A 116,779-nucleotide genomic window follows, 5' to 3' on the forward strand; every position below is an offset into this window, starting at 1 on the left:
TTCTTTCTTGCGAATTGTTTTTAATTAGAAAACGAGCATGACATTGTAACAAATAACAATAATAATAATACATAAGCAAAATAAATCATTAAATTGTGTCAATTGAAAAAAAATAACAATTGTGTGTCATAAAGACACACGATAGATGTGAAACTTTTATCCTTTCACATTATGATTTGTCACTTCTCCCTCACCTTGTCTCTCACGCCACGCTCTTGTTTTTCCTAAGCCTAACTTAGGCATACTTACAACAGAGTCGTATGTTTTAATGAAAAAACAAATTGATTATAAACAACAAAAACTACACAATACTCGAAATCCACTTTTTTAATTATTGCTAAAAATAATGAAAAGTAATAGTTATAAAGTGAATTTCGTTATTAAATGCTAACAACTTAAACAATGTTGATTAGGGTACACCGGGGGATTGCTGCCACCTGAGAAAATGCCGCCACCCCTGATATTTGAGTTAAGGAAACCGGACAGCCGGCCTGAAAGCTCCTGACCTGTAGCAAACAATGCTACAACCATTGCCCCAAGTCGATGGCAGCCATTGTAAGCGTTGTTTTTTTCTTATAGTGTCGAACGTTGTTTTGAAGAAGTTAGATCTTATTTTTCCACTTTAAATAATCTGAGGAATGTATCTTTAGATGCTACAGTGGCAGCATTTGCTAAGAACAACCTTTAGCTAGATAATTGAGCCTACATTGTAATCAACAATATTAATCACTTCTGTTTGTTTTGATGTGTTTAATCTACATTGCTTCCAACTTGTTGGATCGGGGTTATGACGCCACCTTTCCGGGGGTAGTGCCGCCATGGTGGCGGCATTACTCTCGGAAACATATTTCCTCAAAGGGCCGTGGTGGTCTGATCGGTAAGGCATCGGACTCGGGACCGGAGGGTCCCGGGTTCGATCCCCGCCGTATTGAAGATCCACCGTCTTCTTTAATGGTGACTGGGGGACGTTAAATATGCTCGTGGTCACAAAGTCCTCCAAGTGAAACGATACCTCTGGGGGTTCTGGACCAGGGATTGATCAGTTTCTGGTCTGGATAAAAAAATTAGAGCTGTCTTCAGGGTTCCACCCAACTGGTTAAACCACAAATAGTGGTAACCACGGAGGACCCTGGAATGAAGAGTGAAGAGTGTATAGGTTAAAAGCAATTTTTTAAAGGAACAAAAATGCGCTCTTGTAAACTGTGCTTAGTAAAAACAGTTAACAGAAGTTAGTATGAACAGAAGAAACTAGTGAAGAATAATATTGTAAATGCGAAAAATACGTCTGGTGAGTGTAGCACCTTGCTCATCAAAGCCCGCTCAGGAAGTGCCTCAAAAAACGTTTCTTCAATCGCTAGAAAAGTGTTCACCAATTCCAAAATTGGCAGCAAAAAGGGTAGAGGAAAGTTCTAAAAGTAAAGGCCACTCGTCAATTCTAACGGGAACCCCAATGAAGGCAGTTTTGGAAGATACAGTAGCTAAAACAAAGGAAAAGACATAGAAAAAGAAACAAGCCGAAAGAAAATCTGCAGCAACGGTTTTGGGAATGTATATCACAACTGATCCCAAATGCAAAGAAAGAGAAAGCAGTGACAACACAGCAAAAGAAAATGAATAAATATGTTAAGAAAAGGTGCAAGCGACTTTTTAGTTTGGAAAACTCTTTAGATGAGGAGGACACCGACGTCAAAAAGTTTCGTGAAGACAACGAAAATAATGAGTTTTTTGATCCAAGCGATCCAAACTTTGTGCAACTTAGTGCTATATTGCTTTGTGCGAACGAAATGTGATACAAATGCACTTGCTGTCGGCGAGTGGGTGCATTCATAGCCTAGCGATCCTAAAATAGCTGTAAACTACATTTGTGATTTTTGTAAATTTCAAGAAAAGCAGATGAATTCAAAATACTATTTTTTCACTCGTATGAACTAAAAATATAATTTCTTTTGCTTTTCAATTCCTGTATTGTATATTGCTAATTGCATATATGATTTTCAATAAATTTTCCTTCTTAGTCTTTAGTCATATTGGCTAGTGGCGGGATTACCCCATGTCCGTGGCGGAATTACCCCAGCTCCCTGAGTAATACCGCCACAGTGCAGAGGTTGACAAATTGATGTTTTATGACTATTTCTTTTGTAGATTTATTGATAACAAATTTTGTATACATTCTTAAGATTGCATGCAATAATCCAAAATATTGATCTAGCTCATAAATACGATTTTTGATGGTGATAAAAATTGAAGTTTCTTAAGGTGGCGGCATTCCCCCGGTCTACCCTACACTTTTAAACTGATAACCTCACTTGAATCCAATTTATCTTCAAAAACCAGCGTTATTTCAAAAGTCCAAAATGCCTAAAATCTACAAATTTAACGTATGCTTTCTTAAGCTCAGTCTTGAAATTAATTTTTTAAAATTACTAAACAAAACTAACTTTATAATTACTATCCTTTTTCATTTTTTAGCAACAATAAAAAGGCGCAAGTATTTTAATTTTATAATTACTGTTATATTTTATTGTTTTTTGCAACAATTAAAAAACAACTACGTCACTTCGTTCATACTAAAAGGTTGAGACACAGGATTTCAAAGTTCTCACATAAAAAGTTTCACTTCAAAAACTTTTTCACATCTTGCAACAGAAAAATATATTTACATTTTAAGATCTTTATGTAAGAAAAATGAAACAATCTAGACAGTTCTTATAAGAAGTAATCGCAGAAATCTCGAAACAGACCAAGATAAGTTTTGTTACGTAAGGTCGAACAAAGAAACAATTTTTATTTTGCGGATATGGAAAGTTGAAATTTCCTGTTTAGATTTCAGATTGAGGCTTGGCAGTATCTCAGTAGATGGAAATATAATACGATCAACATTGCAACTTCAAATACAGTCGTCGCAATATCTTATTTAGTTCGTCATTTTTTTTTATCCGTCACATTCTGTGATATGTCGGTTTTTAAAAAAACAGACTCGAGGTAATTCGAAACTAAGTTTCAACGCTTTAATTGGATCGTTTCCAAAATTTTAAAAGAATTTTTTTCTGAAAGAGCATGCTTAAAAATATAGGTTTTAACCATTTTTTAAGTAATTTGACAAAGTTTAATATTTAAAAAAAAAATCATTTTAATCGCTGCACAGATTCAATTTCATTTTTTTCGCTTCTGCTCACGACATCAGTAGTGATGAAATGCCATTCACACTGATGCCATATTAGAGCAAAAGCTAATGGCATCTGTTATAGGTAGCTGTTATAACGTTACTGTACTAACAAACTTCAAAAAGAATTGAAACCTTCACAGAACGCAAAAGGATCGATATATCAAAACAAGGCAAGTAATTTTTGGCGAATCACGTTTTTCGCGCCGGCATGTTTGCAAAAAATACGTTTTCCATCAGAAATCATGGTGTTGAAGATCTAGGTTGGAAAAATAGGAGCTGCAAGGAAGAAAGGATTAAAAAATATAGGAAAATATAGGAATATAGGAATATTTTTCAGATTTATTGTAAAATATAGGAATATCAGAGCGCAATATTTTGGCATTAGATAAATATAATTATTGGCCAGAGAAAGATAAAAATATTATAGCGCAATGATGGAAATGAACTTCATGTTTGCTTCAGAAAAGCCTTCATTCAAAATTATCATTATTATTGCTATTAATATTACCGTTTAGTGGCAACATTTTTTTTAAAACAATGCTTGAACATTTAGCGCGATCACTTGCGACGTCATAAAGACCAGGTCTTACTTCCAAAATCGGACATAAAAAATAAATTAACAATAACTATTGGGAAAATAAAAGATTTTTCTGGCTCTATGTTATTATTATTTTTTGCTTATTCTATTAATACCAGTGACTAAAAGTAATAATTTTGACTGAAGGAAACAACCCTATTGTAGATACTTTCCCTAGCTCTTGTACAGGGTGACAAGAAATAACTTAGACACACAAAATACACTATAACAATAATGCTAATGAAAATATTACGATTAAACTTCAAAATAAATATGAATACACTATTTCGTCTAATATACTTACAAATTTTTTCAAAGTGGCTAGGATTAATACAGAGTTTTAAACGTGCCACAAAATTTTCGGCTCTGTGTCACAACTCACTTATTAATATTTTCTGTTTTTCTGCATAAGGATTTCTTTAGGGGTGCCACAGTTTTATGAGGTTGGGCACACACTCTTGTCTCCATGATGGATCAAACAGAATAATCCATTGGGTTCAAACCTGAGGAATACGGTGGCTATTTTTGAGCTCCAATGAAGTCCGGAAAATATGTGTTACACCAATCTCAAGTGCTTTTAGCTCTGTGTTCAGGTGCAGAATCCTGTTGGGAAAGCTTTTGTTTCCACAGAACTTTCATGACCAAGGTAAGACAACATCTTCGAAAATGCGTTTGCGGTATGTTCCTTGATTAATCTTTATCCCCTGATCAACAAAAACAAGTGGTGTTTTCCCACTATCACACATCCGACCCAAACCGTGACAAATTGGGGTTGTTTATGCCGTTCAATAATGCAAAAAAGGTCGTAGAGACAAGGATGTGTGCTAAATCTCATAAAACTTTGGCGTCCCCAAAGAAGTCTTTAAGCAAGGAATGGGATAAAATATCATTAAGTGAGTTGCGGCCCACACCCTTTAATTTTTGTGACACGCTTACAACTCTGCATTAAGGTTAAAGGCAGCTACTTTGAAAATTCGTACATATATTAAACCAGTGCTTCTCAACCTTTTTTACTTTCTTCTATATCTAATATATAGAAGAAAGTATTGGATTCGTGCAAATTTTCGAATTTCGAATTTTGACGGATTCGAACGTTTTGAGGTGTGCTGAGTCCATTTCGACCATTTTTGGAAAATGTCTGTCTGTCTGTGTGTGTGTATGTATGTGTGTGTGTGTGTGTATGTATGTGTGTCACGTCTGTGTGTGACCAGTTTTTTGTGGCCGCTCTACAACAAAAACTACCGCATGAAATCGAACGAAATTTAGTACACATATGTGCCCCTATGTGAACTTGTGCCCATTAGTTTTTGGCGCGAATTCCTCCAAGGGGGGTGGAGCAATGGGACGTTTTTCGAGTTACGCGTGCTTGCTATTCCTCAGGAAGTTACTGGCGGAATCAAACAAAATTTGGTCCATATGTTGCCAGTAACAGGAACAGGTGCTGATTCAATTTTGGTGTCAATAACTCAAACGGGGGTTGAGCTGTAGAACGTTTTTTGTCGTCAATTGTGACTGCTGTATCTCAAGAAATAATGAACGGAATGAAAGAAAAATTTATCGGCAAGTAGCCCTTAGTGGGTATAAGAACTGATTTTATTTTTGTGTCAACAGCTAAAAGGGGGGTAGCGCAATCACCCGTTCTTTTTTTCCATTTTGAGTGTCCTATCTCAAGAAGTAATGCTACGTTCTGGTTGAAATTTGGAATATATGTGAATCCATATGTAAACAGGCTTTGGTTCTATTTTGACGCCGATCGCTCCAAGAGGTGTTGATTTTTTTTTTGCGAATAAAAATATTTTTATTAATGCAACAATAAGAAAGATAAATCGTAATAGATTGTCGTCTGCGTATTTCTCGTGATTTTAATTGTATGGAAATGATAGGAAATATGATCTCAATGATTTAAAATTTTTAACTGTTGCCATCTTATGTTTGTTAACAAATAAAATATTTGTAATTAATTCAAGCAAGGCTTTTGAAATAACTTTCAATTTTCGCTCTTTGCTTTGCTTTTGCAATAATTCAGACATTGGGATGGTCGTCAAGTTTTTGCATGTGTAATTTTGTTTTTGTTGGGAATATTGCTTCCTCGTCAAGCATGGGGAGGGATCAGAAAAAAAAAAGAAAAATATAGAAGAAAGTTTCGTGATGGCCACAACATACTAGTTGCTTTGCGGCACACTTAAGAAATTTCTGGATCAACGGGGCACACTTAACTTAATTTCGAAGTGGTAATATAGAACTGTTTTTATCATTCACTGGTAAAAATACGGGGGGGGGGGGCTTTTTTCATATGAATAAACCAATTATAACAAACATTTAAATTCATTTAGAAAGCAGAAATATTTCGAATGTATTGAGGTTGATTATAAACAACAAAACTATAGCTATTTACAGAAAATTACGCTTCATGTGTTTCAAAGCATTTCTGTCAAACATGTCATAAAAGTGCACACTGCAATTAAACGATTTATCAAATAATGTTTCAAGAAAGAAGCAAGCAAGAAATTAAAACCAAGCTCCTAACTTCCGTTTGACACTAATTTTTGCAAAGACGTTTGATGTTCGGCTCTATGCTGGAAAGAGCTATACGAAGTTCTTGATCCAGGCTCTTTAGAGATGATCTCTTACTGTTTTTCATAAATGCGAGGGATGAGAGGCTGAGTTTGCAAAGATATGTAGTTGAAAATGGTAGCAGCACATCAATAGCAAGACAAGAGATAGTTGGATACTCATTTTTAACAAGCTACCAAAATTGGTCCAGAGGCACTTCACTCAACTTAAGTGTAAGAGTACGGTGCTCTTGAGGTCCATAAATTATTCTCGCGCCTCAAAGAAAGGTCTTTAACTGATGCATCCGCAGAAGAAGAGAATGGATCGCGAATCCAGTCATACTGTTCCATGTTACTATTCTTGAAATAGTGCTTAAACGTGTCCTGAAGTATGACTAAATGTTCTTCCACCACATTCAGCAGCTTTTCTTCCATGCCATCTTCTTCACATACCATGTTGACGGTCCGTTTAAACATGTCCAACGAACTACTCTTCACAGCTGAATTTTGATTTGAACCCGTTTGGTTTGGGCTTGTCCATACATGTAACCCAAATTCTCTCCTTGTCCTTGCATTTTCCGATTCAATTCGTTAAGGTTTTCAAAAATGTCAGCCATGTACGTTAGTTTTGCCAGCCAATATTTGTCTTGCAAGAAACTGGCGTACTGTATTTCGTTTTTTAAAATCAAAACGTACCTCGTCCCTCAATTCAAAAATTCTTGAAAGTACCTCATGAAAGCCAGCGAATCTCTGTATGAAGAAGTAGGGAGTGGTGATCTGCCCCTATTTCTTCACAAAGTACGGAGAAAAAGCGAGAATTACGCTGCCTCGATTTTATGAAATTAACGACTTCAACCAAAGCTGACTTCAGCTCATTTGGTAAGTTCTGCCATGAGAGCTTCACGATGCAGGAAACAGTGTATGATTTTAATTTCTATTTTACTAAGTCTCAGAACCGAGCTTTGAGAAGCTACGATAAAAGGAAATTAGTATCGGAACTGGAAAAGAGGAAAACTAAAGCTGGGGCTAAAATTCCTGGGGGATTGGGACGATACTCCCGTTTGTGAAAGATTTAGAAAAAAATTTGTATAATTAGTTGATTTCCTGGAAATTAAAATCCGTTTTCAAAAACTGAAAGTAATAGGATCACAAGAAGTTTAAAAGAGGTGGGGCAGCAAATTCCGCCTCTCCCCTTTTTGGGTATGTCTTATTGCACATGATCGACAGGGTGAATTGAGAAGTTACAGAACGATACAAACGCTATTCGGCCGTAACTTTAAAATAAAATACGTCAAGGCTCTTTCTCTTTATATAACTACGAAAATACCGCGGCACACCGGGTTCTTTGTCGCGGCACACCGGTTGCGAAGCCCTGTATTAGACGATATAATGCATCCATGTTAATTTTGAAGTTTGATCGTAATATTTTCATTAGCATTAAAGTTATAATGCATTTTCTGTGTCTAAGTTATTTCTTGTCCCCCTGTATCAATTGAAAGCAGTGCTTAATTTCTACCAAAAGATGTGAGGCGCTCTATAGCTCCCACAACTTATTTTTACACGTAAATAGTCTACATTTCGCCTAAAATGTTAAGATTTACATAAAATACAAAAGAAGTCCAGGTGATTAGTTTCCGTGAGCTCCTGTGGGATTAAGCTCTGATTCAGAGATATAATTTTTTGCATTTCATCCAACAGAGAAACTGAGAGAACCTAGAGAATAACTAGGAAAAATTTTTTTGACTTTATGACGCCTTGTTGGAAAAGGAAATCCTAATGAGCAAAACGGGGAAAATTCGTGAGTCGCCACCGGCCGGAAGTGAAAATTGTATTAATAGTCACCTTTCTGAAGTGGTTGCTACTTTGATAACTCAAATTAGTAAAGTATATATATTTTTTTTATTTTTTTAAAGTAATGATCCTAAATACCAAGCGTGCTTGGTAACTAAGCCCTGGCGGTTTCGCGTCGGGCTTACTATCTAACTGGAACATCTACCTTGCACCTCAGAGCCCTTGGTCTCGTAAACTGAGATGGCCACAGTTGGCCCCTATGGGATGTTGCGCCACTCAGTTTAGTTTTTGATAATCCTAAATCCATTAATTAATGTAAGTAATATATTTTCGATAAATTAGTGCAAAAAGGTAGTATCTTGGTTTAGGGGGGAAATATTTTACCAATTATTCAGTGCCTTTTGCTCACTTCAAGGACATCCGTTTCTTTTCCAAAGTGGCGATCCGGTGGCGCTTGAGAGATGATTTTTTAACCGCCATTTTTTCATTTAGCCCTGCCCCACCCCCCGGGCCTGTGTTGACAGTCAATTTTGCCCTTGATGAATTTCGTTGAAAAACCAAGCGGACGCCATGCTTGGTCATCCAACAAAACGTGTTTCCATTCACCCAATAGGCCAGGGGTTAAATGGAAACGGTGATTTCCTTTCTCATTAGGTTGCAAGTCTAGATGGCGTATATGACCTCCAAATGTAACCATAATTCAATTTAAAGAGAAGAACCATGCAAAAATGTAAAGTACGACCCTGAGTGGTCGCCCGAATTTTCCGATCTACAGCCGCACCAGTGACGAATTCATTTTATAATGTGTTGAACTCGTGATGAGTTCATGTAGAACTCTGACAAGAGCATAACCCTCTACACTCTAGGATGTCAGTTTAAATTCTGTTACTGTTTTAGAAATGTAGATTAGAAAAGAACGATTTTTAACTAAATATTTATTTTAGAAAGCTTTTCGAAACTTACCCAAAGATTGCGAAAATGAGTTTTCAAAGTATTTCATTGTCCTAGCGCCGTCTATGTGCAAATCGCCTTCTGTGTGAAGGGTATAACCGCAAGTGAACTTTAACTCTTTCACGTGAATGACATTGGGAAACATTCGCACAATTAAATGATGTCGGACGATCTCAACTGGAAAGAAACATGGAATCTTTATTCTCGTTACAAATATCCTCATATATATATAATAGCGGATGATCGAGTAACGTTCCAGACGTCATCAACAATGAAACTCGCGCCACGGCATGATAATTTGATAATGTGTTTTGGTAATGTTAAACATACATCAAAAGGATTTTTTGTGACAAGGCTGAATTGGATCCGGTGACTTAGTTATTTTACTAGTAAGACTCATTTCAGGGGAATGAAGAAACGAAAAAAGGGTCAACAATGAACGCTATCTACTAGAGTTTAGGGTTAATATACTGCAGTTAGGGTTAACACTTTAATTATCAAAATATCATCAAACAGGCAATTGCTTCGTTCAAATGTAGAAGCAATTTTCACCCATCATATCTTGACGGGCGATTTTCTAGTGATATTAATTTCTATATAGCCTTTTAATTCGCTTTCTTTCTTTCTTTTTTTTGGTAAGATAATTTTGCTGTTACAATGAAATCTCCTTTTAAATAACACTTCAGTTGCTAGCATTTTTACCGTATTGTCATTTCTCAATTTCTCAGCTACAAAACTGTAAGCAGGGTGAGTTAGAGAAAATTAAAATAGGATTCCAATGTTTCAACTTTAGATCCCTCCCTTTATTTTGGACGAATTTAGTTGTAAAATTGTGTGCGTTGTGTCCAAGGCAACACTCTCTGATATTAATTGGGTGTGAAACATTTTCCTTACAAGACCACTTATTAGCAAATTAAATGTTTTGTTTTACCCAACGTATTTCCTTTTACTTGAGACTGCGGTTAATTGAAACACGGCATTTGTTTCTTCATGAGGTTGATGTACGTAGATAACCACACTATACAAAATCAGTTTAGAACCAAACCAGCAATACTCAATCTGTGATAGGTAGGTTGCATATGACGAGCTGAATTCTCTGATATGCAACTAAAATAATTGAAAAAGAAATTCTTACATTGGCACAACGCCAATAACAGTTATTGACTACGCAAACCGGTTTTCCTCTCTCATATTTTAACTAATGGCACATCGGAAGTGAATTTACCAGAGCTAGACTATAGTTTTCCAAGATTTTATTTCAGTGTTATGTCATTAGCAAACAAATATCTTATTTCTTAATTAGTTATTTCGAAAATACAAAACACTCACTTATGTCCAAGATTACGGAAAGTCGAGGGCACTTCTTCCGCAAGATCAGCCAATTTAATCGAGAGATGATCTGGCGATTTGGTTCATTGTGATGACAAGTGATGTAAAATACTTTCAATCGTAATTCACTAGCAACGCAAATATATTTTATGAGGTCTTCAGATACGCATTGGTAGTTGATTTTTAGAACTTCTAAATGTGGAAGCATTCTCAAGTCTTCTAGGAAATCCATCCGGCTATTAAAAAAAATTTAAGCTTAGATCAAACATTTGAAAGTTGTTTGTTACTCTTTTTGTAAACGTATTAATGATACCATTAGGATAAATAATTAGTTATGGGCATGGGATAAGTTTTTTTTTCTTAATTTGGATTGTTGTTGAACTGTGATGTTGCAGGGTGCTGCGAAAGGTATGCCTTCATTTTGGAGAGCAATAAATAAAATACTATTAAATGTAGAGGATTGGAATTTTTTTTAAATTACCTTTGGTACTTCAAACATTTTTTTTTTTACATTAACGTTTAAAAACAATATCTGCAAGAAGGCAGCCTCCAGTAGCAATGCACTGATATAGCCGATTTTGGACATCTGCGTTTTGGCACATCTGAATCGGAATGGCGTTCACCTCTTCGATGATTCTCCTTTTCAGTTCTTGTAGGGTATGGGCATCGGCCCCATCTTACCCACAGATCTACCTGGCAGATAGCCCAAATTTACTCCATAGATCCATCTCATGGACCTCAGGAACCGAATCCGCGACCCTCTGATTTCGAGTCCCACGACCTACTAGTATTCATAAAATCATTGCTACTGAAGGGAAATTGTGTACGGCAAAATCATAATGTAATTATTTGCACTTACTCATATATTTCAGCAGTTGTGTCAAAGTAAAACGTCAAATCCAGTTCTTTCAAATTTTCTTTTTGCCGGACCAGTTCCCAAAAGATCTGCATCCCGTCAGTTTCAGAAAAGTAAGACTTAAAAATCCGAATTTGTGACAGCAACTTCTGTGATTTCAGAAGATTTTTCAATGCCGTTAGCACAGAACTATTGTGACGGGATGGTATGGGATAAAAGCCTTGAAGAACATAGAAATTTTCTAAGGTGAAACTCCGTAATGTGGATGCAAGTTCGAAATGTTGCAATAAAGTGCATATATGCAAGAAGTCCGAGCTGTGAATTGGACCTTGGTTGCCTTGAAACTCCAACTTTAGGAACTTTACAACTGTTGCAAATCTGTAAAACATTATTCTATAAACATAAGTTTTGTGGATATCTAATATGTGTTTCAATGACTGTATAAATGTTTGTTTGAACGCTAAACAACATAGGCAGATCAAGAAACCAAATACGTGTTATGATGCATTTTTTTTCTGATTTTTCTAAAATTACTTCTGGGAACGAAACTAATCTTTAAAAGCATAGATATACTGCCTTGGACAGGTAAATAGTAGTATCTACAAAAACGCTTTATTTTCAGTGGAAACCAAATAAGCAAGTTTATGCAAGATGACAAAAATGCAAGAAACAGAAATGAAAAATTGGCAGATACTGCTGTTTGCCTTCCCTGGTCAGTTCAAAAATCTAGTTTTAGAACTCAGTGAAACTTCTATGAGCGACCACCTCTATTTAGCGACCACCTCCACTTACGACCAATATTTTAAGGCGCTGATTTTCCTCCCTCAAATGTTAAGAATCTTCTCGAAGAGACCATTGAAACCTCTCACAACGAACGGCAAATTGCGAAACTCATTATCAACATTGGAAGGAACTTTCGGTTAGAGAGAGTAAAAATTGAGATAAAGTTGTGGAAAGAAACCAGTATAAGGAGGTAAAACCTTTTCTTCTGAGGGTTTTAAGCAAATTCCATTCGTGCCCAGTGCCCCGTTCTGTTTAGAATCTCGAAAAATGTTACAAAAAGGAATGCGTAGTTTCTTGCACTCTTGGGAAGCTAAGGTACCACACCTATATCTTGAGGCAGGTCTGGCATGCGCCTGTCATTTTGTGTGGTTAATAATGACAGTTGTTTTCCAAAAGGTAGTTAATTTATTTAATAAAAATCTATTGGCTACTTGCAAATGGAATGGGATATTCCGACTAGTGATGCAACGATTAATCGGTAGTACCCATTAATCGGCCACTTTCCGATTTTTTATAACCAGCCAAATTTTGCCGATTAATCTGTGGGAAAAAAATATTTTTCAAAATATTTTTTTAAGCATACCTTTAAACATAAATTATGATTTATGAAAAATAAACAAACATAATTTGCTGCAAGTATTATTTTAGAACTACAATATGAAAAGTGCACAAAGTAAAAACAAATACAGTAAAATCCCTATAATGCGGACACTAACGGGACAATTTTTTTTTGTCCGCAATAGAGAGGTGTCCGCCGGAGAAGGGTTTAATAATGTTATTTGCATTGGAACTGGGGAATCAAAAGTTGTCCGCATAAGAGGGGTGTCCGTTATTAGGGTTTTTACTGTAGTTTAGAAAGTGCGTAAAACTGAATGAAAAATTAAAGAATAATTCTCACAGCTTAAATTCCCATGACACTACAAGGAATAATTACATTACAGGACTTTTATATTGGAATGCGAAAAATATTTATCCCCTTCCCTAGCCCCTCTCCCCTACACTCTTCATATTACTAACCTTGCAGTTGCTAATTATTTTTATGCTATTAATGTTATTTCTATTTATCTTTTGAAAGACATAAATGTAACAGAAATAAACAAGTGTGTTTATGATCCCACTGGAACCTCCCCTTAACTCTCTCCAAGGAAAAACAAAAAACTCCCAAATGCTTTTGTTTTATTTTTTAAAGAAAATCAGGAATTTTTCCTAAAAAATTTTCCTAAAGTTTTTTTGTTCCTCAAAACTATAAGTATGATCGCATCATACAACAAACAATTTAAATTTAATTTTTCATTCAAAGAAAAAAAAAAATGATTTGATGTAAAGAAAAAATATGTACATACTTTACAATGATGATTTTTTTTTTTTTTACAAAATGGTGGTTCAAATATTATTATTATTATTATTTTATTTTGAACAAATGTGCACATACATACAATGTTGCATCATGTTTCATGTGTCGATACTTTTCCCCTTTAGAATAGTACTTTTAGATAACTTTATATTTTTTATAATAGTAAATAAAAAACTCGGATTAAATGGCTACTAATAACTTAAAAATAAATTTTAATTAAAAAATGCTCCTAAATTTGCTTGCTGACCAAAAACTGCCCCAAATATTTTTAAATTTCATGTCTAGTTAATATTATGTGATTTTATTAACATTAATATGAAAATTGGCTGAAAGAAATTGCATGAAATTTTAAAATTATTTTTGGAAAATTAGGATAGAGATGAAAAATTGTCTCTCAAAAATAAACTGTTAACTATTTCTAAAGTCAAAAAAGAAAAAGAAAGTGATGGAGACATGGGCAGCATTAAAAATAATCATTGTGATCATTAATCGGCCAGCGCCGATTAATCGGTAATCGGTCAATTTGCTTATCGGCGCATCCCTAAATCCGACATCATGTAAGAGGTCAGAATCAGTTTTTTGCTCATTTGAATAGTTAAGAAATAGATAGGCTTATATTGCATGCAGATTGTTTAATAATAAAGGCATTAATAATTAGTTTTTGCAGCTAAAGACTAAACTAGAAACAAAAGTTGTTTAAAAAAAGTCTAAGCATATGAAGTAGGCAAATTTCTTCTTATATTCAAAAGTGAATTAGTTTTTACAAAGAAAAATAATTTAAGAGTCACATTTTGTCTTAAAAGTACAAAAAAAAAGCAAAATATAAATAATTTCTATTGCTGCTACTGTTTCTTCCATGTTTGGAAATGACCTCTAAGAGCGGCTAGCCTTTATTAAGGACCACGTTCTTCAGGAACGGAGAGTGGTCGCTCCAGTGAAGTTTCACGGTACCACATACACTCACTGGCCAATGAATTAGAAAATTTTGAGATTTCATATTGAGTCTGGAGGGACTATCGTAGTATGGAGCATGTTCTGCTGGCATGGAAATGGTGCCCTGGGGCTCCTCGAGGATAAACAAACAGCCATGCGATGCCTAGATATACTGGCAGATCTAGTGCACTCTGCAGTGTTGCATTTTTATCCTTCATGGACGATACGGCAACTATACATCATGTCAGAAGTGTTGAAAATTGGTTTGCTGAGCATCAGTCTGACTTCCAACACCTTTCCTGACCACCGCATAGCCCGGATCTCAACCCCATAGAAAATGTGTAGGATATGGTGGAAATAACGCATCGGACAGCACTCTCCTCTTCCATCTAATTTACAAGATCTAAAAAACTGCGTATACGATGCATGGTATTCTATGGATGTAGTTGCACCCCAGAAGCTAGTAGAATCTATGTCCAAACTAATCAGAGCAGTTATCCGAGCAAAAGGTGGTCCAATAAAATATTGATCTTGGGTTTCTAATTCATTGGTCAGTCAGAATATAATAAATTGCGAGTAAAAAAATATTCATGAGTGGTTTAGTTAATTTCCTATACTTACTTCTCTGCGCATTTCACCCATTTTTTGACATCATTTGTTAGATTACTCATGTCAATTCTACAACTCAAGCTAGTCCAAAGGAAGCCAGTGTTGAAAGCAGCTAACCAGTTTTTACATGCTAAAGCAGCATTGAATCTATCGTTATTTTTTAAATTCTTGAAAATCGAAGTAAGAACAACTAATGGGAGATCTGACCAAATTTTAGAGTTTGAGTTTTCCATAATTTTGTAAGTTTTATATTTGCAAAAAAGACTAATAAGTGGATTAAAAAAAAATAATTACCATCTGAAGTAACTCATTGTTCAATGCAACAATATAAAAGTCTTCATTATTGAAATATTTTCTGTTGCTTTGTTGAATTTTTGCATTATACGTAACTTAGAGAAATGATGATATAGAAACATTGAAACCAGATTTAAAAAAAATCGCCAAATTTGTCGCCAAGTTGGCGACAAAACTAGGCGACCAAAAGACTGGCGATATATCTCCAAGTGTCCGCCAAATTATAACACCACTTGAGTTTGCATCGAAATTAACAATGATTTCCCCCAAGAAGGGGCGAAATACCCCTTTAGAAACACCCGAGTGCAACCAAATGGGGAGGTGCACAACTAGACCCCACTATTTGTCTACGTACCAAATTTCAACTTTCTAGGACATACCGTTCTTGAGTTATGCGACATACATACACCATACACACATACGCACATACATACAGACGTCACGAAGAAACTCGTTGTAATTAACTCGGGAAATGTCAAAATGGGTATTTCAGGCGTCTATACGTTCTTAGGCAGAGGAGACCGGGGCAAGATGACGAATTCCTTATTTTTTCCGTTCCCCCCCCCCCCCCCGTTAACAGCATCTACTGCATACTATAAGGTCTCCTATCCGCTGTTCGTTCAGCAATAGTATAGAGACGCTGAAATCGCCATATTTGTGTTAGTTCTGAAGCTCTGATTCTTCACCCTTGCCACGATCTAACTTTTATGCATTTGTAAATAAGCTCACCAACAGATACAAATAAGTCATATTGTGTCTCTTTAGTATTAATGAGTAACTTAGTTTAAATACTACCTATTACCATGAATAAATGTCAATTAATCGCCTCCTTTTATGGCAGTGGAGAAGAATCCGTTCAAACAGGCAGTCCGGGGTAAGATGACGAGCTCGTCATCTTGCCCCGTGTTTCGGATATTATTAAATTAACTATGTTGTCCATTTTATTAAATCCTGTAAACGCTTTTTGTCTGTGTGTTTGTTCACGCGACCTTGCGCTTCTATCTCCTCTGAGGTTAAAGGACGCATTGAATCAAGGGAGGTGTCGTTCGAAAGCCGGTGACCAGAGGCTATTTATAAACTAATTGACCAAATGACTAGTTGACTGAATTAAACCAAGCAAAGAATCTCCTGCTCTGTTGATTATTGTCAATCATAAATCTCGCATAACTTTGCAGGCTATCTTATATTGCAGTGAAAAAAAACATTATCATGCAGTTGGGTTGCCACCCCACACATCGTATCGTCTCTAGCTCCTGATGCGTCATTTCTCTGTCCATTAAAAACCTACTATAAGCCAAGAATGTGAAAACTTTATGGTCATTCATCTAGGACAAACTATCACAGACAAAAAAACTGGTGAGCTTTTGAGCACCGCTTACTTCAAGCCAGCTACAGTTGGAAATGACGATAAAGGGTTTAAAGAATGAGGGATCAAGACTCATTATTCTCTTGTTTTTAGCGGACCATGATGTTGTTAGCGATTAAACTGAGAATAATAGCGCTAATCTTCAGACCTTCGGAGTGGAAATGCAAAATAAAAACCCTCCAGACGAAGCAGAAGTTATGGCAAATGCCGATTCCGATGCACCAAAGAAGCTTGTTAGTGTTTCTGATTTCAATGCATTGCCTAAAGCAACACAATGTGAGAAAAAAAAAGAAAAAAAAATGCATTAAACTGAGCTCAAACATTGTTACAAGTACACCCATCAAAGAAATGTCAGAACAAGGAACAAAGCGGAAGGACAAAAAAGATTATTTAAAAAAAACAGGGAAAATAAGCTCGTAAAGCTAAAAAGGGAGTAAAAAAACTGAAACTAAATTCCTTTAGGTCCAAGATTATTAGGTCCGATTCATGCCAAGCAATTCAGTTGCATCAACTTCAAAAAATGGTGTTATAAGATGCCCTGCTTGTAAAGAGGAATATTGTGACCCTCCAACAGAAGAACGGACCCAGTGCTGTAAAAGTCAAGAGTGGTGGCATGAGGCATGTTATGAAAATGGCATTTTTACTTGTGTCTGTTGTTCGTTGCACAACTTAACACTTCAACATTACGCTCCAATGGGTTACTTAATTTGATACTTTGTAAGCTGTAAAAACACATTTATCATTTCTAAAACTGGGTAACATATTCAAAACATAAAATGTGTTCAACGTTTTTCAACGTTGTCATCTTGCCCCAAGGTCAAAGGCATTCTTACCCCAGTACTGGGGCAAGATGACGATTTGTTAAGGTTATGAAAAAATAAAAATATCCTTAGTTATTTTTATTTGAAAAAATAAATGGTAATATATTTAATACCACAAAGGACTACTCTAACAGCTTACGTGAAATTAATTTTACTATCCTTAAAAATGAATTAATAAACAACAAAAATTGTTAACATAGTCATCTTGCCCCGGTCTCCCCTACATAGTACGTGGGGTCGAGTTGAAAAAAAAACTTAACATTCATTTGGGGGTGAGCAAAATGGAAATTAAGGCCGATTTTTGAGTGAAAATTTTATCGCGAATACAATACATTCTTTTTTATAAAAGGAAGTAAAAAAAAACACTCTGTTGGAAATTATATCGTTTAGCTCTCTAACTGGTGTCGTGGTTGTGGTCAGAAAAGTTTTCATGCTGACAGTCCAAAAGTAACACTAAGGCTCAGTCTAGTTGTCTAAGATGCAGACATTGGATGAGAAATGAAATATAAAGCGTGATTCATTTATTCTTTTTCCACTTTCGTTATTTTTGTCAGTTCATTAAATCTGGTAAACAAAATGTTGAAAAGAAGTTTTGGCCAAGTACGTTTTGGCTTCTCAAAGGATAAATCGCCAATGTATGTCATTATGCTCACTTCTCAGAGCAAAGATAACTACAGTTCATTAGGGTTACTTTTAGGCTGTCAGCATGAAAAAGTTGCTAACCACAGTCACGTGATCATTTGGCATGCAAAAGGATCTGCCATTCAGTGAAGGATTTTTTTTTTAGCTCTTCAACAGAAAACAAAGTTAAAGAAAGGGTAATGTTTTGCAGCTGTGCAGTTAGATGTCAAGAGACGTTTTGAAACATTTCTTGGACTTCAGAGTTTTAGTAGGAAATTTCCACTCTTAAGAAAAGCAAAACCGCTTCTATCTACATGTCTGTGTTCGTAACATGTATTAAAATCGAAGCATTGACATTGCAGTTTAGTTTTATTTTATTTCTAATGCAGCAGGCGGTACAGACATTATTCTTGCATTGCAATTTAGTTAACCAGGTAATTTAATTTATGTATGATGGCGATAAATACGCCAAACATAGAGCCCCCCCCCCCCCTTTTTTTTGACCACAATTTCTGCGATCATCCAGATAACTGGTTCCTATCTTGTATTCAATGAAAAGCGCTTTCTATATTATTTGTTACATTATTTCTCTGAGGTTATAACTCGTTTCATTGCTGAATGACAGACTACCCGAGAAGTCCTTTCAATGACCATTTAAAAGTTCTGAGCTTGGATTGCCATTTTATAAGGTGACCATACGTCCCGAATTTTCAGCTCTTATACCGATTTTTCACTGTTAGTTTTTTGGTTTCGAATTTGTAGTATTTATGCTGTTCCCGGGAAAGGGTGTGTTAACCATCAGAATAAACTCTGATGAAAACTAAGCAGAGTTGATTAGAAGACTTAAAAAAAAAAAAAAAAAAAAAGACCACTTCGTCAAAATAACTTGGAAGGGATACAAATATTTTGTTTTGTTCAAAAATCAACACTTTACTTTAAGTTATTCTTTTTATTTATTAAAATATATAACTCATCACTACAAACCACCTTCATCACAATAATTATGTAATATATTATTTCTAGCTAACAAATATTTCAAAAATTACATATGTATACAGTGTCTTCAGTGTCGAAATATAGTCACCTTGCTTTAATCCATTGGATGGAAAAAAGTTCATGTCCCTATAAAACTGAATCCGAAAACTATTTTCGTGGCCATTTAACCTAAATAGAGACATTTCTGGAAATTAGAAAACAGGCATCGATCTTGTCCGTTGAGCATGTCCTCAGTGTCACGCACATAATCGTGACAACATTTCGCGATAAGTTTGAAAATTTCTAATTACTTGTATAAGTTTTCAGACATGACAGATATAGTGCATTTTTGGAAATAGGCTCGCATTTATGAAATTGAATATTTCAACTCCCAATGAGGATTCCAAAAATGATCGCGCACTTAAATAAATTGATAATAGAGATGAGTAGATGCAACGGGATAATACAGCACAGATATTTTTTGGCTAAGTAATTTTAACCGCTGTTTTAAAGGCATATGTTTAATTGAATGATAAGAATAATTGTAAGCAATCCGCGCATTAAATTCCCATTGACTTCTGAAACGAGCGTTGGTAAACAAGCCTAGAAAAAAATACATGTCTCATAATATTCAAGAAACAGAAGAACGGTTGTTTAATTTAACAGCATAACAACAGCCTTAAAGCTCAAATTAACAATTGATTGCCTACGCGTGCTTCGAGCTTTCAAATAATCCCATTTTCAATGCGAAAAGTGTGAGCTTGGGGATATACAAGTACAAATACAAACGTGACGACCAGCAACAGGCTCTGATCCTAGTCAATTAATTAGTCCTCAATGAAGATCAATGGCCCTCTTAAAGCTATCCACCCCCTTGCTCAGTACCGCCTCTTCCGGTAAGCTGTTCCAGGTGTCCACGACCCTACTAAAGTAGTAGTTTTTCCTGATTTCCAAGTTAGCCTGAGATTTAAATAGCTTAAAGCAATGACCCCTCGTCCTGCTTTCCGCGCAAAATTTAATCCATTAACATCTTTCATTTTGATAAATTTAAATAACTGAATCATGTCCCCCCTGACTCTCCTTTGCTCCAGGTTATACATATTAAGCCTATTAAGTCTGGTATCATAATCTAAATCTGAAAGTCCCCTTACTAGTCTAGTTACCCTTCTTTGAACCCTTTCCAATACACAAACATCTTTCTTCAGATAAGGCAACCAAAACTGAACAGCATACTCCAAATGAGGTATAAAGTCATCTGTGAAAAGAAAACTTTACATCCTATGTTATGTTTTTTCCCCATTTTATGTTTAAAAATAACTTAAAATGACAAAATAATGCAAGCTGTTGCAAAATATTTCTAATCCACGGAATTTGGACCAAACATGGAGGTAAATTTCAGGATTACCATACACCATACAGTTGTAGAAAATTGCCAATCTGGAAATCCTTATTTCCCCAATAGCGAAAAATCCGACATATTGCCAACCTATCCTATACTCCAACCACCGGAATCATTCTATAGTGTGTATCTGTTAAGTTTAAGCTTGACCATGAAAATGTTTACTTCATTCTGCCGTAACATGGAAGGGTGTTTGGCGTCGATTTCGGTTGGGTGACTTACGTAATAGTTTTTTTTTTTTTTTTTTTGAAATATTACAACTCAAACCCGTACCAATAACTCTTCTCTTTTTCGCTGAACTCCCCCAAAAGAAGTTAACATTGTCAAGGTCAAGGGTCAACCAGAGCCACACTCAGTGGCGGCGCTAGGCGTCGGCGATGTCTGCGACTGCCGACGGCCTCGCGTAGATAGGGCCTCGCAAATTTCTCAGAAGTTATAAGAAATTTTTATGTTTTCAATTGAACCTCTTATTGAATACAACAGACACAAAAGTAATAAAAATTGTGCGTGAAGGGCATCTGAGCCATCCTGAGCAAATGCGGGGTCCGATTGGAGAATTCTGTTGGGGCCTTATACAAAATGATTGTACAAATTTGAGCAGTGCCTGATCGTCGATTTTCCCAACGCGCGCAAAGATTTGAAACTGTTGCAATTATCCGACTTCCTTCATGTTTCTAATTTATTTATTTTATTTTTTGAAAGAAATTAATGAGTGAAATTTCTTTTGTATATATATAATTAAAAGTATTCAATAGTTACAGATTATTGATCAGCTACCCCTACTACCCCACCCCCGTCCTATTTCTTTTCTTTTTTCCCAGTTCGTTTAAGAATAAGAAAATATTTAAAATTCTTCTCCTCTGAACTCCCCCCCCCCACATACACGCACACACACACATACCCACCGAAAGCATTATGGAGCATCTGAAATTTCGCACCTAGATCTTCAATTTCGCAATATTTCTAGCTGAAATCCCCCAAATACTCAACAACATCGAAAATCGCTTAAAATTGCGTTTTTGGAGCTTTAATTTCAAAAATTACGGAGCCTAACATTACAAAATATGGCCTTATAATAGCATTTTTAAGGCTTGAATTTCAGAAAATATTCGGCCAGGGGTCCCCATTCCGCCTTTTTTTCTTTTTTTTTAATCATAAACAATTAGGTTTTTTAAACTACACTAACAAAAAGTTCAAGTGGAATGTCTCCTGAATATAAAATATTGCTTAAGTTTTTAGGACCATAATTTTTAAAAATTTTCCAGGGAAGAGCTCCCAGAACCTCATTTCCGTAAAATCTTGAAAGTTTGTCTGAAATTCTGTTTTTGAAACTTCAATTTTGAGAACTTGCAGGGGGGAGAAGGAATTGATTTCGACCAATTAAAAAAAAAAAAAAGAATCGATCGGGGATAGTCTCTGACACTAGAGTCAATAAATATGGCCTATAAATGTGTTTTTAAGGCTTCAATTTCTAGAAATTTCCGCTGAGACCCCTGTACTTCTTTTCCCCTAACATCGGCAAAGAAAGCCTAAAATGGCGTTTTTAAACTACAAATTTCAAAATTTTTCCCGGGGGAGAGCCCCCGGATCCCCCTTTCTATTGGGTCATTTTTTCACTTTCGATGTACTGCCCCCTCCCCCTACCGCCAAAACACACTTCTTTTTGATTGCGTTACTAGTCACGAAATGTTTTTGTTGCAGCAATTAAGAAATGAATTGGTAATTCTAAGTGCCAATAATTAGTATAAAAATGAATTCTATGAATTCAATTATTTGTCTGAGAATATTTTATGTTTAATAGGGCCTCGCAAAACTGCATCGCAGACGTCTACTTTTGCTCTCGCGCCGCTACTAGCCACACTATACGTGCGATTTCTTCTGATGACTATCACGTAAGCTTGAGGAAATATGAAGAGGGTTTTTAGATCTACGAGTCAAATTGTGCGCTTGCTGCATTTGTAAAAAAAGTTCAAGAACATTCCTGAGAAGTAATGGGCAGCTAGTGTGCCTAATTTCTGCCAGTAACATTTCTGGCAAAAAAAAAAAAAAAAAAAAAAAAAAAAAACGTTTTATAGTTTTCCCGCTAAAAGTCAGTGGCCTTCCTGAAATTAACTTGAGTTTTGTTTGAAGGATCCTGAAGACTTTCCAGTAAAAGCTAGTCATCTTTTAGCAGTAAACCAGAAATCTTCCAAGAAAATTACTACATATCTATAGTAACCGACTGGAACCTTCCTATTTACTAGGAAGGTTCTTAAGAGGAATTTCTATCCTGTATGCGCGTAATGTTAAACGTTTTAGTCACAGATACTTTTCAGTGTTTTCAAAAGATATCTAAGCAAAAATTTTCCATTAGTATGATTATGAACATCTAAATAAAATACGATGAAAATATCAGAGCACTATGCAAAGTACGTAGTTTTCTAAAAAGGAATATGTGTTTTAAAAATTGAAGTTTTGAGAAAACCGCGTTTGCAAATTCTGTTGTTAATCAACTGATCGCATATCTGATTTTTTAAAAAAATATTTAAACTTAGTTATTTTTAATTTAGATAAAAACACGAATTCGGTGTAGTTTGAAAACTCATATATTTTGAATATATACAAACTTAAAAATTTATTTTTCAACGGTTTTTGGGTTTTTTCCCCTTAAAGTATTTTAGCAACTATGATCAAAGCTAAACATGAATAGAAAATAAATAACGAACAGCTAATTTTCCTGCAAATATTTTAAAACTAGCAAAAATACCCGGCGTTGCCTGGGTCAGTAATAATTATTAGACAAAATCGTTACTTGCTTTTGTTTTCTGTTTTAAGTGAAAGAATTTAAAACACATCTTTTTGACGTGATTAAAAATCGAGTTTCTTTCTTACCCATAAAACTAAAATAGCAATAAGTATAAAGAACAAAATAGTATTGATTTAGAAACGAAAGCACTATATTTAAGCATATACAAATTTCCAAAACATGAAATTAATCTTCTCATGTTTAAAAAGTTTAATCTGTTGATACTTTTTTTTTAACATGGAGTCTAAAACCTTCTCTGTATGGCTAATGAAGCATGAAGTGATTAAAAAAAAAGTAGCTGCGCTCGTAATCCCCATATACTTGCTTTAGTTATTTCGGGAAATTTTAATTATTGTGGCGCTTGGTGTGATTTTACCGAATTTGCAAAAGTCGTTTCGGGGTACCTTCGATGATGCTCCCCCATTCTTTCCTTACTTTGTAAAACGATATGATATTAATTTTCGTTACAGAGATATCGTCGCCAGATGCTGAGATATTTTTGGTCACCATAAAATGGCGCTAAACAGTTTCATCCGAAATGTTACCAAAATAAGTAATAAAATTTGGTGATTGTTTGAAATTGTGCAAAAAAGAAAATTAATGGAAGTTTTTGTGCTGTTTATGGATTTGCCTAATTTAGTTGCTGGATTATTTAACACAGTAAAAAAAGTCTTTTGAAAATTCTTTGATTGGAGATATTTTGTTTGCAAGGTGAAAGCTGAGAAACATTATGACGCAGTCTTCGGCTTCAAAAACAGCAACGTTGAAAAAACTGCCAAATGCATCAGCTACGGAAATCTTTCTGCAAAAATTTTGGCGATCTGCTGGTTGTTTGGATAATGAGTAAGTGTTCAATCAGTATAAATAATAATAAAAACCATTAATTACATTAAAGTTCCGTTTAAATGGAAAATCATCAGCCAAATCATATATTATTTGCCAATCTTGTGCAAAAATCTTACTTCAAGATTTGACTTGAGAAAAGCCTTGAACAATCACGAAAAGCAAAGAAAATCAACAATACAACAATTGTCGCTATCGACAGGGAGTTGAGATGATACACTAAATACTGTATTGAGTTGAGGAAAGCCTTCGAACATGGATCTAAAAAGCTCATAACTCGTTTTTTATTCTACTTAGAAATTTCGAACAGGTGCCATCTTCAGCAGAAAAATCAGAGCTTTCGATGGACATATAATGTAAATATGTGCAAGTATTTTTTCATCCCAATATTAGAGAATTTATACAAAAATTGTGTTTTATTGCCCCCTAAGGGGGTTTTGCCCCCCATAACGGGACGAAAACTACCCTATGTGTTATTCTGATGCTCAAGCTATATTATTGTAAAGTTTTATCAAAATCCGTTCAGTAGTTTTTGCGTGAAAGAGTAACAAACATCCATCCATACATCCATACAGACAAACTTTCGCATATATAATATTAGTAAGATGACAGTATCTAGAGATTGAACTTCGCCCTAGTTTGGGGTTATGTCAATCTGGAAGAGCCTTAAAGGAACTGAAGGCGAAACACAAAAAAAAAAAAAAAAAAAGAGGCTGGGAAAATCTTTTCACTAGTTGTTAAAAATATTTTTCAAAAGAAAGAGAAGTTGCATTCATGCTGCTTGTATCGATTGAGGATCCTTTTCCAAAAATATTTGCTTTTCTCAGGAAACAGGTAGAAGCTCGTTAAATCCTAGAATGTTTCCCGGAAGTAATTGAATAGGTAGCAATACGTCCGCCATCTTGGGGCTAAACGATGTTTGGGCCCATTCATCAATTACGTAAGGATGATTTTGGCAGTTTTTGACCCCCCAGCCCCCATGTAAGGGTACGTAAGATTTTTCATAGGCCTTCCCCTATTCTTACGTAAGATTCCGTTGCGTTTTTCAAAATGACAAAAGAACGAATCCTACATCACTGGAATCGTTATTAAATTCACTATTATTACATTAAACCTTTTTGAGTAAAGAAATATTTACTAAGAAGTTGAATCTAGACTTAATAATTTTTCGACATTTTTTATTATATGATGCGACACTAATTAAAAACAAAACATGCCATAGTACGATTATTTTATTATATTTTACATTCTTTGTGAAACAATTTTTAAAAAATGCAAGATCATTTTAATGCGTTTTTACCTTCCAGACTCAAATGAAATATGATTACTGCCAAACCAATTGACCGTGTGATTTCTAATATAAAATACCGACTTTAAAAATATTGCGTAAGAATGCATTCCCCTCTCCATCAAAGTAAGAGTATGTAGAGATTTTTCACCCCCCCCCTTCGGGACCCTTACGTAATTAATGAATAGCCCCTTTCTTCCTATGTCTGTTTTATGAAGTAGCTTGTTTTGCTTCTTGAGTGTGGATTAACATAGAACGTGGCCTCAATAAATTTCGCTTATGCTTATAGGCCGTGACAATCGCTGAAAGTCATGGTAATAAAGAGGGCGCTACATGGAATCCCTGTTTTCGATTACGTGCCATTGATTGGTGGATGCCAGGGTTTCGTTCAGCACCTCTTACGGTAAAAATAGAATACATCCAATCAAAAACAAACCAACTTTGAAATTTGTCATTGATTGGTGGATGCACTGCACAGGATTCAGTTCAATTTCAAAAGCTGATCATAGTTGCATTGGTTTAACACGGAAAAGTCATAAATTGTCAAGGCCTGAAAGCGTCAGAGCCATCTAGTGGGGGGCCATGCGTAGAAGTAATACGAAACCACAATATGTAGAAGCAAAACACGCTACTTTACCATAGTAGACATAGAAAGAAAGTATCGTTTAGCCCCAAGATGACGGACATGTTGCTACTTATTCTACGGTTCAGGGCTTATTTACTATGGTGAAGTAGTGATTACATTTTTAAATTGATTTCTTGTTAACTCTTTGCCAATCCATTATCAGGAAACACCAAAATAAAGAAGCAAAAAAAGATACTAGAAGAGATTCGAAGAAAGCGGCTTTTAGCCCCGAAAAGTCGGACATGTCGCTACTTATTCTACGATTCAAGGCTTTACTATGGTGCAGTAGCGTGTTTTGCTTCTTAATTTGATTTTTTATTAACTCCATATCAATCCACTATCAAAAAACACCACAATAAGAAGCAAAACACGCTACTAAGAGACACACGAAGAAAGCGGCTTTTAGCCCCAATATGGCTGACATATCGCTACTTAGCTACGATCTAGGACTTTAGAAGTAATCAGTGACGTTTCAGAATTTTCTTACAGTGTTTAAAAGAAACAATACAAATCACTGGAAACACAAATTAAATTTATTTCATAAACTCCAATGCATTGTAACTTATTTCCGAACAATGAACATAATATATCTTCACTCTTCAAAAGACGCACACATATACAGTTCATTTCACCAATATTTGTTCTTTCATTGGTAACTCCCGAGACACAGTAAACTACAGTATGAACAATCAAATATGAACAGGGTTTAACTCACAACATAGAACTTATTAAATCATTAGGGTATCAGTAACAGTGATATGCGTAGAAATTCAGTTATACAGAAAGTGGGAAACACTTCTTTTTAATATTGCACCTTTCTCTTTTGCTGGATGATGACAACACGTAAGCATGTCACACATATTATGCGTATAGTTTTTGAATAAGCAAATATTTTTGGCGCATGTATTTTAGTCACCCGTCTCTGGATTTGGCATCCTATTTGTATCAATCAGAGCACAAAATATATTTTTTTGGTTACCTTAAAAAATATGTTTTCAGCTATTTAAAAAAATATTTCCTTTATTTACGAGTTTTTTCATACTAAATCAAATGGAATATCTTTTACAAAGAAAAATTGCTTTAAAGGGACATTTGAAGGAAAACAGATGTTTTGTCCCGCATGTACAGCTCATGTATTTCAGTAGAAATAATTTTAACCGGTGATAAATAAAATTTTGCTACTCAAGATATCACAAACCTATGTTTGATTTCTTAAACAAAATTTTTTTCTGAAATATGTATTATCTGTCACGTTCGGAACAAAATGACGACTTTGCCATGGAATAGCCCTAAATTATTTCTCTTTGTTTCGCCAATTGTTAATTTTTTCGTAAGCAGGTTTTAGCTTTAAATTCTTCACTGTGGGGTTTTTCATAGCATAGATCAATTGTACAATAAAAAACTGTAAAGTTGATATTTTCTATGGTTTCACTTGAATCATAAATTTAAATTTGAATAATGCATTAATAATATTGAAAATGTAAATGAATTCTAAAAATATACAAACTATTCTACGTTTTGAAAAAATGAGAAAAACAATATTTAAAGAATATAGAAAGATATATATTTTCTTGTACATTAAATTCATGAAGTAAAAAGTGCGAGTTTGACTTTTTGGGAGATATGTTCTTGCTTCTGATTTTGTATCTTAACTCCTTTCATCCAATATTTTCTACCGAATTGTGTCAATTTTAGTTTAAAGATATTGATTTTTTAATTATTTTTTACATAATGTATTTATGATACAAACAGCATTTCAATAAATACATCTTTGATATTTCATAACAAGTTATATATAAATTAGTTAATTTTTATACTTTTCTTTCTCTCAAAGTTTCTCTCCTTATTCTCTCAATTTTTTTCTTCCTTACAAATAAAGCATATTGTAAAAGGGTTTTTTTAATAGGAAGATCTATTATAGTGCTTCATGATTTTGTGCTGCCTTGAGCAATGATGTTAAATAGTATTTTTCCAACTAATTTTTAAGAATGTTGACATTGCACATCTTGAATTCATAATTTTGCCTTTTTAGTAATTGATTTTTTATCCAAACAATTTGTATGAATCATGAATCCTAATAGTTCATTAGTACATGTTTGATTTGGCAAACGATTTCACAAAGATAAAAAAAAACTTAAATACTTACAGTTAACATCTTCATGTCTTAAAAAATTATTATTGTTTTCCATTTATAATATATCATATATTATATACACAATTAATTTCTTAATTTATATTTATTGATAAATCTATTAGCAAGCACAAAATCCCAAAAGAAAGTGTTAAAAATTGCCCGATTCGAAGCCATTTTTTCTCATTGAAACGCCAAACGAGCACAAGGATGAAGGACATTAAACTAAAATGTATGCTCAAAACGAAAACCAACTCTCACAGAAGTCACATGTAGATATTAGAATGATGTTATAGCAGAGTCCCCAGCACAAAGCAAGAAATAACTACTCTAATACAATAAAGCTTTAATTGACATTATCAAAACTACTTTCATCAATTTACAGAAATCTGTGTAAATAAAATTGATTTTGAGTTGAGTGTAAGTGATTTTAAAATAGATAAGCAGTGCTAAATGAGTTCAAGAATTAACTACCTGAAACTTTTGTAGATGTTGCATTTTCCATCAACGCATAAAATTTGAAACAGTTGAACAGTAGAACCTCGATTATCCGGATCTGGTTTTATAAGGACCTCGATTATCTGAAACTGTTTTATCGGTACCTCGATTATCCGAAACTGTTGTTATCTGTTCCTCGATTATCCGGAATTGTGTTTATCGGTACCTCGATTATCTGGAACGTTTTTTTGAAATTGATATATTTATTATCCGGAACTGTTTTCCTCTGTACCGCGATTATCCAGAACTTTTTTTTTAATTGTCAAATCGGAACCTCGCTTAATCGGTGTAGATTACCAAGAAAGTTTTTTTTTTTTTGGTAAGTAAGCAGTCAAGAGGCAATTATTCCTTCTGTAGTTCAACTATCGGTGTATTTTGATAACTTTCTTTTTTCCAAACACACCACCACATTTTCAAAACGCGGTGCATAACTTTATTTTAAACATGCTATTGCATTCAAAGATGATAGATTCTGAAAGTTAAGTAATGTTTTATTTTTTCTTTTTTCAGTTACGTATTTTTTATTCAAAGTTCAAAAACAAAACATAAAGTTAACTACAAGCAATATACAAACAGCCAAACGGGGGTGAGCTACATTAATTTTAGCTACCAGTTTGTAAAAATTTGCTGTATTTTATCTTTTTAATTTTACACTGCATTTCCTGGCTTCTGTGACACTTAGTATTAATTTTTTATCGTTTATTATTATAGTAACATTATCAAAAACTTGTTTCAATCTAGACCTAAAGTTAATATGGTCTCATTCCGATTATCCAGAGTTCTCGCAATTGATTATCCGGAAAGTAATCTGTTCCTGATTACATCGGTTAATCGAGTTTCTACTGTACGCTCAAAAATTTGAAACATTTTTTAATCTTATACAGTACAGGGACAAATTTAGAGGTACAGGGGAGTTGAAGTTTCTCCCTGATTAATTCAATCTTTGCTGAAAATTAAGCTATAATTGAATTACTTATCGAAGGATTTATCAGTGCAGAAAAGGGCAAATAAATGCGGAAATTTAATCAATTTCATTTACTCATAGCGCTTAGTAAATAGAGAGAAAAGTATTTAAAATAAAGTTTTAAAAACTTTTACTTTCTTTCTTTTTGGTGACGTATTGAATAAAAAAAGCTTTTAATTTTTCATTGGATAATACTTTTTACATAAAAATACAATTTTTAAACAGCATCTTATATTTGCACTTTTCTGAAAGTATAGCAAATGTTTTCAAAGCAAATTTTATTGCATTTGATCATCCAGGTTTAAGCAGGTATAATTTTACTAAGCATTGGATATTTCGACAAATTTCTTTTCATCCATCAAGTGGTGATTGGATATGCATCCTTAAAACAACTTTCATTTTTTTTTTCACCGAATCGTTATATGATACAACGGTAGGAAACTGTTTTTGTTTAACTTGTTTTAATCTCAGAACGAGGCATGGAACCGATAGCAAACTTCGGATTAAAATAATTAGATGCACATTTATACAAATACGCACTCCACGGTGCACTGAAGTCACACGTGTGGACTTAGTCCCACCTGGAAAGAGAAAATAATTTTTTGTAAGAATTTACATTCAAAAAAATAACAAAACATATTAAAGCTCAATCAATTCGCTAAACAAGCTTTTATGCAGAGAAAATTTCATAAAAAAAAGTTTCAAATAGGATTTAGTCAGTTTCAATTCAGATTGGGGCACAGTGGGGCAGTCTCCTCCTGCTCCATCTACGACTGTCTCTCTGTGCCCCACTTTGCCATTTTTCTTCAAATTCAACATCATAAGGAGTTCGTTTAATGTCGATCCTTAATGTTTTCAATGATAATTAGCTGCATATGTAGAACAATGAAAGTGACCAATTGGCTTTTTTTTTATTTATAAAAGAAAATGTTACAAACCGACGCATGCGAGAGTTAAAAAAAAAAAAAAAAAAAAAAAAAAAATTGCCTGAAATTAGAGAAATAACGATCACTTGATGGCAAACTAAAGCAACACCTTCATATCCCATTATATATACCACCAATTTTTGCGGATGCATGGGTACTTAGCATCATTTACATATTATAATTAAAATATCCAAAACATAACTTTGCTTCACTGTACCCACGTCTCACTGTGCACAACCCTACCCTAGAGTGAAACAAATTTAAGGGGTTACAGTACCTCAAAAATGATCAAACGATTAAAAAATTTTAATTGCTTGACTCAAAACTGCAAATTATTCCAAACACAGGGGAAAAGTTTCATCGCTTTAGTTCAAATATTTAAAAAGTTATCAGTAGTTTTAGATCATGCTTGTTATGCGTTCTTATGTAAAAGAAAAACTTTAAATTGCTTTTTCTCGGTGATTGTTTTTTTTTTTTTTGTGTGTGTGTGTGTTTTCATGTCATTAGAATCCCCAAGGATTTTTTTCTATTAAAGATATTAAAGATACAGCTCTGAAGCAATACTTTTTGCAGTTAAGATAATATATTTAACACAACTGTGCATTGAATAAGCATTTTATAAATTACTCAAATGTTTAGAGCATGTTGTACCTTTAAAAACAAATTAAAAAAAAAAAAGATTTTTTACATAATTAATCACAGAAAATTTTCTAACACATATACATAAGCAAATGAATGCACAGATTTTTAGAAATGATTACTGCGATTCATTAGCAGAAAATTTTTTTAAAATAAGTGCAAAAACAAAAAAGCCTTAAGGATTTTAAAAAATTGAAATTTTCGTAATTTTTTTGAATTTTTAAGAAAGGTGGGCAATATTTTAAGATTTTGAAAATATTAAAATAAATTATTGATTGCGAAATGAGTATGCATGTTATGGTTTCAAAGAAAAACAAAATTTACATAAAATAAAACAATGTTCAAAAGGTACTGTGACCCCTTAAATAAGCAACAATCAAAATGGCATTGTAAAGCATATTTTTTGGACGCATACATTATTTGCTCTCGTGTCCCTGTTATCGAAATATGATGTCCTAAAGCCTGCCAAGAGTTTTAAAAAAATCGCCAAAAATAGCGAGATTTGGTCGGAAATGAAAGACACCTTTCACACACTTTGCAGATTGCTGTCCTGCCACCTGCAGATGGTGAAATCGAGTGGGGTTCTTCCATTTCTCGCTCAGTCTTTTTAAATTTGGCGATTTTCTCAAAATTTCAGCAGACTTAAAGACCTAACATCTCGCTAACGGGGTTGAGGCAAATACACGCTTTCAAAAAATGTCTCAATACGTCTTTTGATTGCTACCGTTTTAAAATTTTTTCGTTATTACTCCAATCGTCTGGTTCCGTGACCGTTGTGGTCGAAGTTCAAGGTGGTTTCCTGGTTAGAGCAGTTACTCGGATGATCCAAATTACTTGATATTATGCTCACCTTCTTCTAAGTCCTACGTTTCTTCTTGGCCTCATTTTCATCTCCCTCGGCCATAAGGTTGGCCAATCCGTACAGACGTGCGACATCTTCTGGAGAAGCGTATGTCTCGGGAACTTGAACCACGCGTCCCCACTTTCCGAAATCAGGTTCTTGATCTTCGACATCCTCCATGGCGAAACGATTGCTCCCCATGCGGTTCCTGAAACGCATGATCAAATCATTTTATTAATTAACTAGTGGTACTCGCATGGCTTTGCCCGTAGTAGAAAATTACAAGGTCTTTTGGTTCGCTTGTATATTTACAAATAATGTATGGTGAATTTCTCGCCAATTGGCTTGCCCATGTCACGGTTCCACGTTATGATAACTTGGTAATTTACTCGTCCAACTTATGATAATTTTGCTGAGGAAAATGTTCTTAAAATTGGAATAGAAAAAGAACAACGTTGAATTTTCAAAAAATCGCTTCTAAGCGCTATGCGCGTCACAGAGATCCTGACAGACAGAGATTCAGACAGAGAGACTTTCAGCTTTATTACTAGTAAAGATGAGCATTTAATGCTAATTAAGAAATGTGATTGGAGTGAGAATCCAATGTAAATAAAGCATAAATCATCAAGAAAATACAGTTATTTCAGAGTAGCTATATGACGTATTTTTATGATAATTTGTGCTTTATTTACGTTGGTTTTTCACTTCAACCATGTTTAAGCAGAAATCTGTTTGATCATTTTTTATTTTAAAACGGTATTTGAACAAAGATAAAGATTGTCCGCTACTCGAATAAACTTTAAAAAAATGCCCGTTCAAACTGACTACTTTTCTATCGATATGAGCCTCGTGGCACTGGAGCGACACTGAGATTTATAACTAGTTAAGATGCTGTCTACCATAGAGTGAACATGTGAATTGGCAATCCGCGAAGAATAGTTTTTCCCACTTTGCTTACTGATTTTTTAAATCCAAATAGGAAAATCACTGCACTTCGATCATTAAGTGCAGAACTGAGTTAAGTTTTAATTTAATCATTTTTCGATTAAAACTAAAGTTCATAAAAGGAGAATCGGCGTGTCAAGCCAAATTCTCAGGTTATCCAGTATTATAGACCACTCTGTATAATGGTAGATGGCATATATGAGGGCAAATCAAAAAGTCTTTGCGCCTAATTTTTATTTGCCAAAAAAAGATAATATACGTAGTAAACTATGCCACTTACACTGTTTCTCCACATAGTCACCACAACGGTTCAGACATTTGTCCCATCGCAGCACTAAATTGGAGATCCCCCTGTCGTAGAATTCTTCCGGCTGCCTGTGGCATCATCGTCGAACCGCGTTCTTGGCATCTGTCCTGCCAGAAACTTCTTCAGTGGACGGAAATCGTAAAAATCACTAAGGGGAAGGTCTAGACTGCAATTGCATTTCCAGTGAATGGCTATGGGATTTTGTCCCTTGCTCCGTACAAAACGAATAACACTTCACTGCTCATAAGCTGTGGACGTCTAAAGAACAGCCGTCATCTTAAATGACTGATAGCAGCTCCGCTCTTCCGAGCAAAAAGCAAATATGGCTGGTACGGTTCCAGGAACTGTCACTGTTGGGAATGTATATGTTTGCTTTGTATTCACAGCCGTATTTTGGCTAAAAAAAATAGGTGCAAAGATTTTTGATTTGCCCTCGTACATTACACACACATGAACCCGTACAAAAAAGTAATTTAAATCCAGTATCAAGTTTTCGGGTACACCATTTAAACAATTATTGAGTTACAAGCAAGTGGTTGGAATATATTACCCAAAAATGGAACGCTTCCTGAATCCGGGAATGTAACGGTAATCCATTGGGTAGAACAGGGGCGAAGATCTCCTGGAAACGGAGAACACATTCGGAGTGGTATGACGGGCAAGCCACTTCTGGATGGCTTCGTTCTCTTCCTCGCGAGTCCTGAAAATATGTAATAAGTCATTTTCTAACAATTCAAAGAAATACATTAAATTGCTATAACCTTTGAAAGTAGGGGAACATGGGGCAAATTGAAATAGCGGGACAAAGTTAAATGGTGAACTATTTACTCTGCTTTTAGCTCCTCCTATCTTGTATTATTTTATCTATATAGTACCATATGTAGTAATAATAGTAAACAATTATTGTTTAATAACAATAATAATAATAGTAATAATAATAACACTGGAAAGTAGTGATTTGGTTGACCTAGGTCTGTGACCTTTTTTTGAACAGTTTTGAACCTCGAGTCCAAAAATGATCGTAGTCCACCACGTTAAGTTTTTAAGTTACATTGCGTTCAAAATGATCAATTGACAAAATACAGAGAACTTTTTAAAATAATAGAACAAAAGAAAAGTATTTTTTGGTTATCAATAATTTCATACATTGCATGCAAAATACAAAAAAAAAAAAAAAACCTTTTTGTGTTTCTGATGAATGCCGAATTACTCCTTGCTGAAAATTAAAACTAACCTCTTCCTTACTGAAAATTATTTTTGCCGTGACAATGAAATGAATGGAAATTTGTTAAGATATTTGGGGAAAGAAACAATTCAGAAAGGATTATATTTGCCAATAGAAGGCCATTAGGGTTTCTTGTGGTATGCGCTCTTCTGCAGAAAGTGGTCACGTGGGTCGCATTCTCACATTCGTGCAGAGTGTAGAGAAAAACCTGACATGTTGTAGAAGAAAACTAACTACAGTTATGAAACCATCATGAGTATTTTATTGTAAAACTTCTCAAAAACGTAACTCACCAAAATACTTTTTAAAAAGGAATTCCAATGTAATCTATTAACATGTTTTGGCAGCAAAGTTTTTAGTTAGATGAATCAGCAACTAAGGATTGACCTGTGTAATTGTTTCTATTCATTACAAAAAATGCATAAAGAATACGATTCATAATTGTATATAGCTTTTTTTCAAGCATAAAAAAATTTGTTCTTAATATTTTTTTCTTTTCAAACATAACTTGACTTTCTCATTATTGATAATTTTTCCAAGGTCTACATGCAAAAATGAGAGATGATCTATTGAACTCTAAGTGTCATGCCTAATTTTTCAATATTTTCCCTATCAAATCTGCTGTTCATTGTTCTCTACGTGGTTCTGGGTACCATAATTTTAAGGGCCCCAAAATTAAGTACGTTTCTCCCCCCCCCCCCCAGCCCCGCTGAAAAAAAGGTACAATTACTCAATAAAATAAAATACAAATATTTGTGAGGGGAACCGAAAGAAAGAGGGATGTAATTTGAAACAGAATTTTTGAGATATAAACACTGGTATAAACACAAAGGTTGCATAAAGCACCTTTTTGGTTGAAACGCAGTAGCAGTAGCACCCGCGACACCCTCCTTAGGGAGTCAATTGCTTACCTATGGCACCCTTAATGGAACCATAGGGCCCCAAATGGCACCCACGGAGGTGCTACACGGAAGCAAATGGCTTCTTTAAGGATGCCATAAGGGTACCTTTGGTAGCCAAATGGCACCCTTAAGGAGGTACCACTGGCGCTACAACGTTTCACCCTAAAAGGTGACATATGCAACCCGCAGCTGGTAGCAGTGAATGTTTGATGATTCTTGCTGCACAAAACAACTGTTTTGAAAATTTACGGGGGTTTTGTTGCATTTGGGTGTGGGGGGGGGGGGAGGCACCAACTTTCACCAGGACCTGGACATCATTAGATTTGAACAAGCTCTGAATCTGTCTTCAGAGCAAAATCAGTGTATAAGAGATTATTTATTGTTTCTAAATTATTCGGAGGCGTCTTAGCATGAAAGCTAATTGTTTTTACAAAAACATCTTACCAGGAAACTACGTTAGCATAGCAATAAATAAAAGAAAAAAAAATTGCCATCGTCTCCCCGTTTTAGAAATCCAGGGTCTGAAATTTTCAGACTAAATGCAAATTTTAGCGAGTTTCGGTGAGCAATGGAAGATATCTTTCATACGTTTTGCTTTACAGATCAATATTCTACGACATGCAGACGGTGAATTCGCGTGATACTTCCATCTTTCGTCAAGTCCTTAAATTTGGCGCCTTTTTTTAAAAATGTCAGTAGACTTTAAAACCTTATATCTCGATAACAGGGAGACGAGGGCAAATAATTCACGCGTCAAAAAATTCTCAAGGTGCTCCTTTGATTGCCATATATTTTTTTTTCTATCATTACACAATTCGTGTGGTTCGCTGGTTATTTGAAATCTAAGTTTAACACTGCACCTGTATGGAAGCATAGTCTCCACTTCAGGTGTCTCAAGGTATCTGGCGTTGGGTGGCAAAAGCATCAGATCGTCGATGTCGACAACGTTGTCTCCATCCACCATTTCTTCATTGTTTTCATCGAATTCGTTCGCTGATGACAAGATTCCTCCATCCCTGTGTCTAAAGGTGGCCGGATATCGGAACTCGGTGGATGGGGTCTCTGGATATCCGCTGAATCTCCCGGGAACCTAAATAAAAAATTTATCAGTTGTGTGTCTCCAAAGCGAAACTCAGTTTTTAATTCATGAATATTTATTGTAAGATGCAGTTCCGACAATTTTGCTTTTCAGCTATTACAATTGCTTGTTGATCTCACTTTGCCCAAAGCCTGGCCTCAAAACTCTTTGTGATTGATGTAACGCAACCGCGTGATCCATTGCAACTTGGCTACCGAAATTTGTTTTCTAGACCGTCATTGTCATCATTATCGTCTGCTTTTTTCGCTTGTATGAATGCAGCATGGATTTTTTTAAATCCCTTTTTAATTTTGTCACAGATATTGGGATTGCATTCCATTGATTTTCCAGGAATAGAGGTAGACAACTGGAACTACCTCCGGAGCAAAGACACAAAGAATAGCATATATTTGCTGCTCAAAACAGGTATATTGCCACGTTGAGGATAAATCACTCTACATCTAAACGCTTAATTGCTTAATTCAGAAGGAATAGAAGTTGTTTTTAGCATATCTTTTACTGCTGATTCATATTCATACACCTATCATTCGCATTATTTTCCTATAGAAATGGTTTTTGATTTTATCTTTCCAAATAATTTTAAGGAAAAATTGGTTACCATAGGGAGTATCGCGAGTACTATATAAAAAAAAAAAAAAAAATCTTCGCGAAGATTTTGCTATTTCTTCTTAAGAATTTCAAATATTTTCATGCATATTTCCAAACATAATCATATTTTTTGTCACTTCAATAACATAAATTAGACTGAAGATAATAACAATATATAGTAGTCTTAAAAATAATAACAATAACATTTTTTTAATTCATCTTTTGTTTCATATTAGAAAAACTTTGCATAGTTTCTTAACTGAACACTTAATAAATGAAATCATTACTCTACGAATCATGAGCTATTACTACCTACTCTCTATCTAGCAGTCTAAAAATTCTACAAAAGCTTCGTAGCTACAAGCTTCTACGTTTACTAAAGCAGTTCAGATTTACATACATGACGCTTGTCCTTCGTTTGTTCAATGTCCTTGGAGCTTTGAGGAGTCACCTGAAAAACAATATCTATCTATCAATATCTATGTTATTTTGTAAGGAGGCACCCATAGTAGGTAGGCTATCATTGTGTCCAAAAAAAGATAGAAGGTAACTGGTTTGACCATCGAGAGATGGCGCAACCAGTTATCTCCACTTCCACAATTTGGATGAGAAACTGAAGGAGGAGCAATCCTTTTGCAATGCCTTTACCAATGGTAAGAGGAGTCGAACTGATTTTGAGGTAAAAGAATCGGAGTCGGATGCTTCAAACTCCAAGAATCAGAGTGGATTATTTTCTCGCCTTCTCCTCAGCCCTGCTTTTTATGAATTAAAAGTCAAACTGAGAAAACTTTAGCAAGGTGCGAAGAACAAGTAATGCTGGGAGGAAAGTATTATATATATATATATATATATATATATATATATATATATATATATATATTAGGATATTTTCAAAAATTCACGAAGCTTTAAAATAATTGCTGAAACTTATAATGCTATCATAGCCAATGACTCCGTGGTAGCTCCTCGTGCTTCGACGCCACAGATTCGGGTTCGATTTCACAGTTGGATGCGGTCATTCCAGCCTTTCATCCCTTCAGCAGTGGGTCTATAAAATGAGTGCCAAGCGTGTTTGGGAATTAAACCCTAGGATTTCCGCGTTCGGCTGACCACCTAACCAAAATATCTGCCTTGCATCTCAGAGCCCCTTGGGAACAAAATTGAGATTGACACAGGAGGCATTGGCTCCCGTAGGCTGTTCCCCCTTGGAGTTTTATCTGTTATGGTGTCAGATTTTAAATTTTGAGATAACTGAAAAGAATAACTACAGTCCAAAATATGGTAATCAAATCAACATATCTAAAAACAGCTAAGAAGTACAGAAGGAAAAAATATTGACAGAATTAAAACAACTCACGGCACTAATATATACATCATCTAACAGAAGATTAATTGATAAAGTAAATTTTCACTTATATAACTTCCACGCTTTCGTGTTATGAATATGGTTTAAAATTGATGGCAAGATCTTATCTTGGTACTTTTTTTCCTCGAGTTAAATTTGTCGCGCAGTTCAATCTCCATAGTGCTTGGTAATTTAGAAAAAAATCATACGTATCCTCTTATTGATTCAATGCAATTAAGGTTTTCAAATAATTTATAAGCATATTTTTCATTAAAACAATTTGGAAAATATCCGATTAGTCTCCTCTCATTTAATGAAATAGTATCAATTTTCAGAACAGAAAAGGAGCGCTCGACACAAGACCTATTTTTAATAGATTTTTAAGTTCAACATGTCCTTTTTTTTATCTCCGAAAGTTATATTAAATCGTGATGGTATAAAAACGGTGATATAAAATCAAACAAATTTTACGCATAAAAAACCCCTCTTTCACGTCACATGGATCAAAATTTCAGAAATCAAACATTCGACAGCAAACGTTTTCGTTTTTTACGCTGTTTCTTGATGTATATTTTGATTGTAAAAAGTATGAAAACTCCCCAACGTGGTAAAAATTTTGTATTTTTATACCCTTGTGTGGGTGTGTGTGTCCGCATATCTTCTTTAACCAAGTTTGGTGTTTAATTTTGATTTTTGAAAGTTGATGTCAGATAATTTTTAAAACGATGGCAGATATTTTTAAAACGCTGAAAATTATATCAGCAGAGGGAAAAGTTCAATCAGTATCGTAACAAGGGGTTGGCAGGAGTGGCTCTTGCCAGGGGCGCAGCAGCTAAAGGGGCGGCATTTCGACTGATTAAAAAAAATAATAAAAATTGATCACATGAGTAGAAAAATATTTTTACAAATAAATATAAAAAAAAGTCTCGCAAGAAAAAAAAAAGCTAGAGGGGAAAATACACTGCTATAAATGGAACTGAAAAATGATTATTCTCATTTAGTTCAAGAACGTACATTACTTATTTTTATTAACGAATTGCAGATACTATTGGTTTTATTGAATTAATATGAAATGGTGGGGGGAGAACTAAAACGTTTAGGAAGGGGAAGAATTCTGAATATGCCGAATGAAATCCCAATTTTACCGAATGATAAAACTCGAGTATGCACACATATACACACATAACATCTACTGCGAAGGAAAATTGGGCATCATTGGAAACAATTTAAAAATAGAAAATAGGAAGAATAAGGTTCCAATACTGTCTCCTAATTTGTCGAATCAATTAGTCAAATTTCCCCCCAAAATTTTTTTGGGGAGGTCACAGTGACTTCCAGTGACTTCCCATAGGCACGACGCTGCGTGTGTGGGGGGGGGGGGGCTGCGCAATTTCTTATGATCGCCAGGGGCGTCACACTCCCTAGGTACGCTACTGAGTTCATTAACAGTGCAAGCGGTTTCTCAGGTTCAAGGAGGAGTTCATTTTTCAAGCAACGAACCCACCTTGTCGCAAATCAAGTGCCTTCAACCCCGCACGTGATAATACGGGGCTTCGCGCGCAGGGAGACAGGTAGTTGCGGCGATGGCCTCTCGGTCTATGGCCTTCCCCGAAAGTTCGATCGCTCCCTGACCCTGAAAAGAGCAACCGCGGCCTTCACGGGGAGGATTCGTCCTCCAAAATGCGGCACGTTCACCTTCACGGCCGTTCTTGACCTTCAAAGGAAAACAACCTTCAAAAATCCAACGACCTCGGACGTCTTCAGAGCAATGGTCACATACATGATGAGGATCCTATACTTGTGTCATAATTTAAATTATATTTTTGAAGAAATTGAGATCAGCAATGGACAAATACGTTTTAATCGGAAACAAACGCTAGTGAAGTTGAGAAATTATATTTTCTTGAACTCGATTGTTTTGTAGTTAATTATACAAACTTAGAGAAATGAAATCATCACGTAAAATGAGAGGGCAATTTTTTTTCTGAAATTCAGCCCCGCGATTTGGGGGTGGGAAGGGGGCAATTGCCCCTCTTTGGATTTTAGAAACATATATTGCAGTTGTGCATTTCTGTATGTATTTCGTTGTGTTTTTCACATAAAATGTATTGAGCACATACCCTTCTCTCAAAAAAACTTCGAAATAATGGCATTGCTGAAATTCAAACTTATGGCTCTCACGGGGGAAGAGGTCCACAAGTTTGGACTGTGCTGGGACTTGGGATAAAAATAAAATAACAAATACATAAAATAAAAATATGAATCAAACTTTTATTTTTAAATTGTTGACGAAATGGGACCTGTTTTCTGAACGAGGGATTCGTAATAATTTCGTAGGCCGTAGGCCACTGATTATTAACTAAAATAGTCGTAATAAAATTTTAGCTTTTTTTTAAAAAATCTTTCGAAATTACATACATTTTTTAATCAATGCAATAATTAAGTTTCTGTTTATTGCCACGCGTCGAATGTGGGAACGATATTTATGGATTTCATAACGTTGGAACATAAAACTTGGCCACATGGATCAACTACACAACTCCATATGGTTCTTGCGCTGTAGGTTGAATTAGGTTAAAGGTTAGTAGGTTAAAATTATAACCCCTTTCGTTTTTGCGGGTGGAGTTAAAAGGAAGTAACTCAACATTAGGCAGGGGTACTCGGGGCAGGGGGGGGGGGGGGGTAATGGCACAGACTGTGGGACTTAAATCTTTAAGGATTCTGTTTTTTAGGGATATTTTACTCTTTTTCTGTGAGGCTTTTGCTTCATGGGGGGGTCTTCGTGGCATTCGGGGGGTGAGCCCAGGCTCTTGGGGGGATAATAGGCACCCCTGCATTTACTATCACATTTCCTTATACCATAGCACATCAAAGGTTACTGAAAAATATTCTTACTGCGGATTGATCTTCGTAGTAGCGTTCATTGCCGAACAGAGAGAGCAGATCTCCCATGTCCACCTGTCTCTTCAACCTCATAGATCTCCTGGGCATCCGGATGCCTCGTTTCTGGATCATCTGTCCCAGAGAACTCCTCAAGCTGCGCTTGCGCAGAGGAATTCTTCGTTCCATCAAATGTCTCTTCCGGCGGTACAAATCTTCTTGGTCATATAGACTGTTGGTGAAGTCTTCTGTGGCTGGATTCAATGTAAAAAATCTTCCGTTAGTATTCGAAAAATATTATTCTGCAAGTGAAGATGAACTAATATAGTGGGGCTCTGATTAGCTGAACTGCGACCTTGACGATATTTACCTTTTTTTGAGGGTAATAGAGAAAAGTATTTGGTGCTGAGTTGCGTTGAGTTACTTTCGTAGCAGTTTTAAAGTATTCCAACCCGGACCCGTGCCGATAACACGACCCCTTTTTACTGAACCTTTCAAAAGAAGTAAGCATTTGCAAGAGGTCACAGCTAAACTTTTCAGAATCACACTATATTTTGCAAACAAGAAGAAAAAACAGGTCTGTTGTGCAAACCAATACCCAAATGGTTTGAATTAAAATTGACAATTGATTATACTACTGTGCGGTAAAAGAACCCCTTCAAAATGCTTCTGACATAGTTCTCGCTTATTCTTCCGTAAAATGACCCCCTGAATCGAAATATGACCACCGTTTTCCCCATCATGCCCCAACTTTTGGAAATGGTTCCCCTCTCCCCAATTTTTTTAGTTCTCGACAGTTTTATTGCCAATAATTTTATTTGGAGTTGAAGGGAGCATTACATCAGCCATTAACACTCTTCTGAGGGCTAGAGAGGTGCTAAATTCAAAGCATAAACATTTCAAGTTTGGAAACTCATGGGGGTGTTCCATCCTAAAATATTTTTAAAATAATCAAAAACCGCTTGTTTTTGCTAGGGGTTTGTTTAACAATTTTTTCACTTATTTTTCGATGTCCGATTTTTTTTTAAACCTTGAATTTTGTTTTTTAACAAAATATTGGAAGCAACGCATTTTGCATAGTCAAAGCCACATCACGGATCTTCAGTTAAGAACATTCCCGTATTATTCATTTTCCATTCACAAATATAAATTTAGATTAGAATGAACTTAACTATAATCGTAAAACAGTGTTAATGTCGATTTAAATTTCTGGGGATGCACTGCCCCTATGATTTTTCACTACATCAAGAAGTGATAAAAGTGATATAAAGGGGAATTAACAACGTGAAAAAGTTTTTTAAATAAGAATCAACATTCAAAAGTGAATTGCATTTAAATCTGAAGTAAGGGAATATGGGGCAAAGTGAAACGGTGAAATTATTACTCTGCTACTGGCACCACCTATCTGGTAGTATTTTAACTATGTACTAGCACATGTAGTCTATTCTAGTCAGGAAAAAATTACATCTGAAGGTAAAAGCGTATGATATCACAATCAATTTTCAAAACTTGTTACTCAAATTGTAATATTTTGTTGCAAATCAAAACTTGTTTTTGTTGTTGTCAAGTGATAAAATTCTTGTTTGATATTTTAAATATGAATTGAGACCTACTAATATTTGGCACAATATTTATTTAGGGAATATTAAGATTATTTGCATTTTAATTGTTTTGCACAATTAGTCAAGTACTTGCGAAGCAAATTGAAGTAATTCATTTCGTTTCCTTATTTAATCTTTCGAAAATCACTTACGTATTCATTTATTAATTATATCAATTACATACCTTTACTAAATAATTCTTTTATTTATTCATTCATTCACATTATTTTCAAATTCTTTTACTATTTTACCCACTTATTAATTTTCCTTCATACATTAATTATTTATTTATATGTTAGTTTTTTTACATCATCTTTCAATTTTTCATTCATCCTTTTATTTACTCAGTCATTTAATCACAAATATTTTTGACACTCGAATAGAAAATATTTCATTGGAAATTTTTTTTATTTTTCACTTTGTTCCATGAAAAAAAAAAAGTGAAAGTCTCACACTTTTTTTAAAGGCGAAAATTTATCGCTAAAAAAAAATTTCGAGTTCTTTCTTTATGTACTGTAATTTTCAAAAAAAAAAAAAAAAAAACTCCAATTGGTTAATTTTGAAAAAGCTAAGTCAGCTTAACTATTTGACTTTACCCCACATTCCCCTGCTAGTTTTATTTAATGAATTTCATTCATCGGCACAAGACTTTATAAACACCCTGTAGTACAAGTAAACAAAATTTCTATCTTAATTATAACCGTGGTTATGCACTTGTCTGATGCAAATTTATCGGTTTGTTTGCATGATTTGTTAATCATTATCAATGTGATAACATTATCGTGTTAGATTCCGTCTGCATAGCGAAACTCACAGGAAAGATAAAGAGAAACTCACGCATGCTCTGTAGTGTGGGTGTATTTGCTAAATACTGTAATGCACTGGATGATACAGGAACTGTGTTATACCAATTTGAATTTCCTGACTCCATCATCATATCATTGCTCCCGTCGTGGTGGGGACTCCTTTTCTTGTCGTCATTCTCTGAATCATCTTGTTTTTGGTCATCTAGCCATGATTAAAAATAAATAAATAAATAAGTAGAGTTAGTGGGGGTAAAAAGAAGCTGAATTTCAATGTTTGTACTCAGGGGCACCTGGAATTCAAATTTGGGGGGGGGGGGGGGGGCGGAAATTCTCAATTTGACGAATGGAACTCCAAGTTTTTCCTAATGATGATAATTTGCCGAATGAAGCTCCAAATTTTGCCTAATGATGATAATTTTATCGAATAGAATTCAGATTTTGCCGAATGAAGATAATTTTACCGAATAGAACTCCAGATTTTGACGAATGATGATAATTTTGTCGAATAGAATTCCAGATTTTGCCGAATGATGATAATTTTATCGAATAGAATTCCAGATTTTGCCGAATGAAGATAATTTTACCGAATAGAACTCCAAATTTTGACGAATGATGATAATTTTATCGAATAGAATTCCAGATTTTGCAGAATGATGATAATTTTATAGAATAGAACTCCAGATTTTGCCGAATGAAGATAATTTTACCGAATAGAACTCCAGATTTTGACGAATGATGATAATTTTGCAGAATCTTCAGACAAAATTTTCCGAATAAGGACATTTTTGATAGGTCACAGTGGCTTCCGAAAGGGTTGCCTCTGTTTATACCTTGTATCCTTTCCTTCCTTTTGGATGATTTGAGAAATACGATTATGTGCATTGTGTCCAAGATGACACTGCGAATGAAAAATTTGACTTTATGACTATTTGATAGCGAATGAAATCAGGTTTCCTTTTACCCCAGAGACTATGGGATAAATGGGTACGCCCCATTTGTTTCTCCATTAGGTTGATATTTTTGGATAACTGCAATACACATAATCAGTTAAAAGCTTAAGAAGTTTTACACCAACAGTACCATAAACTGGGGCTACTTGGACTCGAAATTTCATATTTTTTGCGAGTTTTATGCTGATTTGTTCATTTTACCGTTTTTCAGACGTTCTGCTACCATCTTAAGCCTTTTTCTAACAAGAATTTTAACCCTTTATATTTTTTTCCCTATTTTTTAAAAAATGGGTTCAAGTAACCCCACGCTGGGGTTACTTGAATCCAACTCAGTAAATCCGTGGTCCAACTCAGCAAATCCATTAGAAAAGGCTGTAAAACAGGTGGTCGGATTAAGATGGACCAATAATTTTGAAAGATAATTCAAAACTACATTCTAGAGAACTAACTATTTATATAAATTAATATAAAATCAACATATACAAAAAAAAAATTTAGGCAAACATAATTTCTTAAATAGGAATATAATGAAACCAGAGCTAAAACCAATTAAAATGCGCATTATTTAAACATTAGAGAGGGTGAAAACTACTCTCTTTAATAGCTTGGGTTGATTTATTTTCTCTGATATTATACTATTTAATGCCTGCTCTTCCTCGGCATGTATACTTAAGGCAAAATGGGCTGAGGCACTCTCTGAGACATTTATCTGAAGGTAATTGAATGTAGATACAATTGTAATTTTTTCTCCGAATAAGCCGCATATCTCCTACTTCCAGGGGTTCTCTTTTACTTTCGGAACCTTTTTATCCCCAGATCTGCAAATAAACGGATATAAAGAGTAATTAACCTCTTTACTTTAAAAGATTGCAAACCTTACTTAACATAATTTAGTGATCAAATGTGGTCCGGGGCTGCTTGAACGCTGGGTTCAAGTAGCCCCATTTTAAGGCAACCAGTGTACTTCTACTAACTTATATTAGTTACCGTGTTAATTATATAGCTATAACCTTAAAACAGTTATTTTATTAAGAAATAGAATGCAAACATAAAACTATCTTCTCCTTGATGATATAAGGTGTTTCCATGAACTTACATGTGAAAGTTTGCAGACCTGAAAACAATTGTTTAAACAACTTGCAACCATAACCTCAAAAAGAAAAAGGCAGGAATTGCAGAAACTTTGTTTCATGCACCAACCTCTGCCTAGTACTGCTACCTGTCGGGGAGAAGGTTTTTTGAGTCTATATAATGAGTTTTATAGGACCAGGACTGATTTTAAACACTTTTTTCTCATGGGTTCAAGTAGCCCCTGGAGGCTCAACTAACCCCACTTTACGGTAATCAAACTATTGTACTGTCCAGCTCTGGCAAGTTGAGCTCCGTTGCGCAATCGATTAAAAGATTCCATTTATTGAAATAGGGGTGAGAAAAAACGGCTTAAGACCTTGTGGATTTAGTTTGCAGTGTTATTGCCCATTTGGCGAACAATATAACACAGGTAAGAAGTAACAAGCGGTATAGGATTTTCTCCCGAATAAAAGGGTTGCAATGGTAGCTCAACTCTGCGCCTAACAATTCCTCTTTTCACTTATTGCTCTCCCTTGAAAGAAATGGACTTGCTCAAGACCATAGCTCAACTTCTCAGAAGTGAACAGTACGTAGGTCGCATACAACCCGCTGAATCGTCCAAATATAATCTGACACCATTTAGAAAAAAAAACATATAAAAAATGTAATTATGCGCTGAATTCACGAAAAATACACACAAAGGTGTAATTTATCCCGAAATTTAATCTTCCAAAAAATTGGAAAAGATAAAAATTTAGCTGTTTCTTTTTACCCTAAACGACAGGATTTATGGGATAAATTGTAATACCTAAATAACTCATAAAAAATAGTTCGGAAGGTGAAATTCATAACAAAGCCTCTTTTTTTTTCCTTTTGCAACCTTCTATGCGAGAATTAAGACTGCTCAAAACTAGATACTACGCATTTGTAGACCTGCAGCAGAGGAAAAATGTAAGATCACTAAACTGTATTAAACAACTTTTTCCATTGTCATTTTTTCAGAATGTCTTCCATGTGTCCCATATTCCAATCTTTACTCACCAACAGTTTAGTTTCAAAAATTACGCTTTAGAAATATGTAATTAAAAGTATTTCTAACGCGTGTTTATGAGTGTTCGCACCCTTTCTTTTGCACTGTTAAAAGACGTCAATTGTTTTATAGGGCCACAAGAAATCATGCGATGCATGCACGCATCAACTTTTCTGAAATTTACAACCGTAAGAATTTTACTGAAGTTGAATTTTGAGAAATTAAAAGCAGAAGTTCATTTAGCGGCTCCTAACTGCCTCAATTGATTAATTTCCATTTCATAAAGAAATATTGAATTGATTTTCCTAAAAATCTAATCGCACCAGATGAACTTGCTATCTGAGAACCTGATGGAAGGTTTGGGGAAAATACAGTGAACCTGTATAACTCTTGCGGTGCATAACCACTTGCGGTGCACCACTTTAGTAGTCAACTTAAACAGGTGGTCAACTTATAGAAATTGAATTATATGATATAGATCTAATTTTGTGCCTGAAAATGGCGGTCAACTTAGACAGGTGGTCTACTTTCAAGGGTGGCCTTTACTGTACCTTCAAATTTTAAATCGCTTTAGTAACTGGCAAATGGATAACATTTTTTGGTTAGATTTCGATGCTTATTTCAATGCAAAGCAAGGCATTATTTTTAAGGGGGAAAAATAACAGATACAGCAAACATGGGTTAGTTTTGAGCTATTATAAATACCTGATGGTGCGCTTGATTTCTTATCCGGCAGACTGTCGTCGTCGTCATCTGTGTTATCCGACATGCCCATAAGATCATCAACTAGTCCGTTTGGCTTGTTTTGTTGGTTGCCGAACATGATTTCTTCCCGTGATCTTTTCTCTGTAAAAAAGTAAGGAGGATTTTAAATCAACCATTTTTTTTAATATTAATTCATTAAACGTTAAAGGGTTGTGAAGTAGGGAATCCCACCATGCACTGTAAAAACCAGAGGTGCCTAACGGGTGAAAAATTTTCCCTCTGGGTGAAATGGTGAAAAGACGGTGCCTCAGGGTGCAGTGTAGACTAGGAAATATGGGTATCGTTAGGAGGTTGATGATCTGCAATAGAAAACAATAAGAGCGCCATTATTCTCTCCTAGGGTACCATCTTTTCACCCCGGTGCACGTTGGGTTAAGGGGGCCAATTTTGCACCCTAGTTTAGTGTGTCATTTGGACTCCCTATTGGGTGTTGCTGGTGCAAGCATTTCACCTCTGAAAGGTGCCAAATGCACCCCGTAGTTTTAACACTGTGCTTGAAATTTAAAATTGAGTCATCTATTCCAATCATCTGTCTGGATCGGTCCGAAAAATCGCAGTTTTACACTTTGTTCACGGGATTGATAGACCAAAATTAAACAAAATAGTTTCCAGAGGGTTTGCCACTATGTCACTTTTGGTGATTTTCTCTGGAATAATAATAATAATAAAAGCAAAGCAACAAGATTCGCATTTGCGGTCTGTTTAGCATCAATTTGTTCTTGTCCTATCCAAACGCGTGATTGACGTCGCCAATTGGCGCATTTACATCTAGCCAATATTTCCCATGAACGTTGTATAGAGCGTTGCGTTGATTTAAGAAGTTATCCAAAGAGGTAAAACATTTCATTTTTGCGCAGCCAATGCAGATGTCTCATTGGGCAGGTCATTTCCTTCTTAAGTGGCGCAGTCTTGATTTTCTCTCTTTCAGCCACTATTACCCAGAGATTGCAGTGCCTCTTATACACCGCTTGTAACTTTATTATACTCGTACTTACAGTCGTTTCAAATTATAGCATCTGTAACTTTTATTATGCTTCGATATTCATAGTGTCTGTGTCTACTACTACTAAACTACTTTGTAAGCTGTTCATTTTTAAAATTCCACTCCCTATTCATCATCGTAATATAAAAATAAGTTTGTATGTAACGACGACGTCGTCAGCCCTGTACCCAACAATTCCCCAAACTATGTTCCAGATGCAGTGCAGTGTGAAAGGTTCCTTAGCTAACCCACCTGTGTTACGTACATCCACTGTGTTTCCCTTTCAATTCTTATACATATGCCTTTCTCTTCTCACTAACCACCACAACATAAACAAATGTACGCCTGTAACGGCGATTCGCTAGCTCGGTACAATTCTAACTATTTATGTCATTATCTGTCACGATCGCCCATTTCCGGGCATTTTACTTTTTACACACGTTTGCCACGGCGCTGAAATGACAACTTCACCAGCATTCCACATCCGAAATCACTCCTTATCACATTTGAATGCTGCTTGGTGGTGGACGGCGGTGGCATTTATTGGTTTTATGCTGTATTACTTTTATAACTTGTATATACTTACGCATTCACAGTTTTAGTACATTATGTATTACTATACAACACTACTCACGACGTAATAATCAAATGTACTTTTGTAACGGCGAACTCGCCTGCTATGTACCCATCGACTACTCTACTATCCTCTCAGCATCATGTTTTATAGCATGGTTTTTCGAATTGTTTTGTGCTTCTATGTCTGTTTGTCAATATGTACTGTAATTGTCTGTGATCTTGTTTGTTTGTATGTGTGTGCATTGTTATATGTATATGTTGAATGTTTAAAATAAAGCTCCGGGGGTCCTAAACTGGTTAAATCACTTAGTGATAGGTACAGTGGGCCCCCGGAGAGTGAAGTGAAGTGAAGTGCCTCTTATAGCTTATGTCAATAATGAGCACCCCCCCCCCCCGCCCTATCTCTTTTTAAAGATCTACTCTAACACTCATTCAAAATTTAACTTCACAATTTCGTAGTCGATGATGTTTTGAATGTGCAGTTTTTTCCTCGCATGAATTCTTAAATTCAGTTACGTTTTCTCAGCTAACTGTTCTCAAAAAATTCAAAAGTATTTTTTCATTCTGAAATTGTGCTTCTAACGGGACAGTTAAAAGAGCGAAACGCGGATTTTTTTCTTTTTTTTGACTTTGGCGTATTTCTATAAATTTTGGCAGATTTTAAGACTTTATACACGATAACAGGGGCAGGAGGGCAATTTATTTATGCGTCAGAAGAATGTCTCAATATGCTTTTTCGGTTGCTACCTATTTCATTTTTTCCCTCATTATTATTCGATTCGTGGTAATAATGAGGTACCCTGGTAAAGAACGCATTTGTCTAGTTCAGGAAACATATTTATTGGGTTCGAAGTTTTAAGCTGGCAGGAATCCGCGAGGTAAGATTTCGTACGTTAAGTTTTACAGCATTAATGACTACTGTACTTTAGGGTAGAGTGAAAAAAAAATCAAAATCTGATAAACATTAAGTAATAGTGCGGAAAATTTGCCTTTTTTAGAGATATTTAGCATAGACTAATAATAAGAGTAGACCGGGCTTTCTCATTCTTGCTGATGAAGAAAATTGGTTCATAGATGTATCATGTGACTAGTGGAAGGGCTTGGCGAAGACTTTGGCAGCATGGTTGCTTGATGGCGGCATTATCTATAGTTTGGCACTCGACATGTATTTTAAGACAATGTATTTTCATTAAAAAAAAACTTCCAGGTGCAGAGATTGAACTGTTTTTCTTTTAGTTATGCATTATTTTGACATTAGTAATAGTTTTTGATCAGTTTTCAGTAACTTTTATTTCATTTGCAGCTGTCAGCGTTGGCGTGAACGAAATGGCGTAAACGTTTTGCGTTAACACAAAAATGTACTAATAGTACAGTGCAATTAGACATGAACCTCAACATCCAAAGTAAAAGTTTCCTGTCAACTCCAAATTGTTGTATACTGTCCACATATTGTTTGGTAAAAAGTTACACCGTTTTCAGCGTCGGGTTTTGGGGGGAGGGGGGGAAGAAGTTGGTAAATTAGTAGTTTTTATCAGTTTTTCCGAAATATTTAGAAAACTATAGTGTTTAGCGCGAAAAGTGCAATATACAAAATAAGCTACACTAAATTACGAACAAAATGGTCCTAAACATTATTTTGTTAAGTGAACGATTCCAGAGTTACGGCGGGTGTAAAGTAGAAAATTTTCACATTTTTAAGATTTTTTGGGAAGTGCAATTCTAACTACTACGTAAACAGAAATAACTAAATAATTTTATTAAAAAGTAATGTTGTACAATCGTATTCTAGTCAAAAAGAAACTAAGAGGCACCACATGGGGTTAGAAACGTAGAAATACTGGGAACGAGAACCGGTTTTCTGCAATTTGCGTGAACTGTGATAAAGCACTTGAAGTTAGACTACTAGCTTCAAAAAAAGATTGAGAACAAAACATTCAGAGATACTCTTGAAAAGAAAGTTAGCTGTTCAGTCTCTAGCCTCTATTACCAAGTCTATAATAATTACCAACACCACTGTATGTGTGAACACTAATACCAGGGGTGTTTGTGATCCGAAACTTCAGAAATTTCCAAAACTTATGGGTTGACAACACATTCTAAAACTGAAAAATTATTTCAAAAAATAAAAAAATAAATAAACTTTAAAAATAATTTTCATTAATGATTTAAATGATTTTTGTATGCATATTTGAAGAGTTTTTACTGGGGAGGGAGAAGGGTCTAGCTTCATAGTTTCAGGAAATTTCACACTGCCTTCAAAAAATTTTACTTGAGTCCACGTGCACCCCTGCCTAATACTCTCTCACATCGGATGGTGTGCACTGTAAGAAAATATGAGAGACTTTAAGAAATACTGTCGAACCCGCTTAAGTGAATAGCCATTTTGCCACGAAAAAAGATTCTAATAAGCGGGATATTCCAAAAACCAGGATAAAAATAACGCATTACATTGGTTTGGTACATTGAAAATGTATTATATTAAGCGGGATATTCTTTTAACCGATATTCTAATAAACGGGCTTGACTATTTTAATTCGAATTACGTGCATATCATCCACCCTTGTTCGACGAATCTGGCTTGATAAGGAAGGGGAGCAAATCTCCAATGGTGTCTGTTGTGGTTCCAGATTCAAATGAATGATCGATCACCCCTTATTTAGAAAAAGCGTCCTATATCATTAATGAAGATCACCTTCTTCATCGTGTTTTCTGACGTTTCCCAGCTACCTTCAGACAGATTTGCGAGCAATACATAAATTACGTAATTGCTCATTATAGGCCAGCAACTTGTTTTTGATGAATACGAGCAAGGAACCACAAAAGATGAAGAACAATTATGTAGATCACGTTCTACGACTAACATTGAAGTCAAAGTTGAAGACTCAATCGATGTAACTATCAACCAACGTGAATTTCTAGCTAACACTAAGAACAAAATGGGCCTAATTTCTCTCCTGACAATGTACTTTCAAAGAGGCGGTTGCACAGTTCACCAAGCATCGGGTGACGATGACTTATTTATAGTTTTAACAGCGATTGATAAAGCTAAGAATGGAGTTGAAGCTTGTGTGATCGGTGATCACACAAGCTTCGCACAACTTACTTAGTAGCTCACTCGCACACAAACTTAGTAGTCCTGTTGAATGTTCACACACCATCAGAAAACAAACTGAAAATGGTGGTACCAAAGAAAGGCAATCAGGAGGAAAAGGTAGGATGCACTGTTTCGGACATTCAGCGAAGCATTGGAGACATCAAGGGTGTACTCTTTGCAATATACGCCTTCACAGGATGTGACAATGTACCATCTTTCTACAAGAAGGGAAACATTTCACCGTATAGGAAAGTGTAAGCCAACAACGCTCTTCGTACGAAGCTTTTTAAGTCCTTAACGATTCCAAAGCTGACCCCAGTGCGGTGGCTGACACAGGAAAGTATTTCTTTCTTGCGATGTTTGGAGCAAAGAATACTGAAGATCTAGATAGTTTTCGCTACCAGTGTAACTTGCAGGCTATTGCAACGCAGCCCATTCATTGTTCAAGTTGGCTCACCCTCACTTCTACAGTTACCAGGCAGCATTCATATACCACCAGGTTCAGCAGCAGCTGGATGAAGAAAAGAATTTACCTCCAGTGGGGGTGGAAGAAGATTGGTGAATACCTGAGACCAATTACAACAATGCCTTCTGTAACTCCCTAGGAATTACTTTCCATCATAGTGCGCGTTTAAAAAGCCGAATGCGTCCATAGCTGCGAGTGCAGAAGTAGTGGTCTAAACTGCTCAAGCATGTGCAGTAATTGCTCAGGTCTAGGAAGTAATAACAGGTGCACTAATATCATAGACGAAGATCTAGAAGAGGACTGTGGTATGCTTGAACAGAACTGAATCCTGATGAATACTTTACATCACAATATGTCGCATTCAACGTTCTACATTTTTATTAAATATTAGTATTGAACTCAGTGTACGAACGTCAAAAAGTTTGATAAAATATGGTTGCAATATGCAGGCGAATATGCCTATTTTCTAAAGAAAAAACTTCAAAAGCTGCACTTATAAAAATATTATTATTAAAAATGATATAACTATAAATCATAATTGTTATGAATTTTTATAATTTAAAATCATCTATGTTTATAATATATTTACTCTTATTGCGGCATTGTCTAGAGAAAATTTGGGTCTCTCCGTGCAGCAGATTTATATAACCACGGTCCATGAATGCTTCTTTTCCCTTAAAAGTAGAGCCCCTTGAGTAGGTGGTGAAGTTGTCGTTCCTTCAAGGGCTAATCACAAACATACCACCGGCCCCATAAACCGCAATTTGATTTTAAAAAACACTCCTCATACAAAAAATTAGTTTCCCGAGTGATAATGAATTTTTTTTCCGAAAAATCTAAAAAAATACGAAAAATTTCTATTTTTCACCTATTGTAACTCTGGAACCGTTCACTTAACAAAATAATGTTTAAGACCATTTTGTTCGTAATTTAGTGTAGATTATTTTGTATATTGCACTTCTCGTGCTAAACACTATAGTTTTCTAAATATTTCGGAAAAACTGATAAAACTACTAATTTACCAACTTCTTCCCCCCCTCCCCCCAAAACCCGACGCTGATAACGGTGTAACTTTTTACCAAACAATATGTGGACAGTATACAACAATTTGGAGTTGACGGGAAACTTTTACTTTGGATGTTGGGGTTAGGCCCTTTTTCGGTCTATTTGCACCGTACTATAATCGGTATCTTAAATTGAAACTGTAGGTAAAAATCTTACCGTTTGCCGATTCTTCTTGGTCGCTTGCATCTTTTATTGCTTAGAGAGTTATTGAAATTGACTAAAGAAAATGCACAATACTATCTAAACGAAAAACTCACTATATTAACAAAATATTGACAACTTAGAATAACAAATTTACAAATCGGACTCCATAAAAGATCATTCTTCCGTGTTCCATCAATTCTATTTATTTTATTTCTCGCTGGCGTTGATCGTCTGCTACGATTAATGCCTGCTGTTGCTAGGATATCCACCAGTCACATGGTTTGGTTTATGAGCAGCAAAAGGGTTGCCATAGCTCGGTCTACTCTTATTATTAGTCTATGATATTTAGTCGTGCAAAAGGATTTTGACAGAAAACAGTATCTTGAGGGGCCGCCCGCGCCTTGAAGTAGATCATTATTGCATAAAAACTGGAAAAAGTTACAATAATTTCATCAAAAATAAAATTTGATAAATTTGATGTAATATCACCTATGAGTAGGTTTTTTGTGTCTCTCATGTGATCATTTTAATAATTAACTGTATTTTAAAGTTCCACACATGCTTTGAATTTGACGAATATAGCGTCAGAACTGAATAACATCATGATGCTCCGTACATAAAAGAAAAAGTATTATAAATTATTATTTGTAAAAATTTGCTTCCATATTAATTAATTCTTACATAGATACGGAAAAAATAAGTAATACGAGCATTTCTTATCCAGTAAAAAAAAAAAAGAAAAAATAATTCTCCATTTAGTCAACAACTTTAGCTCAAAAAGTAAAATTTGCTTGATAGGTTTTACACACAATGGTTTAGTGTAAAAATTTGAAAATGTAAATGTTGCTTGAAACAGCCGACATGATTCACACCTTGAAACAAAAGAAGTTGCTAAATAAATTTTAATGTTTTTGAGCCCTCAAACTGTAATCACATTGAGTACTGTAAAATATAGTTTGGCGTGCGAGTTGAACTATTTGACTCCTGCCAATTTTCGGTCTTAGTGTTATATAGTGACGTATTTCTGGATTCTATTAATTCTGGACTCGAATAAAGCCATCTCTCTTGGTTATAAAACAAACTATGGCTAGCTCTTCTTTATATAATTTTACCTATCGTCTCACTGCTTTAGTATCACATGTGAGGTTTTGAAAACCATAAAATTGTACGCCATTATGTACCCTTTCTTTCAAAGTTTTACCTGAAATTCCCATTTTGGAAAAGTGGAGCTAAGTTTTCCCACTTATCGATGAGTTAAGCCTTGGTTTCCTAGGAGCGAACTCGTCGATCGTCGGCGTCGCTACTCGCCGAGGGGAAAAATTGATTCTTCTGCGCATGCGCGCCCGAGCTAAATCGACGTCATGAATGGCCACGCCGGAATCCACTTGACTTTGATTTCAGCGTCACGGCGAGGAGCCACGTCGAAGATTGACGATTCGCTCCTAGGAAATCAGGGCTTAAATGGTAGTTTCTCAGCTTCGGCATTGAAATCTGAAATTGTAAATTTTCAATGCCCAGTCGAGTTTTTCAAATTTGTCTTCGTAATCCGATGCAAACCAAGTTCTCTGATGACGATCATCTGCATTCTCCAGTGTTATATTTTTTAGATTCTCAAAGTAACCAATGTACTACAGTATTGTTGATGATCGAAATATCATCTGAGAACTCCATCGTTTCCGTCGGAGTACGATGGCAAAGTTGAAGAATTCGATTAGACAACAAAAATTTATAATTCTAGATTTCAATTTCGATGCTGAGAGACTACCTTGAGCTCATTGATAGGTGGGAGTGGGAAAACTCGGATCCTTCGCCTAAAATAGGAATTTCGGATAAAACTTTGAAAGAAATGGTACTTGATGGCGTACCTACTGAATTGTATGATTTACTAAACCCCACATTATACTAAAACAATGAGACGATGCGTAAAATTAGACAAAGAAGCTTCAACCCCAGTTTTTTGTCTTACCAAGAGAGATGACTTCTTACAGTCAGATTAGAATCTAGAAAGGCCAAATATTGTTAGGAGTCAAGATAAGTCATAGTTTGACTGGCGAGTCCGACTCGCCAGTCAAACTATGCTTTATTGTGTGAAATGTGGCTACAGTTCAGAAGAGCTCAAAAATCATCAATATTCATTTAGCATCTTCTTTTGCTTCAAGGTGCGACTTATGTGGGATGTTGCAAGCTACATATTTGTTTTCAAAATTTTATACTTACCTTACGTTCTTCATCACACGTAAATTTTCCATTTTGTTATGCGCTAAGGGGAAAATTAACTTTTTCTTTCTCAATGTAAGAAATGCTTTTATTACCTTTTTTTTCGATATCTATATAAAGATTAATTGATACGAGAGCACATGTTTACAAATAATGACTTCTGATACTTTTCTCAAAGTACGGTTGCCTTACGATGTTGGTCAGTTTTGAGGCTATATTGGTCAAATGCAAAGCATGTGGAAACTTTAAAATGTATTTCATTATTCAAATGATCACATGCGGTGTGTAATCTGCACAAAAAGCCTACTCTTAAGTGATATTACATCAAAGTTATCAAAGTTTAGTTTTGATGAAATTGTTATAACCTTTTCGTGTTTTTATGCAATAATGGTCAATTTCAAGGCGCGGACGACCCCTCAAGATATTTTTTTCTGTCGAAATCCTTCTGCATGACTAAATATCTCTACAAAAGGCAACTTTTCTGCACTATTACTTAACGTTTGTCAGATTTTGATTTTTTTCACTGCACCCTACTTGCCACGATTTTGAGTTTACTAGTACAAATTAGTGATGTTCCGGATATCCGTATCCGTATCCGCGGATATCCGAGGGAAAATAAAGATCTGTATCCGTATCCGTATCCGCTGCTTTTTTGACGGATCTTAAACTGGTATATTGACACCCTAAAAGTTGCCTCAAAACCTACATATGGTAGGGTGTACGCAACTATTAAATTTCAAGGTGAAAGGTCACAAAAATCGTTTTTTTTTGCGCTTTTTTTGTAAATATCTCATTTCCTATGGGTTTTTTACTATTTGTATTTATTATCAATATTGTAGAATACAAAATTCTCTACAAATTTTGTTTAAAAATTTTTTTATACGGTGAACCGTTTTCGAGATAGAGGGCGGAGAGCGCGCGGTCACAGGATCACTTCAGGTCTACCAGTGCCTGGGGTCGAAAACGCGCCATATATAGTTGATGAACTATCAATAAATCAATGATTATAAATATTTGTCTGTTTCGATGAAACAATGGTTGTCCCAGTTACTCAAGAAAAATTCTTATCAAATGGAAATAACAAAGATATGCTCATTAATATGTTAATTGAAAAATTACAAGCTGCAAATATTACTGCTAAACAAGTCAGAGATGATGCGGATGTTCTTATTGCGCTTTCTAAAAAGGGAAAAAAATCATTTAAAAAAGTTTTTGAGAAACTGACAAATTTGGATGAACTAGCTGCAGCATTTGAGGAAGAAAATTGTTCGGCCCAGAGATTATTAGAGAATGGAACTCAAACTTTATTGGCAGTCTATAATGCTCCGAAATATGTGAAAAGTCTCGATCATCTTCGTTATATGCATTACGTAAAGTCTACAAAACTTAATAAACCTGTGCAGCTTTCAAATATTTCACCAACAAGTGCAGCTGCTCATCAACATTTCAAACGTGTATATTATCAAGTTCAAACTTGGTTAGGGCATGATTTGGAGCCCCAGGTATGGGGTTGGGCAATGCGAAATATTTTCTGGAGCCTATCATGACAATTTCACCACCTGCTCCAGAAGATTTGCTAAATACAATTTTCTGCAACAGCAAGAGTGGTTGTGGTTCGCGAAGCGAATGCAGGATAGCGGGCTTGCAATGCTCTTTAGCTTGTGGCCAATGTAATGGGCAAGCTTGTCTCAATGCTCTACCATATCAGAGCGACATTAACGAAGATGGAACCTTTGACTCCGAAATCATGGAAGAACTTGAGACAAATGTCGTTGAAGACGATAATGAAGACCAGTTTGAAATTTACCAGCAGCCGGAAGACGACGATGAAGAGGAAGAAGATGATTAAAATTACAAATTGTAGTTTTTATAAACTTTATTCCATTTTTTCACTTTCAATAAAAATAAATGTATTGAATGATATTTTTTAATAAAAAGATTAATTCATAATTTATTTGTTTTTTTTTTCATCATGTAAGAAGTTATTAATATTAATTAGGTTAAAATTCAAATATAATTCCTATATTTTCATTAACAATTCTGCAATTACATGGGCAGGTAAGTGTTGTTAAGTAAATTAATACTGAATAAAAAGTGGATAGGTTAGGAAAAAAATGATAAAATATAATATAATAGTTAATAAAAATTGACAAATATTTATAATCATTGATAGTTCATCAACTAAATATGGCGCGTTTTCGACCGGAGGCACCGGTTGACCTGAAGTGATTCTGTGACCACGCGCTCTCCGCCCTCTATCTCGAAAACGGTTCACCGTATAAAAAATTTTTTTGAACAAAATTTGTTGAGAATTTTGTATTCTACAATATTGATGATAAATACAAATAGCAAAAAACCCATAGAAAATAAGATATTTACAAAAAAAGGGCAAAAAACTGATTTTCGTGACCTTTGACCTTGAAATTTAATAGTTGCGTACACCCTACCATATGTAGGTTTTGAGACAACTTTTAGGGTTTCAATATACAAGTATTTACAGACTTACAGCTGGGTATCTCGAATTCCGAGGTGAACTTACTATAATGACTGGACTATGCTGAAATAAAATGCGAAAAATATTTCTAGCCTGTCCAGTAGCAGCTTTGCATTCTTGCTCCTGTATCCTACATCTACCGAGAAAGCTAGAAATAATTTATCGCATTCTATATAAGCATTAATGCAGCATTGACCCGTTCCTTCCAACTCTCCCTCAATTTTAACGGAGATTTCTTTAAAGAGTAAATCATAGTCTTGATTATATTTTCGCCGCAGATGACATTTCTTGAAGAAGCAGTGTTATTATTCTGACGGAAATACCTTCCGTAACAAATTAAACACTTGGATAATTGAACTGGGTAAAAAAAGAGAGATCCGGATCTGTATCCGTGGATCTTGACACTAATGATCCGTATCCGGATCCGGATCCGCGGATCTACTTTTTTAACGATCCGGCGCATCACTAGTACAAATGTGTGCATATTCGTACTAGTGATTGCATTGTGTCGTGCGTTGCCATCATGTGGGATAGTAATCCAATCTAGTCTTATAGTTTTAGTCAAATCAGCAACGATCCTTGCTGGCTGTGTTCACAGCTTCAAAAAAAAAAAAAAAAAATTAATTTTCACTTCTTAGAACGAGTGTGTGTGTATGTAGGCGTGTGTATGTGTGTGTGTGGGGGTATGTGTACGTGTGTGTAGGCATGTGTGTTTATATTCAGTAAATTACCGCCCAATAGCCAGGGCTAAAGCAGAAATACATGAAATACACCGCCAGCTCAGTCATTGCCGGGCTGTTGAGTGCTAATAAGCACGAAACTGCAGTCCTTGTCTGGAAATGACTGAGCTGGCGGTGTATTTCATGTATTTCTGCTTTAGCCCTGGCTATTGGGCGGTAATTTACTGAATATACCATGCCTTGCCTTTCAATATTCGAGTTGAACCGAACCATTGTTTCGGTCACTCGTCTGGTCTGCGCTAATTCTATATTAGCTACCAGTTTGTTTGGCACTCTTGGCTTCCTTAAGAGGTTTTCCATCTCCAGCTCAGTCACTTTCCTATGCCGGGCTGATGAGTGCTAATAAGCACGAAACTGCAGTCCTCGCTTGGAAATGACTGAGCTGGCGGTGTATTTCATGTGTGTTTATGTCTGTGTGCAGGTATGAGTGTGTGCGCAGTTGTGTGCATGAGTGTTTGTGTGGGGGGAATGTGTATGTGTGCGTAGGCATATGTGTTTGCGTCTGTGTGCAGGCATGATTGTGTGTAGGTGTGTATGTGCAGCTGTCTGTATGTATGCGTGTGTATGTGTATGTGTGTATGTGTAGCTGTCTGTATGTGTGTGTGTGTGGGTATGTGTGTGTAGGCGTATGTATGTGTATGTGTTTGTGTACGTGCGTGTATGTATGCGTGTAAGTGTAGGATATTGATGCAACATGGATACGGTTTTCGCTAGAGGAGCAGCATAGTGAGGCGGCTGGTCGACGGCGATGCTGCAGAGGGTGCTGTCGGAAAAATAAAATGATAGGACGCCAAAAACAGTCAAATGAAAGCAATAAGCAATCATGATTGCTCAATAAATAAATAAATAAATAAATAAATAAATAAATAAATAAAAACATTTATTAATACATGCCTTTACTGTCCTCTTGACTGCTGTCATCTGTACTGACGGAAGTGTCTTTGTTGGAGTGCTCTTCACTTTTTGAAGAATCTTCAGCATTCGCTATGGTGAAGCTGGAAACGGTTGCTGCAATTAATAAAACCAAAAGACCTAATCGCATGGCTGCCATTCTAGAAAAAGAAAACTCTCTAAGAATCGATTTAAATTATGGAGAGAACAATGACTTTGTATTTAAGAAACGCCATCATTAAAACGATGTAAATAACCAACTTCAAACTGCACAAACACAATGATGATTGCAGTCTTTCTTCTCTTTCTTATTATGAAAGCATGTATTTTAATAAGATATTGCATTTTTTTTTCGAGTGAAATTTGTTAAGTCCAAAGAAACTTAAAAGAAATTAGAACGAACTTTATTACATAAATTTATTACACTAGAACTCCAATTATCCGAACTCCTATTTTCCGAATCGCTTTTAGAATTGCGATTCGCAATAGTGATTCTGTCTACGTGCTCTATTCCCTCTGCAAAACTTTTTCAAACAGTTTACTTAAACAGAGATATTCAACAAGCAGTGACTTTCATGACAAGTACGATGTATGCCTACTGTCGTGCAGCACTTGTAAACACGTTTAACAAGTAAAAGTGTTGCATTTCATTTGATTCATTAAAACTTCTTTTTCTTAAAAAATGGTTGTTTTTCCTTCCATAACACACCATTTCATAATCAATTAAAATCGGCCCTTTTTTCAGACAAAATTCAATTATCCGAATTTTTGAATACAGTGGAGCCCGCTTATTAGAATATCGATTAAAAGAATATCCCGCTTAATATAATACATTTTCAATGCACCAATTTAATGTGCTATTTTGATCCCGGTTAATGAAATACCCGAGTATTGGAATAATGTTTTGTAGCAAAATGGCTATTCCATTAGGCGGGTTCGACTGTATTTGGATAATTGGAGCTCTAGAGTATTTTTCTGTAAATACCAGCAAATAAAAAAAATGACAAATAATTTTTATGAGAAATCTAGACAGTTTGGAGTAAAATCTGAACCTTATAGCCAGAAGGACGTAGTCATTTTATTGTACTTTTGCAGGAGAGAGGTGTTTTTTTTTTTTCTGGTGCATGCAAAGGATGGAACGCGCGCTCTTTTAATCCTGATTAAAAAAAAAAAAATGAAAAGGATTCTTTTTAAAGAATGGGGTCGTTTTCAAAATTTTAAAAGTATTCTTTTCTGAAAGAGCATGCTTAAAAACATAGGATCAGACCATTTTTAAAATATTTGCTTAAGTTTAATATAAAAAAAAAAAAACTTAAATCGGCGCCCTTTCAATGTTTATGCTTCTGTCCGATGACATCACAAATGATGAATTGCCATTCTGTGTTGCCATTCACAGAGCAAAATATTAAATTCGCATCTTTACCCACATGTATTGGCAACGATATGGTTGATAGCAAGCGTAGAGCGCAATTTTAATTCGCTTCTTGATTATCATGACGTAGAATCGCGGTAGAAATATGCGCCAAAGTGCATCATTTGTGACGTCATCAAGAACACGCCTTGCTTCAAAAATCGAACATTTTAAAAAATTAATTAAAAAATAACTGTTGGGAAAATAAAAGTATTTTCTGGGTCTATTTCTTTTTTTTTTTTTTGCTTATTCCATCAATTTCAGTGACAAAAAGTACTACTTTTGACTGAAGGAAACAACCCCATTGGCTTGGATGCGGAATAGGCTTCTACATACAATAAACGGAAAATCACAATTTTCGAACTTACGTCAATCTGGCTCTGACGATTTTTACTGTACAATATGTACAATACAATAATTACATTAGTTACAATATGTACAATACGTACCTACAATACGTAAATTTCGTTTTTTTAAATGACCACTAAGTAAATTAAAAAATGATAAATACATTTTTTTTAAGTAATTTTGATGGTTTGGAATAAAATTGGTAACTGGAAAAGTCACTTTAGAAACAAACGAACGGACGATATTGCGCTTTCTTTTTGATATATAACAGTGAAAAAATGATGAAAGCAATCTTGATTTACAGTAAGCACTTATGAAGAAAAGATAAAAGAAATCGAATTTGTGGCATTTTCCCAATTTAACATATTGAATATTTTATGAGGAGAAGTAAAAACAACGACTTTGAAAACTGCCATTTTTAATGAGTTTGTCGCCTGTTTTTAAAAAAGGGAAAATAAATGTCATGATTAACTAAACTTTTCCGCCTCTTTCATTGCAAAAGTATTTGTTGTTGACGTAGATATTTAATTAATTTGATTTTGTACTTTTTTTCAATTTTTTTGGAAGAACGATGAATAAAAACATTAACTAGATTTTAATTAAAGTATCCAAGACTGTTTTGCTCTTTTGTTTTACATAAAAAGTTGAAAGTGTAGAAAGAAAGGGAAAAAAAATGACAAGATTTTAATTAAACGAAGATTTTGCAAACTTAAGAAGCTGTTCAACTATTTCTTGCGTTTAGTATAAAAAAGAATGTCTTTCTAACTGTAGCGAGGATTTTATGCAAAGAATACTTAAATTCTTGTGCTTCAAATTTTTTGCTGTTTTTCACTTGAAATTTGAGACTTCCAGGATTTTTTTAACATTTTCTTTAAGTAATTAATCTGTCAAAATAGTTTACTTAAAATAATTTGTTACATTAGGACTTATGTACAAAAGACGTGTTAATTCGTAAATCAATTGCAGTGTCTGTTTTCAAAGGCAAATAGGAAACTAAGCAGTTTAAAGTAAAAGAGTCACGTTGATTTGTAAAATAATGCATGAGTTCGTTAAAATTAAAAATTTTAAACTCCGTCCACCAATTTAAATTCTATGCTGCTTTCACACCAGCAACGAAACTTTTCGGACGAAATCGTCTGTTCGTCACGTCATTGGTTCAACATACTCAAATACTCATCTGGGAATAACTGAGCGGGCGGTGTATTTTACGTATTTCTGCCTTAGCCCTGGCTTAGGGTGTTAACTTACTACAAAATACCATGCTTTGCCATCAATCTTTGAGTTGAACCGCACCATTGCTGCGGTCACTCATCTGGTGTGCTAATTCTACATTAGCTACCAGTTTGTTTGGCTCTCTTGGCTCCCTCAAGACGTTTTTCGCGTCCAGCTCAGGTAATTCCTATTCCGGACTGATGAGTGCTAAAAAGCACGAAACTGCAGTCCTCGGATGGAATAACTGAGCTGGCGGTGTATTTTAAGTATACTCAAACTATGTCCCCGTTCTTTCTTATTGGCTGTCATGTATCCGATTACAAAAAAGATTATTCAGAGTTGAAATTCTTTTCTGACTTCGACCAAATAAAACCATTAATTTGCATTTTTGTCATCCATTGTACCTTAGTTTTGTTGTATAAGCTTGCTTATTTGGTTTCCGCTGAAAAAAAAGTCTAACTCCAATATTTCCCTACGTTAGTATTGAATCAACACACATTTCTTTAAATGTATCTCGAAAACTCATTTCTGCATGACATTTACCTGCCCACGGCAGCATTAACGTTTATTGTTATACTTGACAGACCACCACAATTTTTAGGAGAAAGTGAGACAAAACCGTTCAGACGAGTCAAACCAATCTCTATCACTTCGCGCAATGCGTGCTACCATCTGATGAAAATACTATCTGTTATTGAAGTAATGGTTATAAAAAAAAAGTTTAAGGTGTAACTAGCGTGTGTCGGCTATAGACTAGGGTTTTCAATCCCAATCCTAAATCCCGCAGGATGTTTAGCGGGATGGATCTTGCGGGATTTTGCTCTCAATCCCGCGGTATTCCCAATCCCGCATTTTTTTTCCATTCAAGCGTTTTCCAGCTTTTGCCGTTCATACGACTATTTTCACAAGTATTATCTGAAGTTTGAATCTTCTTTCTCGTATATCTGCAAGAAGAGCAAGAAAAACCTCCATATAGTAAAACCTGTGAAGTTGACCACCCTTGAAAGTTAACCACCTGTCTAAGTTGACCGCTTTCATCAGGCACGGACTTAGCCACTACCATATAAATCAACCTCTGTAAGTTGACCACCTGTTTAAGTTAACCACTAAAGTAGTGCACCGCAATTGGTCAACTTACTCAGGTTTCACTGCATGACCAACGAATAGTGATTGCAATAACGGTATACTGGTATGCCGATTACCGGTACTTCGAGCAATTTTGCAATTTCGTAATACCGGTATCTGTTGAGGTAAAATTTCGGTATTTCGGTATCAGCCGATAATAATAAATCGTTTCAATTAAAGAATTTTTAATTTAACTTATTAAATATCTACATACTTATATGTTTTAAAAAGCATATTTCTTTTTCCATGATACAGAATCAAAATCAATCTATTGATGTAAAAATTTGGCTTCAAAAGCACGAACTAATAGAATGTCATTAAACAAAAGTAGCGGAAAGATTACAAAATAATATTGTCAAAACTAGATGGCGAGGTGAATCTCATTTTCTTGCGCTTTTGTGCGCCAGGTTTTTATTTTTTCCATTTCCCTGATCGCTTCCCCTTGATCACACCCCTGTCTTGAGAGTTAATTTCGAGTGTAATTTTGAAAAATTTGTCCCGTGAACAATTATTCCAACCATCAAATGCCATTATTTGTCTCGAACTCTAAATTTTGAAAAAAAAAATTTTTTTTAGCTAGCAAATGGTATATTTTTTTGTCACCAAGAGAAAATAATGTTAATATTGGAAAAGTATCGTCTCTCCAAAAGAAATTACAACTAGCAATGAATATAAATAATAATAATAATAATACACAAAATCCAAAAGAAACATACCCACAAGCACATAAAAGAATTTATCCACAAATAACACGCAAGAGATTGAATTATTTGAAGATGAAGGACTTCTAGACAATTAGAGGAGGAGTATCGCGCATTGTTGACAGTGCTACCGACCTGCGTGAATTCAGAAAGAGTATTTTCAACTGTAGGAAAGTTGAGCACTAAAATCATTTCCAGGCTTTGAGACAATTCAATAGATGCATTATGTTTTTTGCTGTTATTGGTTTTTACTTCCTTTTACAAAAAAGGAAGTATTCTATTCGCGAAAAAAAATTTCACCCAAAAATCGGCCTTAATTTCCATTTTGCTCACCCCCAAATGAATGTTGAGCATTTTTTTCAACTCGACCACACGTGGCCTAGGAACGTACAGACACCCGAAATATTCATTTTGACGATCCCCGAGTTAATTACAACGAATTTTCCCGTGACGTCTGTATGTACGTATGTAAGTGCGTATGTGTGTCACATAACTCAATAACGGAATGTCCTAGAACGTTGAAATTTGGTACGTGGACTCCTTGTGCGGTCTAGTTGTGCACCTTTCTTTTTGGTTGCATTCGTATCCTCCAAAGGGGATTTTTTGCACCTTTATGGGGGGAAATCATTGTTAATTTCGATGTAAGCTTAAGTGGTGTTATAAGTTGGCGGACACTTGGCGATATATCGCCAATCTTTTGGTCGCCTAGTTTTGTCGCCAACTTTGCGACAAATCTGGCGATTTTTTTTATTATTATTTTTTTAAAACTGGTTTCAATTTGGCCACTGTTGGTGATATTTAGAGAGTAAACTATTGAATCATATTAAAACTGCCAATAATGAAAAAATGACATTGAATTTGAGTAAAAGGAAGTCATGTGATGCACACATCAGCTCGTTTATTATGACATTTGTTCCTTCGTTTTATAATTGTTCACAATACGTTTTCATAAATAATGCAATTTTTGAAAAAATTATGAAATGTGGCAGCAAAGCAATATGTTTCCAAGAATTTTTTGAAAATTTTCAAATGCCGGTATTAATCCGGTATTCCGGTATCATGCTTTAAAAATACCATATACCGGTATTGAATTTTTGGTTTCGTATTGCAATCCCTACCAACGATGGATTTACCATTTAAGAATAAAATACAAATAGAGTATATTTTTCTGAGAATGAAATGGTATTCTCATACGAGGTTTCAGTTTTCATGTGTTCAGCAATTGGGTAAAACTTTTAAGTATTTTCGAAAACTATCACTGAAATTTAAAATCCATTAAATTACCTTATAGAAAAAATAGAGAAAGTTATTACATATTCCAAAACCTGCCTGAAGGCAATGTAAGAGCACTTCTGTAAGCTTTAGTAATGCACTCACCTTTAAGTAACAAAAATTGCACTCCAAAGGAGAAAACAATGAAAGATTTGACATTATTTACACATTCGGCACGACTTTAAAAGGGGCAACAGAAACTTGTATGAAACGCAGGATGACCATGACGGTGCAGTAAGTTAAGATTCTCATGTTTTTGAATTCCTCTTTAAAGTGAGGGGTAAAATTAGCGAAGCTATCCAAACACTTTCACTGAGCCTGTGCGACTTGGTGAAATGGTGAAATCAAGCAATATTTACCCCTTGTTGTAATGCAGGGCTGTTCAACTGCAAAGAGCCCACGGGCCAGAATTCCGGTCACTGATCACCTGCCGGACCGCAGTTTGAAAAAGTTTAACAATAACCTCTCACCTCTTATACTATTAACAATTAATTAATTATGTAATTTTATTAATTAACATAATTAACTTACTATTACAATTAATAGTTGAATTATGAATTATAAAACAATGAAACAGAAGGATTATAAAACAATTTGCTTACATTTTAATGGTAAAATCAGTCAGATCAATATCAACGGAAAAGAGTGGAGAGTTGACGAGAGCAAGCTCTCAATTTCTTTTTCGAATCAACAAAGGCCTTAGAATCAATGGGGGGGGGGGGGGTTCCTTATTTTTAACTTATTGCAGGCAGATTTTGCTTATCTGAAATGTTTCTCTCTTCCCTCCCTTATTCCCCCCGCCAACGCGAGGCAATACTATTTCTAGGAATTTGTTTGAAAACCAGCGTGCAGGGTAGGACTGCTTGACCTTGACCTGTAGATGTCCTGTATCTTTTTCTCCCAATAATAAAAGGAGTAAAAGAGCGATCAAGAGGAAATTTCGGGAACCCCGGCTTGACCAAGAATGGTAATCTCGGATGCTTCTTGATATCATAAAATGTCGAAAAAAAGAAATATGCTGAATAAGAAGTTGGTGGGCCGTATAATATGTGTTGTCGGGCCGCATGCGACCCGCGGGCCGCCAGTTGAACAGCCCTGCTGTAATGAATCAAATTCACTGATATAATGACTAACGTTAATGAAGCAACAAGGGTATCAATGCAAGTTAAATTGGATACAGCAAAACACATATCCAACAGATATAGTTTTTGTTCTAAATTTGCAGTTCTAAAGCAATAACTCAGTGTAAGAAAAGAAAAATCTATTTCGGAAGGTGATAAAGGTAATGCGGATCTTTTTCTAAATGTTCACAATTATTTAATTTTGGTAAAACCAATTGCAGTGGAGCGACAGCACATGTTTTCATCTAGGGCATTATTTTTAGAGCAAAAATCCTTGACCATCCCAAACGCGTCACACTTTTGCTTACCAAACATAATTGCTAATTAGGATCTGACTTTGTATGTAGTACTTTACAATTGCTGTACGGAATTCAAAAAGACTATTTATTCAAGAAAAAAAATGCAGTCCTTCCTAAAAAGCACAACTTTTCTATTTGACATAAAAATTTGATTTTTAGGAGAATAAAGTCAATCTCGCGGGATCCCGCGGGATTGGCTCCTTACAATCCCAAAATCCTTGCGGGACTGAATTCGGCGCGGGATTGGAAACCCTACTATAGACAAGGTGTGATTTTTTTTTTTTTTTTTTGAAAAATCTCATAACGTTTTGTCTCATTTCAAGGTGATGAAAGTCATATTCTATTTTTGAAAGGTGATGAAATCATATTCTTTTTTTGAAAGGTGATGAAATCATATTCTTTTTTTGAAAGGTGATGAAATCATATTCTTTTTTTGAAAGGTGATGAAATCATATTCTTTTTTTGAAAGGTGATGAAATCATTCTTTTTTTGAAAGGTGATGAAATCATATTTTTTTTTGAAAGGTGATGAAATCATATTCTTTTTTTGAAAGGTGATGAAATCATATTCTTTTTTTGAAAGGTGATGAAATCATATTCTTTTTTTGAAAGGTGATGAAATCATATTCTTTTTTTAGAATATTCTTTTGACTAATGCGTTCGTACGGAATAAGTAAAGAGCTTCGAGAACCAAATGCCCGAAAGCCTATAGTTTGTATAGTTTGTATAATATAAACAGTACTGCGGCTGAACTACACTGTCGCGCTAAGTACAAAAGACGTATCTGCACTTTTCATCAAAATTCAGTTGCGGTCACAAGGTGGTTCTTCGTCACATATTTCACCTAAATAAAATATTTTATGGTTATAATAGGAAATATTTTTAAAACCATTCTGAAAAACGTTGCATCTGAATCAAATACATGGAGGCACAAAACTGTGAATGGCAATTTCTTATTTTGAACTCAACTGTAGATAAGACTTTTGCGCTTAGCACGGCAGTATAATGATGAAGCTTTAGACTAACCACGCTTTATTCTAACGGTACCTTTTACGCCAAGTGTTTAAATTTGGCGACTGCTCTTAAATTCCGCCCGACTTTAAGACCTTATATTTCGATAACAGGGGGACCAGGGCAAAAAATTTTTGCATCTAGAATCATTTTTACTATGTTCTTTCGATTATTACATATTTATGTATTTATATATTTTAAATTATTACGCTACTCGTGTAGTTCCCTGATAAGATAAAAACTTTTTCGGCAACTGTTATCCAACTTAATGTTATTATTTTTTTTTTATTTCACTAAATTTTTCTTTCTTTTTTCTGCCTGTTAAGAGATATTTTACAAAACTATCAATGACAGCTTTACTCAAACATAAATTTGTCGAAGAAAATCCACTTTAGACCTGTCTCAACTTGACGGCGGGAAAAGCACGTTCTAAATCTTTTTCAAAAGAACGCTCTTATCCTTTCAACATCTTATGCTTGAATAGAAAATAGTTAAAGGCTTTCAAACTTAGAGGTATTTTTTATAGAAATACCTTTTTTGACGGTTCTCTTTTAACTTTTACCTTTTTATACAAATTTTTGTCCACCGTATTCTTTTCAAGTGCTATTAAAATTTTAAAAGGTACTTTAGCACGGAAAAAATTGAACAGCTTCCACTTCAGATAAAAAATAGTTTTGTTTATTCGAGAATTAGTGAAACTTTGCAGAAAGACATTTAGAACTCTTCAAAGTTATCATTGAACACATGATAATTAAAGCAGGCAATTTATACTCTAATAATGAATTTGGTGAGAATATTCAAGAAAGTTTCGATTTTGACCACATCGTTTATTCCGTGATGGTTTTCAGCCGTCACATGTAATTTCTTTTTAAGCATGAAATTTAATTTAGCATAATTATTATTGCTGTTAATTAAGCTTCTAAGTAACAGGAATTAACGCTGAAAAAAAGTAAAATGTTAGTATTTATTAATGTTAGCGTTTATTAATTTTAGTGTTTATTGAGATGCAGAATTAAGATATTAAAAGTTTGAAAGGAAAAAAAAAATATTGAAAAAATAGAAAACCTAACTTTTTATACGGGTCCTAGGTCCCCTAACTTATCTTTAGGATCTCCATTGAAAAATAATTCCAACGCAAAATGTTTGACATTAGTACGAAAAATATTCACCGAGATATGAAATGCAGCGTTTTGTGATTTGCATCAACCGCTTTAAACTCGCAGTCAATATCACTTTTTGGGAGGAAATAGAGCGTTTAACAAGAGTTTAAAACCATAAATATGTGTGCATAGAGTAGGGGAAGGTGGCCCAAAGTGGGTAGGTCATCCAAAGCGGGTAGACCTTCGTATGCTCCCCCCCCCATGGTGTGTATGCGGCGATGCATACGTATGTCGTGTTTACATGAACACCACCGAGTTTTAATCAGTCCCAGCAAAGCAGCAGTCAAGCGGCATGGCGCAACCAGGCTTAAAAACTAAAAAAATGATACATTTCTAAAAAAACGAGCTGATGTGTGCATCACATGACTTCCTTTTACTCCAATTTAATGTCATTTCCCCATTATTGGCAATTTTAATGTGATTCAATTATTTACTCTCTAAATATCACCAATAGTGGCCAAACTGAAACAAAATTAAAAAAAAAATTTTTTAAAAATCTCCAAATTTGTCGCCAAGTTGGCGACAAAACTTGGCGACCAAAAGATTGGTGATATATCACCAAGTGTCCGACAAATTTTAACACAACTTGAGTTTACATCGAAATTAACAATGATTTCCCCCCAAAAAGGGGCAAAAGACCCCCTTAGGAACATCCGAATGCAACCAAAATTGAAGGTGCACAACTAGACCTCACTAGGAGTCCACGTACCAAATTTCAACTTTCTAGGACATCCCGTTTTTGAGTTATGCGAGATACATGCACACATACACACATACGCACATACATACGTACATACGGACGTCACGAGAAAATTTGTTGTAATTAACTCGGGGGTCGTCAAAATGGATATTTCTGGTGTCTGTACGTTTCTAGGCATATATCCACGTGTGGTCGGGTCGAAAAAAAAACTCAACATTCATTCGGGGATGAGAAAAATGGAAATTAAGGCCGATTTTTGAGTGAAAATTTTTTCGCGAATACAATACTTCCTTTTTTGTAAAAGGAAGTAAAAAAGTTCTGTAACTTGTGACTAGTCGAAGACTTGCTTATTTTTTGATTGTCAATAATAATACGTTATTCTGACATCATCCACCTACGATGGTCATTTCGTTTGTTTCTTTTTTATATTTAAGGTCATAACTATTGAAATAAGAAACGTGCCTTCGGACAAAGCGGATACAGGATTTAATCATATATTTATTTATAATTTCTTGACTCGTGTGCTGACTTATACTTATCCTATTGAAATAGAAAATCGAACTTTAAAAAGTTATTTTTAAAGGGATTTTTTTAAGGACGGCAATTATATAATTAGTCTATTAATTTAATCAGTTATTTCTTTATGTTTTATAAACAAATGTGCTGACTTTAAATTGGATAAGTACAACTGTTTTACATTTTTTTAATGTAATGGCAGGTAGCTAGTCAACTATTTTAATCATTTATAACTTCATATTTGATTGGCAAATGTACCAAACCACAATTAGTTAAGCTTACCCGCTTTGGGCTCCCTGGTAGGGCAAAGCGGGTTTTTGAAATGTTTGTAAGTTTGATAATAAATAAATATTGTGTTTGAAATGATACAAAAATCACTTTTTATTTTGAAGACCAAGAACTTGGAAATAAAACCAAAATTTTTCCGACAAAATTCCAAAAACTACAATTTTCGAGCGTTTTTCGAAAACCTACCCGCTTTGGGTCACCCTCCCCTATGTTTTTCAGATTGCACGAGCTTTTGTAGTATGTTTTAACGTATCATAGGTTAACATTTGCATTTGTTTCAATTTCAATATTCATTTATTTCATTTTCAATAAAAATATAAATATATTTTTTTTTTTACTTCGACGACTATCATTCTTCTAAAGGACAATAAGTTCCAATCTCATATTCTGCACGGTCTCTAAAAAGTTTAAATTGCAATATTTCCTTGAGTTTGGTCGCAAACGCTTCACATTTTTTGGGATGGAATATTTTTTCACTGGAGATTATTAAGATCGAAATTTTTTTCATCCTTTTGCCCCCCCCCCCCTTGTCACAAATGTCACCTTACCCCTCCCTGCCATTTTCACATGTCACGCTATATTACATATGCATATTGTTATAAAAAATGCATGATATCACACTTCTTATTACTTCCTCCCCCTGTCAAATTCTCATAATTTCCCAAACCTCCTCCCCCTCAAAGCGGAACATCATTTGTGAACGACCCCCTTTGAAGAAATTTGTCAACTCTGTACTATAATTATTCATGCAAGGTCATCAGAAAGGTCTGTGTTGACCCTCCCCCCCCCCCCCCTGCGCGCCAAGTTAAAAGTAAGACTTCGCTATTGCTGACAATCGTATTAAGGTAATTTCAAATCAAAACACCAAGAAAATACGCATGTTATATAATACAACTGTTGCTACTCCAATTGACGCCTTGGACCAATCAACCAAACACTGTCTTCTGTATGAAACACATTTTAATGATGAAATAGCAGCGCAATGGGTAAGCAATTGTCAGTACGGGACGTGTTTATTAAATTATGTGAAACAAATGATGCTCAATGAGAGTCGACGTTTAAGTTTTTGTCGCTGTTGCAATGGTTGTGAATTAGCAGTTATCTTAGTCGTGATAGACGGTTATAGCAGAGGGAAGTAATTACAAGCATGCTTAACTCTTTTAATGAGAACTTATCTTGTTTAGCTTTTATTGTGGGAGAAAAAATATTCAATTAGTAGAGTTTGTTCTCACAATAACCAACCATAAAAGAACGAAATAGACTGTTGAGATCAAGCGATTTTGACAGCGCTCTTTTGTAAAACTGTCGTTACAATTTTGCCTATTTGTAGCAAACAGCTAGTTGAAAACGCTTCATCATCAGTTAGGCTTTCTGTACAAGAAGATAAGTTTTTTTTTTGGAAGTTGATACTTTATAATATTCCTTGAACTCGAAGATTTTTAAAATAAAAGCTAAAGTTTAAAGTTCCGGGAACAAAGTTCAAGTTTGTTTATAAAAATGTTTCATTTGCGCAAATGAATTCATATGAAGCAACAGATTGTAACATGGTTTTTCTCATAATAAAACTATTTCTTGTTTATAATGGTATAAATGTTAAAGTAACAATTATTTCCTATTCGAAACACTTCTCCAAAGACTGCAAGTATTTTCATCAAAGTAAATTATTTTGTACAACAAATCATTGAGCATATGAACATATTAGACAGAGGAACATTTTATTTAATTATATAAATTTTATATATAATAGAACCACACATTATATTCGAAATTATCTGCGTCTATAATCAGAAATTTAAAATAGAATTCGATATCTAACCTTTCAGATAAAGATTTAAAATAAAGAGTCTAGATATAGGGAGACCAAAAGAAAAAACTCAAAAATAATTTTCGTATAATGAACTGAGAATAAAAGCTATTATCTCCTTTACTTCTCTTAATCTTAGATTTTCTTTTGGAAAAGTTCCGTTGGGGAAAAAAAAAGATTAAATTTCCAACTTTCATTAGCTGAAATGAAAGGAAATTCTCAGTTGTGTGCCCTCTTTCTTCTCTATTTTTACCTATAATTGAATGGAAGAATACGGAGCATGCAATACAAAACAATACAAACCGATTCTTAAATTTAATTCCACCAAGAACTTTTAATGACATTTATTCTCTGCTGTAATCTCGTGTTTTCCTTTTTTTTTTCGTTGGATTTAAAGTCAGTCGTATTCGTTACTTTTTAAGATTCCAGACGCATTTTTTTCCCCCTTTTTGGTTTCGTTAGTAATTAAGAGGGCAACGTTCAAAAATGTGGCTATTTGCTTGCAATGCAGTTATTAGACGCGTTTTTTTCAAAGGTTAAAAGAAAAAAAAATCGATACTGTTATTTTGAAGAATTTTTTAACCGTACTCAGTAAGGCGGGTGCGCCAAATAAGGCCATGCTAACCATAAAGGCCTCCCCCTTCCAGTTTTTTACTTCCTTTTACAAAAAAGGAAGTACTGTATTCGCGAAAAAAAATTTTACTCAAAAATCGACCTTAATTTCCATTTTACTCACCCCTGAATGAATGATTAGTTTTTTTTTTTCAACTTGACCACACGTGGATAAGTGCCTAAGAACGTATAGATACGCGAAATATCCATTTTCACGATTCCCGAGTTAATTACAACAAGTTTTCTCGTGACGTCTGTATGTACGTATGTATGTGCGTATATATGTCGCATTACTCAAGAACAGTATGTCCTAGAAAGTTAAAATTTTGTACGTAGACTCCTAATGGTGTCTAGTTGTGTACCTCTCCTTTTGGTTGCATTCGGGTGTTTCTAAAGGGGTCTTTTGCCCCTTTTTGGGGGGAAATCATTGTTAATTTTGATGTAAACTCAAGTGGTGTTATAATTTGGCAGACGCTTGGCGATATATCGCCAGTATTTTGGTCGCCAAGTTTTGTCACCAACTTGGTAACAAATTTGGCGTTTTTTTGAGCAATCACAATTGCTTATTGTTCTCACTTGACTGTTTTGATGACCTATCATTTTATTTTCCCACCGTCACCCTCTGCAGCATCACCGTCGACCGGGTCCTCACGATGCTGCTCCTATAGCGAAAGCTGTCTCCAGGTTGAATCCATGTCCTACACACACACGCATACATACACAACTACACACACACGCACGCACGCAAACACAAACACATACACAGAACTACCCATACACACAACTACACACACATTCATGCCTGCACACAGACACAAACACATATGCCTACACACACATACACATCCCCCCCCCCACACACATTCATAAACACAACTACCCACACACTTATGCCAGCACACAGACACAAACACACATGCCTACACACACATACACATACCCCTACACACAAACTTACATACCCCCCACACATAAACACACACGCCTACATTCACACACTCGTGATTGCGAAAAACATAATTTGAATTCAAGATGTCAAAATTCAAATTAATTTTTTTTTTTTTTAATCTGGTTTCAATTTGGCCATTGTTGGTGATATTTAGAGAGTAAACTATTGAATCACATTAAAAATGCCAATAATGGGGAATTGACGTTAAATTGGAGTAAAAGGAAGTCATATGTGATGCACACGTTAGCTCGTTTTTTTAATAAAGGGTAGCAAACATTCGGATTTTATCGTCATCCTGGTGATAAAGCGCTATCAACAAGCAGTTTGTTACCCAGCAGGCAAAAGTGTAACAACAGTGTTTACAAAAGAGTGTTGTCAAAATTGCTTGATCTTATTTTAGAAGAATAAAATTTTATTTCGTCAGGGTTCGCTGTAGTTTACTAGTAAAAAATTTTTAATTGTTCTTGAAAGCGCATAGTTATGTAGTCAACAAATTCGAAAAGAAAAAATATCGCTGATTCCCGTCGTTTTTTCCTGTGGTTTGATAACCTAGAAAAACCTTCTAACGTCATGATTTCCGTTATTAGGATTCCGGTGTCCTTATGAAGACACCGAAGGGTCGAACCGAGGATATGATTCAGTGCTGCATGTGCTGCAAGAACTGTGCGCATAAGTGATCAAACAGCAGAAAATAAAAACCAATCAGTGCCTCGAATGTGACGCTTGATTTTTTTCTATTGAAGTAAATTTGGAATTTTCGACAAAGGTTTTGAGTTTATCAAATGTGGTTTAATGATTTTTTTTTTCATGTTTTGATAGCGCTTTTTAGTGTTTTTTCAGAGTTGGCCTTAATAAGGACCCCTATCCTTAAGGAAGTCGACTCGCCATTTGCTGAAAAAAATAATTTAGACTTACATTTTCACATGGAAAGATTTTTTTTCTTATTTTTATGAGTTATTTGATGAATGTACAAAAACTGGAGTTAATTGAATCATAAATGAGTTACATATTAGGCCCGAACCTTAGGTTGGCCTACTTTGGCTCACTTACTATATAAATATTTTTTATAATTTAATAATGTCTCCGTGGTTCTAGTTTTTATACTTTTCAATTACATTTAAAAAGTAGATAAATGTTTAAATGGGGAAATGAGCTTGTAAACACTTTAAAGTATCATAAACTTTGCATTATTTATTTTTTGACTTTAATGGGAACTCAAAATGCTTTAAAACATACTACCCGATTCTTGTGCTCCTCATATTTAAGTTTGCTATCGTTTTCAACTTCGTCACATGACAGGTTTGACATCTGATTGGTGCATCGGGTGCTATTTCGTTCACGTGACGGGTCAAAAACGACATCAAAAGAAAAAAAAAAAGTCGATTGTTCCGGTTATTTGGGTTAGAGATGAAACTGCGTGGCGTGTATGGTTAATTTGATGACAGTCTAGATGAAAAGGTGGGAAAAACATCTTAAAAAATTCGCAAGTTTGAGCTTAATGAGAAGAAAAAAACAAAACCGCTTTGGAATGGGGTTGTTTCCTTCAGTCAAAAGTAATACTTTTAGTCTGTGAAATTGATAGAATAAGCTAAAAAAATAAATAAATAAATAAATAACATGGACTCAGAAAAAACTTTTATTTTCCCAACAGTTACTTTTTAAATAATTATTTAAATGTCCGATTTTTCAAACAAGGCGTGATCTTGATGACGTCACAAATGATGCTCTTTGGCGCATCTTTCCACCGCATTTCCACGTTATGATAATCAAGAAGCGAATTAAAATTGCGCTCTACGCTTGCTATCAACCATATTGTTGCCAATACACGTGAGTTAAGATGCAAATTAAATAATTTGCTCTGTGAATAGCAACACGAAATGGCATTTCATCATTTGTGATGTCATCGGCAGAAGCTTAAACAATGAAAGCGCACCGATTTAAGAATTTTTTTTTTAAATAATAAACTTAAACAAATTACTTAAAAAATGGTCAGATCCTATGTTTTTAAGCATGCTCTTTCAGAAAAAAAAAACTCTTATAATTTTAGAAACGACCTCTTTGTGCTTTTGAGTTCATTTGAGTATATTCAGTTAATCTATCGGCTAAAATATCTCACAAAAATTACTTCAAATAATGCTTGCATAGTGATTAAGCCTAAATATCATCATCTCCGAAGTAAAACGGTCAATTTCCTTCAAACGATGAAACGATGAAGACTAGAATTAACCAATCAAACTGAACCTGTTTAATATTTTTCGCATTACAGTGCATTCATTGTAAAAAATATTAAAATATTCAAGGTGTCATGCATTAGTTGAAAGATCACATCAAACTTTTAATTATGATTTTAACGACATCTTCAAACTGATATTTCAACGGGAACTGCAATTAATCTTAACAATCAAGCTTTGCTGTAATAAAGGTTAAATCAGTGGATTATTAGAACAACTGCCATTTTAATAATCACTTATTTGCTGCAAGATAAAAACTGAGACGCGAAGAAAAAAAGTTATGAAGATAATTATTAAATTCCTGATAGTCCAGAACTTTTCTGGAATGCTGACGTCTTGAAAAATCTGCTTGAGAAAATATCGATTGTTAGGCTCTGAAGGAAAGTAGGAGTTGTTGATGAATTTTGCGAAGATTAAGAGAATTTTTATCTTAGAAATAACTTTTATTATTACGGTGCTTGCTACATTTAGACCATGAAATGTGTTGCTATTTGGCATCGTATGTGATTTAGTCTTTATGAGAATAACATTGGAGCTTTATCTCTGACAATCTATACAAATAAAACAAGGAATATATATGTACTAGCTGCGTGTCGCCCGGCTTTGCATGGCCCACCTCGAAAATAAAAGTTATGTCAAGTGACGCTTGTTCAACAATCAGGCTTGAACAAAGAAAAAAAAATCAGTGAAATTTTACGGCACATTGCGGAAACATAACCAAAAAGTAAACATTTTAAATCCCCCGATTACAGGAAAAGACTTTAAAAAAAAAAAAAAAAAAAAAAAAAAAAACTAGAATTTTACTCATTTATATTCGAGAAACAAAAATGGCAACAAATCTTTCGTCTCAATTATTTTCTTCACGCTACAAATTTTCAATGAAAGCATTGTTGCAGAAAGTTGAGATAAAGCACTGAATAATAATTTGAATGGAGGAAAGCCTTCGAAAAATAGGGATTTTATGTCGAAATCTAAGTGGCATAATTAATAGTTTTTAATTGATATCTCCGCTATTTATTATCGGAGGATAATGTTAAATAGCCAAACACATAAAGACGGGAAAATTACGAATCTATCGATACCTGGTTCGATGGTTAGTTCACTGTTTGAGAGAAGTAACTTGGACATAGATACATATATAGATACATAGATACACACATAGATACATACGCTCAGTTTTTAATTGTATAAGATGTATGTTTATTTATATGTCTGTATGTTCCCAAAACATATATACAGTTTACGTCGGATCTCGACCAAATTTGGCAGGGAGGTACTTGGGCACCCGAGAAGGGACGTAGAGGGGTATTTGAACACCAAAAAAGTACACAACTTTTCAAATCCAAATTTTAGAGGCCGGAAATGGCTGCTTTCTATAATATTTAAGGTTGGTAAGCGTCAGCAAGCACAGGGCGGAGCCCGCTAAAGCTTTTTTGTTTTAATAAATATGTCAGTTTTTGAAACTTTTTTAAGGGTTTCAGCTATAGGGTATGTTATCTTTCACATTAAAAGACAAATTCTTCAAAATCGAATAGAAGAACATATATATATTTGTATAACCAAAACCCTCCCATTTATTCAATTTCATTCATAGAAATGGAACATTTCTTATGCTTTTATCCACCGAGGAGGAAGAAAGAATTTGCTTTCTTTTGTTCCACCCACGAGAATCGAACAGAAATGTCAGATGCAGATTACCAGAGCATCGATTCGTGGGGGAGGTCGGAGCCGTTCTTTGAATGCGGAAGAAATGTCTAAAAATAGTCTGCGTGTGGGCGGCAAACGGCAGTCGCTAAACGCAATCTCCATTGCGGGAATACTTTGTCTTTATTTAGCAGTGTTGGGCATACATTGCATCAGCCCCCACGTTTGTGAGATCATCGCCGTATGAAATTAAGCTCTCAGCATGGTTGAGAATGGTTGCTTTTGAACGTTTTCATTTTGTGAAGTGGATGAGATTTGGGGGCTTTAGGAGGTTGTTTTCAAACTTTTACCTCAGGGGACAGTGCATACTTTTAAGGTGAAGCATTTGTGAGGAAGAATTCAAGAAATGAAAGAGTTTTATCAAAAAGAAAAAAAAATATGTAGATATCACGAAGAGCTTTTTAGTTCGAATAGCGAAAAAAAAGGAAAAGGGGAAAGACAAAATCACGCATCTGATGTTTGTCATATTTGTGTAGTCTGTTATATATTTTGCTTTTGTTTTTTTATGCTGGGGAGCCACCCACTAAGGGCAAGGGCGCACCCCCCTTAAATATCGCGAAGGACACCTCCAAATGCAAGATACCCCTAAACATTTCAATGGCGCAATTTGCGCCATGCCCCCCCCCCCCACCCAGGTGGGTGCCCGTGTTTTTAAAGAGGGCACTAGATGTTTTTAAGGTGGAGTATAGGTAAAACATTTGAGAGGAAGAATGCAAGAAGTTAAAAGAGTTTTATTAAAAAGAAGAAAAAAAATGTATGTAGATTTCACGAAGACCTTTTTAGTTAAAATAGTGGAAAAAAAAAAAAGAAAAAGGGGAAAGAGAAAACACGTATGTGATATTTGTCATATTTGCGTAGTTTGTCATATATTTTGGTTTTGTTTTTTACGTATACCTCTTGGGACACTAGACGCTTTTAAGGTGGAGTATATATAAAATATTTGCGAGGAAGAAATCAAGAAATTAGAGTTTTATCAAAAGGAGAAAAAATGTTTTTCGATCTCACGAAAAGCTTTTTAGTTAGAATATCGAAAAAAAAGGGGGGGGGGGGGGGAGAAAACACGTATCTGATGTTTGTCATATGTATAGTTTGCCGTATGATTTCTTTATTTGAATTTTAATATTATTGCTTGTCTCCTCTATAATTTCTCATCTTAGTTGCACAATTTAAGCACAGTGTGACTCATAATTCCCCGAAGAGTTTCAAATCGCTATGGAGCTGTTCATAAATGATGTCACACTTTTTTAAAAACCATATATGACCCTTCCCCTATTGTCACACTTTACTTCACCTCCACCCCTTCCTTTGTCACATGACTATCTGAAGCATGTTAATAAAAATGGGTGATGTCACACTTCTTGTTACCCTTTCCCTTTTTTAGTTTGCAAGGCTAAAAATTAATTTAATGGCAGCGTTAATTTTTATGGAAAATAAAAATCTGATGTGGACATCCTCCTACTTTTTTTTTACATCTACTAAATAACAGAAAACTCAAAAGAATGGGTGAATGTATTAACGTACGCGCGTTAGAAGCAACGATTCTAATATGAGTAGCTTTTTAGACATTTTTCTGCACGCACAAAAGTATGATGAACATAGAGAATTGGGTACTTTTCCACGGTACTTTACTTGGCTCATTTTACATATTGGCTATCATTTTTTCTTTTGTTCGTTGTCGTCATGTTTCGTCAAAATTCTCTAGAAACTACTTGTTTGGCGGCATCATACGTTATTTCGTCTTTTTAATGGGCTTTCAAACGAAACAAGCTTTTAAACTAGAACTAGACTAAAAGTTCCATTAAAAATAAGAACAGTCTCTAAATTATTGTAATTATAATGGACTCTTTACTTAAATTATACTTTCTACGGAAGGGAAAGGGAGATTTTTCAATCTAATTCTTCTTAATTAGCCAATTAAAATCGGTTTGTGGTGAGCGTCGCCAGGAGTTGGTGAGCGTTAACGAGCAGGAAGCGGACTCCCCTGGTTCTTTAAATATTTGTTTAAATAAAGTTATCAGCTTTAAAAACTTGTTTTTTAAGGGTATCAGCGTTAGGGCATATTATCTTAGTCATTTTATATGACTTGACATGGTCACATTGTTACAATTTCACGAATCCCCCTCCCTTTCCCTCTCAAAATGACGTCATTCGTGGACGACCTCTGTAGTAAAAAACTGCGACGAATCGGCAAAAAAGAACGTTTGAAAGAATACAGAAATATTTTAAGTCCTATTTACATATATCATCCGTGATGCTCTACGTGTGAACCCTTGTGTGAATCCAGTTCATGCCACTCTACTTCAAATGGTTATCAGCGATATTGGCAACACTGGTTGTCTGTATGTATGTGTGTGTGTGTGTGTGTGGTGTTTTTTTTTTTTTTTGGGGGGGGGGGTTGTGAAACACTGAGTCTTCGCTTGATTTGGCAGAACTGGGGGAATGTCAACACAAATGGACCCCTGCTGTCAATGAAATCAACAGTACCATGTTGATTCGAGTTGATGGAACTGGACTATTGAAGTCGGAGTAGGGAGTCGAAGATTTCCAATTCCAAGAGTTGGAGTCGGAACCGGTCACTTTCCCTCAAAATTCGCAAGTATGCTAGAGTGCTTGCAGGGTCGGAGTTGGACTGAATTTAAGTAAAGGAGTCGGAGTCGAAGATTCTAAAATTTCCAGAGTAGAAAAGTCGGTCACTTTCCCTTCGACACCGCAGCTCTGCATATAACCAGATTTTACACATAGATTTGCTTCTGCATTCTTTCAAACTTACTTTTTTGCTGTATTCTTCATACATTTTAAGTCATTTTTCAAGTAAAAAAATTGCTCGTCCGATTTTGTTTTTTGTTAAGAAATTTGCCGTAGGGTTATGAGATCCTTTCATACTTTTGTGTTAATAATTTGCTGCAGCAGTTTTTGTTGATGGTATTTAAGATTCATATAAAAGATTATCTATTAATCCTTCTTTTCAAAAATCGAATTTCCAACTTTTTTGTAGAACACCAGCGACTTGGAGCCTTAAGTTATCAGAAGAGAACAGTTTAAGGACTTGTATTTTTCAACATAAATATTTAAACTCTCAGGTTCAAACGTAAGCCATAAAATAAAATTTTTGAAATATATTTTATTAAAACAATATGTTAAAATATTATAGATTTTTTTTCTAGTGAAAAAAGCTAAAATGCTGCAAATAAAGGTGAAAATTTTCTCTCAACATTTAGAACATGATGTTTCTGAAGGGAGAACACAGAAATAAAACTTCACAGGTCCCATGGATTACTAAAATTTATGTTTTGCTGGTCCAATGAATGTTTCTGTGGTCCAGCACCAGAAGACCACTGTTATTTTCAAGCCCAGAAAGAAACGCGAAAATAATCTGCAAGTACTGTGTTTTCAACAAGTAAACGCAGAATGTTAAAAATTTTGAGCAAAAATGATTTTTTATATTTTTTGAATCAAATTTATTTATTTTTTATGGGAAAATTCCACTTTTCGGGTCTTCCGGATGCGTATGTGTATACATTCCAATATGTCTAATATGTTGTAATCTTGCTAAATTTGGAGTTTATTCCACTAATTTTCATTCAAAATTACCTCACTCTTTGAAGTTTTACTTGCAAGTTGTTTTCCTTCTATAGCTAGCAATGAGTACAGGGTTCTATGAATTTTGCGAGCTTTTAATAAGCCGGCATCATTTTTTAGCGAGAAAATGCCAAACTTAGAGCATTTCCGTTTCCGTACTTTATCCGATAGTATAAAAGAGCAATTTAGGTTTTTATACAGCTCTAGCAAGTTAACTCACAGACTCATAACATAACTAGTCATATACTAGAATTAGTTGTTTGCGAGCTGTGAACTATGCTTTCTTTGGTTGTGACTTTTTTTTACTTCCTTTTACAAAAAAAGGAAGTGTTGTATTCGCGAAAAAAATTTCACTCAAAAATCGACCTTAATTTCTATTTTGTTCACCATCGAGAGCTTTTTTTTTAGACTCGACCACACGTGGATAAGTGCCTAAGAACATACAGACACGCGAAATATCCATTTTGACGATTCCCGAGTTAATTACAACGAGTTTTTTCGTGACGTCTGTATGTACGTATGTGCGTATGTATGTCGCATAACTCAAGAACGGTATGTCCTAGAAAGTTGAAATTTGGTACATAGACTCCTAGTGGGGTCTAGTTGTGAACCTTCCCTTTTGGTTGTATTCGGTGGTTTCTAAAGGGTTCTTTTGCCCTTTTTGGGGGGAAATCATTCTTAATTTCGATGTAAACTCAAGTGGTGTTATAATTTGGCGGACACTTGGCGATATATCGCCAGTATTTTGGTCACCAACTTGGCGACAAATTTGGCGATTTTTTTTAAAATCTGGTTTTAATTTGGCCACTGTTGGTGATATTTAGAGAGTAAGCTATTGAATCACATTAAAAATGCCAATAATGGGGAAATGACATTAAATTGGAGTGAAAGGAAGTCATGTGATGCACACATCAGCTCGGTTTTTGTTTTGCATTTGGAAGTAAATTAGTGTTTACAGTTATGACTTGCGACGTTTTATGATATTTATCTAATTGTTTGATACTTTTATCAATTGTGAAGATATTATTTGCAAATAAAATTTCTCTTTTTATGAATTTCGTTGAAGTATCACTAGAAGTAAAGGTGAACAATTTTTGAGTAAAACGCGTTGAACTTTCATATCCTAGGTAGGGCTCTCATTGAAGATTTGTTTTATAAATCACTCTGTATAGCAACATTTACCAGGGCTAGTTGTCCTATTTCTTGTTCCGAAATAGAGGAGAGGCTCTCCTACCATTTATGTGTACTGGTTACCTTCATCTTTTTAAATTTTGCCACTTACACCACTTTGCTCCTTACTGTTTTATTGTACAATTTTATGCAATAACGCAATCGCAAATTGTCTCTCAAACGCAAAAAAAAAAAAACAAGTCTTAGTGACGCAAAAAGCAAATTTTGCATCATCACTTTGAATACCTACATTGATAATAACTTGAACCATTCAAAATTTAGTCGGTTTTTTTTTTTTCATAAACTGCATGTTTTAACGAATTATAAAATAAATCCAATTTGAGTTTTTTCGCTTTTACAGGAGATATTTCGCTAAAATGCCTAAAAATACAATTATCTTAACCGTTTTATGTAAATTTTACATAAGCTGAACTGCCCCCCCCCCCCCCCATCTGATTCATCTCAAGAGATGAAAAGATCAAAAACTCCACTTCCAAAGACGCTGATTGAGCCTGAGTACTTGACAAACAAAGTTGCTCTTTTCAAAGTCCATTTTCTTCACAGAGAGAAAACTTTTAACATATTTTATCGCGAAAGAAGTTCTCAATTATGAGATTACTTCAAAAACTGGGAATAATGCTTGAGGATTATTTCAAAAATGAGAGAGTGCTGTTGATGGAATATTTTCTTTCACTTCTTTTTTTTTTTTTCTTTTTGAGAGAAATGCATCGGAAAGTTTAGCAAAAAATAATTTTTGACGAAACGAGAATTCTGTTTTAGCTTGCTTTCTTCCGAAAAATTCCAAGATTTCTTGCAATCAATACAGCGGTTCGTAATTAAATTTCTTTTCGTTGAAATTCCTTTTTGCATAAAGAGCTGCACTTTATTGGCTGAATAAAAATGGTTAAGTGCTCTTCGTGGTTATTTATCCCAAACTTTTAAAAAGGAAAGTGGGTTTGCATTTTCCAAAGTTTAAATTGTAAGAACCGTATGCTGTATGGAAGAAAACTAAACCGGTTTCAGATAAAAAACGAAAATCATCAGGATATTTTTTTTATTATTATTTTATTATTTTAATTTTTATTTATCTATTTATTTTATTATTTTTTTTTCAGAAGGAACTAAAAAATCGAGAAATCATTTAGGTTATCCTTTGAAAATTCAAAAGAAAGCCAATTGCTCTTAGCAAAATAGTTTTTAATTTACTTTAAATTATTACTGATTTTCCCATACATTCTTAAAATAATCGAGTTTTTAAAAAAGAAAGTTTTTAGAAAAAAGAAACATTCTTGAGGAGTATAACTGCTCCCTTTAGTTCCTACATCGCTGGAGACGAAGGGAGAATTGTTTTGTTTCTCCATTACATATTTAAGAAAAAAAAAGCTATTCATGATCCAAATGAAAAGTGATTCCAAAACGCTTTGTGCATGTGCTAACATATGAATAAAAGGAAAAACAACCTTAAATAGAGCACAAACTTTGTTATTTTCATTTCGACCGTATTCATGATATAGTTTACGAAATTAGTGTCGTTGTACATAGAGTGCATTCTTCTTTCAAAATATAGTCGCTTCAAAGCAACAATAGAGTATTTCACTGTTATTCCTGCGATTAGACGTCTTACTATTCCTCTGAGAAGACATATCGTCCCCTCAGAGTAACAATAAGATATCTTAGTGTTATTTCTGGGATTAGATATCTTACTGTTGCTCTGAGGCGACGATATGTAAGGTCAATGATGGAGATAAAGGAAATAGAATTTCAGTATTTCAACTTTAGAACCTCTCCTTTCTTCTGGATGCTTTGAGACATACAATTTTATGCATTGTGTCCACGGCTACACTCTTAGTGAGTAACTGCGTATGGAAAATTTACTTCATGATTGATCGTTAATGAAATCATGTTTCCTTTTACTCCAGAGACTATACGGAATGGAAACTCTCCACACTGTAAAAAACGAGCTGATGTCCATCACATGACTTCCTTTTACTCCAATTTAATATCATTTCCCCATTACTGGCAATTTTAGTGTGATTCAATAGTTTTACTCTCTAAATATCACCAACAGTGGCCAAATTGAAACAGATTTTTTAAAAAAAAACGTCAAATTTATCGCCAAGTTGGCGACAAAACTTATCGACCAAAAGACTGGCGATATATCGCCAAGTGTACCGCCAAATTATAACACCACTTGCATGCGTTTACATCGAAATTAACACTGATTTCCCCCCAAAAAGGGGCAAAAGACCCCTTTAGAAACACCTGAATCAACCAAAAAAGGAGGTGCACAACTAGACCCCCCACTAGGGAGTCTACGTACCAAATTTCAACTTTCTAGGACTTACCGTTCTTGAGTTATGAGACATAAATACGCATATCCGCCATACATACATACGTACATACAGACGTCACGAGAAAATTCGTTGTTATTAACTCGGGAATCGTCAAAATGGTTTTTTCGCGTGTCTATACGTTCTTAGGCACTTATCCACGTGTGGTCGAGGTCGGAAAAAAAAAACTCAATATTCATTCGTGGGTGAGTAAAATGGAAATTAAAGTCGATTTTTGAGTGAAATTTTTTTCGCGAATACAATACTTCCTTTTTTGTAAAAGGAAGTAAAAATGTGCAAAGTTACCAGTATTAATGGGTGTAATGTTGCACGAATTCTGAAGTGTGTAGCATCATTGTTTTAAAGCCTGAAATTGTTGGAAGAACCTTGCACTTCGGTTACAGTAGAATTCAAAGCGCATGCGTCAAGATCACCATCGGCGTAGAACAGGTAAACTCGCATTAACGGAACGTAAACCGACCTTGTTAGCCGAGCGGTAAACGCTCTTGCTTTGCGAGTCTGTAAGGTTCGCGTTCTGGGTTCAGACATCACTCAGGTCATTTCCTCTCGTTGTGTAGTAAAAATGCCTTGTTTTCAGATTAAAATTTATAAATAGTGTATATTAATAATTGGTGTACAGTGGTTGTTTAAAAGCATGAACTTGATAAATCGTCCAAGAAAGTCAGATGAAAGCTTAATTTTGGTAATGTGTAACCTTTCAAGCAACTTCTGTGTAAGCATACAAAAAATTCTGGTGTAACCTTACGCAGAAATAAGTGAGAAGTTATGCTACAGTTACATTACCATAGTGTTACCTTCCACAAGCTATGTGTAACTTTACACCAGTTATATCAATTAAGTTACTCCAGAGCAGTGGAGGCAGCCAACAAACCGATTTTACAGAGAAAGGTTACACAATTTTTTTTACATTGCATTAATTTTCCTATAAGATTGATGTAGGTAGATAATCACATTATACACAGTCAGTTTAGAATCTTAAGAAATTTGTGCAATAACAGAGTACTCAATCTGTGATCGTATGCAACCAACTGAACCCTCTAAATGTAATCTAAAATCTTTCAAAAAGAAAAATCGCACAAAAATTAAATTATGAGCTGAACTTAAAAAAATGTAACTAACGTCAAATTTAATCCTCCAAAAAATTGGAAGAATGAAGGACTTAGTTGTTTTCTCACTAGACTGAGACAGAGATCAGTATTCATATGGTAAATGGAAGCACCTGAATTGAGCATCAAAAATAGCTAAGAAGGTGAAATCCATAAATAAATGTCTGTAGTAACCTTCCACACGACAAGTAAAACAAGTTGGAACCAGTTACTTCGCATTTGTATATCTGCTGGAGAAGGAAATTTAAGATCATTAAACTTTAAAAAAAAAAAAAAAAAAAACTTTTTTCACTGTGTTATCTTCAATCAGTGATGAATCTTGCATAATTCTTTGGAAAAATTGACAGAATCTCATCTATATGTTGCAAAGTGTCGTTCACTCACCAACCTTTAAGTTTCAAAAACTACCATAAATATGACAATAAAGTTTTCTTTCATTTACCCCACATTTTCGTTTACTCCGACTTACCCTATTTTCTTCCTGTAAAGTGTCGTTCAGCATTTCCCAAAAATTTAAAGAAAGTAAATCAGTTCTATCCCATAACTATTACTCACCTTAATTTGTGTTTGTCAATAGCAATTCTTAACAGTTACTTTTGTCAATAAAAGTTCTTCACTCGTTTAAGCTCTACTATCGGTAGGATCTGCCCCGAATATATTGAGGCTGGTCTAATGGAGGAATAAATAAATACCTTTGTTCAGAGAAAAAAAACCAACTTTTTGTCGAAATTTGCAGTTTGTGCTAATAAACAGGCTTGGCAAGTTTCTGCCGAGGTGGTTAAAACCACTGGTAGAAACCGGTTAAAACCGGCATGGCAAAAACCACTTTGCGGCAGAAACTGGCAAAAACTCACAAAATGAAAAATAAATTCTTGATATACAATAGAAAATGCATGGAAAAAATAAATAATTATTAACAACGCACTGTTATTTTATTACAAAATTATCACAATTCAAAATCAAATGTTACATTGTTTGGACCCTGCAATTGCCTCTTAGAAAAGGTGGTTTCAAAAATCTAAACAGGTTCTCACTTTAATACACACAAATGAGAAATTTTAGAATGTTCTTGAAACAGAAGAGCTAGCAGACAATGCATCAAGGAGCAAGCAATGTTCGTGAAACTTTCATCTACTGTATAACTGATCCACCATGTAGTAACTGGGATTGTGGTAAAAATTTGACTGGAAAAATAAGTTTTGAGAAATGGGGCTAATTTCTTTTGCAAAGCTGTGACATTAGTTACAAAATCTAGGCAAGTAAAATTTTGGCACTTTCTTCTTGAAGCAAATGACATGATAATTTCAATCACAAACAATTTAGAGGAAGCATATAAGTGACCAAATTACAATCAGTAATTCTGTATGTACCCCCCCCCCCCCCCATGATTTTTTAACCTTTGTTAAATTAATCCAAATACTACGAGCCTCTGCAATTGAAAAGTTCCCTTTCTGAACTAAATCAAGGGCACTAGCATTGGATTTTATTTTTTTTAAATGATGAAATGATGTTTAATTTTTTAATTTACTTAAACAAACATTATTTACTAATTACTTGAGTTATTAAAGACATTTTTAAGTTTTTGCCAGTTTCTGCCGGTTTTTATCGGTTATAACCAGTTTCTGCCACTGGCACGGCAAAAACTAGTTTCTGCCGGCAGAAAGCCAACCCTGGCTATAAAACATTCGTCTAATGGAGTTTAACAAGAGGTGGACACGCAGATCGGCATGGCAAGAAAGCAGTTAAGTTATAAATATAAGTTAAGTTTTCCTCTCCGATAAATTGCGCCTTAAAAGTAAAAACTGATCAAATATTTGAAGTAATATTCCGAGTCGGATAAAGTGATCTCCAAAGTGACGATAAAATAGTTACTGTATTGAAAGAACCATTTGTATTTTAACACTTTTGTAGTGTCTGTGTACAGATTACAATTCTTGGTGCGTATGAGGTATAAAGCTGGCACTTGACTCTGTAGTCTTTTGATTTTATGCGACTCTCAGACTATTTATATCAGTGGTTTCCCAAAGCAGTTACCCCCAGGAGTACGTTCGGGTCTGCAAGGGCAACTGAAGAATAAAGTTAGGAGTACGCGAGACGCAAATAATGGTCCGTGAGCCTGGATTCCATTTTAAGCAAGTTATCATCAACATTTAAGCCATCTATAAACATAATGCCTATTCATATAATAAGAATCCCACGATATACTTACACAGTGAATGAACTCTACAAAAAGAAATCTTAAAATTTTATTCCAAAGATGCTGAAAATAGAGCTGCTATCTCTCTCTTGTTTTATAGTAAAATTTATTGTCTCTATTTGTAGTCAAAATAATCTGTTTTGGTTATTTTTTTTTCATTTTACTTTGCAATGCATTGATTTTGATACAGATTTTAAAATTAGTCTTAGGTAGGTTTCCATAAAAAAATATAGTCAAAATCGACAAGAAACTCACTGAGCAAAAAAGGTTGATTTATATAAATGAGCTTTGTGTATCTAAACTCCTAAGCCTGTATAAACAGTGTTTTGTTAACTATGGTACACATACATACAGGGTCCAATACACGTATTCCAAAAGCTATTAATCGCACTGAAGTTGCAGAAGACGTTTGAGTCATGCGTCCTTGATAAGCAGAGGACATTTCATGCATACATCGTTAAATAACAGAGGACGTTTGAATCGTACATCCTCGAGTGGTACAGGATAGTTGAATCTCGAATCCTTGAGTAGCAAAAGACTTTTGAATCCAGTATCCTTGACTAGCAGAGCACATTTCATTCCCACATCGTTAAATAGCAGAAGATGTTTGAACCGTACATCCTTGAGTGGTAGAGGACATTTGAATCTCGAATCCTTGAGTAGCAGAAGGCTTTTGAATCCAGTATCCTTGAGTAGCAGAAGAAATTTAGTCTCAAATCCTACTGTAGCAGAAAATTTTTGAATCAAATATCCTTGATCTTTTTTGTCAGCAAGGCCTCGAGTGATAAACAGTTTCCTTTTGTACAGGAGACTCACTTTAAATATTGCACTTCCATAACTGAAGCAGAAAGAAGCGAAAGGATGTAAGTGCCAAAATTAAGAATTTGGAGGTAACCAGTACAAATGGTAGGTTAACCTTTTCTCTGTTTTGGGGCAAGAGATAGTACAAGTAGCCTGGTAGGTTCTGCTATGCAGCGTGATTTTGAAAATCTTTTCAATGAAAGTCTACCTAGGACTTCATTGAAAGTCCTAGGTTAGGTATCAGCCTAAGGTTGCCGTGAGCAACCTTAAGCTGATACACCTAATAAACACGCTCATTCAATCTTTCAACTGGTTGCTAAAAATATTTTAAAGCACAGTCAAAAGTCTGCACGTGTGCAACTTGTAGCGATTCAGGAAACTTTTTTGTGATGATACTTGTTTTTACGGGGATATAGGTGAAAACGTGTCTTTGAACGCGTTGTACTCGAAACTTAAAAATATTCAGTTGCATCCCTTTGCTTCTCATTGCTTCAACTGGAACTTAACGTTTTTCTTTGGAAACAACTGAAGTTTGGAATCTTGAGACGCGTCACAGACGTGTTTGTCATTGAACGACGAAATTTGCAATGAGATTGCAGAAGTCATACCGGAAATGGTTTCCCGAGCAATATGAAGCATCACATTGTGTCTATAGAGAAGTATATCACTCGTAAATGGTCAATACTATCTTCAAATTCCACTTTAAAACTTTGAGTGAGTTAGATAAAATAATTTTAAAGCTCGGAGCCCCCCCCCCCCCGAGACGATAAAACAAAGTGCTCGTCCTAACCAACTTTATGTTGTTCTATTTATTGCTATTTGAAACTGATTTTTTGATTCAGTCGGGCATTGTATATCCATATTTCTATGCCTGATCTTCAACAGTCTTTTTATAGATCTCCGTCAAGTTACAAAACTGGTTGCACGCCATGGAAAAACAGCACGGAAGAACACGCAACATAAATTACTGTGGTTGAAGCGGAAATCGAACCCTATACTTTTTAAACATACTGCCGTTTGGTCACTAAAACAGGGGTGCCCAAAAATTAAATTGTTAGAAGAACATAAATTCTCAATTTGCCGAATGGAACGCCAAACTTTGCCGAGAATAATAAAGTACGGCCACGGGTATGCATATAAAAAGTACATATCGTCGCCTCAGAGCAACACTAAGACACCTGATCCCAGGAATAACACTGAGATATCCCATTGCTACTTTGAGAAGCGACGATATACTAATCGTAAAGGGATATTCGGGCATTTCGAAATTACAATGTCTCCAAATTTTCCGAATTGTCAAAAAATAAACAAATAAATGAATAATTGCCGAATAAAGCTATTTTTGAAAGATCATAGTGATCTCCATGATCTTTCCTAAGGGCGCACCTGCACTTACACTATAACTAAAAGTTCTTTAAATCACCTTCAACCTTTAAGGCTTAATTACTAACGAAACTCAATTCAGCACACAATGAATAATGGCTCCCACGTCAGAAATAATTACAAGATGTGGATTATAAAGCAATCACTGAGATAGAACAAATCAAATTAATTAATTACTCTGGAAAATCCTCTCCAGAAGAACAAAAGAAGCTGCGGCGCTACCTTCTGATCTCGCGGAAAATATTCCATGATTTATAACCTATCATTTCTTGCTCGGTGCTTTTGGTTCAAAATTGTTACGCACCTTCTATAGCAAGCAATCTCAAATAAATGCTTCCCTTCAATTTTCTTTTTCCCGCAGAGTTTTATATCACTGAATATTGATGACAGGCCGAATTCGGTGTCGTTTATCAAGCGAGAAATGACGCTCCCACCAACTTACTTTTAGGCGGGAAACCACAATGTTTGTCCATCCATCAAAACCCCTCGATAAGGGCTCTTAAAGGTCACTTTCCAGCCGAAACTTTTCAGATAGCGGGCTTATTATGGATTCGGGAGAAATCCGTAATGTGCAGTCGGGAAGCTTAAAGCTTTTTGATCCTTGGTTCCATGCGTTGTTGGGTGTGAAATAGTAACAATAATATCGTGGGTCGTTCTACGAAAAATCAGACATTTTGTTTTGCACGTGACAGCTAATATATTTTATTTCAAAGTAGTGGTACCTGCACGGCTTTGCCCGTAGTAGAAAATTAAAAGGCAATTTGGTTCGCCTGTATATTTACAAATAATGGGTGATGAATTTCTCGCCAATTCGCTATGTTAAATTGCTAGCCCATGGTAGCATATGGTAGTTTGCTCGTCCACGTTATGGTAATTTGCTAGTCCACGTTATGGTGATTTGTTCGTCTACCTTATGATAATTTGTTCGTCCACCTGATGATAATTTGCTGGGTAAAATGTTCTTAAAATCGGAATAGAAAAAAAAACAAAATCGAATTTTCGAAAAATCGCTTTGAGGTGCACATCCTCATGCTACAAACTAATTTTATGCCAAATTTCATGAAAATCGGTTGAAAGGTCCAGGCGCTATCATTTTGTGCATTTTTACCCCCTTAGAGGCCCTTATAGTCGTGGGGCTCCTTGTAGTTGAAACATGGTAAATCTGCCATGCAGGAATACATACTTCTCTCTTATTGGTTTAGGCGCTGCCTATATATATATATATATAATTTTATATATATATATATATATATATATATATATATATATATATGAGTGATGTCACAATTTTTTTCACCACATTCGACTCCCATATCCCTTTGTCACGATGTGTCACACTCCATTTTATCACCTTTCCTCCTCTCTTCCGTGATGTCACGCTTCTTGTTTCCCTCTCCCACCCTTTGTCACAATTAGAGCCGTCGCTAGGTCAGAAAACTGGGGGAGGGGGCATGCATTTCGCGACCCCTTAATTGTTTCAAATGAATGTTCCAATATGCAGAGAGAGAAGATTTAGTTTCTGGTTTAGCAGGGATTCATATTGCTAGACCTTAGTATTAGCAATATAAATTTAATCGTAAGGATAATATTCAATCAGAAATAGCGGATTTCGAAGGGCTCCCTCCCGGCGTTTTGTTGAAATTAAAGGTCGAGGGCGCCCATATAGGGGGGCAAGTGAGGGCTCAAGCCTCCCCTCCCTAGAAAGGAGAGCCTCTTATCTTTTAGTACTTTTTTCTTTGCAAAAATGTAAACACATTTCTTTTCCGGCCATTAATGAATAAGTTATTAAAAATGTCAAATTTTTAATACCTCTAATCTGTACTGAAATCAGTTTCCATGGGGAAAATATCCTGCTAAACCATGGGGAAAGTACCTGGGCCCCCATTTAAAATTTTGCATATGGGCGCCCATGTTTAAAAGGTATAAAAATGCAATTTTAAATTATATTTCAGGTTGGGGGGAATAGGGGAAAAGATTCTAGAAAGCCTCTACCAATAATTTTTCAAATATGTGTTCCCAAAACACAATTATACGTTACATTTGATTATGTTCAGGAAAGGGAATCCGGGGGTTCTCCTGGAAAAGTTTTCAAGATTTTAGTTTGAAGAACACAGTTTTAGACGCTTTATAGTGATGTTTAGGAAGGAAGAGATTCGGGGTCATCCCGCGATAAGTTTTCGAAATTCAAACTCGAAAGGCGAAATTATGAATAAGGGGGGTCCGGAGCCTCTTTCCCAGAAAATTTTCAAAACTGCAGTTCGAAAAATTCAGTTTTAGGCGATATGTGGTGATGTTAAGGAGAAGAGAGAGGCAATCCCTCAGACGTTTTTTGAAATTAAAACCTTAAAAACACGATTGAAGACATTCTTTGTTAAAAGTTAGTGCACCGTCAGTTTCTTAAAGTTAATGCTCCGAAGTTAATGCCAAGATCCTACAGGAGTAACTATAAGAAAATGAATTATTTCTTATTTATAAAAAACAAAAAATTTTTTGATTTTAGAAAGAATGAATACAAGCATTCATAACAAATATATCTATGCTGTAACTAATTTATTCAAAAATGATGTTAAAATTACATCATACCGCGAATGTCTACATCACTTTATCCGGTGCTATCACATTAACCTTGTCCCGAATAAAATTGAGCATAAATCTCACACGTTCAGCTACATATCATTCGATCGTTGCTAACGCTACCTATTATTATTGTAACTTTAAACTTAGCATCAAAACGTCTACGGTCGTTGTTTCCTAAAAATCGAACTTCAACCTTTACGTGATTGTTACTTTATTGATTTTTCTTGACTTTCAGAAATATCTTTAAGTGATGAGAGGTAAAAGCCATCCAACTATGACTACATGAATAAAAAGTTTTATTTTCAAAACTGTTTCTTTAGTTACGTTGAACAGAAAAATACAGGGGTAATCGAGGTAGAACGAGATACCCCAATCTACTAACTGCACTCAAAACCGCGCCTCATATCATCAGTACCTCGTAAAAGACTACACTTCAAGAAGTAATTGATTACTTAGCTGCGTCGCCCGGCTTTGCACGGTCTACCTCGGAAGTGAAAGTCATGTCAAGTGACCCGTGTTCAACAACCAGGCTTCAACAATATATATATATATATATATATAATAAAAAAATCAGTAAAACTTAGCAACAGATTGCGGAAAAATAAACAAAAAGGAAGCATTTTAAATCCCCCCGATTACAGGAATAGCCTCAAAACAAAAGCCAGAATTTCATTTCTTCATATTCAAAAAATAAAAATTGCAACAGATCTTTCTTCCCAATAATTTTCCTCACTCTACGAATTTTAATAAAAGCATTGTTACGGAAAGTTGAGTTGAAGTACCGAATAATAATTTGAATGGAGGAAAAACCTTAGAAAATTAGGGATTTTATATCGAAATCCAAGTATCAGAATTAATGATTTTTTATTGATATCTCTGCTAATTATTGTCGGGAGATTATGTTAAATAGCCAAACATAAAGACGGGAATATTACGAATCTATCGCTACCTGGTCCGATGGTCATTTCACTGGCGTTCGAGAGAAGTAACTCAGACATAGATACATACATAGATACATAGGTACATACGCTCATTTTTTAATTACATAAAATATAGCACCCCGGCAAGGAAAGTGACACAACTTTAAAAAAAAAAAAATCATCGGAGAAAATCAAGGTTTTAGTAGTTTTTATCGATTTTTCTCAAACATTACAATACGCGCAAAACATTTCTAATTTAACCTTGAATGATTAGTTTTCGCTGTCTAAATTAATATTACCAGTCCTTTTGAATAGGGACCTCCATGTATTTGCCTCTAATTAAGGGACACTCTATTTAAGGGACAGTCACAGAGAAAAAAAATTAAAAAAACATTATGTACAAGTGCATAAGAAAGAGTGAATTTACTGGAATTCAAGTTTCACTTTTCCTGTAAAAATTAATTCAGGAGAGTTTAACATTAACATATGTTATAGAAGCTAGCATATATTGTAAAAGTCTTGCTGAAAGTTACATGCATGATTTGGCAATCAAGATATTTATTCAAGTAGGCTCAGGGCAAAGGAAAGGGCGCAAACTGACTAGCTTTTTATATAATACTAGTGGCACCCGCACGGCTTCGCCCGTAATAGAAAAATTAAAGGTCTTTTGGTTCACTTGTATATTTACAAATGATGTATGGTGAATTTTCTCGCCAATTGGCTTGTACCGACGTTACAGTTCCACGTTATGATAATTTCGTATCTCGCCAATTGGCTTGTGCCCATGTTACGATTCCACGTTATGAGAATTTCGTAATTTATGATAGTTTTTTTTTCTTAAAATTTGAATAAAAAAAGAACCACATCGAATTTTCGAAAAATCGCTTCGAGGTGCACACCCCCATGCCACATACTAACTTTGTGCCAAATTTCATGAAAATCGGCCGAACGGTTTAAGCGCTATGCGCGTCACAGACATCCTACGGACATCCTACAGACATCCTACAGACATCCTCCGGACAGAGAGACTTGCTGCTTTATTATTAGTAAAGAATTGAAATGTGAACACTAATTGTAATTCACAATGTCTTGCATTGTAAATTACGTGACATGAAGCAAATTCATGCAATGAATTACTTTAAAATAATTGCTTTATGCTGCAAAATTTTGGGCTTACCAAATTTTGGACTCATTTATCTTTACTAATAATAAAGCAGAAAGTCTCTCTGTCCGGAGGATGTCTGGATGTCTGGATGTCTGTAGGATGTCTGTAGGATATCTGTAGGATGTCTGTGACGCGCATAGCGCCTAAACCGTTCGGCCGATTTTCATGAAATTTGGCACAAAGTTAGTATGTAGCATGGGGGTGTGCACCTCGAAGCGATTTTTCGAAAATTCGATGTAGTTCTTTTTTTATTCCAATTTTAAGAAAAAAACTATCATGAATTACGAAATCATCATAACGTGGAACCGTAACATGGGCACAAGCCAATTGGCGATATACGAAACTATCATAGCGTGGAACCGTAACGTCGGTACAAGCCAATTGGCGAGAAAATTCACCATACATTATTTGTAAATATACAAGCGAATCAAAAGACCTTTAATTTTTCTATTAGGGGCGAAGCCGTGCGGGTGCCACTAGTAGTTAATAAAATAATAAAAACTTAAAAAATTTATTAAGTGTGAATTTTATTTAGTTGTGCATGAAAAATGTAAAGTATTTAATCGAAACCGTTAATAGTTTAACTTCATAAAAAATATATATATTGAATTAACAAACTGCATGCATAAACTAAAATACCTCCTAAGAGACACCTCTATTTAAGGGACAAAATTTTAGTGTCCCTTATTGAGAGGTTCTACTGTATATCGTTTTTTCTCCACCACGTTTGTTAGCGAATGAAATTATGTTCCTTTTACTTCAGAGACAGTGGGGCTTATGGAAAACCCCCATTTATTTCCCCATGAGAATGATGTAGGTAGATTAATCTCTACAATCCGTTTCGGAGCTGAAGAAGTTCTACACTCCGATGATGACGGGCTGCAGTCATCAAACTTTAGCCCGAAGGGAGCATGTGACCCGTCCACTTGTAATCTGACATCATTTTAAAATAAAAGTGATGCAAAGAATTTTTGAACTGAATTCGTGTAAAATACACACAAAGGTGCAAGTTACATCTATACTTAATCTTCAAAAAAAGAAAAAAAAAAATGAAGAATGAAAAATTTAGTTGTTTTTATTTACCCCAGAGAACAGTATTTATGGGGTAAATGGAAACACCTAAACTTTGCATCAAAAACAGCTGGGAAGGTAAAATTCATAAATTAATGATTTTAGTAACCTCCCACAGGACAAGCAAAACGAGTTGAAAGCAGTCAACTCTCTATAATTCGAAGTCCCAAGGGACCGGCTAAAACGTTCAAGTTATTGGTAGTTTGACTTGTGAGAAGTTTCCACAACAGTCTCAAAAGGTTGGAACCCGATGAAAACGAGATAAATAAATATTCAAGTTACAAGCTTCGAGTTATCGAGATTCGACTGTATTTTACATTTGTAGACCTATTTGGAGAAAAAAAATGCTGACTAGTAAACTTAAAAAAATTCACAATGTCATATTCAGACAATGATGTAACCTACACAATTGCTTAAAAACAGAATCTCTTCTTATATATTACCTTGTCTTTACTTATCGACTAAATTCACAACTTACAACCAATGGTATTAGTTTATTTCCGTTATTCACCCCGTATTTCGTTTCACCCCAACTGACCCTACACAATTGCTAAATTTCATAGACTCTCTTGTACCTTTATTGCATCTTTTATTGCTATATGAATCGATCTATAATCAATATTTCTTCGGTACATAATGTGCAATTACGTAATTTTTACTTTCTTCTATATGTAATGTTTAGAAAATATATTGGATTCGTGAAAATTTTCGAATTTCAACAGATAAAGGATGTGCTGCGTTCTTTTTGGCCATTTTTAAAAGATGTGTGATGCGATCTTTTATTATTATTATTATTATTATTATTATTATTATTATTATTATTATTATTATTATTGTGGCCACTCTATCTCAAAAACTGCTGCATGAAATCGAACGAAGTTTGGTACACATATGTGCCCATATGCGAGTAGGTGCCCATATGTGAGTTGGTGCCCATTAGTGTTCTGCACCAGTTCTATCAAGAGGGATGAAGCAAACAAAAGTTTTCACCGATATGCTTATCTGATATGTCTCAGGAAGTAACCATCAGAATCAAACAAAATTTGGTCCATATGGTAACCCTCCCTTCCTCCCTAGAAGGTACAGGTGCTGATTCAATTTTAATGTCAATAGTTCAAAAGGCGGTTAAGCAATCGAATGTTTTTTCCCTACTTGGGACTGCTATATCTCAAAAGGTAATGACTAGAATTAAGCAAAAATTGGTCAGCAGGTAGACCTTAGAGGGTACAAGAGTTGATTCGATTTTAGCGTTAATAGCTCAGAAAGGATGTGTTGCAATCGAATGTTGTTTCTCGTCCTTTGCGAGGAGCATATCTCCCCCCCCCCAAAAAAAAGAGAATAATACGTTTCAGATGAAATTTGGAATACTTGTAAACCTCTACACGAATGTAGGCTCTGATTTAATTTTGGCGTCAATCGCTCATTCGGGTGGGGTGTTGATTTCTGCCATTTTTTGGGCTAATAAAAATAGTTTAATTTATGCAATAATGTGAAAGATAAATCACATTAAATTTCGTCGGCTTGAAAAATGTTCTCCAGCGATTTAATTGTTGCAAAATGATTGAAAAAACCTTAATGGTTCAAAATTTTATCTGTTCTCATCATCTATTTGTTAACAAATAAAATGTTTGTAATTAAAATAAGCAAGGCTTTTGAAACGATTTTCAATTTACGTTCTTTCAGTCTGCTTTTACGGGAATATTTCGATCATTGGGAAATTGGTGCAGTCGTCATTTTTGCATGCGTAATTTCATTTTGGGAACTTTGCAAAACCCCATGCAAATAGATATTTCCCTACTCATTGTTTACGTATTCAAAGAAAAAACATTCCTCGGTTCAGGCATTGGCGTCAAAAATGTAACTCCAATTAATTAAGATCACCAAGTTCACAGTGGGGTCGTTTCCGAAATTTTAAAAGTGTATTTTTTTTTCTGAAAGAGCATGCTTAAAAACATAGGATTTGACCATTTTTTAAATAATTTGACAAAGTTTAATATTTTTCAAAAAAATATTTTAAGCGGTGCGCAGATTTAATTTCCTTTTTTTACGCTTCTGCACTTGACATCGCAAGTGATGAAATGCCATTCACTGATGCCATTAGCGCTGAGTGCAATACTTAATTAGCCTTTTTACTCACATGTACTGGCAACGATATGGTTGATAGCATGACTAGAGTGCAATATTTAATTCACTTCTGAATTATTATAACCTGGAAATGTGGTAGACAGCAAGCGTAAACATTTAGCGCGCCAGTGAAGTGCGCGCCTAAATACTTTACTTGTGACGTCATAAAGACCACGCCTTAGTTGAAATATCGGGCGTTTTAAAAATTAATTAAAAATTAAACGTTTTAAAAATAAAAAATTTTCTTCGATTCATGTTTTTTTTTTTTTTTGACTCATTCTATCAACTTTAGTGACTAAAAGTAATACTTTTGACTAATGGAGATAACCCCATTATTGAAATCTCGCTTTTGCGAATGGCATAATTTTGTAGTAACGATTGCATGAGTGATTATACGTTAGATCCAAGACCTCATACGAGAGATAGAGAAGAAAGTTTCGTGATTGCCACAACATACTAGTTTGTTGATAGTTATATAAATTTTGTTGTTTTTATAGGCCATATGATTTGTCCAAAATGCTTTTCAATTAGCACCAATTAAGAGTAACTTCCGTACAAAAACAAATCTTTGCTTATTTAAGAGCAAAAGTCATTTATTTGACTTCTGAAATGTACACATATGCGTCATTTGCTGCTGTAATCTGCTTTAAAAAAACGAGCTGATGTGTGCATCACATGACTTCCTTTTACACCAACTTAATGCTATTTCCCCATTATTGGCAATTTTAATGTGATTCAATAGTTAACTTTCTAAATATCACCAACAGTAGCCAAATTGAAACCAGATAAAAAATAAAAAAAAAATAGCCAAATTTGTTGCCAACTTGGCAACGAAATTTGGCGACCAAAAGCCTGGCGATTTATCGCCAAGTGTCCGCCAAATTAAGACACCATTTGAGTTTGCATCGAAATTAACAACTATCCCCCCCCCCAAAGGGACAAAAGACCCCTTTAGAAACACCCGAATGCAACCAAAAGGGAAGGTGCACAACTAGACCCCACTAGGTGTCTACGTACCAAATTTCAACTTTCTAGGACATACCGTTCTTGAGTTATGCGACATACATACGTACATACATACGTACATACAGACGTCACGCGAAAACTCGTTGTAATTAACTCGGGAATCGTCAAAATGGATATTTCGGGCGTCTATACGTTCTTAGGTATATATGCACGTGTGGTCGAGTGGAAAAAAAGACTGAACATTCATTCTGGGGTGAACAAAATGGAAATTAAGGTCGATTTTTGAGTGAATTTTTTTTCACGAATACTATACTTCCTTTTTTGTAAAAGGAAGTAATAAACAATAGGGTTGCGTTTATTCTCAATTTTTATCCTCAATCAAAAATAAATAAATAAATAAAAATCAAACGCGTTCATGTGTTTAAAATGAAAACAGTATCTATGTCATTTTATTTAAATTGAATAAAAATTTACAAAATTAACCCCAATAGCTTATGATTTAATCAAATTTTGTATTATGTTATTAAAATAGAAACACCATTTATTTTTTCTTTTAATTTTAATTTTATCAAGTAATTTTACTTAAGATGAACGTCTATGGTTGATTTCTCTAAGTCCTGATGTTTTGCGACGCATGAATAAGTTTTTGTGAATGTATTTGGTTGTTGACAGAACTATGTTTTTCAACTGACTTTTAAAATTCGCAGACTTATAGACTACTAGCGGCACACCAGTAAAAAACATTGGCAATTATATTGTACCCACATACAGTACAACCCCATTAGTCTAAACTAATATGGGATCCAGGACGTCCGAATCAATACAGGTACGAATGAAACAAAATAACCTGTGAATTGAGCCATGGTACTTCAACAAACTACTGTACACAGCAAAAATTGTATTTGGAATTCAAGAGAATGAAATACAAAGTTACGTAAGAAAAAAATTACAAAAATACGTTGCATAAACACAAAATGCAGCCTACCTACAAAGTATATCATTGCGCGAATTCGCCTGTTATTTATACAGTATGCACATCTAAATGACTGCCCGGATTAAGTGATTTCCGGTTAAATAGGGTCCAGATTAATGAGAGTTTACTTCTTTTCTTTACTAATAATAAAGCTGAATGTCCCTCTGTCTGTCCGGATCTCTGTCTGTGAAGATCTCTGTGACGCGCATAACGCCTAGACTGTTCGGCCAATTTTCATGAAATTTGGCACAAAGTTAGTTTGTCCCATGGGGGTGTGCACCTCAAAGCGATTTTTAGAAAATTCGATGTGGTTCTTTTTCCAATCCAATTTAAAGGACAAAAATATCATGAGATGGACGAGTGAATTACAAAATTATCATAACGTGGAACCGTAACATGGGCACAAGCCAATTGGCGAGAAAATTCACCATACATTATTTGTAAATATACAGGCGAACCAAAAGACCTTTTAATTTTCTATTACGGGCAAAGCCGTACGGGTACCACTAGTTAAATATAAAACAGCATATTTTTATACGGAAACCTACCTCAGCTGCTACACATACTTGGCATTTGCAATATTGCTTGACCATTTTCTGTTTACAATGCGCAGGCAAAGTGACATACAAGATGCATTGATTTTATTCTGATCTGTACGAGAAAAAATCGTACAGATAAAATAATAATAATAAGAGAGTAACAACCTTATAAATAATTCTCTTTTTTTGATAAGAAGTATTAAATAAAATAGAACAGATATCATTTCTGAGATTAACATTGAAATATGGTTACATATATAATACCTTGACCATGTCATATCGCTGATTCAATAGGCTATAAATAGGTTTGAACCGCAGGTCTTCGCGTCGGAACAACAATATGTCGTTCGGAAGAGAACGTTTCTACAGGTGGTGTCTTACCTGGATCCTTGAGCCCTGGTTAGTAGCTTTCTGGAGGTGTTTTGGCTCTCAGTGACGTCGATGCGGATGAAATGTCAACCACCTGGTGCAGTTCGGATGGCAAGACTCCTACGCGGGGCTGGCGCGAAAAGGGATAAGCAGGCGGGAGGGCGCATGTCCGGAGAAGAGATCGATGCATGAGGGAGGTCGGGGTTAGTGGGGGGGTATTCTCTCTCACCCAGAACTGATCACGACCCAAAACATGCAGAGAAGCTCATCATTTTCATCACAAAATATCTTTTGAGAAGCAGTTTCAAAGTTTTGATTGTACCAGTGGTTTCAGTAACAGCATAACTTGGTTTATTGGCGGAAGTCGGATAGAGAGTTATAGTTTTGAGAAGTATTGAAGTCAGGGCCGGCTCTAGTAGTTCTGCCGCGCCAAACAATATTGACAAGTACCCCCCCTCCCCCACATTGAATAATAATAACAACAATATAAAATAATAGAAAAGCGCTTAAAATTAAAGTGACTTTTAGTTAAATTCCAAATTAGGTTTTGCATATCCAAGCACTGGTGCAAACTTTAAATTAAAGTAATGCATCTTATGGCGCTGAAACAGATATTAATAATTTCAAAAGACTTTTAAATCACGCAATTTGTCACCTCCAAAATAAAATTGAATATCTAGTTAAATTTCGAACTTCGTTTTGCTCATCCAAGCACTGGTACAATGCACACTCTATTTTTTTTTTACATTGAAGCAGTGGATCTTATGGTGTTGAAACAAAAATTCATAGTTTAAAAAAATGTTTGAATTTCGAAATTTGCCGCCCCTGAAATCTGTCCTAGGCGGTCGCCTGCCCCAGGAGTCGGGCCTGATTGAAATATAAAAATGCGAGCAAGACACAAAATTAGAACGGCGTAATTTTAAGTAGAATAGCACACAAGGGTGGAGTGAGTATCCAGATGGAGAGAAAATTTGAAAACATGATGAATGTGAAGAAAGAAACATTTAAAATTTCAGAACAATTGAATTATTTGTTCCAAAGACGTATGATATGCGTATTCAAAAAAAAAAAAAAAAGAAAAGAAAAGAGGTATTGCCCACATATGGATTTTATTGAAGTAATCCGTCTTGCAAATCATTCTCAAATCTTACGAAATGTTCGTAGTATTTGCCGAAATGGTTTCATGAAAAAAACCCCGATTAAACTTTCCATCCAATTGGTGAAATTTTCGTGAGATTTGAGCATGTACATTCTTCCAATTGCTATAAAAATACAGAAAAGTATGATATTTATTGCATTTTAAGTGTAATTTCTTTCTTAGTATTATTCTATTGAAAGTAAATTTTCTTTTCCCTTATTACAATTATTAATTTATATTTAATTAGTTGTATTTTTTGTCTTAATCAGTTTGAAAAATTTTGTACTCTGATTAATAGAGTGACATAACAATGGCTCTCCTAGGAAGATTGGGGCGTTCTATACGTTTTGAAGAGGAGTACTTCTTTCAAAAATTTTCCCATTATGCTACCCTTTCACTCTAGAAACAACACTAGAATTAGTTTCAGTATGTATCACTGAACTCAAAAGTAAAATCAATGCGTTTATTGAAATTTTTTCACCGAACTGCGCCGTTTGCTTATGTTATGAGCAAGATCTGATTAAGACATCGGGAAGCCCTGAACCAAACGCTTTTCCGAATGCCCCTGTAGTCGAATATTACAATTTTAGCCCTTGGTTGAAGCAATTTTAGTCATTTAGCGGTTAGGGCCCCTAAAACGCAGGGGCCCTAGGTCACGGCCTGGTTGGCCTATTCAGTAGTCAGGTCCTTGTTTTGAGTTTCGGAAGTTGAAAACACATTCGCTTATTTTTATTCATTATTTTATTTCATTTATTTATTTTATTTTATTTTATTTATTTATTTTATTTTATTTATTTATTTTATTTTATTTATTTATTTTATTTTATTTATTTATTTTATTTTAGTTTATTTTATTTATTTATTTATTTTTTTTTTGTTTCTTGCCCATTTTAGTAAAGTCCTGCTCACCTTTCAAAAAGATACAAATTATTTTTAGCTTTGAAGTTCACGCAAAAAAAAAAAAAAAAACATTTGATGAATTTGGTTGATGGCATCGATAGTTGGTTCAGAGAAATAGAATTTCTCTCTTCGAATTTGCAAGATAGAAAACTCGTAATGTTAACCTCATCAAAAACAACCCTGTTGTAAAAATTTCCCCGCCAAGAAAACCTTTAACTTTTCCGCACAAAAAAGAAAACCTGCATCTTAAACCCAAAAACCCTCAGCCATAAAAAGTTATGATATCTAGTTTGCCCGCCAAGTATCTGCCAAACTATCATCCTCCCTCTTCTCTTTTTTCATCACAGCTACTTCCATTAGAACCTCCTCCCACCTTCAACTCCTCAGAAATATGGATAGATCTTTTAAATTGTTTATCTTGTTTGGCGGGAAGCTTTTTGCTCACCAAGCAACCACTTCACTTTGAAAAGCTTCCCGCCAAACAAGATAAAGGAGGATCAAGTTTTGAACCACTGTGCGCCCCCGCGTCCCGTGATTCTAGCAGAAAGAGTTCCTTTTTTCCTAAAAAGTGTAATTCCTCGATGAAGCGGCAGCAAAAAATGAAAATTTGGCTACATAACTAGTTTTAAAGTGCCTTTTGGCCACTTGCTACTACATAAAATTTTGAATTTTCAAGTCTACATTTACATACACAACTATTGAAAATCCATTCTTTTTAAATGCCTCTAAAACCTCTTTAACCGAAAAGGCGAAGTTCTCCTTTTCAGGAACTGTAGAACTCAATGACACCGAGCAACAGTAAAAAAATAAAAAATTTGGAATTTGGGTAAATTTGGAAAAAAATTTCAAAAATTGATTAAATATTTTTTCAAAAGGTTGTTGAAAAAAAATTAACGCATATTTTCTAGTGGTGTGTACCGTTTTAAGAAAAAAAATGTCTTTCAAATAAAAAAAAACCGCAACAAAATATCGGGAATCATTCTGGAAATAAGGAGAAAAGAAAATTACAAAAAAAAAGGACAAAATGTCGCCTAGGTTGCCATCATTGGCGGGTTATATCGTGGAACAGGAATTTTTGTCAGCAAAACAAAAACATGTCTGTAACTTACTTATTTTTGAATTTTTAATATGTTAAATTCAAAAACTTCGGAGATCAAGAATATAAGGGTTTTTTTCTTAGCATGCCTGAACTGACTTGCGCCCAAAACAGGCCCATCATTTAATGGGGGTCAGGAAGGGCAATAGAACCCCTCCCTCCTCTGACTTTGAGAAATCAATGCATTTTCTTATGTGGGATGTGCTTTTTGTTGTTTTTTAATGCAACATGTACCAAGTATATACTTTGACTCTACCTAGAAAACGTTGAAATGAGGGGTCTGAGCCAAAATGTTTAACAGATCAGAGGTTCATATCAACCGAGTATTTCCGACCGTAAAAGTCGAAATTAGCCTATTTCGACTTTTCACTCGAACGGTCTAATATATACTTTTCTGTTGGGTAGAGAAAAAACAAATTTTGATTAGTTAAAAAATTTTAAGACTTTTTGAAACACTGTACAAAGTTTTATTAAAAGCAAGTCAATATATTTTCAGCGAAAAATGAGATTTTGAGTAGTCTTCAATTGCACAAAAAAAAAAAAAACAACTTTGGTAGTAGTCTTGTTTTTTAAACAGTGAAATAGCATGTTTCGGGGGGGGGGGGGGGGGTTAGTAAATAAAATGTGTTTGCTTTATTATCTTAAAAATCTTCTTCCTTTATGGATGAAACAAGCAAAAAGAACATTTTTGACCGACAACCGAAAAAAAAAAAAAACTAAAAAGATGTGAAACGCACGGATATGAAAGGATATGTTGCTGAAAAAAATAAATCCTCAAAGCTTAAAGAAATCTTTAAAAGCATAACTTTTTTTTCCAGAAAGTTTGGATTGTTAAAAAAACTTAGAAAAGGATGCTCCTTAATAAATAAAAAATATATATATTCCGAAAGGCTTTGATTTTATTTCTATCCTTAAATATTTTTGGTCACTTCTAGAAAATTCTATATTGGTTTCAAAATTCAATTATTTATTCTTGTGAAGTCGTCATTGATGCAGTTTCAATAAAAAGTGTGTTTTAATTTGGTGTTTTGTGTGTGTGTGGAAGGGGGGGGGGGGGACCTGTAAATTTCTTTTTTCAGAATGAAAGCTTTTCATTAAAAAAAGAGAGGAAAATGGAAAAACTTTCTTATTGGATAATGGAATAATGCTTCAAGGAAAATAGCAATGAAAGCATTTCTGTAAATTGCCTTGAAAAAGATACATTGAAATTAAGTCATTTTCTCAACATCACATAATGCAAAAAAAAAAAAAAAAAAAGAGAGGGGGGAAAAAAATTCAAAATCTTTGAAGTTCTCTGTTAAGAAAAAAAAAAAAAAGAAATCCACTTGATAAATTTGATACCGTTAAAAGATAACAGCTTTTCTATGAACTCGGTTAACTAGAAAAAAACAAAACTGATTATTTAAAAACAAAACAATAATAATTCATGAATTCAGACATTTTTCTAACTTGCAAGTTAAAAACTCATTGTACCCGACTTAGTTGTGCAGCAGGTTTCTAGAAATATAGTTATCCTCATATATAGCGAATTCACAGATCGAGTAACGCTCTGACGTCCTCAACAACGAAACTCGCACCATAGGATGATAATTTGATAATGTTTTTTGGTAAGGTTTGACATGCAGGAAAATGCTTTATTTTGGCAAAACGAAACTAGATCCGGTCACTTAACTGTTTTACCGGTAAAACTGTAATTTCAGGAGAATGAAGAAACGAAAAAGTGGTCAACAATGAACGCTATCTACTGGAGTTTAGGGTTAATCCACTGGAGTTAGGGTTAAAATTCCAACTATCACCAAACAGGCAATTACTTCGTTCAAATTTAGAAGCAATTTTCACCCGTCATACATTGACGGGCGATTTTCTAGTTTCTAGAATGTTTGTGAAACTTAAGAGAAATCAAATGATAGCTGTGAGTGCAATAAATTTCGTAAATAGATATTATTAATTTTAGATTAATATATTTTCGAATTAATCTTAGACATTTTGGAATTTTCCTACAATGATCGAATTTGGGATTAAACACGAGTTGTCGTTGTGTTTACGGTGTTTTTACAACCTTTGCTTAGTTGCTGGATATTTTCGCAATATCGCAATCGTAGTTTGCAAACAGTTTAAATAAATTTTCTGTATGCAGTATACCAGACAGCCCGGTTATCACATCCTGAGATTGCAGTTTCATTCTTATTAGAATTCCTCAGTCAGGAATATTAAATAACCGAGCTGGTGGCAGATGGCATCTCATTGAAGCTGAGAGTGCCATCAAACTGGTAGATCAAGTGAATTTATCTCACTAGTGAGTGTCCGCAGTATGGTGCGGTTCGACTCGGGAATTGAAGGCAAATCTTGGGTATTTAGCAATAAGTTAAGCGGTAACTTACTGCTAAATATCCAAGCTTTGCCTTCAATTCATGAGTTGAACCACACCATGCTGTGAAGAGTTGCTGGTGAGATCAAAGATTCAAAGGCAAAATCTGGTGAGATTCCAACGCGAGAAAGACGTCAAATATAGAAGACCCCCTCTCTAATTTGACCACAAAGTTCGCCTCATGTTGACAGCCAGTTTCTGTCTCGCGGGTCAAGGATCATACACTTTAGTGTTTATATCATCTATATGCTAAGAATTTAACTTTTTTTAAAAGAAATTCACACTACTGAATTGAACAGAAAAAAAATTATCACTCGTCAAAAATTCGAAAATCAAGAACTTTCTACCAGTGGTGTGGAGTCGGAGTCGGTTTGAATTAAGGTGTTCAATTTGGCTCGCGCGCGTATGTCCAGAGCGTGGTGCAACACAGAAGATCTACGATTTCCCTCCTAGGAAACCAGACCTTTAGCAGTGAAGGAGGTGAAGTTTTAAAGTTCTAAAAGTTGGAGTCTGAGTCGGTCAGCCCGCAACTCTGCCAGTGTTACGGAGTTGGCAAGGACGGATACAAGGAAGGAGAGATGGGGCGATCGCCTCTCCCTTGCAATGTTTCCGAATTGAAGTCCTAAAAGGCAAGTGCATTAGGCTCTTTTCGATGACGTTAAGTAAAGGAATAGAGTTGAATCTCTTCTCTCCTCAGGTTAAAGTTTCAAACAGGCTAATTTTAGACGATCTCTGGTGATGTTAGGAGAAGCTTAGAAAGCCTTCCCTCGTGAATTTCGCAAAATTTAAGGGTTAAAAACGAGACTATATACATCTCGAGCAGTGTTAAGGGAAAGAATGGCTTCAGTAACTATTCTGTGGTACTTTTTCCAAAAAGAAGTTTCCCAAAGCGTAATTTTAGACAATCTTTGATGATGTTAGGTCTTCGAAACATTGCTCCAGAATTATTACGAAACTGAAGTTCTAAAACATAATTTTAGAATGCCTCTTTCAACGGAAAAGGAAGGGAATATTTTCGTGACTTTCTTAGTAAAATCTCAGTTGTTTTAGATAAAAATGCTATGGCCTCCACCCTCCAAGCATGTATAAATCAGATACGTAATAGAATATCAATTAAAAAATCATCCGCCCCTCCTTGAAAACTTTCTGGATCCGCCCTTGGGAGTCGGAGTCGAACTGATTTTGGAGTAAAAGAATTGGAATCGCCGGCTCTAAAATTTCCTGAATCGGCCATTTTCTCTCAGACTCAGCAGTCCTGTAATCCACTTAAAGATTGAAACGCATAATCACTTATCTTGACAAAATAATTAAGTTGATAAAGCACATTTTATTTCATCGGACGTAATGTAACCTATTATTCTCCGACTGTTTTTCGAGCTATTTCATCAAATCTTGTTTCAAGAATGGAGTTCACGTTTTTCGGATAAAAATCTAATACACTTAATTCAATTTCCTGCTAGCGGGGAAAGTCAATAAACAGAAAAAAAAGGAGCAAAATTCACTGATAAAGCAAAGAAAAATCATATAAGGTTCATCTTTCGCAAGTGAAAAAACGCCGCCATGTAAAGAATAGTTTCGGGTAAAAAGCTTTGGTGAAATAAAACCGGCAGAGCTGATGGTAAACAATGGAGCGTAGCGCGAATACAAATGTTTTCCGAAAAGGGGCTTGCTGCCTCATATGCATCTTTTATTGACGCCATAATTTGCTGTGGAATCACTCAGGAAACGTTTCGGATCATTTGTTAAAGGATCGAACGATGTTATGAAATCCAAAGAAAAATATTACTTTTATTTGAAAAATACTATTTTCGATGGAAGTTTTGCAACGAAGGATTTGTCGAAACTGCCATTTCGTCTTCTTGAGCAAAACAGATCAATAGGCATAAATTGTCCCCCCCCCCCCCTGTCTATACCCTACTTTCCAATTTTAACTTTTCGATATTTCTTTAATTATTTCCTCGTAGACGCTAAGTTTTTCGAACTGATCAAAATTGAACGAAAAATTCGTCAATACAAAAAGTTCGTTTCTATACATGTTCTTCATCAAGAGCTTTTCCAGCAAAGTTTGTTTGAAGCAAACCTGCTTTCAAGTTCGGAGTTTATCTTTGCATTCAATTTCCCCGTAGATGATAATGTTAAGAGTCAGTTTTTATAAGAGTCAGGCTAGATACATGCCATTTTTGATTTCGCTAAAATTTTTACTTGAATTATCCGAATGGTTTTAGAAGACACATATTTTGTCTTTTCTTCCCAAAAAATTTTTTGTGACCCACAAAAATTCCGAAAGTTGCTTACACATGAATACTGTCTTCCTAAAAATTTCAAAACTGCACTCCTTGTGAAAAGTTGAAAAAAAATGTTGAGCAAAAGAACTGTGTGTGTAGAGTTTTTCTCTCATTTTTTTCTTCAAAAGATAGTTCCAATACAGTTTGTTTGAAGATTATCCGCCTTTAAGCTCGTTATCTAAATTTACTTAAAATCAACCCGTAGATGCTAATGATAAATTGTTTTGAACTGTTAAAAACCGAACGAAAAATTATTAAAATTTAAAAAATGAAATATAGGAATAAAGTGTGCTCACCGAGAAGTTCGAACAAAAAAAAAAATTGTTTAAATCGAATTCTTCACTCAATAGTTACTATAGGGCGGGTCACAGATATGCACACATCTTCCCTATCTCAAAACCTTATTATCCAATTTTCCAGATTGATTTAATTATTTTACATATTTTAAACTTTTTTTTTTTTTTTGGTTTTTAACGACACTTACAATATGCATTCAACCTCCTTGTACGCTTTCTTTTTAAAAAAACTTTTACGGGAAACAAGGTTAAGGAATTTCTGTACATATTGCTTCTCTGCGGGGATAGTGTCGATGCAGAGAAAACAATCTGCCCTTTCAATATGAGCAACGCTGTAAGTTCCACTCTGAACAGGGAACCACACGACTATTGCAATAATGAAAGAAAACTTAAAGAGATTAAAAGAGCATATTGACAGGTTCTGTTGAAGCATAAGTAGTTTGTTCTCGTTTCCCCGTCATTAAGATATGAGGCTTTAAAGTCTGCCGAAATTCCAGGAGAAGTCGCCAAATTTAAGAACTGGGCGAGAAATGGAAGTACCACACGACTTCACCGTCTGCATGTTGGCAGGCGATATGCTGTGGTGGACATATAGGGGAATGTGGGGCAAAGTGATAGTGGGACAAAGTGAAATTGTGGGACAAAGTGAAATGGTGAAATAATTGCTCTGTTTTTACGGCCGCCTATCTAACTATATAGTAGCACATATAGTCGTCTACTCTAATCAAGAAAAAAATACCGCCGAAGATTAAAGCATATGATAATGCAGGCAATTTAAAAAAAATTGATACTCAAATTCTGTTGTAACTCAAAAACTATTTTTGTTATTATAAAACCATTAAATTCTTGATCTTAATATTTTAAATATTAATTGAGACCTTCTAATATTCGTTCCAGTATTTATTTAGTTAATGTTAATTTTATTTGTATTTTTAATATTTTGCTTAATTAGTTAAGTACACGCGGGGCAAAGTGAAATAGTTTCTTTCGTTTACTCACTCAATCATTTACTAAATCACTTACGTTTTCATTTAATAATTAATTCATTCACATTCTTTCGTTTAGTATTTCACTTACTTATTCATTTATTCTATTTTCTTATTTATTCTCTCTATTCTTCACTCATTTATTGTTCGTCATATAATAATTGATTAATTTATTTAATTATTCGTTTATTATTCCATTATCTTTTCATTCATTCATTTAATATTTCATTTACTGATTTATCTGATCAAAAATATTTTTGTAGAAATTATTTCATTAGAAAAATATTGCATTTTTCACTTTATCCCATGAAAAGAAGTAAAAAATTTTCACCCTTTTTTTTAAAGACTCAAATTTACTGCAAAAAATTAAAAATACTGTTTTAATGCAAATTTTACTACAAACTACAATGTTCTTTCTTTATTTACTGTAATTTTCAAAAACAAATTTCCAATCTGCTCACTTTGAAAAAGCTCAGTCATCTTAACCATTTCACTTTGCCCCACATTCCCATACTATTTGTTTCGAACTCGTATAACAAAAGCATGTCTTATGTACTCCTTCTCGCTTATTATTAACCTCATCTGAGGTTTTTTTTTTTTTGAGATTATTAGTTTTGTAGGACGCGATGCGTTTAAATGTAAGGCATCCGCACGTTTGATTCGCCAACGATTTGCGTCATTAAAATCTCATATGTAAAGTCATTTCCATTGCAAAATTGCATATCCAAAAAATGGGTAGAATTTTCGCACTCTCCCAATAGAAAAGCACATACTTAACGTTGATATGAAGGAAATACGAGGGCAAATCAGAAAGTCTTTGGGACTTTTTTTTTACGCCAAAATGTGGCTGAGAATACAAAGCAAACATATACATTCCCAGCAGTGACAGTTCTTTGAACCGTTCCAGCCGTATCTGCTTTTTGCTCGGCAGAGCGGAGCTGCTATAAGTCATTTAAGATGACGGTTGTTCTTCAGACGTCCACAACTTATGAGCAGCGAAGTGTTATTCGTTTTGTATGGAGCAACGGAAAAAGCCCATGGAAATTCCCACGGGCACCTACACTCCAGACCTTGCCCTAGTGATTTCCACATTTTTGCTCCACTGAAGAAGTTTTTAGCAGGGCAGAGATTCAAATGTGACAAAGAAGCCAAAAACGCGGTACGACGGTGATTCCACACGCAGTCGGAAGAATTTACCACAGGGGATCTCTAATTTAGTGCTGCGATAGGACAAATGTCTGAAACGGTGTGGTGACTATGTGTAGAAATAATGTAAGGTACATAGTACACTATGTATAATAACGGTACCCGTAAGTTAGGGCAGTAACTTACTACAAAATACCATGCTTTGCCATCAATCTTTGAGTTTAACTGCACCATTGCTGTGGTCACTCATCTGGTGTGCTAATTCTACATTAGTTACCAATTTGTTTGGCTCTTTTGGCTGCCTTAAGAGGTTGTTCGCCTCCAGCTCAGGTGATTCCTATTCCGGGCTGATGAGTGCTAAAAAGCACGAAACTGCAGTCCTCGGATGGAATAACCGAGCTGGCGGTGTATTTTAAGTACATATTCTAGTGTCAAGAATGTTTTTTCTGTACAAGCTGTTTCTCTGCGAACGTAGTATCAATGCAAGGAAAACAACCTGTCCTCTCACTACAATCAACATGGACGGTGCCATCTCACTTTCTTTAAAAAAAGCTGTAACCTCATCCTATTAAAATCTGTATGCGTGGCTGTCAAGCTGACTCCTCAATAACGGCTGAGAGTTAAAAAAAGAAATTTTCAAAATAGTAATTTTTGATGCAACTGAATATTTATTATTATTTGCACAGTCAACAGATGATCGGTAAAGATTTTTATTTTAATGGAGAGATTCAGTGTTGTCTTAAGGACAGTCCGGACTTATGTAGTTGATGATGATGAGGATTTTGAAGTACTGATATCCTTATTCTAATGGGGACTTTTGGAGAAACTTTTTCTTTCATCATTTTGAAGGAGATCATTTTGAGAATTATTTCCATTCTGATGGAAGAGACTGTTATTGTCATTCAATGTTAACTTTTCAATTCTAAAATGTGCTTCACAGAACTTTTTTCCTTATTCAGAGGCAGATTTTTGGATTCTGTCTTTATTCTGATGGAAATTTTTAGGAAATATTTTCCTTTTCTAATGCAGAGCTTTAGGGAATACTGTCTTCATTCTAATAAGAATTTAAGATGGCTGCCTTTTCTGTGATGCAGATTTTTAACGAGGCCGTTGACATTTTTCAGGAAGTTTTTCTCCTTCTGATGGATATTTTAGGGACTGTTGTCTTTACTTTAATAAGGACTTTTAAAGACTAATGTTGTGATAGAAAGGGGAACTTTTGGAGAATGGTGTCCTTACTTTTAAATAATTGTTCAAACTCTAATCCTGATTTGTAGGGTCTATTGACACTATTTTGGGACTAGTGTCTTCATTGGCCTATACAATGTGGGGTGGAGTCTGTTTAAGTGGAATTTTAAGGGACAGAGTCAACTTATTTAGGAGCTATTAACCTTATTTGAAGGGTATTTTTCAGCTACTAATGTACTTAATATAATGGGGAACTTTAGGGACTGCTGTCATTATTTTGATGGGAAATTGAACACTAAATTTCTTCTATTCTATTCAGGCCTGACTGCTGCACATGTGTCACTTGACATAACTTTTACTTGAGGTAGATCTCTGTGCAAAACCCAGCAACACAGCAAGTAAGTAAATAAAAGTGAAATTACATCTATTAATATTAATCTTGAATTAAATATTTAAAAATATTGCTGAAATTTAAGCAGTCATATGACTTTTACTGAAACGAATAGAAAAGTGTGTATAGTATTTTTAATAAGTGCAGCTGTTTTCAGTTTGTATCTCCTGTATTTGTTATTTTGAATGATCTCAAATGAACTTACGTGAATCTTTTTTTTTTCATTTCAATGTTTAACTAAAAAATGTTTTTTTTTTAAACTTTTTATTTTGTTAAATACATTTTTTAGATTGGAATGTTGGTTCGGAAAATAAGAGGGTTTTTGTAAAACATAACATTGAATGATATGGAATATTTTAAATTTTCTAAATTATCCGAATAACTTCTGCATTTTCTTTTGATAGTTTTGAAATTGAATGTAATTTTCGATTATATGCCATCTTGCTTTGAACCTAACACAACAAAAATATATTAACCAGTGATTTTATCTTATTGATACAAAAGTATTAAAAAGGAAAGAAAAAAAAAGGGGGGGGGGGAGGGATTAAAAGTAAAAAAGACAAACTGACGTTTTAATTTCATAAACATTTATTTATTATTATTTTTTTTTTTGAACTTATTGTGACACAGTTTGTACCATTCATTCTAATATTTACAATAAATTACTAATAACCATTTTGTACATTCTTTTAGCTGTAGAAACATTTGAAACTTTGCAATATTAACAAAGCTCAACATTTTAAATAAAATAATATATCCAAGAAATATTATCACATACAAAAAAATTTCAATTTTAAAATCATTCTACAGATACAATTAGGAAATTTCTAACTTTTCTGATAATTATTGTTTAGATCATAAAATTATTGTTGTATTAAAGAGTTTCAACTGTTTTTCCCTACTTTTATAGAAGTAAATACTGCTAATAACCATTTGATATATTAACAGGTAGGGAAAGGGGGGGGGGGCATATGTGAAGATGGGACACCTGTAAACATATGTTTCAATAAAAAAACTTTGAGCAAAGAGTATTAAAATTTTTTTAGTAATGGTAGTGCCAGTCCTACCTCTTTGTCAACGTTTGAGAGTAATGAGCCATATTATGTTTCTGTGGTGACAACTTATTTGTTTTAGCAGTTGTGGTACACAACTTTATCAGTCTGCTTCATATGGAAAAATATTTTAACTAACTAATAAGACAAATTTAGTTACTGCAAACTATAATATAAACATTCAAAAAAATTTATGAAAATTTTAATTTATAATTTTTTTTTTATTTCTGCAAATTAGTTTTAAGGTAGATGATGTTTCACTTGCGAACGTAACATCTAGGGGCATAGGTGAACAGTTTCCATGGCCTTGCTGTAATATTAAAACTGGTGTAGAAAGTTTTAAATGTTAAAAAAATATGCAAATATTCATAATTTTTTTTTCTACGACCAGTTTGTAAATTTGTAGTCAATTATAATTATAGAAAATCGCCCGTCAAGGTATGACAGGTAAAAATTGCTTCTACATTTGAACGAAGCCAGTGCCTGCTTGGTGATATTTTGATAGTTGAAATTTTAACCCAACTCCTGTGGACTAACACTAAACTCCAGTAGATAGCTATAATTGTTGACCCCTTTTTCATTTCTTCATTCTCCTAAAATGATAGTATTACCAGTAAAAAGGTTAAGTTATCGGATCCAGTTCAGCTTTGTCAAAATGAAGCATTTTCCTGCATGTCTAACATTACAAAAACCTACTATAAAATTGTCATGCCATGGCATGAGTTTCATTTGGGTGATGTCGGCGTTACTTGATTAGCGAATTTGTGATTATATATACGAAGATTACAAAATATTTATTTCATTATTTTTATGTTTTTAATCTTTTTGTTACTAAATAGTTGGTCAACAATTTAATGTTATATAATCCTTACAGGAAATGGAAGACAAAATATTTTTAATTTAAATTAAAACTAGAGTTAAAAATTATTATAAATACATTATTACATTCTGTATGAAGCTTAACAGCAACAAATAAAAAAAATATCTTTTCATAATAAAAATTTTTATGTACTGTGTAATCTTATAAGTTTTTGTTCTTGTCTATCCAGAGATGCGAACTAGCAATGAAACTTTAAGATATAACAGTGATCGGAGTTATATATTTAAGAAAAAATATTTTCTTAAGGATACAGTTACTGTGTACATTTAAACTGACAGAGTACAGGTTACAAAACCTCCAATGTAATTGGTATATACATACAGGGTGTTCCGTTTTAACTTGCAAAACCTTTATTTTCGCAACGGTTAGTCCCCAGGGGTATACTTCCAATTGAAGAAATGTTCAAAATCAGATGCAAAGTTAAGATATTGAAAGTTTGAAGCAAAAATGAAAAAGAACCAAAAAATACAAAATTTAACTTTTTATACGGGCCCCGTGTCCCCTAACTTATATTTAGAGAAATGATCTCCATTGAAAGATATTACTAACACAAAAAACTTGACATTTGTGCGACCAAAACTCAGGAAGAAATTCCAGTTTTAAATTTTAAGGGACCATACAAAAGATCTGATTGGAACTTACCTCCCTTTCAGAAGAATGACAGGTCGTCAAAGTAAGAAAAACAAGGTATTTATATTTTTCATTGCTATTCAAAAATAAATGCAAATGTTATGCCATGATACGCAAAAACACTGCAAAACCTCGAATAGTATGAGAAACTACACTCTATGCAAACGTATAATTTTAAACATATGTTTACTGCTATATTTTCCCCCAAAAGGCGTTATTGACGGCGAGTGAAAAGTGGTGTAAGTCACAAAACGCTGCGTTTCATATCTCGGTGAATATTGGTCGTACGAATTTCAAATTTTTTGTGTTGGAATTGTTTTTCAATGGAGATTATTTCCCTAAATATAAGTTAGGGGACACAGGGCCCGTATAAAAAGATAAATTTCGTATTTTTGACTTATTTTTATTTTCACTTTCAATATCTTAACTCTGCACCTGATTTTGAACATTTTTACAATTGGAAGTATACATCTAGGACTAACGGCAGCGAAAATAAAGGTCTTGCAGGTTAAAACGGAACACTCTGTATGTGTTGTATATTGAAGAGTTTTTCGTTGAAATAGGAGCTT

The 116,779-nt window shown here is 34.8% G+C and overlaps 1 protein-coding gene across 2 annotated transcripts; it reads right to left on the reverse strand.

The window, feature by feature from the left end:
• Window positions 1-26,433: 26,433 nt before the first annotated feature.
• Window positions 26,434-101,957, reverse strand: LOC129225680 (uncharacterized). 2 transcript variants are annotated; one of them, XM_054860154.1, is made up of 10 exons: window positions 101,867-101,957; window positions 60,104-60,261; window positions 47,372-47,512; window positions 43,647-43,817; window positions 41,224-41,462; window positions 37,384-37,434; window positions 36,157-36,386; window positions 33,720-33,869; window positions 31,927-32,125; window positions 26,434-30,092 (listed from the first exon to the last, which is right to left on the reverse strand). In XM_054860154.1, exons 2-9 carry the CDS (start codon window positions 60,258-60,260, stop codon window positions 31,933-31,935), a joined length of 1,332 nt encoding a protein of 443 aa, XP_054716129.1. In that variant the 5' UTR covers window position 60,261; window positions 101,867-101,957; the 3' UTR covers window positions 26,434-30,092; window positions 31,927-31,932. The 2 variants fall into 2 exon arrangements, with proteins under 2 accessions (XP_054716129.1, XP_054716131.1); XM_054860156.1 differs by lacking the exon at window positions 37,384-37,434.
• Window positions 101,958-116,779: the final 14,822 nt, after the last annotated feature.

The sequence above is a fragment of the Uloborus diversus genome, chromosome 7 (genome assembly GCF_026930045.1).
Source record: "Uloborus diversus isolate 005 chromosome 7, Udiv.v.3.1, whole genome shotgun sequence".
In the NCBI taxonomy this organism is placed as follows: domain Eukaryota; kingdom Metazoa; phylum Arthropoda; class Arachnida; order Araneae; family Uloboridae; genus Uloborus; species Uloborus diversus.

What these genes read in the sequence shown, in the direction of transcription:
- LOC129225680 (XM_054860154.1), bottom strand. Translation starts at nt 60,260, where the DNA reads ATGGCAGCCATGCGATTAGGTCTTTTGGTTTTATTAATTGCAGCAACC. An exon ending in ACTACGAAGATCAATCCGCA is followed by an intron (nt 37,435 to 41,223) that starts GTAAGAATATTT and finishes ATTGTTTTTCAG; the next exon opens with GTGACTCCTCAAAGCTCCAA. An exon ending in AAACGAAGGACAAGCGTCAT is followed by an intron (nt 36,387 to 37,383) that starts GTATGTAAATCT and finishes TTTTTTATTTAG; the next exon opens with GTTCCCGGGAGATTCAGCGG.